Source organism: Takifugu rubripes, chromosome 1 (assembly GCF_901000725.2).
Source record: "Takifugu rubripes chromosome 1, fTakRub1.2, whole genome shotgun sequence".
Lineage (NCBI taxonomy): Eukaryota > Metazoa > Chordata > Actinopteri > Tetraodontiformes > Tetraodontidae > Takifugu > Takifugu rubripes.
In genome coordinates, this window is record NC_042285.1 from 15,330,973 (window position 1) to 15,475,151 (window position 144,179).

General features: G+C 42.2%; 4 protein-coding genes and 2 long non-coding RNA genes across 12 annotated transcripts; 4 read left to right on the plus strand and 2 right to left on the minus strand.

The window, feature by feature from the left end:
* Positions 1 to 13,428: 13,428 nt before the first annotated feature.
* Positions 13,429 to 40,707, plus strand: fgf14 (fibroblast growth factor 14). Of its 2 annotated transcripts, XM_029844547.1 has the most exons (6): positions 13,429 to 14,086; positions 14,192 to 14,616; positions 18,886 to 18,996; positions 19,834 to 19,937; positions 37,290 to 37,488; positions 37,719 to 40,707. In XM_029844547.1, the coding sequence occupies exons 2-6, from the start codon at positions 14,424 to 14,426 to the stop codon at positions 37,859 to 37,861; spliced, it is 750 nt and encodes a 249-aa protein (XP_029700407.1). In that variant the 5' UTR covers positions 13,429 to 14,086; positions 14,192 to 14,423; the 3' UTR covers positions 37,862 to 40,707. The 2 variants fall into 2 exon arrangements, with proteins under 2 accessions (XP_029700407.1, XP_029700400.1); XM_029844540.1 differs by having other exon boundaries at positions 13,429 to 14,616.
* Positions 40,708 to 40,723: 16 nt separating this feature from the next.
* On the minus strand, positions 40,724 to 64,884 carry itgbl1 (integrin, beta-like 1). 2 transcript variants are annotated; one of them, XM_011606965.1, is made up of 11 exons: positions 64,613 to 64,884; positions 61,614 to 61,816; positions 57,041 to 57,187; positions 56,503 to 56,625; positions 55,828 to 55,968; positions 52,366 to 52,506; positions 51,755 to 51,901; positions 46,949 to 47,065; positions 43,739 to 43,885; positions 42,632 to 42,745; positions 40,724 to 41,306 (listed from the first exon to the last, which is right to left on the minus strand). In XM_011606965.1, the coding sequence occupies exons 1-11, from the start codon at positions 64,702 to 64,704 to the stop codon at positions 41,218 to 41,220; spliced, it is 1,461 nt and encodes a 486-aa protein (XP_011605267.1). In that variant the 5' UTR covers positions 64,705 to 64,884; the 3' UTR covers positions 40,724 to 41,217. The 2 variants fall into 2 exon arrangements, 1 of the variants encoding a protein (XP_011605267.1); XR_003890150.1 differs by lacking the exon at positions 40,724 to 41,306 and having other exon boundaries at positions 43,739 to 43,907.
* Positions 48,551 to 49,055, plus strand: LOC115251633 (uncharacterized). Its single transcript, XR_003890151.1, has 2 exons — positions 48,551 to 48,706; positions 48,936 to 49,055. It is a non-coding gene; the product is annotated as an uncharacterized lncRNA (long non-coding RNA).
* A 947-nt stretch (positions 64,885 to 65,831) lies between the features above and the next one.
* nalcn (sodium leak channel, non-selective) lies at positions 65,832 to 117,679 on the plus strand. 2 transcript variants are annotated; one of them, XM_003961617.3, is made up of 46 exons: positions 65,832 to 66,251; positions 83,851 to 83,956; positions 84,178 to 84,239; positions 85,012 to 85,152; positions 85,233 to 85,415; positions 86,310 to 86,393; positions 86,480 to 86,619; positions 86,715 to 86,843; positions 87,632 to 87,783; positions 88,141 to 88,283; positions 88,899 to 89,003; positions 90,248 to 90,334; positions 97,574 to 97,705; positions 98,115 to 98,282; positions 99,558 to 99,749; positions 101,411 to 101,548; positions 101,831 to 101,905; positions 106,861 to 106,997; positions 107,613 to 107,754; positions 107,896 to 107,969; positions 109,296 to 109,397; positions 109,481 to 109,550; positions 109,674 to 109,765; positions 109,866 to 109,988; positions 110,085 to 110,141; positions 110,424 to 110,544; positions 110,615 to 110,746; positions 110,893 to 111,060; positions 111,519 to 111,623; positions 111,756 to 111,862; positions 111,971 to 112,091; positions 112,197 to 112,295; positions 112,379 to 112,472; positions 113,332 to 113,438; positions 113,536 to 113,610; positions 113,710 to 113,829; positions 113,910 to 113,978; positions 114,077 to 114,225; positions 114,377 to 114,470; positions 114,772 to 114,904; positions 115,044 to 115,159; positions 115,401 to 115,558; positions 115,867 to 116,017; positions 116,146 to 116,295; positions 116,444 to 116,561; positions 116,885 to 117,679. In XM_003961617.3, exons 3-46 carry the CDS (start codon positions 84,198 to 84,200, stop codon positions 117,025 to 117,027), a joined length of 5,238 nt encoding a protein of 1,745 aa, XP_003961666.1. In that variant the 5' UTR covers positions 65,832 to 66,251; positions 83,851 to 83,956; positions 84,178 to 84,197; the 3' UTR covers positions 117,028 to 117,679. The 2 variants fall into 2 exon arrangements, with proteins under 2 accessions (XP_003961666.1, XP_029702709.1); XM_029846849.1 differs by lacking the exon at positions 84,178 to 84,239.
* On the minus strand, positions 117,459 to 119,122 carry LOC115252284 (uncharacterized). Its single transcript, XR_003890690.1, has 2 exons — positions 119,010 to 119,122; positions 117,459 to 118,152 (listed from the first exon to the last, which is right to left on the minus strand). It is a non-coding gene; the product is annotated as an uncharacterized lncRNA (long non-coding RNA).
* Positions 119,123 to 131,217: 12,095 nt separating this feature from the next.
* Positions 131,218 to 141,364, plus strand: tmtc4 (transmembrane O-mannosyltransferase targeting cadherins 4). Of its 4 annotated transcripts, XM_011606949.2 has the most exons (18): positions 131,218 to 131,647; positions 131,746 to 131,949; positions 132,059 to 132,174; positions 133,242 to 133,458; positions 134,316 to 134,403; positions 134,583 to 134,683; positions 135,820 to 135,912; positions 136,097 to 136,258; positions 136,478 to 136,680; positions 136,822 to 136,996; positions 137,619 to 137,750; positions 137,829 to 137,908; positions 138,010 to 138,117; positions 138,230 to 138,371; positions 139,032 to 139,146; positions 140,375 to 140,487; positions 140,857 to 140,926; positions 141,097 to 141,364. In XM_011606949.2, the coding sequence occupies exons 2-18, from the start codon at positions 131,788 to 131,790 to the stop codon at positions 141,243 to 141,245; spliced, it is 2,226 nt and encodes a 741-aa protein (XP_011605251.2). In that variant the 5' UTR covers positions 131,218 to 131,647; positions 131,746 to 131,787; the 3' UTR covers positions 141,246 to 141,364. The 4 variants fall into 4 exon arrangements, with proteins under 4 accessions (XP_011605251.2, XP_029702380.1, XP_029702392.1 ...); XM_029846520.1 differs by lacking the exon at positions 135,820 to 135,912; XM_029846532.1 differs by lacking the exons at positions 136,478 to 136,680; positions 136,822 to 136,996.
* Positions 141,365 to 144,179: the final 2,815 nt, after the last annotated feature.

The window sequence follows — 144,179 nt, forward strand, 5'->3', positions numbered from 1 at the left end:
TTTGCACCTTGGAACATGAATACAAAGACAAAAGAGATCTGAGAAGTCTGGGTCCATCACATTAGCCAACGTTCAAACACGTGTAATAAAAGTCCAGGTCGCTGCATAATAAAGCAGTCCGGCAATGGAAACACTATCAGAACTGCAAAGCAACAACTCAAGGTCAAAAAACTGGCAAAATAGAATCGGACGCAGGAGAGTTCACCAGGAGATAAATGCTGGGATTTTGACATGAAGGACAGAACAATCTGGCCCAGAAGGGATGGAGAGGGCAGCTTTTATACCAGACAGGAGGAGGGAGACAATGACACACAGATGCAGACATAATGGTGGTCGGACAGGTGAGGAGGAAGAGCGATCACAACTAACTAAAAAACTAGCCAAGAACTAATTAAAGTAGCAAAAACAAACAAACAAACAAACCTGTGGACCCTTCCGAGCCTGTTTTGTGCTTTTCTCTGCCCTTTGAGGAGGTGAAGCTGACTGCTCCTCCTCCTAACCCTGCCGTGTTTGCGCTGGGTAAATAAGCAACAATTCACACCTTTTCCCTCAAAATATACATCAGGATGAAGCCCATGATATGCAGCCGAGACGCTGTCACCGGGAATTTGATTCGACTCGACTGTTTTCTCGCTGCTATCCGAACCCAGCAGCCCAACATGCCCCGTTTCGGTGGTGATAAATTCACAGTTGACTATCAGGTGGCAATTTTTCCACCCAGTGACTCAGCGCTCATCATGTTCCAGGAGGTGAGAAGCCTTCCCAGGCTTCTAGACACAACACTTGCAATCATTTCCCCAAAAAATGCACCGTTTGCTGACAGAAACGCGCCCCCCCCTTCCTGTATGTCACTGACAGCAGTGACTTGGCAGCAGATGAGTCACTCGTGGTGCATCTCCCTCGGCTCAGGTCGGCCTGCCGTGCAAAAGGGGGGTAAATGAACCATTAACCTGTTTTTGCTGTCATCGTGGCCAACGCAGGACAGATGGTGTTGTCAGAAGATCTCTTGCCAGTGATGTATTTTTAATGTGCTTTAAGTGCTGAGGCTGAGAGGAGGTAAAACGTGCTCCTACTACTGCTGCGTCGACAGCCATTCTGTCCAATTCACAATTGTTTTTACATCCAGATAAACCAGCTGAAGTCCAGCTACTCCAAATGCATCAGCTGTTTACAGTTTTTCTATAACGCATGCATGTGCAGGCTGGGTTAAACAGGGCTGAAGCCGTTCGACCCTCGTATGAAGAGCCGACACACTTTCGTACAGAGCTGCAGCAATTACAGCCAGAGCTTTTGCAAAGTTTCACACCGTCGTGTCTCCATGCTTAACTGAAGCAGCTGTAGAAGCTTTTGTGGGTGTGAGACTGTGAATGCTTTGTTCCAGCAGCACATTGCCGAGAATTAAAGAACCGCTCGACATATTCATGCCCATCTGTTGTTTGGACTTAACACAAGGCAGTGCTGCAGAGAGATGGGGAACATCAGAGCACTTGGGCTTCATATCACACTGAAGGTCCAGACAAAGTCGTTTAGACTGTCTCTGGCTTTGCAGAGCAGCAACAAGTTCAATGGTTTCTTTCTCCTAATCAACATTCCTCTCAGTATTATAGAAAGTTTGGTCCTTTTCTATGGAAATGAGGATTCCCACTCCCTTTAAATACAAAGAAGCTGTAAATATAAAATGATCTAACTCTAATATGCTGTAAATATGCAATGGAATCACAACCACTTCACACTAAAAACAGCAACACAACCGTTTGACATTTAAGTATATTTGTGCTATCAGTGCTTTCTCTGCGACCAGGTAGACGCTCATTGTTGTTTTCTCGAAATTCAATTTGAGAGTAGATGCATGTGAAGTGCATATACATTTTTCACAGATCATAATACAATTAAAATTGTATTTTATGTATATTAACATAAAAAGCAGAAGTGGCTGATGTGGCCTTGGGAATGGCACCGGTGCTGTCCGTGGTGCTGAAGCCGGTCCATCGGAAACATGCGATTGCCTTTTCTCCTTATATTTTTAAGTTTCCATCTTTTATGCGCTGAACTTTGTCTTATAAATGTTGGTAGAGTCTTAAAAGGAACACCGCTGTATTATTTATAGATTTTTGACCTGGGAACTTGGGTTCTGTGTGTTTTTTTTTTGTCTTGTTATATTTCCATCACATCTCTTTCTTTCAAAGTCTATTTATTTTCCTTGTAACTACTGACAGTAAGGATGGAGTAACAGAGGAGGAAGAGATGGAAAGATGCCATTTATTAGCCCTCTCTTCATTACCACGACAAATTAGTAGCTCCGTGCTTCATTACTTTACGCTGTGGCCAGTTTACCAGTGCTGTCATTCCTCTTTTTTAAAATTATTTTTCTAGTTTTTAACTTATGGTTTATGCACATTAGAATGCAAGAAAGCCAACAGAGGGACTTTGATGCGTAGAGGTGAGTGATAAACTGATTAGGTGTAAAAAGAGATATCTTTGCACTGATCCTAGTCAGTCACCTTCTGTCTGCTTCAGTGTTGCTGAAGTTCACCTCTCAGTCCTGCTGGCAGCAGCTTCTGTTGGGATCTTTAGTGTTTGGATACACTGATTTTTTTTAAAAATAGACAGGCTCTTTCTTTGTGATTGTATTTCAATCAGCTTCAATTTGTTCTCCAAAGACAAACATACTGAATCCGTGCTCAAAGAGACACTGATAAAGAGGTGGCGAGAAGACGGGAGGAGTAGGCGTATCTGCTGGGAGTTTGTCAGAAGGTTAAATGGAACTCTTGGAGAAGCTCGAGAGCCTCTTTATTCTCTTAATTGCACGTTCAGCACAAAGTCTTTGATTAAAAACTTTCCTAGTTAATTGAAGGCGCCTTGCCATTTCTGTCTTAAGTTACTGGAATCGTCTACATCAGAGCAAACAAGAGCGTCGTTCCCTCACATCTTATATGTAGCAACACTGAACTGCATGTAAGTGTGCAGAAATAGCTGAACATTTTATCTTTCATCAGCAGAATGTCCAAGAATGTCCCTTATAAGACCTCCGGACTGTTTAGGTGGGTCTCAAACTGGGTTGTTTGTGATAGAAGGGGTTTATTCTAGAAGGCTGGGGGTGTTTTAAACCAGAGAGGAGAATATTGAAAGCTGCAGTTTACGCTAACAGCCCCGATTCTGTCTCAATGATTTACACCAGAGTCTTCTGGAGGCTTTTAGCATAAAACACTGGCCCTCTGTGGGACCTGCATCTGTGATAATTTACCTGGTGGTAACGAGATAACACGTGTCGAAGACTTGCTGTCACATTTTCACAATGCCTGCACAAACAGAGGACAGTGGCCTGTGGATTTTCCTCACTCCGGACAAAGAGCAGGTGATGACAGGGAGGGAAAGCACTGTTGCAGCACCGTGACGAATTAAATACAGCGAAGGCTTCCTTTCAAATGTGCCAGTCAGTCCCAGTTAGAGGCAGAAGAGAGAGCTGCTAATTATCTAAACAGATCTAAAACAAAGCACAGCAAGAAAAAAAAGCTGTTGTTTAGCTGCCCGCTGTGATCCTCGCGGCTCCCTCTCTTATCAACCCCATCATGTTGGATTTGGAGCCGCCTCATCCTAACTGAGATCATCTTCCCGAATCCACTGAAAGTGACCTCCTTTAGATCTATGTATTAAACTTAAGCACCAAAGTTGGGCTGGACTTGCAGGATTGACATGATTCAGGATTGCAGGATTGAGAAGTATATATTTTTCTTATTTCCACTGTCTGGATCTTGGTTTTGCAGATCTAATGACAGTCATTTATGGTGCTGAAGGCTTCCACACATCCCTCCTCACCACAGCAGTTAGCATGGCTGACGTTATAGTTAATTAGCTAATGCAGGATGATGAAGACCGATGCCATTTCTTTCGAGGGTCTGCTGCGCTGAGCAGCTGAACTCAGCCACTTAATCAAATCCAAAGGGGGAGGGTCTGGATAGCTTTGTGTTTTGGGAATACTGCCAACACAGGAAACCCATGAAACAGAGCGCAGAGAAAAATAATGGGGAGAAGCGAGACTGACGTTGTAGGAATCTCTAAGAGAACTATTCCTTAAAGTTTCCCTTTCTTGTGGATTCATTTTGAAATATCTTTCTCAGATGTCTGAGATATTCTCGGGACTCCTATTAGACCAAAGTTCTAACAAGTTCTAACACAAACAAGGCTGGGACACTGTACTGAGCCTGGGATATCTGCTGTAGAGGCCTGGGGAAGGCAAAGGGAGGGGGGAGGCAGTTAGTTACAGGTGCATAACAGGGGTGAGGGAGGGCTGTGAACACAAACCTAAAGCTACAGACTGAAATGACCCACCAGATGAATCTGTCTCCTTTGCAGTTCCCATAGAAGTGACATAAACAGTTTTTCTACTTTAATAGTGCAGCCTTATAACAGTGGGTGCGTTATGGCCTCAGAGTTTCAGAGGAAGAGGAGTCTGGCTTGGACTGCACACTTTGGTTTGGGCACCAAATGAATCAGCACTCGGCCGACAAGATTCCTGTCTATGGGAGTCTGGGCGCCACGCGTCTGCCTTCCTCCTGCAGTAGAACAGTGCTGCTCTTCCCTTTTGCTGCCCTTCTGCTTCCATTCTTGGACCCCCTCGTGTTTTTGACTCTTTCACCTTCGTCCCCTCTGTCCTGGCTCACATAGGTGTGATCAGAATATTTAAAAGTCCTCTTATGTAAATGCTGCCAACAAACACCCTCAGCTGTTGCCCAACGTGCGGCTCAACCTACCCGCTCATCTAAAAAGTGCACTGAGGTCGAGGGGCGTGCAAACTTGACTCCTGTTTACCTGTGTAGGTTTGTGACAATGGGCCCAGCTTAACTGGAGGATCCTTCGGGGAGATTCCCCTGCGTTACTTAGCAACAGCGTGCTCACGTTCCCGAATCATTCACGTTTTCTTTAAGAGCGACAAATCCACAAATCCCTCTGCCGACGTGTGTTTCAGAGTGTAGACCGAGCAGAGGAAAGGAAACAAAGTGGAGTTCCCATCAACAGATGGATGGTCCAGATTCAGGACCAACTGATAGAAGGGAAAGAATTGTGTTTGTTTTGTCACAACCAAGGTTTCCCCCACCTTTTTCAGCACGTCACAGGTGTTTTCCCATTAACTCACTTAATGTTCGTGGCAATTATCTTTTATTGGCAATATCACACAGTATCACGGTTATAACATCTTGCTCATCATTGCCAGATGAGGAAGCACATCCGTAAACCCTCTAATGTGTGTACAAAGACCACATTGAGGTCCACATTACTCCTTTATGCATTGAAGACTTTCTGAATCATGGCTCCAGTATTTAGGTGAATGTGAAGACAAAGTTAAGCAGTATTATACGATCATCCACGAGTATCATCAAATATGCAGTTTGATCGACCAGAAGTCTTTTATATTGTGTCTAACGTCTGATTGGAATGTGTGTGTTTGCTGGTTCACCATGAAGAGGCCAGACTCTGACCTGATCTGAACCAGATGTGCTGAACCAATCAAATCAAGACTCATCGACGGGAAATGGAGCATTTCCATGTGCAGAAACTGACCAGATGTCTGGGGAACTGATAAAAAGGGACACTGTGCTGCTGCTGTGTGTGTGTGTGTGTGTGTGTGTGTGTGTGTGTTTTGTGATCTAATGTGTCTGCACGCTGTGGTGAGCGCAGACACTTGTGTCCCATCCCAGGAGCTCCACCTTTATTTGACGCTGTTGTTATTTTTAGAGCGGTGTCGAAAGGTCAGCGACTCTTGGCTGGGGGGTAAAAATGGAAACACAGGTTGGACAGAGAACACTGGGAATTAAACCAACATCTGCCACAGTCACCTGCGACAGCCGAAATCATGCTTTGATGGAAAATATAAATCATTTGGCTTTAATGGTTAAAACCCTGCAGCTGATTTTAACCTGTTTGACATTCAAGCACAAATACAACTGAGGTCTATGATTTGTAACCTGTTGGTGTAGTTTAGATCTTGTAAGGGTGATGAGATCTTTTGTTTAGATGCTTATTCCACAGTTGGATAACACGTTGGCCAGATCCCTGATGTCCCCAGATCCACTTTGAACCGACAGATCAGAGCAAATCCACTACCTTGACCCCCTGCCGAGGGAGTCGCTGGATGACGGAGGTAGAGACCCCCCCAAGAACACCAGAGCCCGGTCAGATCAATGATGAGAACATAACTTGGGGTGGGTTCTCCTCTGAATCCTGTGGCGCTGCCCTGCCCCTGGGACTGAGGCTTGAATCAAGTGGATCTCTCAGATGTCTCAGCAGACTGTCTCTCTGCTCCCTTCAGCTGTTCAGCGCTGCTCTTTCAGCTGAAATGAGCATTTATTCCAGCATTTCTCCATTTATTGTTTGAGTAAATCAACGACATGTTATCAGAATAAGCAGAATATTCATCCGCTTGACCACAAAATGAAGTGTTTGCTGCAGACGTGCGCTGCGTTGGCGCCATCATGACAGTCTCAAAAACACCTACGAGAGTCAAAATGAAAGGTTCCGGTTTGCTAATGTGCTTTCTTCATTTGCTGCTATTGATGAGATTTGAACAGCTTTTGAAAATCCGTGCAGCTGGTTTATGGTTTTATAACTCTGTTGTTTCATTAGTGGAGTAGGAGAATTATTTTGAATGAAACGGAGACTTTCAGATGCTTATCTACGCTGATAACATGCAGAATGGATTCGTTTTCAACCCATTTCGGGTTAAGCATAATTGAAGAAGCATATATGCACTAAAGTCTAATAATAGGACAGCTTAGCTCTCACACTGCCGTGTGATCATGTTTTAATTTGAAATCTTGTTTTGAAAGTCTCGCTGTGGCCGCCTGAGGTCAGACATGTGACAAGTGGCCGTCACGAAGCGCATCCACAGTTCTGCCCCCTGCCAAAAACATGCGTATCTCGTAGCCCTTCATAGGACTGAACAACACGTCCCTCCTCCTCGTCCTCCAACACCTCCTCTGTAAGTAGGCGTCATGGAGGAGGTGAGCGAGCACGAGTGCGTTAAGGCCAACGTTAAAGTCTACATTTGTCCTGCCAACATTCGGAGCGCTCAAATCAAGAAACACTTCTTCTTCATGTGACTCTGTTTGCACCTTTTTTTTTTTTTTTTTTTTAATTTTGCAGTGTATTACATAGGTTTAATACTAGCTCCTCTGTTTGTAGCCAACCATAAAGTCAAGTTTTGACATCTCATTTACACGCCAGCTAATTATAGACCTCTGTAATTACAAATGTGTCATTTCTCATTGGGCCCTAACCACAGACATGGTAATGACGCTGCATAACAAAAGGTCTGCAAATCATTCCTCACTGATTATATATCCTTTAATTTATTAATCAACCTGTCCTCTGTCCATTAACCTGATTTGAAAGTGTGCTGTGTAAATAATCCCAACATGGTGAAAAAAAGACTCACTGTGTGTGTGTGTGTGTGTGTGTGTGTGTGTGTGTGTGTCTGCAGCAGGATCCTCTAGTGCTGCACCACTGACCGCTATTGGAAACTCTTTGCCAAGGGCACTGATCTATATACTGTATGACAGAATCCACTGTGGCTCTGTTGCATAACATACGGAAATGGAAACAAATCCCACAATCTTTTTTTCACTCTTTCTATTCTGTATCACCCCCTTCCTTTTATGTAATGTAAACACACACACAGGGCTCAGCTCCCTGAAACCCATGAGTACTACTGATCCCTGTCTTATAATAAATAAAACCAATAACTCAATCAGGTCATGACCACCACAGATCCCCTGAGATTAGCGTGGTTTCTCTCGTCAGAACTCTCCACTGAGTTCACCACCACATCCTTGGACAGAAAGGGAACGCAAACACAGCCCCGGGGATGTGGCTGCCTTCGGCCACTTCCAGGCATCTTAAACTGGCTCCCCAAAGGGTAACATTTCTAAATTCTGCTGTATTTAATCCACTTATTTGATCCACTCACGCTGTGTCCTGCTTGATGGGTTTAGATGTAATGGTAATAATTTTGTCAACGACGCTATTTTTTTAGTCAATTTAATTTTTTTTTCAAGCAGGAGCGTCGTCACTGTGGTCCTGCAGCAGTATCTTACCGAGCTCTGCGCTGCCCTCTAGTGGTCGAAAATCAGAACGGCTCTTGGATAAATATAAAGCAACTTCAGGGGAGTCTCAATCATTCTAAAGGGGCTGCTTTTTTCATTTAAAAGAACAGCAGGCGACGTTGCTACACCTTCCAGATGTGCAGGCTCCGTTGAAGTAAACCTGACACATGTTCACAGCTGTAATAGCACACGGTTGCTCCAAAACCAGATGGAGGAAGTGAAGTGGATAATTGTACAGCAAATGCACCTCTATTCTCTGACAGCCTCGATATTTCAGAGGATTTGTTCAGTCTTCGTCTTAAAAAAAAAACAAGCTAAACATTAGCGGGTGCCAAATGAATCCTACTTTAACCAGATGTTGTACATAATGATATAATTTAAACTTATGACAAACGATTAGCATGCAATAAAACAACACAAGCTGTAATAAAAAGACTGATCTCTATAAATGCCTCTAGATATTAGAAAGTATATCATATTGTTTTAATTAATATCAATAAATACAGACATAAAATAAACAATGAACAAATAAACATTGCCATACTGAGTTGGCAAGTTACTATAAAGATGTTTAATCACCTCTTTTGTCAGCATTTAACTAAGTTTCTGCTGCAGAAGTTAGATGAATTTCATGTTGTAGTAGTATGTGTGTGTGTGTGTGTGTGTGTGTGCGTGTGTGTGTGTGTGTGTGCGTGCGTGTGTGTGCGCGTGTGTGTGTGTGTGTGTGTGTGTGTGTGTGTGTGTGCGTATTTAAACTGCCCCATTTGTTTGATCGTAAGTCGTTGTGATGTGTCGAATCTGACACGATGACACATTCAGCAGTGATTCAGAATCGTTTGTCACCTTTTTTCTTCGGTCATTGTGCGCTTTTGTCTCCTGTGTGACGAGTTTCCCTCTCAGACATCACAGACCTGCAGTGAAACAGCTTCAGTGCCACAGTTGATGCATCTGGCGCGTCGCCGACATCTGATCTGTGAGTGTTAATGGTTGTCTGGGTGGGTTGTAATGTCTGCCGGTTAATGACTGCTGCCACGCAGGAGCTTCCATCTCCTCATGCCACACTAATCGCACCTGCAACCCCGTCCTCTCGATCAGTTCTCTGTCAAACGCGGACACGTGCACGGTAATTATGAAGAGCTGGGGCTCGTCTGCTGAACTTTATTCTCTGCAGCCAGAGAGGCGCCAGTGATGACTGGTGTCATAACTTTTGCTCTCATTAGTCCTCCATCACTCAGCTGAGGTTTTTATATAGGAGATATTAAAAAGGACTGCAGTGATTTATCCTAAGAGGATTTGAATGTAAGATTGTAGTATTTGGTTCATTAAATAAAAGGTTTTTTTAAAACCTTTCACCAGGAATTACTTGAGACCTCCCTGGATGTGCTTTGAGCAACTCGTTAACTGGCTTAGTTTAATAATCCAAATAAGAGAATTGAAGTTCAGTGACTGCAATCACTTGTTCACAGTAGCTCTTAATATAACTTCATGTCATGTCAGGTCAGGTGGGTGCTGTTTATGGACCAAAGCAGCCTAACCTTTTTTGAAGAGCCCTGATGCATTCACTGACCCTATAGTTTTACCCGTATCACATCTTTGGATCTTTGAACCCTTCTCTGTCCCGACATCACCCTCTTGCCATTCTCTCAAGGTTCCCAGCACCCAAATGTAAACGTTCAGTCCAACCTATTAATATGAATGTGTTCCCCATACACACACACTCCATACACACCGGCTGGCACCGGCCCCCAGCTTCTGCTTTCTTGTACACACTCATAAACAATACACTGTGCACTAGCTTACCTCCACAGGCTCTCTCATAGACAGCTCAGAGCTCTGGAAACAGGCCCTGCCAGAGGGGTTTGGGCTAATTAATATTCCCTCACACTAACCAGGGCTTCTCCAAGGAATCTCATACTGCTGACAGGGCACAATCCGTCACTGCTGCAGCCTGAAAATAAGATCAAAGGATTGTGTGTGTGTGTGTGTGTGTGTGTGTGTGTGTGTGGGAGTTAGAGAGAGAGAGAGACAGAGTGACTGAAGAGTGAGCTCACTCCTCAGTGAATTGTTTCATCCCTGTCCTCTGTTCCTCTTTCATTACTCTCCTCCCTTTATAGTGTGGTCTTTTGTACATATTAATCCTCTTACATACTCTATTTTATTCATCAAAATAACACTGTGGGGCCTCAGAACAAGAGAGTGATGTCTAGTCTTCTTTTTAACAGACGACACACAATTTCCTAGCCATGATCCACCCTCACCTGACATCACTTTTTCTTCTGACCAACCTTTTTTTAATGAAACACACAGTAGTTCAGCAACACAGGAGTGTGTTTTTGGTGATAGGGGGTTATTAAAGTGTGACGCTCAGAACTGGAGGCTACCGCATCTCATTAATGTCCCTGTTGGAGAAAATCTCACCTCAGGCTCACAATGATACGAGGATACCAGCCCAGCTCTCTCTTTCTTACACACACACACACACACACACACACACACACACACACACGGACACACACACGCAGACACACACACACACACACATGTGTCATTAGTCAGTTAATAAAGGGCTTTGTGGGGGTGAATATCCCCTCCGTATCTGTTTCCCCTTTAAAGTGGGTGAGGGAATCTCAGACTACTTGATTCATCAAATAAATATTTTACTTTAATAGAAAAGATGAGATTTAGGGATCATCGGGCTGAAGCAGAGACGAAGAGATGTAAGAAAAAAAATCATTTCCCCCAATCCCATTAAAGTATGGCTCCTTTAATGTTGCACTGTGATTTGATTTAGTTTGAGTGACGCCTCCTTTAGTCCCCCAGAGCTGCCGAAGGCCTCCCAGTGTTTGGTGCCAGAACATGAGCCCCTGCAGCAGAGTAATAACGGTGATCTAATGGCTTGTTTGTCCCACTTCCATTGGGTGGCATTTCCTTCACATGCTTAAGCAGGACAGCTAAATAACCCTAATGTCATTTCCTCCGAGGAGATTGGATTAAACTCTCCTGACCTAATGAGGGTCTGGCTTCACAAATCTGCATCAGATTGGGCTCTGCTAGACGCACTTTGGCCGCAAATTTTTTCCAAACCATTCGACAATGCTCGGTATTAAAATCGGGACTCTCGTGCAAAGGCTTTATATGGGTTCACCAGTTTCTGCTCTTTTACAGGCTCATTTCCTGTTCGGTAGATCCTGGGGCAATATTTAGTGCTTTTTCACCAGAAGCAGATGAAATGTCCACATGTGTTAGTCTAACTGCCCTCCTCTGTGACACCATAACCATGTTAGTTCCTTGAAGGGGCAGTATAAACAGCCCTTGGGACGCCACGGGGAAAGATGTGAAAGACTTTGGAGGGCTTTGGAATGAGGCTGCAATGGACCCTCAAAGGTTTACATGTAGGAAGAAAAAAAATGTAGGTACGTGCTCATTTAGATAGAAAAATCTACACATCTTGTTGTGTTTTGTTAGTGTTTTCTGTTGTGTGGTCTTTGAAGTTTTTGCTGTTGTGTTGATCAGCCACCTCGCTGCCGCCTTAAAGGCTTTACACCCGGGTAATCTCACGCCGTGTGAGCCGCACTGAGAACCTTTCTAGACTTTAAAAGGCTCATATTGATTCAGTCGAATTTGCCGAAGTTTAGAGCATTTATGGGGGACGGCTGCCTTTCTGAAGCCCGCTCTTGTTCAGTTTGTCGACATTTGATGAAAATGCGTGAATATTTGCCACAGCTCAGTATTATCAGATGTAACGAGTTTCAAGCTGCCTTCACATTGAATGAACAACAGTCTTTACTAAGCCAGATTCAGTGCTTTATTGCATCTGTGTGTTTCTTAGTGTGCTGGATTTCTTAGGTATTAACACCTGTATCCATGAATTCTGACATTATACTGTTTATACTTCTGTTACCTCTGAAGACGAGGTTTCATGTGGGGGAATCAGCGCTGGGCTGATCTAGAATACAGACATGGGAGCAGAGGCGCTGGCTGGGAGTCAGGGAGCATTGCTGGGCTAACAGTGTCCGCTGCCGGCTGCTGCTTTAACTGCAGCATCATCAGTGTAGCAACAGGAGATGTTGAGTAGAAGCTGCAAGGTTTATTCTTTTACAATCTAGCTTAATTGAAATAGGAATGGCTTCAGCTGTGTGTAATCTCTTTCTCAGACCCGTGACTGGATGCACAAACTGCCCCGACTGTCTTTCATGGTACCCTACGATTCATCTTACTGTGATCCGATGTGCCCAATCTTGATCCGATCGTTACCAATGTCATTATATCGCCCAATTTACCGTTCAATTGAGATTTTGTTAAAATGCCTCAGAGGCGATCGGGCTTGATTTATCGCTCACATGTGTTATCACTCTCAGCAACAGTCATCTGTCTCAGTCAACGTTCCTGCTCTATTCGCTGCGCAAAACATGCCTGCAGCCATCGTACAAAACACAATACAGGACATTTGAGCAAGGTTATAACAGTGTTCTCTTCTGAAATAAACAGTTTGTAAATGGCAAATTGGATTTGATTTCAGCTCTGCCCTAAAATTGAGTTACTCCATTTACAACAAAGAGGTTTGGAGATTTTCAAGGCAAATATCTGATCAGGGTTGTGATTATCTGATGATTCTTGGATTAAACTGAGGTGGCTGTGCCGCTCCTAATCAGGGGAAGAGGAGGGAAGTGGATACTTCCGTAATAGAGCACCACAGTAAGCTTCGACATGGAGGCAAATCTATTTTCTCTGAGGGAATTAATGACATCCACAAACAGCAGATGGCTCTCTTGAGTTTAGGTTTATTTTTGCCGCTCAAGATTTAGATGAGATTCTCCTTCATCCCTCAGAAATTGGATACAGTTTTGACGTTGTTTTCACTTCAAGCCATCATTAAAATGACAAGAATATGAACCTTGGGTTAATCTAAAGTTTTCTGTGTGACGTCAAAGCTGTGAGAATGCGCTGTCCGTGGTTCTGATGAGCAAATAGCCCGCCTGAAGAGCCATTCAATGGTTTCTCTATATTATTATTATTATTATTATTATTATTATTATTATTATTATTATTATTATTATTATTAACCTGCGTTTAAAGGGCGCTGAAGGAAACATAAATGTACTTCTGTTTCTGTATTTAACCCCAATAATTTGCTCACGTTAATTGTCTCACAGCAACAGGGCGTTTCGGTTAATGAAATCAAAAAAAGCTGAAGCGAGGCGCGTAAAAAAGGTGGGAGCGCTTCATTGAGAGCAGCAGAACCCAGCTGGTCTTTCCTCCTGGTGGTCCAGAGGGAGTGTTTGTGCGTGTGCGTGTGTGTACCTCCTCTGCACTTAGGCGCGCGTGATTGGGACTTGTTGATGGGGAGGATTTGATCCGGACGAAGCCAGCCAGCGCCGCTTCAGTTCTGCTCTTTCTTTGGCGCTTTTACGCGCTTATCGCCAAACGCACCCATCTCCTGAGAGCTGATTTGAATTCAAACACGCATGTGTGCCGCTTGCTTCACAGTCTGGACGTTATCTCGAAATTGTTCCGATATCATTTTCAGTTCAGCGCAACCATTTGGCTTGCTATTGTGTGAACGGTGAAAACGTTTGTTTTCGGACACTTTGTCGCGGTTTGAATGGCAAGTTTGTGGCAAATTTGCTCCCTGTGTCTTTGAACGCATCATTACAAATTGTGAAACTGTTGCTTGTCGCGTACTCCTTCTGCAAACTTGGCAGTTTCGGTTCGGTCCGGCTGGGCTGAGTGCTGCCTTCGGGTGATAACCTTCGTGGGAGGCGTCTTGGTTTCGCCTGATCACTGGCGGCGCGCATGTTCTGGCGTCTCCAAACCTCGCGCAAACGCGGTTCTCGTAGAGCAACCTCATCTGGCAGAAGGCGGAGAGAACGTAGGGTGAAGGGGAGGAAAAGTGTGGGCGAATGTTGTGAGGACGTCGCAGCCGGTCTTGGACAGTTGAGGAGCCGCGCAACGTGTTACAGACAGTGAACAAAACCATCCCGGTGCAGGTATGAAACATGCGTCTGCGTGAGTTTGGCATAGTTCATCAAGAGGTTATTGCTGCATGTATGGAATTACGCATGCACTGATTCATTTTTCCCATCATGTCCAAGAATTTTTCCGCGTGATGATGACAGCTGCTCTGACATGACAGTTATCATGTAGTGCTTGGACAAACGGAAACAAAACCAGCGTTCAGATATACCCGCACGTATGTTGAAAATTGACATCGGGAAGCACTCAGCCGCCACCATGGGACTGTGACAGGAGCTTCGAGAGGCGGCTGTTTGCGTAGTCTGTGCTCGGTGCGCAGGCTGGACCTGGGCAGTTGTGACATTTTGAGCCATGGCTGCTGCTATCGCGAGTGGGCTGATCAGACAGAAGAGACAAGCACGGGAGCAGCATTTAGACCGACCCTCGACCAACCGACGGAGGAAGAGCCCCAATAAAAACAAGGGGCTCTGCAATGGGAACCTGGTCGACATCTTCTCTAAAGTGCGCATCTTCGGCCTCAGGAAGCGGAGACTACGGAGACAAGGTCTGGGAACTTCACTGTGCGGGGTGTTTCTGTTGCCGTGATGAGTTATACGTTTGATGTAGACTGTGCATACATTTACTTAACAGCGTATGGACCCAATTAGGCCCACTCTCTTCACATTTACAAACATTTAAACGATAAAGTCACGTATTCACTTTTCCAATTGCGCATTCATGCGTCAAGGTTCAAACGAAGTTGTTTTGAGTTTCATATTTGGCAGTCAAAAATGTCTGAATTTACGTGCCATCTCAAGTAGCTGATGCCTATACGTGAACACCGGTTAGGAGTTTAGTATAATTTATTTGCTGTAAATTGGCAGTATATGGCCGTTAAAAAGCACCGTCAACGATCATTTCCCGCTGGGCTCAGGGCCAACTGCCGTGATCGTTATGTGTCAGAAAATAAAATGAGTCATTTAAGCAAAGGAACGTGAAGCGGCTGCGTGTTCCTTATGGAGTCATCAGGTATCAAACCTGTTGCAGCCAGACAAACCATCAATTCTACCGATTCAATGCATTATGCATGATTTCATAGAACATTTACGCTAAAAATAAAAGCGATTACGGTAGCTCGGACTCTCTTGGCCAATTTCTGAGGTTTGAGCTCAAAAACACTTATCAGAAATGTCTCTGCTGAATTGATTAAATGACTGATCTAACATCTAAGCACTAGCACCAATGTCGGCACATCAGGATGTATCAGAACCATTTGAACAGATAACCTCCTCTGACCTGCTTTTTGGGGTTCTGTGCGTGCGTATCTTAACATATGGATATGTTTTATGCATTTTACCCAGTTTTTTCCCCATATAATTGTCTTTTCCTCCCCATCACCTTGAAACTGATCGGTGTCCTTTCTTGTCTGTGTATGGCTCCCCACGGCCAGACAGGTGACACTGTCATTTGTTCAGGAAAATGGTCTCTCCTCACGATATAAAAGGACACATTTTGTTCTGTCTAGATTTGAGCATCCAAGACATTATCTGCCAAGAAAACAGCTGATGGTGTTACTTAAATGGCCTCTACACCTCTACAGCAGATAGGTTAGAGGCTAAGATCCTCCCTGAATCTTAGAATAAACAGTCACAAATACAAGCAGGGCTGAAAAGGACAAAGCAGTAGTGGAATGGTGTTTATTTAGGGCAGTGATCAAGGCAATCTTGTGCTGTCTGTGAGGGCTCCTGGGAATACACTTCATCAATTTTAAACCTCACATGTGTATTTGGGGGAACTTGGGGTAGTGGAGGTTGCACGCACCAACATCAGCCTCCCCATCCCCTCCACACATGCTTTTGTGCTTGTCTCTTGTTCACTGTATTGTCACAAGAGCGCATGGTGCAGGAGCACTTGTTTGCATGCTTAGTTTAATAATAGCCTCTGGAAAGACTATTTTTTTTGTGTAAAATTGAATGCATCGCTGATTGCGAGTGTTGTGATAACAGACAGACAGGCAGAAGCGCACGCAGACACCCTCCCTGCCCCAGCAGACACTGGCTTTCCCTGTGACAGCTGAGCCTGTGGAGCAGCTTCCAAACCATGCTGCCCATAATTATGCGTGGAAGCCACATTCAGATTCCCTCCGAGATCTCTGAGGATATGGGAGAGGAGCCGTCAGGATGATAGTCGCGTCCAGTAGATCACCTAAGTATTCTTTTGATTGGAACTGAAATGATCTTTTCTTAATGGACTTTAATCACTTTCAATGAATAGAAAAAAAAATAGAAATTTTTAGCAATGCTTACGCCGATAGAGGGATAGATCTTCCAGTGGTTCTACTGAAGCACATTCCCATGATACTGTTTGGGATCGAGCCCACAGGCGAGGGCTCAGCCACCAAACACAACAAACCTTCCGGAACACATCAGTTTGTCAGATGTGGAGCTCATGATTTCTAAAGGGATTAAAGATGAAATCCTATTAGACTCAAAGCCCAACAAGTCGGCTAGGGCAGCATCCAGGCAGGACCTGTCCATAATCTCATTGGTCTGGCTCTGATTATCTGATCAGGGCTCTGATTATCTGATCAGATTTGATCTATAGATCATCAGATCATGTTACACAGATCACACCGAGAGATTAGCCCTTGTGACCCAGAAGGGCGTTTAGGACGGATGTTTCCCTTCCAGCCTGCGTGTTGACAGGAGTTAACACTGTGTCATCAGTCAGCCGGCAGAGCTGCCTGCCGTCACTGATTAGTTGTTGGGATGATGTCATAAATATTGTGGAGATAAGAAAAGCCCTTTTCTTCTTGAGCTTGGAAAAGCCCTTCACTCATATTCCAGAACTTTCAAAGTGGGTCAGACAGGGCAGCACTGACAACAGTTGCAGCGGAGAGTGTGTCCCCCTACGCATAATTACACAGACGGAATGTGACATGACGGAAAAGATGACAAGGAGGGACTGAAGAATGCAGGGGGAGAGGGAAGAGCAAACAAACAAATGAAACCGCTCTTTGACAGCTCCTTTCATACACAGGCAGGATTTTCCACGGAGCTGCAGGATATGAGGTGCCACGGGCCCGATGCTTGTTTTTTTTCCAATCAAAGCCCCCACTGGTATTCAAACCCCATCTTGGACACCACTGAAATTCCTGAATTTAAGGCATGTTCAGCCAGATGAATCAGATTAAATGTCGACTACATTGAAACGGTCTAACACATTTTTCCAGTCGTTGTCGGCTGTTGAAGATTGACTTATTCTAACAGCAGTTTTGGAATTCTGGAATTCAAAGCACGACAGAAGAGCTTAGATCCATAGAGAGACAAAGAGTCAATAGTAAGAAAACAAATGCAGCCTTTCTCCAGTGAATATATCCTAACATCGATTTCATTGGCACATATTATTAAGCCATTAATGGATTTTGTAGGTTAGCCACCTTTGTGTGGTGGCCACAGTTGCTCAAGGAGGGTAGAGTGATTAAGACACTATAGCTTGCGCCTTGTAATAGCTGGATATGAGAAAATTAGTTAGCAAATCTGACACATTTGTTTTATATAATAAAAGAGGCCATGGCAGGAACGTTTATGGTGACCACCTGAACCATGTTGTTATTTCCACCACATGCAATGTTAAATTACAAAGAGTCCCTTTAGGTTAAATGGAATTTAGCAGATTGTAGGATTATGTCCTGATAACAACCATATTAAACTATATTAACTATAGTTCAGTGAAGCAATATAATTTCCTCATTATACATGTATAAAAAGCAGTGTCACCCATGCACACCTGCAGTATTAAAGGGAAAGAAGGGCAGCTTTCAATTTACCAGCCTTCTTTTAAGTTTGTATTTCTGTGAACTAGAGTAAAGTAGTGTAAAGAATAATCCAGCTCAGTTTGTGACTGAGTCACTGGGCGAGGTTCTGCCTCATCCACCTTTTCTTTTACTGCTGAATGCCATGGCAGCGGCAGTGCACAGGCACACAGACAGGAGACAATTTCTCCCCTTTTCAGGCAACAGGCAAAGATCTCAGAGCTGCCTAATGTCATCACCCAGCACAAGCACTTGCGAAGGCACTTCCCAGAGCTGTACACAAAGAGAAAGTCCACCAACGCCTCCAGCGAGACCTCTTGAGTTCTCCTCAGTGGCCGCCTTCACTCCTTCCCTCGCTCCTCTTCCTCTCACACACAGTTGCAGGGTGGGCGAGGCTCAGGTGAAGCTAATCCTGCACCTCCTCAGGGTGTTCTCTGCCTCTCTGCATTGCTAATGTTGATGGGAGATAAAGCTGCCCCACAGAAACACACCCTACACGTAGATGAACAGTGATGTTCTTCTGTATGCAGCTCAGAAGGGAAGCACACAGGCTTAGAAATATCACCCATTTGCTGCTTTTGTTGTTTTTAGTTACTCTTTCCTTTCGTTCACAATTTTGTGCAGGTTTACATAGCTGTGCAACACTTAATAATGGGAAATATGGCTTCTGGTGGAGTGTTGCTGGGCGGTTTAAGAATAACAGTGATATATTTACAGTAGATATAAACGAATTCCCCTGTTGGGTCATCTGGAAAGGACGGAGCACGGAAACTTTAATCTTACACACCAAGGACCCAGAGAGGGTGCTGTTGGGTTCATTATGGGAGGGACACCCACCCATTCATTCTGTGGCCTATAATTGGGTGTTACCAGCCACTGTTTCTCTGCCCTGTCTGCAGAGCAATGATTTGTTCTTAAAGTCATGTAAAAAAAGACTTTGCCGGTGAGAGGGTGTCGTGTATATATCGTATATGTTAACTGGTATTACCTTTGTTCTCTCTCTTCTTTTCCTTTCTGCAGATCCCCAGCTCAAGGGTATAGTGACCAGGTTATATTGCAGGCAGGGATACTACTTGCAAATGAACCCCGATGGCTCTCTTGATGGGACCAAGGATGACAGCAGCAATTCCTGTGAGTACCTTGATGCCGTCTCATGGCCTTTGAGGGATGTCTAGAAAGATCTGATGAGTTATCAACACAGGACACAGCGGTGTTTTATACATCGAGTTTGGATTCGTTGCAAAGTCCCTTAATTTGCAGGTAGATGCATAAACAAAATCATTGACCTTGAGTGTCAGCCGTCGTTAACCTCCAGGCCTCCTCCCTCATTTCTCCGTCTCTCGAGGTAATTTGTCTGCAAATTTGCCAGCAGCAAAAAGATCAAACAGCCTTTTGCTCTCGGAGGGAAAGTGGATGAGGAAACAGTGGGCTTGACTGGGAGAAAGGGACTGGAAGTAGCACTGCTGCTGTTGTGCTCCAGGCCAGACGTGCCCGTTCGTTCCTGTGCTCGGTACTAACACTGTTCTGTTCTGTGTTCTTCCGTTAGCATGAGCACATCTAGAACATCTCATCTGCCTTGGCAGATAGGACATTTTAAAATTCTAAAAAGCCATAAATGAGAGGCACTAAGCCTTTTGATAATTGTTCCCTAAAGGGTTTGTTGAAGTGAAGTTTTTTAAATTTGGCCAATACGACAAAGGTTTTATGTGCCAGAGTCGACGACTGACCTGCCAAAACAGCAAAACATTTCGGAAAACTAACACACACAAAGTTTCTGGGGAACTTTTGGTTTTCACGTAGGTGATATTAAGAGGGAATTTCCCATCATGCCACACGTGAGCCAGCAAAACGGATTATCCAGTAAATAGGTGTAATAAAAAAATCACATTTTTTTCAGTGTGCTAATAGCACGTGTGTGTATGTTGCTGATGTGTGGTGCTATTTTTATGATGTTTGTTTACTTTTCAGCTTTGTTCAACCTTATTCCTGTGGGTCTCCGAGTTGTTGCCATTCAGTCTGTGAAGACGGGTTTATACATTGCCATGAATGGGGAGGGCCATCTGTACACTTCAGTAAGTGATTCTATTCTATTCTATTCTATTCTATTCTATTGCTGTGTGTGTTCTTGTACTTGCTATGTATTGAATACCACACTATGTATTCGACTTGTAAAGCGAAGACAACTTCAAAGGCCCGTTTGAGGGTTAAAACATGGTTTTAAGGTTTAGATTAAAATTGGGTTTAGGTTAGGATTAGGATTAGTATTAGAGTTAGAGTTAGGAGGTGTGTTGGAGTGGTGAGGGTTAAGTGAAGAAGTCTTCATAAAGATAGATGTACAAGGATGTGTGTGTGTGTGTGTGTGTGTGTGTGTGTGTGTGTGTGTGTGTGTGTGTGTGTGTGTGTGTGCGCCTTCTGTGTGCATGCACAATAACCCTTAATAAATTAGATGGCATCTATAGATGTCACCATAGCATATGAGTGGATCTGTTCTCCTGGCAGATATGGTCCTGTTCCCACCACAGAATTCTGAACAGAGCTGAAAATACTGGTGTGTGACTGGATAATTGTGTTTTGCTGAAGGTTATGGATCCCATTAAGCAGAAATTTGTGCATACAGCTTTGCTTTTATCTGGTTAAATTTCCATTCTGGGTGGGTGGGTGGGGGGCACATTAAATGACATCCAGAGGAAGACACATTTTGTGGTGTCACATGGGAGCTGCTTTCATGCCGTTACAGAGAATATTAGCAAATGTCGGTCTTGTTCTACCAAAACAAATGAGATGCCCTGTACTGGCAAATACATACTGTAACATATGCTTATTGTGTCCCACAACCTGCACCGTTTTAGCATGGGCGTGTTAAGGAAACTATTCATTTTGACTTTGTGTTCAAGTGCTTTTTTCATTGGCATCAAATAAAAATGCCTCAGCTGGCCAAACAACCAGGGGTGTGGTAAAACCTCATCCTGCACAAATAGCGCTTCTCTCACTGTTCCCTCCTCTCCCAATCAATCAGGAGGAGGTCCGATGGGACCCGTGCTTGTCTCGTAGACAGGAGGATCCATCAGAATCTCTGTTCCCTTGATCCCACATGGTCCTCATCTTCAGAGTACTCAACAGGAATTATCACCTTAGTTTCCTTTCATTACCACACGCACACATTTAAAGGCTCCACTTATCAATTCTGCTGTTTTGGCTAAATTCACTTTGTTTCACTTAAACCACAAAATAAAATGGAGTTTCACCTTAAATCCTTTGAATTAACAGTGGTTGTTGTTATTTACGGCATGTGAATAATGCACTACACGGTATAATTGGTGAGTAGATTCAAAATGCATTGTGTCTGTGGACTTTGATCCCAGGAGAATGCTTTACAAATGTCCAGCATTCATTAATGGAACTAAACGTAACAGAATAAATTTAATGAATATAATCTCTACAAACCTTTCCCAGAAATGGAACATGGGACTTTGACTAAACTACGTCACAGATCAGTGTTAATGATTTTTTAAGAGAGGGCCAGTAGCAGAAATAGCTGATAAGTCTTAAAAAGAGACCTAATAAAAATGTTCAAAAGCAGTTTTGCCAGTATATTAGGAATATTTTAGCCCATTGTGTATTTTTGAAAACCCACACCCTGGCCCAGATCTACTATATAAATACAGACATGCACTGTTTTTTAATTGTGATATCAGTTATCAACGAGTCATGAATAACACAATTACAGCTTATGGATGACTTAACAATAAAACACATTTGAATGAAGATTTCCATTGGCATCATCTAATGTGACTTTTGACATTTTCCAAGAGCAGAAGCAGATCACTTAGACTGAATATCCTAACAATTATCTATCTAAAATAATCATAAATAAGTTGTTCTTGGGTTTTGATGGGTGCGTTGGCATTTTTTGAGCAGTTATTATGTTGAATACTTCAGAAAACTTTTACCGTGTTTTGTTTATTATTATTATTATTATTATTATTATTATTATTATGATGATGATGATGATGATGATGATGATGATGATGATGATGATTAGCGATGCTGTTAGATGTTTATGCTAAAGCTCAGTCAGGGTGATATGCTCCTTCACTCTAGTCTGACAAGCTCCATTTGCAGCCTGCTTCGGTGCTAATGGAAGTGATCAGACCTCAGCTATACAGCCACCCACTCAGAGGTCTTTCTTTGCTCCTTAGAGTGTGAATTATTCTGCTAATGACAGCATTGTGAGATGTTTCTCCTCTCCCCCTCCTCCTCGCAGCCTTTTCGAACTCTCCTGTAAACAAAGCAGAGCTCTTACTTCCATTATTACAACCTTTATAAACAGAACTCTGGCAAGCTTCCTCCTCTAACTATTGAAGACATATTCAAAAAATACTTTGAAGATTTTTAGTTGTGCAGAAAATGTTTGGAAGCAACACAATAAAGCGACAACACATTGTAATTGCAGAAAAGTCTATTTCAGTATGGCCTGCTAAGATTGTGTTCAGGGTCCACCGGGTTATAATTCCTAGATTATTATACAGTGCAGGCTTTAAATAAGATACATCCATTGCTTTCAGACTTTAAATGGATGAGCTGAATCAAAGGAGAGCCCCCTATCGCAGGAAATAGATGGAAAGACCCATTCAGGGCCTTTGGTGGTGCATCATAATCCATTGTGTGGGGCTTTCGAGGCACAGCACATCAAGTGACAGCGATCGTATCAAAGTGACTACACAGAATGGCTGAAAAGGAGACACCAGAGAACAGAGGAGAGTTCAATCATTTCACCCTTTTAGCCAGCAAATCAACTCTCCATTCTTTCCTCCTGCAGGCTGCACCTTTAGTGTCATAATACCCAGTTAGAGGTTAGCTGAGAGGACTCTGGGCTTCACAGATAACTCTAATATGGTCTCATAGATAAAACTATTTAAAGCTAACTTGAACTCATTTGTTGTGGACTGTAACACTGTACTAAAGGCAACACTGGAAGCTAGTGTCTCCTTTATTTACATGATAAAATGGTGCCAAACAATGCAACCATTTTGCCAATCCCTGAATGTCAACACAGTCTGCTATCGTTCAAGTGCAAAGCCCGAGTATTTTCATGGATGGCTGGCATTCCCCAGAGCGAGCTGTCATCCCCTCACTTAAATGGAGTCTCTTTTTGCCAGCTGTCTGTATCGGGAGCGTGCACGTGTTAGTGCTACCTTTTCATGGATGCCAAATTGACTTACCACCTCACATGAGCGATCTGTTTTAGAAAGGAACTCCCTGAGATGCAGTTCAGTTCAGCTGCAGGCACTCGTTCATCTCATCAGCAGGGAAATGTACGAATGGCAAAAGCTGATGAGGTTTCACGTTTGAAAATGTTCCGCCATCGCAGATGTGTATGAGCAAGAGAAGACGTGCACTGTAAAGAATGACACTGGTGTGGTCTAGTCTGTCTGCTTCACCAGTGAGCATCAAATGATAGTACACCTTTTTCATTTAAATATAGGCCTGTTTAGGAGTTTAGGCCCCGAAGTCATCTCACAAACGGTGCAGAACATATTCTATAAATGTGACGGGGCATATGGTGGGGATAAATAAAAACACGAGAGAACGGCCTTGACACCGCATGTAGAATACAAAAGTGTGAGTGTGGGTATGAACGGTGAGAGGAAAACAGACGTGTGCAAATGTGCATTAGCCGTGTTAGCTATACACAGCAGCTATGGATGAACGTGGCGCTGTCATTACCTCGTCGCCGTGGTGGCCATAAAAGCGGGAAAAACAGGGGCGGCATTAATGAACAACAAGGCTGAGCTGATACTTGGTGCCAACAGTCACTCAGAGCAGCCGTTCGACTTTCTAATAGCTTCATGTTCTTGGTCGGTTATGAACCTGAAGAAAACAGCCGCAACATCAACAACAAAAAAACAGCTACGTCTTTCTCTGTTTCTGATATTTCCCCATTTTATTTAAGGCAAACAGCAGCTGATGGTGAGGGGACATGCATGACTGTATGAGGAGGATCATTGACGTGATTCCAGTGCTGCCTTATTAATGTTTTAATTGGTATTATTGATTGTGTCTCCTGACTTTTAACAATCAGGGCTAAGTTAAAGGGACCACATTTAAGTCATACTTTTCCAATATCTTCACAGTCTTACAAATAAATTTTCAATCTATCCATTCACATATACTATACCTGCACATACACATGCATATATTGTATAGCAATATATGGTGTCGTAATAGTGGACACATAAATGCGTGCACTGTGACACTGAAGCAACAACAGTGTGTATTGTATTGAGAATGTGAAATATTATCTTGATTTGTTAAAAATGTTGAGGTTGGTCTGTCATACAGGGTCTGGTGCTTTGTTTCCTCCTGTTGTTTGCTGAGTCACTTATATATTCGGGAAAACTTTAGAAAAGCATTGGTTTTCCCCTTTCATCACAAACATTGAATAGTACATTTTATTCTTTGATGTTGCCACCCTATTTAGCCAAAAAATAAAGTCATGTTTATCTTTCAGTCATCTATCACCTCTCTGTTAATTACCATTCATTTCTAATTAGGATGAAATGAGTTGCTGGAGCCTATATCCAGTGGATGAGAGGCAGACAGGTCACCAGTCCATCACTGATCAGATTCACCCTTCACTCATACACTCCAAGGCCAAATTAGACTTGAATTAGCCTAATGTGAACATTTGTGGAGTGAAGCACAACCTCTTTACTATGTAGCAACTGTGCTAACTACTGCAATAATATGCTTTTATTGCCTTTTTATTCCTTTATTTACATTTTAACTGCGAAAAAACCCCAATGTGCACAGAAACAACAGATGGAAATCCATTCTGGTTTTGATAGACTCATTCATACACAGTCACTCATGCAGCTGGATCATATAAATTCTGAAAAAAACTGCCATTGTCTCTTAACTATCCTACATATCATATGGATTATGCAAGGATGTATACAGGCAGTATAATGCACCCAGATGGTGCAAATAATATTATACATATTAATGATCCAGCTGTTACTTTTGTTACTTCTGCTCTAGTTTGCTGTGGTTATTTCAGTTCTGTATAGCTGCACAGATACAGATAAAAAACATTGCCATGCTAGGCACAAACCTTGGAATTCCATTTATCAGATCTTCCATTTTTAGTTGTATCTCCACATAAGCATGCTTCAGCTTTATGGTGTTTTCTCTCCACATTTGGGCCGTCTTTCTCCAGGGCCATCAGCCAACAACTGATCAATCAGTCAATCTCCCTAATACATCCTTACATCTTTATTAAAATGGAGTCGCTGGGAACATGCAAGATAAACATGCAACATGCAAGCAAAACCAAAAGGGTGCCTTAAAGACAAGACAGGTGAATTGCATCTCAAAAATAAATAAATAGATAAACAAATAACCAAAAGAAAACCCACTGCTGTGCTGATGGCACAGGAGGAAATGCAGACGCGTTCAAGTTCAAAGTCCTTGTAAAGGTAAATTTTCTCTGCCTGTGGTCATGGTCTGAGATTCACAAGAGCACTTTCATGCAAAATGTAGGTTTAACAATTCCAATTTAAAGTGGCAAATTTAATGAAATTGTACTGTTTTTTAAGCTTAGAATTACAAATTCACACATTCTGATAAAGCAAAGCCAACAACGTGGATGGATGGATGGATGGATGGATGGATGGATGGATGGATGGATGGATGGATGGATGGATGGATGGATGGATGGATGGATGGATGGATGGATGGATGGATGGATGGATGGATGGATTCTACAACCATGAGTTTTTTGTAAATGAAGCAGTAGGTTAATGTAAACACATTATGCGGTCTATTAAAAAGATAATGTATAAATCTAACATAAATGTATATTTATGCTTGAAAGCCTTCTCCTGACTTGTCATATTTTCTTGCATGTTTATATTCAAACAAGTCCGATATTTATCACTCCTGCCATTATTGGTATTCCCTCTTGAGAGAAAGACCAACAGTAAAACTGTTGAAGGAATATCACCACATATTCCATAAATTGCAATAACAGCTTGTTTTATTAGGCCTGCGGTTCCTTTCAGAAACTTGTGCTTTTAATAACATGGGTTCAGCCTTTAGATTAATACATCATTTGCTTAAACATGATGCTCACATTTTTGATTTTGAGATGAGTCTCAACCGCTAATCAATTGATTGTCATAAAATTGAGTTCAGGCCGAGTGCTAATTAGCAGATGCTCTAATGATGCAATTAGTGCCACTGCTGCTTATCAATATTCAAGGTTTTCAGTGCTGAACGCACAGCTGTTGTCATACCTGAGGCTGAATGGAGCACAAGCCTGGATAAATACTTGTGAATTTGATGGACTTTGAACACTCAGAAGCAGATTTCACTGAGCCCTTTTAAAATTTTTAGAGGGCTTCTGATGTGCCTGCAGCAGCTGTAAAAACTCCACTGATATTTGTGAAATGCTCTGTTTAGCATGAATGAATAATACATACAGAGAGGTCCCTGCTTTGTGCTAATTTATCATCATGATGCGAATCCCACACGGTTGTAGTTCATTCAAGTTTGTTTTTTTCCTGCATAAGTGAGTGGGTTGGATAGCTACAGTCCTTCTCTTTATCAGAATTCACCTTCCTTTGCCTTCTCCCACATTTTTCTAAGCATCACCGCTGGAGTTGTTAAAATCAATACATCGCAGCTCTAACAGGCAGGCTCTAAATCAGGAAAAAAACACTCTCCCCAATCTGCGCTGACATTCCCTACGTGTGTCCTGTGACTCTCCTCACTCACTAGCAGAGCTTCAGAAGTGCAGAAAAGTGTGCACGCGATCCTGGAAATGTTGTGCGATAGTGTCACAAAGAAGGGACAGAAATATTTAATCCTGCCTTTAACTTAAACCTTTGTGTCCTAAATATGATAAATAATATGTTCTGTTTGGATATAGTCTTTTTAGGTTGTACTGGACATGTTCACACTGTACACCACAGCCTGCAGTGCAGAAGCCAGCAGGTCAGATGGAGTTATTGTATTATCCACCCACTTCCTGCCAAAAATCCTATTCATACAAGAAACATGGGCATTCCCACAGGAAAAACAACCTTAAGGCCCTCAAGTAAAAATACCAGGTCTTTCAGCAACACATTTTCCTTTGCAGACTCTCCAGAAATATGGAATACACAGCTCTTCTTAACAATGCCAAAAATAATAATACATTTAGAGGAAAGATATATTTGAATGGATTAACTCATTAAATACTGGCACAGTCTCTGTTACTGGGATATCTTGTTTCTCAGTGCTTCTAATGATGAGAAGAATTGTGTTTGTGGAACTGTTGTGTGCCTCAGGACAGACAGTTTAAAAGTTAAATTCCCTTAAAAACAAGATTTTTATTTTCAACTGAGCCTTTATTGTTTGTGCCCACGCATCAGAGAGAACTCTGAGATACTCCTGAAGCTGGTTTGTGTTTGTTGAAAATGTTGCAGAAGAACCAAAAACATAGATCAAGAAAATAGATCTTTCTGCAGGCGTTTTTTGCAAAAACTAAAAAGAGCAAGAAAAAAGTTCAAAAGTGATGTTTTGTTTTCAGCCCTGTGATTATTGTGTTACGGTCCTAAACTACCTGGCCCAAGTGGAACTACCAACCAAAAGTGAAGAGTTATGGAGAGGGAGTGAAGAGGGATATAAACAGGAAAAAAGGAGAGTGGAGGTGAGACGAGATTGGAGCAGAACGATAAGTGCTGTTCGGAGAGCAGGTGCACTCGGAAGAGCTGTATCTCAGAGGAGCTTTTTGAAGGAAGTGAGGGTTGTCCCTGCTTTGACGATGCTCTAGAGGTCGTTCCACCGTTAGGAAACAAGATAAAAAAATTGTCTGGATTGCCGTGCCTGCACAGGCAGCTCTGCCAGATGACGCTAACGTGCGGAACGCTGTGGACCAGGGGTAGATGGGCTGGAACACAATTGTTCAAGTAAGAGGGAGCAGTTCCAGCAAGACCTCTGGAGGTCAGCACAAGTGACTTGAAGTTAACGCAGGCAGCTACAGGTAGGAGGTGGAGCGTGATCAGCACTGGGGTGGTGCAGGCCTGCTTCGTTTGGTTGAAGACCAGCGGAAATCTGGACCACCTGAAGCGGCTTCACCGCACACAACAGCAGACGTTCTTCACACAAAACAGCAATGTCCTTGCAGTGGTCGATGCAGGAGATCACCATGGCTTGTCCCAGCAGCTGCGTGGCATGCTGGGTAAGGAACAGATTGAATTTTTTTAGATGCTGAAAAAGGCAACATTTCAGGACCCGGAGACTGAGGATACATGTTCAGGAAAAAAACAGTAGATCATTAATCAACACTCTTGACTCCAAGAGTTGGCATCGTGTATATGGTCCTGCATCCATGAGGATATGATAAGAGACAGTCTAAGAACTTGTCCAAGACTGAAGGTTAATCTGGGGGAAATGATAGGTACAGCTGTGTGTCATCTGCATAGCAGTGGTATGAAAAACAATGCTAGCAATGATTGGCCCAACGAGGTTTTGTAAGTGGCATCAAATCATGCTGTTAAATGTTGCTGATAAGTGAAGAAAATTAAGAACTGAAGAGTGAGCAGAGGCTCAGGCCATTTAAAAAAAAATGTTGTCAACACAGAAAATAGGGTTTTTTCCGTGGATTGGCCGTCCAAACCAGATTGGGTCTGGTCGTGAAGGAGGTTCCCTGACTGGAACCCGTTAGATCAATCTCTTAGTTTACTTCAGGTGTATGCTGTAACCTAAATGCCAATCATCACTCCAGTCATAAAAATTCATTTATTACAAACAAATGTTGCACATTCAGTGCATTCCAATACACATTGGACTAAGATAAGATCGTAAAAGGAGTCGCTGGTGCCCTTTTTCCAGATCAAAGATGTCATTGAAGAGCAAAGCTATTTGGGTTGATGTCACATTTTCTCCCGATAAGGGCGGACTGTTTGGGAATCCACCACTCATGCACAGACATGTTGACTGATTTCACTTCTACAGACAACAGCGAGAACTTTAAGCCCAATATCAGACAATTTTATTTGGCAAATGCTATATTGCTTATTTGTAAATTTGGCTTCATAAATTTTTCAGACTGACTTGTTCTGGCTTGAGGTGAATCACTTGTGCTCTTTCACACAGCAGTTATAGACTGGTTCATCTTTATTTATATTTCATCCGATACAGTCCAGATTGGCTGTGACCACCCAAGCAACAGCCAAAGTGACAGGAAAGAACCGTGGGCAGGATCAGATCATTGGGGCTGGAGGTAACTCTACATGTACGGAATCGGATGGACAAACATAGAGAGAGAAAGAAAGAAAGAGTAGAAGTGGGTGTAATGCTGTGCTTATGCACTGCTCAGTTGTATAGATTTCACACGGGGCTGCAGCCTCTGCCAATGAATGATATCATCTCACTCATTTTTTTCTAATCATCCTCAATGACCCCTGACATTCTCCTAAGAAAGACAGACAGATGCTGTCAACTGGCTTGATCTGTGGATTTAAACGGCGCATTAAACATTATAGGATAAGCGGATGTGGTCCTCTGACATAATTCCATTCACACGGAAATGCTCAGGATAATTACTGCGGTAATCGAGCAACATCTGTTTAATAACAGGGTAAAATGTCGGTACGACATCACATTAACTAACACATTTCTGAAAGTTTCTTTTTTTGTTCAATCTTCACATTAATACTCCTGTGAGACTTTGGTCCATTCCCACTCAACACAGGACCTCTACCAGAACTTTCACCTTTTAATGAACCTTTTAATGAACCTTTTAATGGTATCACATCACAGGAAGATGATCTTTTTACAGCCCAGCCTTTATCAAAAGTAGGAGACAGTTGTAAGTAGTACAACCCAGTCTGCAGCAGCATTTACTTCTGAATTTCCCCTCTAGCTTTCTGGAAAACAGGTCCACATGCTAGATCTTACTTATGTAGAGGCTGATCGATGGTTCCTGAGCAGAACGTGTACATTGATACATTCACTGTCACTGTGAAAAGCAGAAAAATAAGTTTTATTATTGACTCTCAGGTATAGTGTAGGTGGTGTTCCCTTACACTCAAAAGAGCTGTAGAGACAAGAATAAGTTTACTTCCTCTTTTTTATCAAGAAAATTAAAACTAAGAAACTAATATGGAGGCTGTTTACAACACAAACAGCATGGAAACACAGTCATACCAACACATACCTTTAGACACCACTTCAGTTTTCTTCCAAAATATTTATTTTTATGTGTGAATTTGAAATATTACACTGTTAGAATTTCAGAAAAGGGGGGTTTGAACTCAGGTCATTTTTTTAAAAAATTTTCACTATTGAGGAAACAGAACTAGACAATGTGCTGAATAGAATTATTTGCCTGAAAGAGCAATTAAGTTATATGATGAATGGTGGCCAAAATGAAAAAAAGAGAAGAAAAGATGTCTATTGCTGTAAAACACAAAATTTTGTGTTTTACATGACAATAGCTCAACAAGTAAGAGAACCACAAGCAAATTGTACAACAAAAGCAGAGAAAGATAACAAAAGGGTGACATTTTACAAAAATGCTGTCTGTTTAATGGCCATAATATTTACGTTCATGGCTCTGGCTTTTCCCAAGGGTAGCAACACGATACGGGATGGTGAATGTATATGTGGTGTGTAATCCTCCAAAGTTATTTTACGCTCACATTTCTGTCTGCAGCCTTGTAAATGTAGGCTGTGGCTGCAGCCAAACTGCACACATCTCCCCCTGTCTGGATTTGATAACTAGACAGGCTTCCTAAAGCACGCGCCGTTGACGTGACTCGTATACATATGAGAGTGGTTCAGAATTGTGAATGCAGCTCAGGTATCTGGAGGTTGACCTTTTTCTGCAGATTAATAGATTTTGTGCTGGCAGAATTAATAAACAATTTCTTGAGCAGTCATTCTACATATTAATACATGCACCTTATTCTTGTTTAAACACTCTCCCACCTTCTTTTAAAAAAAAGCCTTGTTTTTTAAGCCTTGTTAGGCTTTTCAAGCTGCAGTTTGTTTTTCTTTGCAGAGAATTGCACAGGCCGGTTGTTGGATGCTGTTTGGGGCCAGTCCCACCAGCTCCGGGGCTAGTGTGGGTAGCTGCAGGGTCAGCAGTACCAGATGTACTCATACCCTACACCAATGCATCTTTCGGGTGGGCATACGTGGATGTCTCCTCGCACACCCCTCTAGCTGCCCTTAAACAGGTGTTTGCCTGGAACCATTTTCTTTCTTCGAATCCACAGGCATTAGCTTTCCTTCTCAGCCACCACTCTCAGCTCCTACAACAGAGGTGCCTGATGAAGCCCCAATACCTAAACTCCACAGGGGATAACCTGACTTACCAGCCTGCCTCTTGGCACTCCACCGCTAGCTCGATATACTTGAGGTGTTTCCTCTCCTAGGCCTCTCTCATGCCCTCTTCAGAGGGGATGGGAAGCTAAATCAAGACAACTGATCTCTCCACTGGTGACCATATGACAACCTCTAGTTGAAGAGTAGTTGTTATTATCTCTCTCTGGGGAACACCAGCTGTCTTCTGAGGTCAGTGAGCATTTGTTGGTCCTTGCCTGGTTTGAAAATGGTGATCTTCAGTACAGATATGTTACACATTTTGTCTGTGCTTGACACATGCAGCTGAAACTGACCTTGCTGTTTCTTGGATGCTTTTTGCTGCCACCCTGCATCTCTCCAGCTTGGCTAGCTTGGCTAGTTCTTCAGTATTATGCCACCCAAAGAAACCCTAGGCTAGCACCACCTTACAGTCTGACAGAGTGTGCCTTGGTTGTGCCACACAGTGGACAGCCAAGCTAACTCCCAGACCTCTGGGGTACTGGGGGCAAGAGAGTCTGTTGTAGATTGCCCTGAGCAAGAATATTCGTTTTTTTTCTGTGGCACCAGCAAATGTGTTTGCTTCCATGCTCTTTGGTTGGGTTGGGCCACAGCCTGTATGTGGACATTTCCCTGTACCTACCATTTATGACCTGCAGACAATGCACCTTATTCTGTTTGCACCTGAGATGGATGGATTTTTAAAGGGATGGGACAGCATAGTCCAACCAACAGGCCTGCTTTTCTGAAACGCAGCCGGGCAATCCCATCTCCTTCCTGATTTAGCTGTTGTCTAGACTGTCCATCCTGCTCACTTCTGATATGGGGCCCTTTCAGATCTTAAGTAGTCACATCACACATTGGTATATGTTTTCCTTGTAGCACCCCAACTTTTGCTTCCCTCTCTCAGTGGTGGGAGCCTCTGTCTTGAAGGTAGCTTGATACCTTCCGACAACCTTCCTGGCCTTTGGGACTTTGAATGCTGTCACAAAGATGAGGGAGATGGCACATCCCATGGTGATTCCATGCTCCAGCTATTCCCATCCACTCATGCAGCTTTCCAGAAGGATGCAAATTTGCAGGTTGTTAATGTATCTTCAATGATGGTCTTAACTCTCATTGCCTGCTTGATTTATTCCCAAATTATGGAGCTGCATCTGGAGAAGCCAGGGATTCCAGTTTTCTGTCAGCTGTGTCAATGTAATCATTTCCCACGAGGAACTTGATCATTGTCCTTTCAGGTGTCAAGCTTACCACTCTTCTTCTTGTCCAGGAACTACCTTGCATGTCTGAATGGATTGCAAAAGAAACCTCTTCTCTCATTCTATCTTTTTATCCTCCTCCTGATCCTGTCCACTCTGTGCAGCCTAATGAGCTTTTGCCTGAGCTTGTGTCACAGCTCTGTAAGGCCAGGTTTAGGTAATACTCTCAGGCAATTACAGCCTCTCTTTGCACTCTTCAAACATGATCTTGCCTAATATGTTGAGTTTCTTTCATCTAGTCCTTGCAGTACCACCTCCAACAGTTGAGTCAGCTCCCACTCAACTCCTCTCCCTGATGCATGTATGGATGGATGTCATTTTGTCCCATCTAAATATACATTTCTGAAGAATTTTCTCATCGGGATTAACCATTGCATTCATTACGATTAGTTCCATCCGAATCTGCCCGTCATCCACCTCGCCTCTTAAGCGGTGATTTTTCTTTTATATTGCTTTGTAGTTGTTGACAGGACCCTTCTTGGGGTCGGCATGTCGCCAGTGGGATGGGTAACTAGCCACCCCCTCCTGGAGCAGTCTTTTCCACTGTCAGGTGGTCTTTTCCAGTGTTCCACCAGGCTTTCCTGGCTGTCATCTGCTCTTTCACAGGAGTGACTGGTTGCCCAGACTGTTCAGACCATTGCACAGGTCAGGTTTTGGATCTGGCTTCAGCATTCTAGCCCGTCGCACCTCCTCCGGCGCCAATGTGGGCAACTGCATGGAGACAAAGAATAATGATTCTTTCTTGAAAAGCCGTCTAAATTGCTTTAGTTTGTTCTGTGCAAAACCCATTTCATGTTAGATTCTATTTGTTTGCTTCTTTGTTCATCCTTTGATAATTCAACAGGAAGAAATACAATGCCTGAATAAAACATTAAGTAAGCATCCACTTGTCCTGTCTCTTCAACCCACGCCCCATATTTATTTAAGCATCTTTCCCATGCACCCTTTCAGGACTGTTCCTTCTTTCCCCTTTATTTCTGTCAATGTCTCTTTGCTTTGCCGACTGAGGCTTATTATGTAGGGTTGAATGGTTCTTACTCATCACACTGTCTGTGTCCAAGGTCAGCAATGTCCTTCAGTCTCAGAGCAGCCAGCCACTGATGGGGAGCGCCAGGCAGAGGAAATTGAGTGGGAAGAAAATGAACCCTTCTGATGCCTTGAAAATGATTCGATTTTCCACTGTTGTGAAAGTGTTTGTGGCGTCTGTATCTCTGCATCCTTTTTCCTTTTTATGGCTGTTATTTATTATTTGGTGAAATTTTGCAAATATGTAGAGGAATTGTCTTTTTGAATTTAAACTGAAATAAATCTAGAAGAGGGCAATCTCAAGAACAAGAATTTTTGGGCAGGTGAGACACCCTCAATAATAACTCAGTCTATTTAGAATAGACTATTCCTTGGGGATACCAAACCAGAATGTTTTGTACAGAGAACTGACAGTGATAACCACTCCACCACCATGCTGCTTTGCAGATAAATTGTCCAGCACATTTATCCCTTGATTGAGTTTGAATCCAAAATACTGTGATGTAAGTATCTGTAATCTAGAAAACTGCCCCTGTCCGCCTCTGAAATTATACTTTGCACTAGCTGTTGAAGAAAATCACACTCAATTACCTAGATTGTAGCCTAGTACATCTGTTCAGTGAGCTGTTCAATATCAAACGAGACTGATGGCATAGGTTGTAATGAACACATGCTCGGACTTGCACATGTAACATGTTGCTCTTTATGTGGTTGCAGTCACAGTTTCAGAGTGATTTATTTGAAAAACTTTTTCTGACATATGGCTGAAGCAATATTGATCAGCCCAAAATGACTAACAAGCCAGTGGAGCAATTTAAAGGAAGACCCTGTTGTTCACATTTGACAGTTTGTAGCTTAATCAATTAGCCACTGCTCTTCAGTTATAACTGCCAGAATTACTGCATTTTTTAAAGCTTTGAAGGATGTTCAACAAACAAACCTCCACTTGTTTTGACTCTAAAGAAATACACTGTTCTGGTTGTGTTTATTCTGTTGCTGTGTGAAGGCGTTTGATTAGCCACAATTATGGCCTTGGCAGCTGCCTGTGTGATTACTTTGACTCGGGTTGTTTTTGCATATGCACTTTGTGTAATCAGGGCTGGCGTTGACTGGATTGGCATAAAAATGTTGGCTAATTACGGCAGCTATTCAGCTTTCCTCCCTCCAACACTGCCCACCTGATGAGGAAAAGGTAGAACTAATTACCAAATTGAAGTAACTGAGGAACCATGAAGGTAAAAGTGTTTGCCCTCTAATCGGCTCTGCGACAGAGTCTGCTTCAGCATGGAGGTGCGTGCCCAGACATCATGTCAGAGAATGAAAAGTTATTTGGTCTCTCATGAAGCAAAGAAAACATTGGTTCAGTGTTGTCAAGCAGGGATTTCTCAATATGCGTATACGCTGCAACAGTGTGTATGATACAATTTTTTTTTTATATCTATCTTGACTTTGATTAGTTTTAAAGATAGTTTACATGGGTGTCACGTACGTTTGTATAAAACATAAAAATCTGGCTACTTCTGATTAAAAACTACGCGATCTAGGCTATTCCACACACATCCTATATAAACCACCCATTTTAGCTAAGATGATCAGAACTAGACTTTGCATGCTCTAAGCTAGGTCATAAAACAGCAACAACAATAATAATAATAGTGCTGTATTGTTACAATCAGTCTGGATATTAATATAAACATGTATATTCATTATTTTTCAATAGCTCAGTCCCAGTTTTACTGCAGCTTAGGCATCACATCACAACACCACTACCTCTGCATGAGCTGCTAAAAAACAGTATGAAACATAACAGAGTTGACACAAAGTGAGCAATAGAAGAGAGATTCCTGTGCATTATCCAGATGAACTGCTGCAGTACGGACTATGGGATGCACACAATCTGCTATAACTGTATAAAATAATATTTTATTCAATTATTATTACCATACGATATAGCTTGAAACTTGGAGTGATTGGTTTAGCCTGTGTGTATCTCTGTTATTGGTTTATGGTGAACACAATCATCAAAAATCCATCAGTTTGCATGTATTAGAGGTAAGACAGACCTCTGAGTGCCTCTGCTAACGACTGACACTCGCTGTAATTAGACGAGGTTTTCAATTTTGTGTGCTGATACTGTTATGCGTCAAAATTTGTGTTCTCCATTTGGAATTGCCCCATGAGTGCTCAATCAAAGACAGGCAGCTGGATTCTTTGTAGGATCATTCAGGTTATCCCAGCAGTCTCCCCGTTGTCAGCTGAATGTTGTGTGGAGGATAAGCTGCGGTACTCTGAAAGGCTTATTACACCATAATTGCAACATGAAGTGTGCCTCGTTCAGACCTCAGCGTCACAGCACAGTTGTAATTAAATTAATCACCAAGTGCACCATGCTACATATGGACAGGACACATGGCCAGACCATGACATAGGATTCTAAATAGATCCTCTACATGGGTAAAAGGTGTTCACACCAAATATTTCTTAAAGCCCAGCTTCCTCAGTTACCCAGGAAACCACTAGGTTTCTTGTCTTGGCACCACTAGTAGAATGGTGATGTGATGCAATCTGGTCAGTAGTGACATCATATCTAGATAATCAGATTGGAGGGTCTATGATTGATAATTATGATGCTATCATCCAGATATACAGGAAGCATTAACCTTCATTCTCAGCTCCAGCTAGTGACACTCTGGATATCTGGGTCTTCCATTAATGGAAGCCTAATGCCAAAACCCAACAAGAACACTAACATGTTCTGCAGTGTGACTTAAGTAGCTTAACCCAGCAACTTTGCACACAGACATGATTTTTGCTTAGAAAATATTTGAATATTTTGGTATGAGCCCATATATACATATTTATAATCTCCAATTTGGAAGTAACAAAGTTATTGTCATTATTTTTAAACCCATGATTCAGAACTGGTGGTAGATTCTTTGAGCTGATATGAGAAGTCATAGCCGATGTTGAAAACCTTTCATTGTGGTGATTCTGTTTTGATTAAACACCCCCGTCAACTACCTTTATTTTTAGCCTGGTCAAACAGACACGGTGGAAATGTTTCTTATTACCCTGCTGGCCAGAGATGAATTGGTGGCAGCAGTGGGGAGAGACGCAGCGCTCCTGTGTTCATTTGTCTTTGCCAGAGTGAGGTGCAGAGCATGGAGAAGTCACTTGATTAGTTCCATCATTATTCACACACAGTTCATAAGGCAGTCGAAGACAAATGGCAACAGAGAGCACTGTCCTGGGACGAATTGGCATTTCTGTGTATTATTAACAAGACATTAGTGGCTAAAATAACGTATAGACGTGTGAGTGCTGTACAAAGCTTATTGCCAAACAAAATATCAGATGGCTTTTTTACGAACATGAGATAATTGGCTGAGCCTTAAGTCAGAGGGGAAGGTTAAGGCCAACGAGAAAATGAGAGCTGTATTTTACTGAGGATGGTCATTAGGCTTAATTAGCATTGAATTAGACGTGTCTGTGGTGAGAGTGCAGCACTCAAGCATCCTTTTCACTGGATGAAGTCCAGTTCGGCTGCACATGCCGTAACGTTATTCTCTTTGGTGTGAGTGTGGAATAAAGGTGGCATTTATCGTGGTGACCTCCACTAAAGTTACAGTATAAATTATGAATCTGACAGCTGTTTCACGCTTATATAATATGGACCATGAATTATTAATTCAAGCCCACTGGAATATCCTTCTTGTGCGATATTCAAATGAAGTCTCCTATTTATTTTGGCTGACGTTGTGGTGCTTGTGTGTGTCGCTGCAGGAACTCTTTACAGCGGAGTGCAAGTTCAAAGAGTCTGTGTTTGAGAACTACTACGTGATCTACTCGTCCATGTTGTACAGACAACAGGAATCGGGAAGAGCTTGGTTCCTAGGGCTCAATAAAGAGGGTCAAGCCATGAAGGGGAACCGGGTCAAAAAAACTAAACCAGCTGCTCACTTCCTGCCTAAGCCATTAGAAGGTGAGTCTTTGGGGTTTTCTCATTATAAAACGATCCAGCTGCAGTCAGCTAACCTTCTGGTTTACCCAGTAGTCACTGTGGAAATGATTTATTCAAGTAAATTAATATATGAGGTGCCCTTTTCCTCCGTGCCTGTTTTGTGGAAATGTGTTAATATTCTTGAGCCAACGGCAGGAGCAGGCCTTTTTCAGCGTTTTACCTCTTTTGTTCTTGACCGTCTGCTTTTCCAGTCGCCATGTACAGAGAGCCCTCGCTGCACGACATTGGAGAGACAGTACCCAAGACGTCTGCGCCGCCCAGTAAAAGCACAAGTGAGCCCGCAGTCATGAATGGAGGTAAACCTGTCAGCAAGCCCGACAAACCCGCCACATAGCCACACCTGACCGGTGCCCAGCGCGTTTCCCCTCCTCTTCCTCGGCCTCATCCTCTCATTCTCCAGCTGTCTGCGCATGGACTGATGGAATCTGAGGCAGCTGACTGACCGCAGCACAGGAGGGAAGAGAACCTTCGAACATGGAATGCCTTCCAATTCCTCAGAGACTGAGAGAATTCCTGTGAATAGCACGTGTTTCACAGCCACACTTGAGGTGGCGTTTTGCTTGTTGATGGTTCATCCAAGAAACCTTTCCCCTCTATGTAATGCCCTGTTGCAGCAGAGTCTGTGTAACCTTCAGATCTATTTTCTATACCACAGTTCACCAGCTATGTTCTGGGATAGAGACTGTATAGATAGAGTAAATATTTGGACGGTTGTCCTCTATTTTTTACAAGTATCTCCCCCTTCCCCTCTTTCTAACTGTATTCACACTTTTCTCTTTGTCAAGTTACTTAGAAAAGGTTTTGCAAGGACGCCGAGCGATTTTCTATAAAACCCGTTCACGCACACGTGGCATTAAAAACACCAAACACATGCATATGTTACTCCAGTGGTTCCTCTTGCCTACGACATGCACACATTCATACAAAACATGGGTGGGGAAAAATCAGCCATGTTGATTTTACAGCTCATATAAACACACCCCAGATTGGCGGATAGGTCCTGCCATCACAGATGATGAAGTGCTAATTAGCGCCACCGCAATCAATGGAAGGAGTTCTCCCCACACATACGGACACACGTTTGTAAACAGATGTGTGTGTGGGTGGGAGAGCGCTGTATAGTGTATGCATATCACTCAGTCCCGCCAGTGGCTCAGACCGCCTTCTCTGGTAAATAGAAAACCTGAAGTCTATTTTTCTTTACTCTTCTTTTAGAGCATGGGCTCTAGGAATATCTCTAGGCCTTGTAGGCCTCCGTCCCTCACTCACTGGCTTGCGAGATAAAACGTGTGGCTTTGACCCAGATGATCTATACCTGCAGCAATGGTCTCCGTGGTAGGGCAGCCTTTCACTTTCAGCCGTGGCTGAAAACCAATGAGGAACATCATTTTTATTGGCTGTAGTCCTGTTTGGTGAGCATGAGCAAGGTTAACATTGTGTTCTCTGTTTGTGCAGCATTGTGCAAGAGACAGCTTTATTGTAATCACTGTACAACATTTCAGGAAAGGAAATACTAAAAAGTTATTATTATTATTATTATTATTATTATTATTATTATTATTATTATTATTATTATTATTATTATTATATTTCCTAGCTTCTAGCATGCAGAGTCCAGTTCTGATCATCTTGGCTGATCATGTGCCTGTTTGGACCTTGATTACTGGCATGCTGAAACAGGTTCCCAGTCTCCACTGGACCAAAGGTGCCTCACCCACATAACGCATCTACAATATGTAGAGTACAAGTAGCATCGTCCATGATCAAAAGAAAGGTAACCTAATTTTTTTTTTAAAAAGAAACCTCACCGACCCCATTGAGACGTGTCCATTGAAAACGTACCAAAGTCTGTTGCATCCCACAAACAGAAACTCAAATTCTGATCCATTTTTCACTGTGATACCGTTTTTTCTGAGACCCCTGGACTGATGTCATGTTTTTTGAAGACAAATATATACCTTCAATTAATAACATGCATGTGTTTTGTATAAGGATAACCAGATAACCAGGTATGGGCGTCATTCTTTGGTTGCGTAAGCTGAGGGGAGTCGGAGTTGAATGGGCATGTTGTTGGTTCCAGCACACTCACAATGGATCTGAAGTGACTCACAGCACTTTCTGTTGAGCATTTTCATCACAACTCTCAGCAATTCCTTAAATTTGTTCTAGACAGCGCACTTAAGATCAGGTTTGTCTCGCTTTAACTATACTTTTCAAGTAGTTTATTTTAAGGTAAAATTTAGAATGTAGAAGTAGTTGCATTGTTCTGCTAAATCACATTGAAAAAAAGTGAGTTTATTTATTTTGAGATAACACATGGCCATTTTTGTCCTGCACATTAAAGAGCATGAGTTAGAAGTTGATGTGTCTATGAATAAAACTGCTGCCGATGCTCTACACGGGGGGATGCGGGTTGAAAAGCACTGTTGCTGCGTTCAAGGCTGTTGTTCTGTCCTCGTCGCTGCCACTCACTCTCCATCCCTTCACCGTCCACCTGCTGAAGTCCAGCTGAAATGGCTCTTGACTTATATTTGTTGACGACTGGTGTGTAAATGTACATCTTAGTCCGGATGTATTTTCTTTTGTATTTTTCTCAAATTTGGTTTTGGTTTGCTGCTTTTGTTCTCAGCCCTTTCTGTTCTTGTACCTGGTCCCATCTGTTGCATGGGAAGAGGATGGCATTGATGAACTGCATGTAGTAGGCTATGTCTATCAAGAACTGTTCGTATGTACCGCTAATTTTACATACATATATGCAATGAGTTTGTCTACACTATACAGTTTGTGTTTGTTGTACACACAGATACAACATAGAAAATATTTATATAAAGGTGTACTGTAATGTCGGTAACATACTTAATGCAATATAGTGTGCAATATATTATTGCACCTGTCATTTTGGATGGGGAAACGAAAACAGAGGGATTAGCTCATTTACGCATGAAAAAGGCCAAAGTAGATTTTAAATTTTCTTTCCCCGGTCCGTCCTCTTTTCTTGTGGGGACTGAGCTTTCTACAGTGACATGTAGATCAAGCATGCCACGACAGAAATACGTATGCCCGCTTTTTTGTTTCCACTATGTTGAATTTATCATGTATATGAGCTGAGTCTGAAATGTCAATCACGTATACCTTTAATGGCGTGTGGGTTGTCAATGCAGAGTGTTTGGTTTGGTTTCCAGGTGAAGAATATAGGCACTAATAAAACCGATTTATTTTCAAACATATATATAATATATATACACCATTGCAAGTATACCCATGGGAATTATGTCATGTTATAACAGATTTGTAACCATGTATGATTAAGGACTTCGCATTGTTTTCCATGCAAATTGTTGTGTCATGCGGCACATTTAATGTTTTATTATGAAAAAGAAATAAAAAACTTTAAACAGTAACCGTGTCAAGCGTTACGTTTTGTACTTAGCCAGTTACCAACAGTCCTCCAAAACGTCACCTTTCGCAAGTATGTCCATCATTTGTTTGCACCAAGATTCTGTATGTAATTTATGAATATGTAAGCAGTACTACACTATATTTATTTACAGCACGAACTCTAAAGGCAGAATTAATTCCATATATGATTTTCCTTGTCATGGCGCTGGATGGTGGCGACTGGCGGCTTTGCTCCGGTTGCTCCAGGCAGCCAGGCCTCCCTGTCCCTAATTACAGCGTCCTCTCTCCTCCTTAGTACTCTGCTCCCACCCAGATCTCACATGCATTCCCTGTCCAGCCATCCCAGCACTCACAGGTGCCACAGTTGCAAAACCCGTTCCCTGTGAAAAGATGTGAGAAGAAAAGTCGTGAATTAAGAGCTATGCCATCACGTTCGACCTTTAGCAAGGTTCCTCTTTTCACACCTTGCTATCAGAGCACAACTCTGCTTCCTGAGACCTGAAGAGAAGACTACACATCAGAACTCGCCTGGTCCTTGGACCATCTATAGGAATATCTGGGCTCCTTAAAAATTCCACTGAGAATCCCTTTAATTTGAGGTGTCTCAAGGGTCTTTTATCCCTTTTGGGGTCATGGGGAGGGTAAACAATGTTTGAAGGCAGGGTCCACCCCTGGATGAGTCGTCAGTTCATCACTGGGCCCTATGTGATCATTTGTGGGTTTGATACGTTGCTCAGGGGTACGTCAGCGGTGCTCTGAAGACGTTCTGGCACCTTCCTCTGCTACCAGAACACCTTTTATCATTTCCAGCCTTAATGTTGGACATCGGACTGAATCCTGAATAATAAAATGAGTTTTGCTTCTTCCAATCCGAATCATTATTTTGAAAGGCAACACTGGCACATTTAAATTAGGATTTTGGTGTCTTTCTTAATTGTTAATTAAATATATTTTTTTATACAAAAAACAGTATTCCTAATAGCATCATGTATAAAATTAAGTGAAAATACAAGTTATATCCAATTGTCGATTATTGCTCAAACATCTAATAAATAAAAAGAGGGAAACTATTTAAATCAGTTATTCAAATCAACCCGTTCCCTCAGATTGAGGGATGCAGTCTTTAGTAGTAAGAGGACATAATAATAATTATTTTCCCTTTTTTCCCTGCATAAGGAACCGACATAGCTCATTGGAATCGCATTAATGCTGACATCCGGCATCACAGAGTCATTCTGAGAAACATTTCTGGGGAGCTGTCTGGATTTTTGAAAAGCCACAGGGCAGATATAATTCTAAATATGTAGATAGCTTTTCATTATCGAAGGAGAGAAGACAGCTCCTGTGGATAAATGGTAAAATCTGCGCGTGGATGTCTCCTTCCTCCTCTGTCCAAGGTTTTTCCTTCACAGTGCAAAAGAAAGTCATTAACAGTTGTTTTTCTCCAGCAAATGCAGGAAGAATTTTACTAACCAGATGTTTTTAAGAGGATATGAGGCATTATTATGCTAATACTATATATTACTAAACAATATAACTGCATTGTCAATATCAGGGAATCCAATTCAAAATCCTCAGCCACCGTGGGTGTCTATTTTATATGATACAGTGGTGGAGGTGTCTGCTGCTCGCTGAAAGACACACATCTCTCAAACTTGAATAAGGGTTTCCCATCACCATATTCAGTTCCAAGTGTATGGTTCACCTGTGCAAACGAGGCCATCGTGTTTGTCACACTCTCTGTCGTCGCATTCACAGTACTCTCCAGACACCCACCAGTCTTTGGGATTACAGATACACTGACCACAGTGACAGGAACCTGCAACAAACACATAGAGAACATATACTTTCCTAATTTACTACTTTCAGGAAGAGGAACTTTGGATCCTTTATTTCCCCTACAAAGTGAACATCCCATAACGGTTTTCAATAACACAGACTTTGGTTACCCTACACGGGATGACTGGAGCTCATGATGAAAGGTGAATGCTGACAGGTGAGGAAGAGGAGGGGCACAGAAAGCTACAGAACAGGGCGGGAGATGAGGGGAGGTGGTTCTGCTGTCTGAAGGCAGCAGAATTTGGAGAATGAACACGCTCATCTTCATTTTCACACCCCGCTCAGCTCCGCAGGGTCGGACCAACTACACCGTCTATTTCTGGAGCTTCAACGTGACACAACATAGGAGGTGTTGTGTGGTGTCATCTGTCACCTAATGAGTCATGCCAGGCGATGACAATGCGCACATCAGCACAGATATATTCGTGTGACAGACAGCTACGACAGAATGTAACACGCACCGTTACAGAGGGTTCAGGTATGTCAGTCTAGATAATTGCTCTTTTCCATCACAGAGCACCCTCGGCTTGAAGAGACAGAAATTGTAAATCAGGCTTATTATTTTGATCAACCCACCGAATAGCAGCACTACAAATACGCACGTAATTACATTAAGGCTGCATAATATTATATCCCATAAGTAGACTTAAGTAGAAAATATATCTTGAACGTGTTGGACCACTGGTTGTGTTTTTATTGCAACTGGACTAAGGAAGCAGAGTCCGGACCAAAGAATGACGCACAGATGATTCATTGTAAAAGGAAATTCCATCCGTCTATCCATTCTCTCCCACTGTAAGCATTAGCAGTGTCACTGGGGGGATGGCTATTGTATTTTCTGAAGTATGACTTAATATAATTTTCAGAATCCAGAGGTTGTTGACATTAAGCATTATGATAAATATGAGGTTTCTACATTTTCACAAATTAATGCCTGCTCTTAAAAAATGTAGCAACCCAAAATCACGTTCACCTTTTCCGCTGCAAAAGACTCCATCTGAGGTCTCACAGAGCTCCCTGCTTTGAGTGTCACTCATGTCACATGACCTGGGGAACTGGCACAACTTCCCAAACCAGCCCTCCTGGCAGATGCAGCGTCCACATGAACAGTATCCGTGACCTGGCATGGAGGGCAGAAGGGCCTTCATTTAAAGACACAAAATATGATGCAAAGACATCAGAAAATATCAGAATTAGATGCAAACTATACAAGTGTGCGAGTGTGGAATGAACACCAAAAAAGGGGCTATTGGAGAGGTAAAATACACCATTAAAGCAGGGAAAGTTGACACTGCAGCTGCTGACAGTAATAGGCAGTACAAGGAGACGCAGCTACAGGGAGATGAGAGAGACGCAGCAGGCTTATTTTTTTTCCCCCTGGGGACATGAAACAAACTGTCATCACTGGTCTTGTCTTGTCCTTGATAAATCTCAGCTGCTTTACAAAGAGATGAAAAACAAAGGAAGGTGATGGCAGACAAAAACACACAGACACATGTACACGTACACACAGGAACCCTAATTGGTTGTAAGATGCAATCGAGTGCCGGGCTGCTTTAATCGCCCCCAGCATGACAGAGATTTAAATAAGCACAAGTACAGACATACACTTATACCCCCTCCATCTTCAACAGAACCCTAATTACTTCCAGACCAAAACACATCACGTCAAGACGGTCTGAAAGGTGATCGATTATTTACTCTTCATATCTGGTTACACATGTCACAGTGAAGAGGTGGTAATGTGCAGATCATTGAAAATCCATAAAATGCTGCAGGAAAGTATTAGATTCATGAGACTGCATTCATTCAATACACTTCAAAAATATAGATATCTTTGACCCGTCCAGTGTTGTATGACTAGTTTGGTCTGGCTTGCCAAATCAATATAGGCTGGATGCAAAAAGATGGCAAAATGTACAGAAAAAACATTTACTTACTTTAGCCACAATGCTCATTAGTTATACTTTCATTAGGGTATATTTATTTATTCAAGAATACTACTCTGGCAGATGTTTTTCCCTTATACTTTAAACACACTGTGAATTGTTAAATATCAACACTGCTCAAGATCATCCCCCAAAATTAGGACAATCTGATGTGGAGTCTCTGAATCAACCTCAAATCAAACCTTAATGTGACATCAAAAGTAGCAGATGTTAGACCCACAAAGAACAGTCCTTCGATGAGGCTTAAACTGGGCTGAAACACACCAGTTAAGAATTTATCCTCCAACTGTAAAAATACCACCCACTAACCTTTACCGAATGTCATTTTTTATTAACATATGCAACCCTTTAATGAGTAGACGTGGCTTTAATTTCTTATGTGGCTGGTGGCAACTCAGTGCGTAGAGTACTGGGATGAGACGTGGAGGGTTTCCTGGTGTGTAGAAGGGCGGTGTCAAGACATCTTCAGAGCACTGCCTAGGTACCCTGGAGCAAGGTACCGAACCCCCAAATGCACACATAGGGCCCTGGATGAGCTAGTTACTCATTAAGGGGCACCCTGCCTTTGCCCATATGCAGCTGGGATAGACTCCAGCACCCTCCCTTGACCCCGAGAGGGATAATGCAGTCAAGAATTAATAACTAGTGATGAAGTGGAACACTGGCAGGTTGTCAACCTGGATTTGTCCTGAGACTTAAGTCTTGATTACTATTGAGCCATACTGGAAACCTTCTGTCACCAACTGGCTTTTGGAGCGTGTGTAATCTTTATTCTACCTGGAATTCCTGGCTCCTACTATTCACAACCGTCTTACTTTACTTTGTAATGACAAAAAAAAAAAATTTCAGACACTTATTGGTACGTTAGCTGGTTTCTTATCGATTCCAGGTGTGAAAGACTGCTATAAGAGATATGCATGGTCGCTTCTATCAACCACCCTGGGAGAGTGTCTAATTGCATCGGAGCAGCAGCCTTTTACTGTCTGTGGAGCTGCGAACAGTGAAAGGAATGAGTGTGGAAGGCGTGAACCTAAGCAATATGGTGTTTAGTCCAGCAGAGACATACATTCTGGTGTTACAGTAAAAAAAAAAAACCTTTACAAACATGATAAAACAACTTAGCAATTATCAGCCAATCAGCTGCACTTTTTCAAGTGCAGGTGATAAAATCATTTGCTTTAATAAAAAAGCCTAATTTCTACTTGAGTCTTATGACCTTGTAAAGTTTGTCTTCTGCCTTTTTTCTGCCTTGATCCCCTTGACGTTGACCATATTGAGATATTTTGCTGGTACCCTGAATCTTTCAATTTTAATAGCAGAAGAAGAAGAAATTTACATCTGTTCACAGAAGGCGTAACTTGACCACAAAGAGGAGCCTTGCATGACAATCAGATAGAAGCCAATGGTTGCTGATGATGCAGCGCTTTTGAGTAGCTATGTAATGGGAGGAGGTACCTACAGATCTGATGATAGTTGCCATCCACTGATAAATTCAGCTTGGAAAGAAAACTATAACTATTGTTATCATTTTTGTGTTTCATATAAGATCTAGTAACTCTAGAAATATTGACCAAAAATTCCTTTTTGGTGTTTTAGTAGCAGCCTGGCGTTGAAAAGGCCTGCACACTACTGTAAACCTGCCCTTATACATGTTGCAGATTACATTTTAGCCTTAAATAAAGATTTTAACGAATAATAACTGTGATGACAATTAATGAGTCTAAAAAAATCTATCAATTTGGCCGGCTGAGTGGAAATCTTACACTTTCTAATAACTCCAATACTTGGAGCAATTCCTAATGTGTGTTATTTATAATCCTTGGACTTCATGTAAGTTCACTTTTCGATAAGTGGATGAATTAATCAATTAGCATGCTGGCTGCCAGGTTCAAGTCAAGAAGAAGAAAATAAATACAGACACACATAGCCCCAAGTAAAAACATCTGTCTGTTAGCAAGATTACACACAAACTGCCAGATGGAGTTCAGTGAAACCTACTGGTGTGGAAGAAGCCAAGGAATTCATTAAAATTAGGTGAAGATAAAGAGACAAAGATGCAGATCCAGAAATGCTACTTTAATTAGACTATTGGACCTTGAACAAGGTTTGCACTCAGTGAGTGATTCTGGTTGCCATATTTATTCTATTCCAAAGTGAATTGGAATTTTTGGACACAAAATTTGACTGTGTATGTGTGTGCGGGCGCATGTGAGCGCGTGCCTGCGCACTCTCACCTCCGCAGACTTCTCCACTCATGTTTTCGCACTGGCGGTCGTCACACTCGCAGATTTTGCCGTGGATGCGGGTGTCCCCAGGTGGATGGCACGTACACTGTCCGCACAGGCACTGACCTACAAAAAAAGCACAGACTGTCCTCACAACTCAGCAAAGGCTTAGGGATGTCTTTACCATGGCTCCAGTTTCATACTGACACGGCAGACGTGCGTAATGGCCGATTCTGTACACGGATCGATCCGCCTGACAAAATGTCTCCAGTCATAGTGGAAAATCTTTATGCAAATCACTCACTCTTATGGACACTCACACCTCCCTGCCTCTCACTCCAAGCACACACACACACACACACAGAAACACACACATGCGCGCGCACTTAGAGAAGCTGTCATCCTATTTCAGTCAGCCTGCCAGTGCCACCAGGGAATGAACTGAGGGAGAATTTCCTCCATGGTGAAACTCATTGGATATTATAATGTCTTCAGATCCAACATGCAAAACCATCTTATTGACCATTCCTCTTGGTGGTAAAATATACACACACAAGCTGAAAATACAGCAGTGCCCACATACTGTTCTAAGATAATACAGGGGAGCAGCTGATAGAAAGAGCCCTCCATGGAGCACCATGGTGCACCAGATTACTTTAGTTCAGTGGTGGCAATGGGACATAACATTTCAGTTCTACAAATAAACAAGCAAGCTTCTCAGCAGGAAGACGAATAGAAAGGAAAATGTTAAGCTTCATGGAAAGAGATTAGAACAATCCTCACTGACATCCTCGTGTTTTGAGTTGGTGGGGTATGTACTTTTTCTACAAACGTCTCTGAAATTGTTTGAAGCCCTGCATGATATACCGTATTTTGTATTTAGGACCTGAAACAATCTTCAAGCATATGACAATATCACGGGATGAGTAGCTGAACAGAATTAGGGCCAAGATAACACAGGAAAATGCGATTTTACGAGACAGCTACTTGAATGACAGCCTCATAAAAACTATTGTCCATGAAACATCGCTGTCATTTCGATCACAAGTATACACAGGCACACATGCACTTCCTCTTCACCGCATGCACCTCCCCATCTGTTCCAGTTACCCCGGCAACCCAAATGTGATGTCATAACACCCCAGCCTTATTGATTACCTCTCGGGCTTTACCCTGCCCAAGGTCAACATTAATGTCACATCTGCAGACATTAGTCTGACACTTTGTGAATCTGTTAGCTTTAATGTGGGCTTTAATTCAAAGGTAAAACAGTGGGGGGTGTCATTTATTAGCTTCACTTCATAATCACAGTGCGAGTCAGATGTTGGATAAACTCCACGGGAACACTACAAATTTACGGTGAAAATAAAGCTTGAATTTGCACCGACAAAAATGAATGACTCTACTGAACCAACGCAGGTTTTGCAGCATGTTAATGCAATCTAACTGTGTAGTCAAAGGCTTTATATTGCTTTTAAAAACTGATGAGGTGTGCATTGCTGACTGATATGAGAGCGCTGACTGTGTGTTCCTTCTCCTGATATTTGTTTAGCTGAGATAAAGAAGGGACCTCCATTAACAATCTTTTTTTTTTTATCTCCAGGGCTCTCCAAAGGTTTTTAAACCAAGTTAATTGTCCATGTGTGACAGTAGCGATATGTTAGACCCGTTGCATTGAAAAGAAGTACTTCACAGACTCAGTGTTGTAAGGAACAGAAGAAATAGACCTGTCATCAAGGACTGAGACCATCCCGTGATGGAGGATAGGTAAATCGATAGATGAGGATGAACTCATCCGTCATAATTTATAGATAGCGTCAACACAAGCCAATACAACAGTAGAAAGACCTACAAAGACCTGCTATCCACGAGGCCTTCCTCTGCTATTCGAGCAGAAAAGCTGTGAAACTGCACGGCTTTTCTGCTCAAACTACCAGCCGCATTCACCCGTGCTAAAGTGATTTTCTACGTCTGTCTCCTTCTCTTTCTCTCCCAGCCGGCTTCCTGTCTCCCATCACTGTGCGTCATGCAGGCCGGCACTCTCCACCTTCTCACCGCATCCTTTGCCTTCCACCAAAGGATGAACGGCGTCCTCCTTGGATTTTCGTTTGTAAACCAAAATGCAGGCACAGCATTGGATAGAGAGTCTCACATAGTTTTAAGAATACTGGAGTCTGATCAGATGCTTTTGTACATGCACAACTATTGTAGTTTCTGTTGTGTGGAGTGAAAACATACTCCACATGCAGTACATAGCATGGTGAAAAGAGAAAGATATTTTTTAAAAGCAGAGGTATGGACATAGCTGTCATTAATTGTTTCATTGCACATGGCAATTTGGGGTTTCATTATGCAGCAGCCACTGGATTTAATTTGAAGGTGCTGTTGGTGGAATAAAGCTAATTAACTCTTGCAGCAGAAGTTAAGCTTTACTATTTTTATTATGTGCAGGTGGAAGGGGGGATGGTGGTGATGGTGGTGGGGGGGGGCACGGGCACTATTTGTGCATAGCCCTGTTGTCATACAGCTGCAATTCACTTTCATTTGAGAGATTAAATTCTGTCACAGCTTAGACACAATTTACAATCACAAATCATAATTTAGCTTGTGACTGAAACACATGAATAAGAAATAAAGAGTGACTGTTGCTGTCTTTTTCTGGGGGGGGGGGGGTGATATCAGAAGTACTACAGACACAAAATATGGACAAACAAATCAGTTTAACAATATCAAATGACTGAGTTGATGAAACGGGGGAGGGATTAAAGCAAAGGGATAAAGAGGTGAAAGGAGGAATAAACTACACACTACAAACCAAAATTATACATCATATTAGAAGCTCACATTCAAGTCAATTGGCGTCAGCTGGGAAGAGGTGAAATACATAATGTACTTTATGTAGAATATTTGATTTACCTCGAATATCTACAATTTCTTCAGGTGGTTTTCCCCAAAGGAATTCCCAGACCTCTACAGTGGTGTAGCGTAGGCTACAGTTTGTGTATCCTCTGATCTGATTTGGAAAATAGTTGCAGTGAAAAGAATGTGGAGGAGCGTTCCCCACAATCAGATGATACGGGGAATCAATTATTTCCATTAACCCCCTGATAAATCTACATGGCCCCAAGACCAAACACAGGTTGCCCTCCTTGCTCACAATGGAGCAGTAGAATCTGCTCCATTGTGAGCAAGGAGGGCACTGATTGGTGGTCCTTTAAAAAATGTTTGGACACAATGAATGGTGCAGCAGTAGTCAGAACAATGGCTCATACTGTCGCTGATTGATTACTGCATCGATATAAAGTACAAGTACAAGCGATTTTCCAGAAGTCTTGGCCACTGTGAGGCTACTAGATAATTTATCTTATTAACAATTGGCCACACTCAAGCACAATGTGAGGTGTCAGTCAGCGGAAGAACAGCAGCATCTTAGCTATCGTCTTCCATTGGGTTCATTTGGTATTTGTAAGGTCTGTACCACCATCATCCCCACAGTTCAGTTTAGCATCCACACTTGTCGCCACCACTGGCTCTAATGCCACTATCACTTTATACACATGGAGGATTCAGAAGAAAGCTGTGCAGCATAATGAAACACACCAGCAGGTTCTAATCAGTTTAGCGTGATCGTTGCTATTCGTTCTACTATATATGTTCTCATTAGGGTACAGTCATCTTTCTTTTTTATGTGACAGGTTCAAATAAGCCCTGCAGATTTTCTAAAAGAAATCAGGTGCAATTAGTGGTATTAGTCTTTGAAATCAAGGGAGTGCAACTGTGAATGCTCTTCTCACAAAAAGTGGAGAATGTCAGACACAATTTCTTTCCACTTGGTTTTGAGCTTGCTAAAAATCATCTTGTCTGCCTCGCTAAGTGTTTATAATAGCTAATAGCTATAATGGCTTAATGGACGGGAACGTTGAAGTCTTTGTTGCAGCCACTGGTAAAACAACATTTTACGAGTCCAGCCTCATTCCCTCGCTTCTTAAGACACTTTGTTATTATGTAACAACCTGAACTAGATGAAGATCACTTGGTGTTCAGAGGGTAAGTGGGCAGAGGAAGCACAGGGAATGTAAAGTAAAGGCACTTGCCCTCAGAGTCAGTATTCAAAGTGAATTCTCAGCTTGTAATGTTCTGAATATGTTATAATGCCTTGCAGGTCCAGTACTTCACATTCACAGCATTGCCATTCACTGAGCTGCTTCCTCTGACCAATAAATACTGTAATAGCCTGAACATTTATAAGTGGAATCCTGCTAACATGAATATAATAGTGATTTAATTTAATAATTCAGTGAGAAATATAGTTGTGTTCGTAATAATGAGGAATTATAGGCTCCAATTTCCCACAAACAATCCAATATTTACTCACTCTTTGTGGCCTTTATAATCACATGCATCTCTATTCAATCAGCAGTTAAAAGATATTACAACAGGAATGTTCAGAAACTGATCTGATCATTGGCCTCCTTGATGCGATGAGTAACCATTGGTGACCTATCTCGGCCTTCATCCCGTCAGTCTCTTAAGGAAAGAAATAACACTTGTAGTTTCAAGGATTTCCCTGAAGGCAGTCGGTAAGGGAAGGTCGACGAGGGTTTGCTGAAAGGCTAATAAAACAAAGCTTCCTCTCTATGACACCATGACATCTGTCTATTTTCAGGGCTTTGTTGCTCAGCTCACATCCATCTTTTGGGTGGATTAAGAAATATGAACTGCTTGAAGTGACCTATTTTATACCGAGAGGTGAGGAAAAATTATAGCCCTGGTGCGGTAACCATGGCAACAGGAAGGGAAGTGGAGACCACGTACCTCGTCCAAAGCAGGGCAAATTGGACGTTCCGTGACACTTCTTCATACTGCTTTCCAGAGAGAGAGGGCAAGAGAATGGATGCTCACACTTCTTCCCAGTCCATCCCTCCTTACAGCTACACTTACCACAATTACACTGGCCATGACCTGCCGGGGAAAGGGAGGAAAAGAAAAAAATGAATAAAAGCACAAGCCACAAAATGCCTCTTTCATCAAAGAGGTCAAGACAAATAAATTGCGTTGCCAACTTTTATGCATTAATTGCTTTCTGATTCGTGGGGGAAATATGTGCAAAATGCATGACAGGAAGAAAAGATGAATGTGTCCACGCCCCAAACTTCATTGCATCTTGTAGTCCAACAGCTCGGTTGGTTACATTAACATTTTACTGTGTGTTGCTTTTGGAAAGTAAAGCAAAATAACTTTAATGTCATGTGTAATAGAATATTGGCAATTATATAAATTGATTCCACTAAAGTTTTAGGAAAAGCTGAGTAAAATTGACTCTGTTGCCATAAATAAAAATGCTTGGTTTGTTTCAATGTCTGCATGAGGGACTACTGATGTGATACACTCAGACATGCTTCATATCAAGATAAAAGCGTGGATACCTGAGCAGAAGTCATCTGTGTATCGATCATACGTTGCATGACAGTTCCTCTCATCACACTCGCAGGTGTCTCCGTGTATATCTCCCCAGTCGCCAGAGGGATCCACATCATAGCAGTTACACTCTCCGCACACACACGTTCCTGAGAGCAACAACAACAACGCTGTATACTCACACTGCATTAATCCCCTTTGAGGACAAAATGTGTTTGCTTGAACTAAAAGGTAAGACATTAGAACACATTAGTGACACTGTGAATAAGGGGAGGTTTGAGTGTGTGTGTGTGTGTGTGTGTGTGTGTGTGTGTGTGTGTGTGTGTGTATTGAGTATCAAAATGCTCATTCAAAGTGAGCACATCTTTGCAAATTCAAAGGACTGCTAAAGAGATGACGTGGTTTAAGGTTGAGATTAAATTTAACTTTAGGTTAGAATTACTGTAGGGAGTTGGGTAACAACTGTTGTTAGGCAGCCCAAAATAAAAGGCCAAACTCTAAAATCTGTATTGAGTGGGTGGGGTATCACAAAACCAGTCAGGATCTGTGTTGACCACCATTTGCTTCATGCAGCGCAACACGTCTCCTTCGTATCGAGTTAATCGGGTTGTCGATTGTCGCCTATGGAATGTTGGCCCGCTCCTTTTCAGTGGTTGTGCGAAGTTACTGGATATTGGTAGGAACTGGAACGTGCTATCTTATAGACCGATGATGACGGATCACTGGCTGACATGTCCAGTGAGTCTGCTGGCCATGCAAAAACTGGGATATTTTCTGTGCAGTATCATGCTGCGACATGAAACAATGGTGGTGGATGACTCACGCAACACTGGGCCTCAGGATCTCATCATGCCATTTCTGCGCTTTCAAATTTCCATCATTACGAGACACCCGTGTTCGTGGTCCAAAACATATCCCACTGTCACCATGGGACACTTGACTCTACAACGTTGAGGTCAGCAAACCTCTCACCCACAGTCTGCCATCTGCCCAGTACAGATAAAAGACGGATTCATTTGTGAAGAGAACGCCTCTCTAAAGTGCCAGTTGCTGTCAAATGTGAACATTTGCCAACTAAAGTCGGTAACGATGATGAACTGCAGTCAGGTGGAGACCCTGATGAGGATGACAAGCATGCAGATGAGCTTGCCTGAGATGTTTTCTGAAGGTTTTTGGCAAAAATTGTTTGTGGCAACAATTGTTTTAGCAGCTGTCCGGATGGCTGGTCACAGATGGTCTTGGAGGTGAAGATGCTGGATGGAGAGGCCGTGGACTGGTGTGGTTACATGTGGTCTACAGTTGGATGTACTGCCAAATTCTCTGGAACACCTTCGGAGTCGGCTTATGGTAGACAAGAGACCATTCAGTTCACGGTCAACAGCCCTGGCAGACAGTCCTTCAGTCATGCCAATTGGATGCTCCTATGAGAACTTTTATCATCTGTGGCTGTGCTGTGTGATAAAACTGCACATTTTAGTGTGTCTTATAACCGTGGGCAGCCAGAGGCCCACCTGTGCAATAATCATGCTGTCTGACGGCATCTTGGTATGCCACATCTGTGAAGTGGATGGATTATCTCAGCAAATTAGGTGTTCACCAGCACAGATTTTAACAGATTTAACAACATTTGCAGGCAATTGGCCTTTTCTGTGCATTTAAAAAGTCTTTAATCTTTGAAGTAATCTTATTTTTGTTCAGTGCGTTATGTCTATGAATGAAGGGTATAAGTGCAAGTATATTTGTGTGAATGTGTGTGTGTGTGTGTGTGTGTGTGTTCTTGTGCTTGCTACATAGTGAGCACCAATATCCACATTCTACTAACAAAGTGGGGACATTTTGGCAATTAATGAGTTTTTGGCTGGTTGTCACAACTTTAAAGGATTGTTTAAGGGTTAAGACATGGTCGAATTGGGTTTAGGTTAGAGTTGGGTTAGTTGGGATGTTAGGGTTAGAGTAAGGAGCTGGATAATGCATTAGTCCTGTGGAAGTCCTCAGAAAGATAGAAGTATCAGGTTGTGTGTATGTGTGTGCTCTGTAATGAACCTGGAGCTATTTCTTCCTCGTTATCTGTTTGTCTCTCATTTTTGTTAAATCTCAAGCAGTCCATCAGCTGACTAGGAGATATTGGAAATCCTATTTTCTCTTATCAGCAATGGCAGAACTTAGGGAACTCCAGGGGAGCCGAGCCAGCTGGCAAGCCTTTTGGCTGCGGATGCCTCGTTTCTGTGCCTTGGCACCGGGTTCACTCTCCCTCACCACCTTGTAACCCCGGAGGCCTGAATTTATTGAGCCATGTGCTTTTATGTCTGCCATAAATGTCACAGTCTGGTCTTAGATGTCAGATCCCACAGTTACTGTGCAGAAATGTCTTATGAAATCTCAGCTCCATCAGAGCGTTTATATCCTGGGCCTTCAAAGGAAAATCCCTGCTGTATGGCTAAAAACTGATGTCTGTGTCATTGATTCACACCAGAAATTTGATTCATATGTGACCGTACAATCTCTTATATGTTTAATTTCATTTTCATTTCAGAGTGTGGATAGACAAACGAAATAATAGTTTTGACTGTGTAATGAGATTGAAATGGGAAATACACATCTCTGCGTTGTTACATTATGATAATTAAATCAATGGTTTCTCTATGCAGCCCCTATCCTTGATCCAATCCTATAATCCCCAGGAATTATAGTCACTGTGTTGTAAAGGAAGATTAGTCTACTGCCAACAAGAATTAAGAAATGTCCATTCAAGAACTGATTCCATATTCTAATATCAAACTATTTGAAGACATCTATCACTTGTTACAGTCCCACAAAATGATGATGGATCTGTTTTTTTAGAGCATTAGAGCAGTTTTTGTATACACATGAACCTGTGTTACCGTAGTTATGTAGTTTTTACTAACTGGTGCACACTAATGATGATCGTTCACCACATATCATAGGCTTCGGGAAATGAGGTTTATTCCATTTAGCACCCATCACTTTGCCAGCCCTCAGCCAGCCTGTGTAATTAATTTTAGAGAGCTTTAGTAAATCCCTGGGCTATACTTGTGTAGCTATTTTGATGACTTCCTGTCCAGCAGGCTCTGATGATTTTATGGTATTTACATAAGGACAGAGCCTGCCTTCTCTCTCTCTCTTTACACACACACACACACACACACACACACACACACACATTTATTCTATGAATGCTGTATTGCTGCATTACACTTCACTGAGGTCTAGTAGCCTGTTGAGAGCTGCTGGAAGATGTTTCACCTCAGACAGGCTTTGCCAGTTCCAGAGCAGTTCTTCAGCTCTTTCTACAGTCCAGTTGATTCTCTTAGCCTTCGATAAATTACTATGACCTGGATGAGCAACAGCTTTCGTGGCTATATTACACTGCTATCATTTCGGTGTTTAAAAAAGGGGCGTTAACAGGTTTAATGGTGTAGAATGTACTGACTTGCAGCATGTCAACACACCTCTGTTGCTGCAGATTTTGCCATCTGGAGATGTGCATCTCCGCTTGCTTTCCCATGGGCTGATGTCACACTGGAATTCACATTTGTCTCCATGCCAACCAGCAGCACAGTAACAGTTTCCACAATAACATTGACCATGTCCTGAAATATATAATGTATAATGAATGTTAACATTTCTTACCCGTCTACTGTAGTGCTGTCAAATGCATTAATGTAACATGTTAACAAATCCTAATTAACATAGATTTATCTGTGCTCACCGCATACTAGCCTTGATTATATACTGATTAAAGACATGATTATATACTCTGATCTTTTTTTTTCATCTAGTAATGCCAACTTAATATTACCATCCAATTCATTATTTGGCCACCAGCAGCAGATGGTTATGAGCGAAAGGTTTAATATTAAAAACTACTACACAGGTTTAACAAACAGTGATATCTATTTTATGATGTCTCGTCTCTTCTTAACCGCTTTATCCCTTTTGAGGTCACGGGGAGGGTACACAAACTTTAAGATGGCACAAAATAAACCATTACCAAAGTAATAGTAGTAATAGTCAAACCTCTGCTTTTGGAGTGAAAACTCCTTAAAAAAGATAGTGAGAAACAAGACCAAATAAATGACTGGCTGGATGCTAACAATGTGGTATACATGGTCAGCTGGGCGTACCTCCACACACCTCTCCGGTGTCCTCATCAAGACACTCGCTGTCGTCACACTCACAGAAGACTCCGGTTACCAGACCTCTGTTGTCACTGTCGTCACACATACAGCTACCACAGTGGCAGGAGCCTATCGAAGATAGGTAGAGTGAGATTATACCTTGGGGAAAGGTCGGGCTTGCTTTTGTTGGTAAAGACAGAGCGTGCTTTAACTAAAGACAAATGTATGCATAAATGGTCTTTGTGGAACCCAAAGATTCAACTGTTCAAATAAGAGTTGTCTTACAAATAAATATATGTCCGCACATGGAGCCAATGCCTAGATGCTGAAGATGGTTGAGATCTCTGCAGTTAATTCAAAATGGATGTAGTAGTGCAGAAAGTGTAAGAGATATGGTACGATGGTTAACAGGATATTACCAGTCAATAATAACATCTTTTTCTTCATAACCTCTATATTAGTACATAGCAATGCTATGTACAATACAATTAACTCTTACTGAAGAATGTACATGTGAGTTTCAGAGAGAGAGAGAGAGCACTACCTCTTTTGGAGCACACCACCCCCTGTGGGTTTTTGCACAGCTCTTTGCTCTTCTTTTTGGATAGGTTACACTCCTCCTGCAACTGGCAGGCATCCCCAGACCAGCCTTCGTCACACTCACAAGACCCGCAGTCACAGTAGCCACGGTCTGAAGTGCAACATGACAAACATCAGAGCTTATTCGAATAGTAGTAGTAATAGTAATATTCTTTTTATTTACCTGTGCATTGGCTTTCACATATTCACTGTGATAGATAAGCAATGGCACACCATTTATCAGTGAGTTTTATTGAAATATTTAGTAGGCAGACCTTTTATTGTAAAACCCAGTTTTATACAAGGAGAGACAATATTTCTGTGATTGTTTGACGGTTGATCACCATCACTCACTGTAGCTGTTTAAAGGACCCAAACTGGCATAACTATTTCTCATCATTCTGATTGCTGAACAGCACGAAACATGGAAAGTAAGTGGAAATCGGGGCTGTTGACAAGTTATTATAAATGTTGTTCCAATTCTATTGTGCTGTGAGGGGCCATGCGTGTCACCCTCAATCATCCTCCTGACTCGTTCATCATTTAAATGCAGTGTCCTTTCCAAGGGCTATCCATCAGTCATTAACTACAAGCAAGTCCCTCGTCTCTCATTATCGATATACTGTATCTCAAGGGAAACCTGGAAGAGGGTTCACGCAAGATAAAGAATACTAAACATACACATCAAAGGAATATGCATGAGGTCAGTGCATTAAATGTGAAATGATGAGCATGCATATGTGAAACATTTCTTTAGACTTCAAAATAATTTGTGTGTATGGATATATAGGATAGCCACATTGATATTTTACTGCACACTATTTTGACCATTATATCTCTCTACATGCAAAATCAGCATAATAACAATAAAAATAACCAACTAAATTATTAATTGAGCGATTTTAGCCAGGTTAGAGCAATCATATAGAATGCATGCAATCTAAATTTTGGGCGTTTCTTCTTTAATATGTAGTTTTGATGGGAACTAAAGCAACCCCCCCCCCAATAAATAAATATAAATAAAAAAGAACGAAACTGAATCGTTTTAAGCCTTTCAACTTTATTCGGCAGCATTTGCCACCCACTGTTCCCCATAAATTTGTGCTTGGCTATCACTCTGACATATATAATGGCCGCTCATTGTCTACTAGGCGAAAGTTTATTTGAGTGGGAAGGTGCCTGCCTGTCAACAGCTTATCCCCCCCCCCCACTCAAGCTTCCTGAGCAATAATTCTCTCTGGGTTGGGGGTGTTGAAGTCCATTTCCCCAGACAGGCATGCACAATACCGCTCATCACCAAGCCAGCACCTGCCTGGTGACATCATCAGGGACAGTTTATAAGTGTGAGCAGCTTTTACAGTCCTTATTGAGTAGAATAAATGCAATCAGGCATTGTGGGGGAACTCTAAGCTGTATAATCCTGCATAAACAGTGGGTAGCAAGCACAGAATGTCACCTACATCTGGAGATATTTTTGGATGTGCTTTCATTTAAATGGAAACATTGTTAAAACATGAAATATTTAAGGCTGCAAATCGAAATAGTTAGAGATTGTGTGATCACAGAGGGTACTTCAGCTCCAGATAATTCATCTTTGTTTGCATCCACTTCTGTATAACATGGAACTCATTACACTGAGTAATTAGTCTTCCCTGCGTTCAACGGCCTGTGGTTTACAGAGCGTGAAACAGCAGTGCATCAGGAGCGCAGGGTTATGAGACACCTGTCTAAAATGGAAACTGCTTCTCTGTGCACACACCGTCCTCACAGCGAGGAGATTTCTGTCCGTCTTTTTAGCCCACACGACTATTCTGATGACAACTTGAAACTTCTTCATACTTTTAGTATTGCAGCTGTAATTTGCAGCTTTTAACTTCCAAAAGACTTGAGTGGATTCCTTTTTTTACAGCCCACGCTGAAATCATTATGTGATTCACCACTGAGACGCGCTGCCTAGAAAAAAATATCTCAAGAGCACACTAGAATATGTTGTAGAATAACAATTTTATGGGATTAAATAAATGAAAGAGTACATTCCACTGTGACAACAGGTGGGGGAAAAAATCTGAATACATTTTACATTAACAACAGGCAGAGCCATGGAGGAGTTGCCGTCTCTTGCTGTAATAAGGCCTCAATGTGTTGGGATCTTTAACTAATCCTGTTTGAAATCATCTATATTTTACATTGAAACAGCTGTTTTTTCTGCTATTCCACCCCTCGCTGACCCTCTGGCTCAGAACAGAAGCGTACAGTATGGAAACAAATCAACAGTGGCACGTGAACCGGCTAAAACCATTTTGATCATGCGGAGAGAAACTGGATTGCAGACTGCATGCAAGTCAAACTGAGCCAGGATATACATGTCCAAAATTAGCATATTTGTGCTTAAAAATATGTAAGTATGGGGGAAATAACCCAGTAGATATCATCTATATCATTTTAAAGTTGCATAGATGCATAGAGAACTGAATAATTTTTGACCAAACAAAACGAAAGTAGTGACCTTACATTAACTAAATACTGTTATATAAATGGTAATTGTCATTTTCAAATGAAACTGAAAATGATTTAAACACTTGTAATCCTTTCCATAACCAAGTGCTAACCTCATAACAAATGCTTTCATTAGAGTGGTGTTTTTCAAACCCTGTACGCCCTCCCTTTCACCCTCTGTGTTTCTGGCAGTGAAAAAGTATGATGGGTGGCAAAGAAGCAAGCCTGTCTGACCAAAACACCCAAACAGGGAAAGAAGCGGTTCAGCATAGAGGGAGAGAAAAAGAGGGACACAGAGAGAGAAAGACAAACAGTCAGTACAAGAGATTTCAGGTTGCCCATCAATGATGGGAAAAATAGGAAAAGCTGTGAAGGCCATTTTGGAGCTCATCAATAATAGAAAAGGTCAATTCTCCAAGGAAATGTGTCATTCTCTCTTGCAAATACATCATATTGAATCTATCTATCTATCTATCTATCTATCTATCTATCTATCTATCTATCTATCTATCTATCTATCTATCTGTCTATCTGTCTGTCTGTCTGTCTGTCTGTCTGTCTGTCTGTCTGTCTGTCTGTCTGTCTGTCTGTCTGTCTGTCTGCCTGTCTGTCTGTCTGTCTGTAAAGGCAGTGGATTTAAAATTGAGGTTAAGATGTTTTCCTTGATATTTACTGAAGCCATCTTCATTCTGCATATAAGAGGCTTCCCCTGAAAAGGGACATTTTCTGGATATGAAGCAGGACGCTCACTAATGCATCTCAGCATGCATCAGTCAGGAACACCCAGGGCAACTTACTATATTCATCTGAAAACTCTGACAATACATAGCATAATGGAGAAAGAGCTGCAGCTCAGCTGAACTTCATGCCTGACAGCACCTAATAAAAAACATGCATTAACACCCTCCCCCAAAGAACCAAGACCTAAGATCTAAAGCAATCTTTTTTCTTTTTTACTGTCAAACATATGCTGACTGGATAAGCGATCCATGCCATTCAGAGTTTAGATGTTTTAAATGTAATAGGCTTTGAATGATGACTGTCACTCAAGTAAACAGACCATTGCATCTGTGGGGTGGCTGCAAAAAGGAGAAAAATATAGAAATCTATTGGATGTTATCAGCAAGCAGTTGTGAGAAGCAGAGATAAGAGAGCCGCAGGGTAAAAATTTGGCTGCTTAGCTCCAACAGCTCAGAAAACGCCAATGACCAACGAGAATGTGTGTGTGTGTGTGCGTGTGTGTGTGTGTGCGTGTGTGTGTGTGTTTGTGTGTCCAGTAGTGGTGTGAAAACCAATCCCTCTTCTGCTACATCTCCTCTCCATTTGCAGTCCATGTACCAGTGAGTGAAACCTATTATCAGACTGAAACATGGTCTTCTCACTCCAGACTGCTGAACCATAATGAGCTCCTCACAGTTGCCAACTTGTCTTCCAAAATAAATCACCATAGCTCCACACATGCACGCACTCGCAGACCTAGACACATATCTCCATTAGACCTATTCTGGAGGCACATCTCCATTAAACGCTGACCCTCATAGCCAAGTGAGTACAGAGGAGGGCGGACAAAAATGAGGGTTCCTTTTTCTTACAGGTTCACTAATCAAACTCTGACTCTGAATATTTCTGCTGATAAATGTCTGGTGCAGTAAATCTTAGTAACAGGTTTCAAACTTTTCCTTTTCTCCTCCGGGCTAAGATCTTTATGCAGCAGAATGAAAATTTTATGCCTCTGAATCGTTCTGCATGGGGTTTTTTTATACTGTAGTTACAAGCTTTAAACAAGGTAAAGTCAAGGGTAAAAAACGTCCTGCTGTTAATGAAACATGTGGAATTATAGCAGGGTTGTTGTTTGGTGTTGCACACTTCTAGTCTTGGCTGAAAAGTAACAAAAGTGCACCTGTGAAACCTTTTAATTCATTTAAACAAGCTCAAGCAGTGGAATTATACATGTCCACAAGTTCTCTATTTTTACTGCCAAATATTTGATTATGATGACATCTTAATGTGTACTGTGTCATTTCCAATGTCGCTGAACGCACCGTTGCAGGTTTTCCCATTAAATGTGGCACAAACCCACTCTTGGCACTCGCAGCGTGGACCGTAAAACTTCCCTGGATCAGAAGCCGTGCAAAAACAGACGCCACACTCGCACTTGCCCCTCCCACTACAGATTTTGCCATCAGGCGTCCTGCAGCGGCGCAGCGATGATTCCGTGGACAGTCGACACACACCACCCACCTGGCTGGGAAAAAGGAGGAAGGTCAGTTGCAAAGCAGTATCAGAAGTGTCTGACGTTAAGGGTCAAGTGTTCTGCCACCAGTGTCTGTTTGCACCACAGCTAAGAGGAAAGAATGACAGTGCAAACAGTTTCACTATGGAGAAATAAACAAATAGTCATGGACTCAATTTTGTGTTCCTCTTTTCGACTTTTCATCCAACATTCCTTACTATTTTTTTGTGTGTGTAGTTTTCTGCACTTCTCTCCCCTCCTCTACTTCTCTCTGCATCCATTTACAGGACTCGTCGGCCCCATGGTTGTGCACTGACCTTCAAACTGGCTTCACTGACCCCCTCAGCTCCAGCTTTGATTCCTCCCTCTTTTTAATCTCTTTGCATGTATGATGTATGTTTGTTCTCTCCTATATCTGCTTCCTTCTTTACCCAGCCAGCAGGAGCCCACTATACATTATATAAATAAAGATCAAGTGAACTGCATAAAATGCATAAAATAGTGGAATAAGTGTGACCTTTCAGATCCCAGCTACTCTAGACTAGTTTTTATTGTTTGTTTGTTTTTTTAAATAAACATGGAAATAGAAAAATAATTACCCATTTATTAAAATGCTAAAACAAATAAAACAAAACAACAAAAACTTTGCCTTTATTTAACACATTCTGTTTCTGAGGGTGAGTTGGTTTTATGTGATATCTCAGTGAGCTTTGTTTCATTTGGATTCTTCCTAACATTCTTTTTCTGATCCCACCCTGCTGAACAGTCCAGTGTCAGAACAAGACACAGTAGAAATGGAGCAAGAATGTGCATCGTTCACGTGTCATTAAAAGGTCACAAAAGCCATTTTTCCTCTCATGCCTCAAGAGCCGACAGCTTCTTTGTTCCTGAGATAGCATAATGGTGATGTGGGACTAATCCTTCACCTTTTCTTATAATATATAAAGATGAAAACATGACATTGAGGTTACTTTTTGCATTGAAGTTAACAGTACCGTCTGAAAACTTCAGCCTGAATTACTGACTGAATTATAAATCTTTCAATACATTCATATTGAAATAAACGAACAAAAAAAAATCATCTACTTGGAGTCATCACTGCTAAATAGAAATGTATGTAATTCTCCCATATAGACTGATAAATTATGTGAAAAGTATCCAGGCCTTAAACAGGCATGAAGAAAACGTATGAAAAGAAAAGAAAAAAAATGTATGAAAAGGGTTAAAAGTAGAGGTCACCTGGGAGAATATTGTTGAATAATACAGTATAATGTTATATACCTCTTTCATTACCATATAAAAAGTTTAATACTTTGTGTATTTAATACTTAATACAGTCTATTACTGGCATTTATTTATTCTTATCCAAAACCTCTGAAAGAATTTTGAGATACCAGCAAGCATTTGCATGCCATGACACTCCCTTTTTGTTCCACTGTGGAACTCCAGAGGTAAGCAGTTAATGCTTTTTTGCATTCCAGACTTCTCTGTGCAGGGAGTGATTTTTGGCCATGAACCTCATCTTTGCTGCCACTGCTTTAACACTGCCCCATCCTCCCTCCGTCTGAACTGCTATTACATCTGTTGCACAGCTGCTGGCCAGACCTTGATGCTGCCTCAACTGTACAGCAATTTAAATGCAGAGGAGGAGGATGATGAGACCCAAGCTAGTAAATGCCCCCCCATGACAGGCTTTGCTATCATCTTTAATATTGTTATTAATGAGTGTGTTTGCCACGTAGGGTTTCATCAATACAATATAAACTCCACCCAAAATGTGGGGTTTTTTTCATGGTTGTATATTGTGTTTCACCATGAATTTTATGAGCTTCCTTCACCACAAAGTGAGGCGAAGATGGTGAGCTCTGCACTTGTACCTGGGGAGTCCTTCCTGTAGGGCTTATAGGCTTTCCAAAAGCAGTCATTTGAGTCCTAGAGTTCCCTCAAAGAGACACTGCTGGTATACTGTATGTGCGGCATGTGTTGCTTCAAGGCTTGGGCAGTGCATTTTTTTCCACTTGAGAAAGGAGAAAAAAGCTACATGGAGCAGACCCTGTGAAGATGAACATCGCAGCGATAACTAATGTCCTCACCACATGTTACGGGGCAGGAATGGAAGGAAATTATATAAATAGTCTTATGGAAATTGTTGGAATGGGGAACAGATTTCTGAAATTGGGAGGGGCCTCATAAAGATGCCGATGCACCTTACAACATTTGAACTAAACTTAAAGCGCCAGACAAAATGAAATGCCCATCCCTTAACTTACCGTACATAGATACTTTTTCATACTAGTGAAGTTGATGAACTTCATACTTTCAGCCACCCAGCAGTGGAGGAGGACTTCATAAATATCATATAAATTATCTCCTGTACACTGTCAGAAAGTCTGGACCTCTTTGTCCTAAAAATAACAAAATGGCCATTTCTCTGTATTTGCATGCTTAGAAAAGCTGTTCATTCCTCATAGGTCACGCCTTACAACCATAAAATTCTGGCATAGAATTGTTGTGACGTCCTTAAATAATCTCCAAATCAAACAGCAGTATGTGGTAGACGATAAAATATTGTAATGCTTCACAATGGTAAGAAATAGAAAACCTGGAATATTTTAACTTGTAGAATAAATTAGGGTAAAGCAGCAAAGATACACTCACAAATAGCTGCACACCCTAAACCCTTTGCACATTCTTCCCTCCAAAACTTTTCTCTTTCAGCAAAATTCTGAGCCTCTCTCTCTCATGTTGCTCTCTACACTATCCCAAAATAAACAAAAATTGGGGGTGGGGGGGGTTGAGAAAACTCACCTTAGAGATTGTAACAAAGTGTCCTCCACGGCAGAGAGCAGAATGAGCAACAACGGCGCCAACATGGACTGTACCAAAACCACTGTGTGCATGTTTAAATCCCACTGAAACCTAAAGTAAAATAGCTTGAAGGAATTTCCTGATCCTTGTCCTTTTAAAAAGACAGGACTGGAAGAGAGAGCGAGGGAGAAAAGAGAAAGGAGGGAAGGAGAGAAAGCAGCAGGCTGGCCTCAGCTGGCCCAGTCTCTTCAAAGGCCAACAGTCTTCCAAATGCAAGTGCCTTTGATTAGTCTTGACTCTCAGACACAGTCCTGGGCAGAACCTGGAGAGGGGAGAACTGCCAAAATGAAAAGTTTAGTCACCAGTTTGAGATGTAATTAGAAGCAGACTTTTTTTTTTGTGGCGAGCTTGACTTTCCCCATCTCTTTTTAAACAGCTTTCCATGGCAAATAATATGTCAATATATTTTATTAAATAAGAAAACTGAGACTGACAGATTAACCCCCGACTTAAGTTTTATAAGAAGGATCAGCCTGTAAAGTAATTGCTGTTTGACTACTATGGTTACAGTTTAATAGTACCTCTTTCATTGTTTTATTATTCCAGTGAGTTCAGGTCTTGACTTCAGTTTCTGTAAATCTAACTTTGAGACAATTCTGGATGAATACATTTTGCCTAATTTGGCAAATTCTCTAACTGTTTTGTATGTTCCAGCACAGCTGCTCCAGATGATTTGGTCTTCCTTAATTTACTGATGAGTTTATAATTTGACTTAATTTAGACCGAAGACTTGCTTCTTCATCTTGTTGTGATTGGAAAACTTTGTTGTTTGAAACCATTCTTTTGTAATGGGCTGAGAGGTCATCGCATCTTTGTAAAACAAATTACAACACCTCCTCCTCCTTGCCGGCTCAAAGAACCACTTTGTAGCAAAACAAGCTCAAGAAGAGCTTTTTTCTGTATTAGTGGTAATATGCTTTTCTGTCCATTTTAGTTCAGGTCTGATACTATGGCATTTAGCATCTTCTCCCTATAGCTACTTAGAGTGCTATAATGACTTATTTTTAAAGATATGGAAATTTTACTCCGATCACTCATTGGTGATTGATTGGCTCTGGCAATATATGACTTCAATGCTTTAGTATTTGGTAGAAACTCAATCAGGAGGGCCTTTATTTAATAATAATTATTTAACAGAACAGAAACAACAAGAAACAAATACATTTCATTTATCAGAGAAAAGAACATGGTCCACAATCTGGTTCAAACGTTATACTCATGTAGCCTAATTGATAATGACAGAATCCTTTCACTGATGAGAAAAACACTCTTCAGACTGAAAAGTTAATTTCAAAGATTTTATAACAGCTAAAAATGAGATTCAACAGAAAGGATCAAATTAGACTTGACTGAAATCATGGAAAAATGGACTTGACGGGACTGTAATGATGTAGCAACAACTGGCTGCCCCTTCAAATGTTGTCATGGAGACGTCTGCGCGCTTCCGCTGCAGGAGCTCGTGCTGTAGCTGTGACTGGAGCCTGCGCGCTCCCGCCTCCCTCTACATGGTCCATCCACACCGGAAGAGTTGATGTACTGGAAAAGACGAGGAACGGCCGATTAAAGAAAACGTCCTTCTGTAAGTGATTCGATACGTTTCCTTAAATTCCGGCTGTCGCATTTGTCGCTGAAGTGAGCGGACATCCAGCTGCTGTCCTTGAAGGATGCACCTGACGCGTGTTGTGCTGCTCAGGGCTAGCTTGCTGCTCCTCCAGGAAGTGCTAGGATCGTCACTCTCACTAACAGGCCCCGCAATCACATCGTTGCGCATTTGCCACTCCTTGACAAGGACAGACAGTTACATGTCGTATTCCATTCGTTTGGTCACATAGGTATGCCCACATTTTTGTTTACGCTGTTTTTTGTCCCCCCCCCGTAGACTATAGCGCCTTAGCTCTCAGCCGTTTCCATAGTAACCTTGGATCCGTGGGTATCATTCATTCCGTTTCCTGCCTCTGCAAGAATAAGCCTTTCTGATTTTACAAAATGTCCCATGATTCAGTGAGATGTCGTTGTTGTGTCGGGATGAAGATCATTGTTGTAGAACACTGAAATGTCAGTGAAGCCTATGAGGCCTGTGAGGCAGCCATTATGAGGCCTCCAGGACACCCACAGGGGCCACCACTGGTTAGTGCAGGACCCTCGGCAGCATCTTTAATGAAGCCAACACTCCAGTGGCCAATAATCATGCCCCCACCCCCCCTCTACAAGCTATTATCATTCAACAACTCTAAAATACCTTACCAGTACTTTAAGTTCGGAAACTGAGATTAAGTAATCATGTCAACATCTATTATTTAATTATTCATAACAGAATTGAACAGTGGTAAAACAAATAAAGCCTGATGTGATTTTATGTATTCAAAGAATAACTTGTTTATTAAAAGCTCTATTGTAGACATATGTTTTATATGTTGGATTTTAGTTGAATGTGGGAGAGAGAAGAAATGGACCACTTCTTGTCAAAGTGACAGGTTGACCTTCCCCTGAACCCGCCCACACCTGTTCCCCCCCCCCGCCTCCCGCCTCCCGCCTCCCGCCATTCTCCCTTGCCCGCCTTTTTTTTAAAAAGGGAGGAGGGTGGATCCCCCCCCCCCCCCCCCCTCCTCCCTTTCTCCCTCCCGCCTCCCGCCTCCCGCCATTCTCCCTTGCCCACCTGTTTTTAAAAAGGAATGGCGGGAGTTACAAAACAGTTACAAATCAGTTTTGCCATAGTCCTGACATATCCATCTGTCGGCAACATGAGTAGTTCTACATCCGTGATTGGTGAGACGGCTGTGACCGTTATAAGAGAATTGTGTGGAAAAGTAGTTGAAAAATCCACGGTGTTTGTACAGCGTTCTCAGGCGTCACCTTGTGAGCCTTTGCAGCAAGAATGGTCTTTGGAGCCTTATAGTCAAACAGGGAGTTTTGGGTATGTGTTCCGTTACAAGACGGGGGAGTTGATTCTCTATCAGCGGGAAGAATCTTCCAGTGAGGGGTCTATGTTGTCGGCTACGATGTCTTCCAATGACTGGGGTGTGTTGAAACTGATCAAACCGGGAATGGTGTGTGTGACTGAAGAAGGCTGTGAAGAAAGAAACAACACAGAACAGAAACCTTCCACAGAACAAACATTTGTGAGCATTTGGTTGACGAAAACCTCGGGTACGGGAAGATGGTTCTATCGTGCTAGCTACAAGATGCAGATGGAAGAGATGTCAGGGAAACCGAGACAGTATTTTCTCTTGGATCTTTTTAACTCAGACTGTGGGGTTTTCAGCAACGTGTTGACTCTACCTCTTGCAGCATGGATCGAAAAGATGCATGAAATGGATGATAAAATCACAAAATTTTTTCACCATTGTCGTCTTTGGAACAACACTGTGGTGACGAAAAAAAGAGTCCTCCCTCGTGTAAGCCCACACCCATATCTCAAATGTATAAAAGACGTTCGTCTGAACCATACGTTACCCACTACCGGAGTGAAACACTAAGGAGAGCATGTCTACCAACAGAAGCGTCAAGAGCGGATCTGACAATCCGAGCAATTCCTATCTGTGGGATGAGGATGAGACACAAGCGGAATGCCGTCAACGTCGGCTTCGGCCTCGCAGGCTGGATTTTGACTCACTCATCCAACGCTCGGATCCCACGGATTCTAACGAGTCTCTCACTCCTTGGCTAAGCCCTCCACCAACCCCACCCCTCGGACGCTCGGCATCGGATCCTGGGGTGTCCAGTCCTCACTCACCCTCACTGACACCACCCGTCAGAGACTCGGCATCACTTCCAGAGCTGTCCGAGTCTCTTCTCCAAGGCAGAGATCCTGCGCCGTCTCCGGCTTCTTCATGTCCAGGTTCTCCAATCTCTGTGAGCGGTGTGGAGAGTCCTTCACGCTCAACAACCCCTGATCCGCCTTTGCCCGACGACGCATCGGATCTCCCCGGGGCTGTATGTAACGGTGCTGACCAGCTTGACGGCTGGGCATCTGAATTCTTTGGTCTGGTAAAAAAAGGCGTTCTTCATCTACTTAGCGTCGTCCTGGACCTGTACAAGGGTGAGGTTTGCAACGGATGTCGGATCGACCACCCCAGCCAGCGCCAACACCAGTGTTTGGATGTGATCGAACCGGGTTTCTACCGCAACAACTTTTACATGTTGATGAAAAGACTCTACACACCCAAGTTCATTCCTGCTATTCAAAATTTCCTGAAAGCGTGCGGTGTCAACGCTGACTACGTGAAAGTCAAGATCGCCGCAGAGAGCCTTTTGCTCGAGCTGAAATCCAGCGAATTAATCTACACTCCCATCCACCAAATGTACGAGAGTATCGCCGACAACGACAGCGAGATTAAACAGGAACATCTGGACACGGTGACTCAGTACTGGACTGAAAACACTTATATCTGAAAACACCATTTTCAGATATAAAATGGGGAGCTTCTGGGGAAAAGTTGTAAACGATGTAGAAGGTGTCAAGATCCAATTGATCAAGGGTCAGATAATAAACATCTTGTACCAGGCTATTGAGAACAAAACGGCTTCAAACAAAAACATCTTGCTGGAAAAAACCAGAACGTGTGCAGGACCCGCACTTTGGGAAGAGATGGTAAATGACACGATGCTTATGAGCAAATCTGGATTGTCGGATTGTTTTAAAGTAATTTTTAAAGAACTGTCCAACGATGTTGTAAAACCATGTCATATGATAGCCTTTTATGCTTTGCTCATTGATGTGACCAGCAGACTTGTGCAAAACAACCATTCTGTAAGCATCTTGGAAGAACTTGGGAAATTTCACGATGATATCTGCCTCAGTCTAGATCATAAAGTCTTAACTCAAACTCTATTGATGATAACGCATTGGTCTTAGACTAGTTTTTGACTATCTGTACTTTCACATTACAAATGTTACAAATGTATTTGCTCATGTTACTCACAAAATGTATTTACTCATGTTACTCACAAAATGTGTATGCTAAAGATTTCTTAACAGCTAATAAAAAAAAATAAATACCTCTCAAACGAGCATCCCTTCTCATTCTGTTTTCAACATGTCTGAGACACGCTTCATGGAAAAAGTGTACTATGATCCCGCGCATCCCGGTAGCCTCGGTGGTGTAGAGCGGCTCCATAAGGGGGTGCAAGAAGAAATGGGAAAGACGGTTCCTCGAGAAAATGTTAAAACATTTCTACAGGGACAGGACGCTTACACTCTACACAAACCGGCCAGGATACATTTTCCAAGAAACAGGGTTTTCGCCCCCCGCCCTTTAAACCAATTTCAAGCGGACCTGTGCGATATGCAAGCCCTGTCGGAGCATAATGACGGATATAATTATTTATTAACGGTCATAGACATATTTTCCAAAAAAGCTTACGTCAGGGCTCTGAAGAGAAAATCAGCGGCTGAGGTGGTAAAGGCGTTTGAATCCATTTTTGAGTCAAGTCAGATGCCTGAAAAAATACAAACTGATGCGGGGAAAGAATTTTTTAACAAGAGTTTTGAAGCTTTGATGAGAAAACACAATATCGTTCATTTTTCCACCGCCAGCCACCTTAAGGCCTCTGTGATTGAAAGATTTAATCGTACATTAAAAGGTAGAATGTGGAGATATTTTACAGCAAACAACACTCTGCGATACACCGACGTCTTACAAGACTTGGTGAAAAGCTATAATCACAGTTATCACAGCAGTATCAAGATGAAACCCGCTGAGGTAACCTCGGAGAACACTTTTAAAGTGTTTCAAAACTTGTACGGTAAATCTGAAAACCGACGGAAGGTTGAAACCAAGATGAATTTCAAGAAGGGGGACCTAGTTAGAATTTCAAAACTGAGAGGAGTGTTTGATAAAAAATATGAACAGAGTTTTACGAACGAGGTGTTTACGGTATCTGAACGCATCCCTCGCGACCCTCCAGTGTACAAGTTAAAAGATTACGATGGAGAACCCATCCAAGGGTCATTTTATGAGCCAGAGCTACAAAAGGTAACGATGGGGGAAGACAGACTTTTCCACGTAGAAAAGATTCTGAAGCATCGCGTCGTCAGGGGTGAAAAGCAAGTTTTTGTAAGTTGGAAAAACTGGCCGGAGAAATTCAACAGCTGGATCAAAGCCGCAGATTTAAAGAACGTATAAAAATCAACTCGCGATCGCAACGGATATCATTTCATCATGTACAGTCCGAAGGACGAGGGCTTTTTTATTACCCTACCCTCCAACGCCAGCGTCGATGTTTTTAAAGAAAACACGAGTTCCAGTTACCGCGTGGATTTGCCTCAACATATCGATTTAGAGGGAAGCTGGGAAGTAGCTTTAACGCAGATTTCATACCCGCACACCTTTTATCACCTTTCTCAGGAGGATGCCTACTTTTACTGGAGGGAAAACCCTCAAGAACCGGCCACGGAGAGCAAGGTGCATCGTCAAGAGATGAAACAATCATATTTCAACGGCTTCTCAGCCTTTAGATTCGAGATGGACGGACAATTTAGAAGAATAAAGTCTGATATTTACCTCGTCTATGACAGTCTTCTGAAAAGATTTGATTTCCAATCGGGAGGTAAAACCCACGTACTCTTCGAAGGACCCCTGGCATATTTGATGGGTATGAAATCAGGGGAATGGTTTACGTTTGACCAAAGGTATGCGTACTATCCCTGCGATTTACGAGCTGGGTTTTATCACATGTATTGTTACAGCGACGTAGTTGCACCGCAGATGGTCGGCGACGTTTATGCGCCACTTTTGAGAACGATTGATGTAAAAGGAACGTTCGGTGAAATCGTCACACAGTATTTCAATCCTGCTTACTATTTACCGGTGTCCAAAAACCACATTGAAAACATTCAGGTGGAGATAAAAACGGATCAAAACAAACCGGTAAAATTTTCATACGGCAAGACTATCGCGACTCTCCACTTTAGACCTAGAACTTGAACCCCAGGGTTATATATATTCCAATCGCCCGCGTCCTCATCATTCATTTTCAGGAGGCTGATCAGCTATCCACACACACAAAGTGTTCAAGGCTAAGAGAAAAATAGAGAAAAAGAAAATGGCTCGGGTAGGTTTGAGAGAAGATCCTCACCGATTTGTACAATATTATGAGAGTCAAGTAGGGGGGAATTTGCCGGGGTTTTACGGTGCACCGGTCATGTACGGTCGGGGGATAGGATCTTTGTTTTCTAAATTATTTCGTTTCATCAGCCCTTTGGCCAAGAAAGGTTTCGAAATAGCTAAACCTCATCTTAAAGCCGCTGCGAGTAACATCGCCTCCAACGCCGTCAAACACGTGATGGAACGGTTCGCCGGTGATCAAGAAGATGATCAAGAGATGAAGCAAGAAGGATCCGGGGGCATTATGGTGTTGTCGCGTAGGAAGAGAAGACGACCCCCCGGAGAACGCATCCCCTCGAGCTTTAATAAACAGCCGTTCGGTAAAAGGAAGAAATCAGTTGCAAAAGGCCGTCGTGTGAAGAAGAAGTCCGTCCGGAGCTCTGATATTTTTTAAGAATATCTTTTCTTTGAGAAAAAAGAAAATGGCTCTAGTACATCAGAAATCTCCAGAGTGTACTCTGGCCGAATTGGATTTATTTTCAGCACCTATGACGCAGCTGTCTATCGATGAAAAAACCTACACGGAAATTTCTCCCCTGTCAGCCATCACCGACGGGGGACCCATTGAGTTTTTCATCCCCGGAGACGGGGACCGGTATCTGGATCTGAACGACACTCTGTTGCATCTCCGTGTAAAAATCACCAACGCTAACGGATCGAACCTAGCTAATGACGCAGCGGTGGGTCTTATCAATTATCCTCTAAATACAATTTTCAGTCAATGCGACGTGACCCTGGGGGATCGACTCATCTCTCAGTCGAGCGCTACCCACCCCTATCGCTGCATGATTGAGACCCTGCTCAACTTTTCACCGGACACACTCTCCAGTCAGTTTACCGGGGGTCTTTTTTACAAAGATACCGCCGGGTCAGTGGACTCTATCGTGCTCGTGAACGGTCCAAATAAAGGGTTAACGAGGAGAGCCGCGTCCACAGCCCGTTCCAGAGAAGTACACCTGCTCGGTCCTCTCCACGGGGACATCTTTTTCTGCGAGAGACTATTGCTCAACTCTGTCGATTTGAGAATTAAACTGATGCGAGCCAACGATGCTTTCTGCCTCATGGGGGCGCGTGACTCTACTTTTAGCCTAAAAGTACTGGGGGCTTCCCTATTTGTTAAAAAAGTAGCCGTGTCCCCTGCAGTCAGGTTAGGTCACGCCGCCGCCTTAATGAAGGGCAACGCTCTCTACCCCCTTTCACGCGTTAATGTGAAAACTTACTCTATTCCGGCAAACTCTAGGGTTTGCAACCAGGAGAATCTGTTTCTGGGTAGCATACCAAAGTACGTGGTTCTGGGTATGGTACACCACGAGGCTTTCACAGGAAGACGAGACCTGTCGCCTTTTAATTTCAGACACTATGACATCGAATACCTGGCTCTCTGTCAGGACGGCCGGCAAGTTCCGGCTAAAGCTTTCCAACCCGATTTTAACAACGGGGTGTCCGTCAGAGAATTCTACAACATGTTCCTGGCTACCGGGAGACATCTCAAAGATTTACCCCTGAGTATCAGCCGTGATGACTTTAATGACGGCTACTCTCTGTTTGTGTTTAATCTCAATCCGAGCGATGACAACGACGCACTGTCTACCGTCTCAAATGGAAACCTCAGGCTGGAGTTGAGATTTAGAACACCCCTGCAGCACACCGCGACCCTTATCGTCTACGCCTGTTACGATTCTATTCTGGAGATCAACGCCAAGAGGCAGGTGCTGGTGGACTATTATTAAAAGATGGACAACGTTCAACTAGAGAACCTTCTGCATAGCCTGCTGGGAGATGTGTTTTGCGGGGTGTGGGCGTCCGATCAACTGCCCATGCTGAATCCCTCTTTTAGAACCCCGGCCTACTTTATCGTCAACACACATCCGGCTCACATGCCGGGGGAGCACTGGTTAGCTTTGACGCTGGAAAATGGGGGCATAGCCACCTTTTTTGATTCTTATGGATTTCCGCCGGACTTTGATCACTACCCCCCGAGCATCTTACAGTTTCTGGAAAAACGTTCTAAAAACATTGAGTACCACGACGTTCAGTTGCAGCACCACATGTCGATGGTCTGCGGACAACATTGCATCTATTACCTCTGTCACCGCGCGTGCGGGCTATCTTTTGATCAAGTACTGTCTTTGTACAATGATGATGTAATAAAGAATGACTTCATGGTGTACGACTATGTGAGGAAATATCAGCGCTGTATTAGAAATAAAATCAATGGTCCCTCCAAGCAGGGGTGTTGTTTTTTGCAATGTTTTAAAGATTTTTAAAGTTTTTGAATGAATGACTGTACGCTCGAAAAAATGTTTAATAAACGCTTTATTGGTAAAAGACAAAACTTTGTGTATTACATTTATTCACGATGAAATGTTAATCCAACGCGGGGGGTCATTTGTTCGTCTTCTAGTTTTTGACGGTAGATCCGCAGGTGTTTCAGAGTCTTGAGATCCGATCGCATCCATCTTGAGGAGTCGGTATTGATTACGCGCTTTTGGGTTACTTATAGAAGACAAAGGGATGTTTAATTCTGAGAGAGTATTTAAAAAATGTGTCCATCCGGGAGGTTCAGAACCCTCTGATTTTTTCTTTTTAAAAGGAAACAAGAGTCGTTTGAATAGATCGATCATGTGAGACCCTTTTACAACGTTGCCCCGGTACACAAATTCCCCTTTTGTATTCCAAACATCGTGACGGTCGGATAATTTCTTTAAGACGTATTCGGCATTCTTGCGATCTCGCGGTGGGAGGCTCTGCAACACGTCGTCGATGATGCTATCGGACGTCCGTACGTCCGTCCCAGAATCTGCCTCTGCCTCCGTCTTTGTCAGATTCTCTGTCAGATTCTCTGTCTGATCCTGCTTCACAAAGGTCAGATATCTTTGCAGTAACGCGTTATATTTTTTAATTTTTTCATGAGAGCTCAGCCCCTGCTCGTTTAAGATGGCTCTCATCCTAGCATCCAAATCGTCCTCCGCGACATCTCTGATGGACTGGGAGGGCCGCGTCAGGCGGTTGAGTTGATGAGGGGTGACGAGAAACATTTTTTGGGCCTTTTTCAAAGTCATTTTCGTATCAATCCTCCGACGAGGTTCCCGATCAAAGGTACCACCGCTGAGAGGAGAGGTAAAAGAAATCCGCCCGTCTGCTTCTTTAGAACCTGTTGCTTCCTCTTTAAACTGGTTCTTTTATCAGCCAACAGTTTGATAATTTTTTTCTGTCTCTTCAGTTTTTTAAATTGAGAAGGAGTCAGGGGGAGGTTTCCTTTTAGAAGATTTAAAGAAATCTCACACAGTGTCTGGATAAAATCCGGGGAGCTGTGAATAAGAATGTCTCTACGTTTCTTGGGTGTGGCACGGTACAGGGCCTTCAGCAGGGGTGCGTTTCTTTTTATACGCGCTGACATGATGATCTACGTCGACGCTCTGGGGATGTAAACGGCCGCTTGCTGGTGAGGAAGCACACCCGTCCTCAGTCTGTACGGATCTGGGCAGACGGGGGTGAGATCCACTATTAAATACCCGTGAGGGTCTTTTGTGGCGTCTTCAAAACTCTCCAAGAAAAATGTCTTTTGTGATGGAAAAATCTGATGAGCCAATATATTCATTTGTAGTTTATCCCGTGGGTTTTTAAACATGACCAAATAATTGCTGTTCAAACTGATGGTGCGACTGTGTTTACCCTGGTGAAACACGTTTTGAGTCAACATCATAACACTCATGTTTCTGTGGTGGCGATACTGTGTAAAAATCTTTACCACTTCAGGATGGTCAGAGGCTTGAAAAATAACATCGTCCAAAATAATCAAATGCTTTTGATCAGGAGGAAACAGTGTTTCATCTTCAAAAGAATCAGGCAGACCTTTGACAAATTTAATGTTTTTAATCATCTTTTGCAGTTCAGCGTACATAGGTTGAAAAGAGGTATAAATCCACACGATATTGTCAGGTACAACATTTATTACACGGTCACAGTTTTCCAATACATTTTTTACAAAATAGGTCTTTCCACACCCGCTCGGACCCGCGATTAAACAAGAAAAAGGAAAGATAAACCTAGGATCAAATTCAATTTCCTGCATTTCTAATACCCGAAAGGCAGAGTTGTACCGTCAGCAAAGAGTCGTCTTTTGTCATACACCACCCTAATTTTTTTATCAAATGACACATTTCTCAATGCGAAACCCTTTTTATCACGTCTGATGCTGTGTTGACGGATCTCGATCGTGTTTCCCTCTTGTTTATTACTCAGGTAACCCTCCACCAGCTCTCTGACACTGTCAAAGCTCACACGCTCACAAAATTCCCGGGTCTGAGTGATACCTTTCACACGCATGACGACTTTCTTTTTATTTCGTGTTTGGTACGCGTAACTCTTGGGACCCGCCGCTGCAAACTCTTGAATGCTGTCACCATCCAGTTCATCCGTCAGGTCACCTAAATAGTTACCCAGCTCTAGAGGTTTCTCACCCTCTTTGACCAGATAGATTAAACTATCTGTGTCGATGTAAAACACTCTGTCTTGTAGTTTTTCCAGATAACTGTACAGCTTCAGTCGTGCGTGTGCTGTGGTGAATGCTGCAATAAAAACATTACTCTGTTTACCTGGGGGTTGAACGTACCTGTCGGTGTATTTCCACCTGATGAGAGCTCTGTTGCTGTGGAGAACGGAAAAGTATTCGACTTTGTATTTACCTGAAAACATGTAACTAAAGAATTCTTTAGGATCTGAGACAATGGTGGTTTTAAACAAATTATCTCTCTGTGCAAACTTTCCCCACAAACTGTTGAGACACAATTTAGCAACCTGTCTTTTCACAGGATTGGTCTCGATTTTGCCAGCATCTAAAAGAATGCCCTGATGCTCCTGATAGTCCCTGATGTATTTTTCCCTGCTCTCTCGGTCCGTCGCCTCAGCGGGGTAACCCGAGGCTTCCTGCTTTCCTTTCAAAAAGGTGTGTATGTAGTCGGTAAACACAGTGTCGCTGCTCTTGTCAAAGTGCCAGACTTCTGTAATTTTACCCACCCTGTACCCCACATCCAGAGCTTTGATGAATTCAACGGTGACCCAGACCCCCGTCAGAGCTCTGCCCTCATCGTCGTGTTCGCAGGGGCCACCCTCATTGTTAGTTTCGGCACAGGTGCGACACAGTGTAAAGAGTAATTTACCTCCCTCACTTTTGTGCGGTAACACGGGGAATAAAAGACCTCGAGGAGGATACACAGTGGCTCTGATGAAGCCGTAGTAGCTGCGTGGGTCCTCGAAATCTTTGTAGATGATCACGGGGTGACCAAAGGGGTAAGAGCAAGTACTGTTGACAAACGGGTACAGTGAGGTGACATCAACATAGTGGATGGTTTCATCGGGCGCTGCCGTGTGTCGCAGTTTTAAAGCGCTCGTTCTACCTCCGAAAAGTGCTTTTCGGGGGTTGAGAGGCTCAGGAGCGTTAAAGCAACGGAGAAATTCTTTAACCTCCGTGCATGTTGTTTTCATCTGGTTCCACGTGTGTTCTCTCATGACTACAACACGAACCCCATGTGTGGTCTGTAGCTCACTCACCCTCTTCTCACTTTTGTAGTGAAGTTCACCAAAGGTGACGCCTCTCATATCGCACTGTACTGTGGGATCAAAGCAACTGGGACAGCCGTGGTAAAAACATCCATGAAATTCCCAGACATGTTTTACACCGTCAATCTCAGCATATCCGTCTACGAAAAATGCACCAATCTGTTTTTCACCCATGTTTAGAGCATGCTGTATAAAGATTTTTTCTTTGTGCATCAACCATTCTAACCATTGAACCGATGCGCTAGAGAATCTTTTGCTCTGATTCAAATAGTTGTGTGGGCAGGGGATAGCCAGAGTGTTAGGAGTCAGATAATTGGTGCGAAACACCTTCATACAGGCTCCGGCTATGGCGATAGAACCAAAAGGGTCTACCCCCGTCTCACCTAGGAACTGATCTCTAAATTTAAGACTGCCCTGGGTGAGAATGTCAACATCATTTTTGCAGTACAGCGAGGCCTCCTTTTTGAAGTCAAAGGTACCGCGGCTGACCTCGTTGTACCATGGGTCAAATTCTTCCCGTTCGCGCACCGTCATGCGATCTACGTCGTAGTCGGACGGAACGGGATAGGACCCCACGTAATTGAGGTGAATTTCTGAGCTAAATTTGTGTGGGAAATACCCCTTGGTCTTGTCAGTGAATCCTAAGGCTTTGGGCATAGCGCTGAGACGCATGGGGAGAAATGACAGGGAATCTATGAATTTGAGACCATAATGGGATTCCTCAAAACTGAGGATTTTACTCCCGTTCATCAGAATCTGTTGTGGCGTCACATCCAGTTCCAACATACCTTTTAACACCAGATAACTGTCAAACCCCTTGGCATTATGGGCTATAAAGATGTTCTGTTTGTATCGTGGCTTCCTGAAATGCAAAATAAACATTTTAGCACAGTCAAGACCATAAAACGCCTTCTCTTCACCTTTGGATGTTTTTGTATGCACTAAAAAAGGAACATGCTCTCCATTTTGACCCACAAATGTTTCAAAATCATAAAAAACCAAATCAGGATGTGAGATGTCTGGTTGGAGGGTAGGAATGTAACAACTATGATCGACTTTAGAGTCGCTCTGCAGTTTTTCACCACAGATTTTACATTTTTTCACTGCACAGCGATGCTTTGCATCGTCTAACGACAAATTGACACTGTAGTATAGTTCGCATCGTGCGCATTTTTTGATTTGGTCGCAGAGGCTGGACTTTCTGCTTGAACCGGCCAATTTGTGTCTGGTGAAACAAGAGGGTGAGCGACACGTTCTGTTACAGTCAGAGCAAACCACTGTGTTGAACCCTTCTGTGGGGCAGGCAGGATCGTTGCACACTGCGCAGTAACCTTTACAAAAGTGGGTATAGGGATGCTTAAAAGTCTTGTAACAATAATTACAGACTGACGACCCCAGGAAGGCTTTGAGATTTTTTATCCCATAATAGTGATTTTGTAGTAAAAAGAGAAACAACTGATTGGAACGATCAGAGAATTTTGTCTCATAATGTGAGAGGGGTTTACTGTGGCATGTTCTGTAAAACACAACAATTTTACGCCCCAGAATATTTTCAAATTTACCAATGTCACTGAAAGTGACGGGGGTCTCATCATTTAAACCAGCCTGATGCTGCAACTTCCTCGCAATATCAAGGCATTCTCTTTCAGTAAGTTTCGGGTAGATAACGTGAGCTAGACTGATGGCGAAGCAAAGCTGGTTGTCTCTGTTGTCTACGATAAATAAGTGGCGTCTTTTTTTGTCAATGATTTCACAGTCTAGAGTTTTCTCCATCTTACGTTTGGCACCTCCTCCTGGGTTCTGCACCACGTGAAGGATGAATTCTATATTCTCATCCGATGAAATGATACCGTTTGACTGCACAATCCGATCTAGCATTCCATTAAAAGCCGGTAGAATATTTTCACCTTGTTCATCCACAGCAACTGTAACATGATTGTGTACGTTTTCACCCACCACCTCCAACTGTATTAAATCATTGCGACTACTATGTCGTCTGGCAACATCCACCAATTCGCTGATAACCCCTGTTACATCTCGATAGAATGTTGCAATGTCAGGCACATTTCCCCGAGTGGGAATGTTAAAGGAGCGTCTTGTTCTCCATGTGATAAAATCATTAAAAAACCTCTCACCCCGCTCAGGAGAGAGATCGGGTGGATTTTCTCCTAGCCCTCCTCCCCCTTGCTGAGGAGAAAGTTTAGGGGGGGCCATGTGTGTAAGGGCTGAGGGGCTGCTCTCTGACCCCCCTTCTTGTGTCTCTGCTGAATCCGTCTCTGATCTGATTGTTACCGCGTGTAAGACATGATCACTTTGCGTGTGGAGAGCTGATGAAGGAGAATGATTTTCAAACTCTACTGCATTAACTGCATTAAGGTTTTCGAGGGCATCATTTATGAGTTGTAAGGTGTCAAGTTCTAGGACGTTTTCATTTTGCTCTGTAAAATGTAAATTTATTGGAATGGAGATTGGAATTTCACTTAATTGATCAACAGCTATTTGTAAAGCATTCGGTACTTGATTAAAATATTCAACATTGAAATCCTCATCACTTAATTGATCAACAGCTATTTGTAAAACAATCGGTACTTGATTAAAATATTCAACATTGAAATCCTCATCCATATCTTAAACAAAAGACAGAAAAAGGAAAAAAAAAAAAAAATTACAGCTTTTTCAACACTGTTTTAGTACACCTTTGGTTACAATTGGAGGAAACAATATACCGTATGACATTATTGAAAATCTCCAGCACTACCTTGTCTTGGGGGTGTAGGGAATGAATGTAGCAGCCTGTATCCTCCTCCACCCTGTCAAAGAGCGGATCAGGAACGCTCTCGTGGTGCTCGTGCTGTTGTTGGGGATGATTGTATCCGGCTGTATCCCCGTCCACCCTGTTGAAGGACGGTTCAGGAACGCTCTCGTTTAATCTCACCCCTGAATCTGTAATTAGATGAGAGATGAGTTTTTTTTTTTTTATATATTATTATTATTATTAGTCAAGAAGATATAGTATAAAATATACCATCAAACAATCTCCTGACAATGTTAGACTTGTGTCTCTGGTTCCTACGTCTCCTTATCGGCCTCGCAGGTTCGAAAGGATCTGGTCCCGCTGTAAGTACAGGGGTCAGAGTGGTACACGCTTGCCGTATTCTACGTCTCCTCGCAGGGGCAGAAGGTTCACGGGAGAGTGGAGCTGCCGGGGGAGTCACAGTGCTCAGAGAGGCGCACGTTTGAAGGTTCTGTTTTGATGGTTCTGTTTAGACAGAGGGGAAAATCGTTAAAATACAAATCATCAAAACGGCACATATTTTGTATATACTTCTAATCACAGATAAATATATTACCTTGTACAGTCGACTTCGGTCCTCCTGGCTGTCTCACACGTCTTCTGGAGAGTTTGTTCGTCTGCTTACTTGAGTCAGTCCCATGTTGAAGTGCCGAGGGGCTGCTCTCAATCTCAATTTCACCAATTTCAGTTACACAGCAATTTGTCCCCTGCACGGGGGGTGGGGTTTCAGAACACAGCAATGCTTTTGCTGCTTTTTCAGTTTCTTGGTTGTCTTCGGATACCAATCTTTCAGCCCTGGCTAACAGATCTGAAAAATGTATCATAAAAAGTTATATTTCAGCAATCTATGAACAACTGAGCTGTTCATAAAAAACAAAACAAAAAAAAAAAAAAAAAAAACTGTATGTAAAATACCAATGTCTGTTTGCGTGAGGGTTATTCCTTCAAACTCATCGGCGCTGACTTTAAAGATACAGAAAGTTACACTTAAAAATCTAGAATAAAAATAGAACAACTTTCAGGTTAAAAAGATCACGGCTTGCTTACCAGGATAAATTGGCATATGGTGAACCTCTACTGTAACTTCTAAAACACAGTTATTCGTAAATAGTAGTTAATCATTAATAGTTCATTCATTAATAGTTTTCTAAAACTATTTAGAAAACTACAGAGAAAAAGTTTGGGAAGAATTTGAGGCTTACCGGTAGTCATCTTTGCAGCCATCTTTGTTTGTTACACGCGCTCGCAGACGGTGAAGCTTCCGATGAAGTTCTGGAGGACTGAGCTAATGACTGTGAGATGATCATGTATATATTCGCTTTACAATGCTTGGCGAGAGGAAAAAAAAAAAAAAAGTTGATTGGCGCCGAAAAGTCTGATATTGACGACTGCCCCGATGGACCAACTGGTGGTGATGTAGCTCCCATGGGGATAAGGCCCTACACGGGAACTCTACCAAACAACAGGTTCAGGCGATATAACTCATGTTAAGAATGTTTTTCTCCAGGAGGGCCTCCAGGTCTCCAGGGGATTTAAGCTTCTTCAGTTACACACCTCGGACACCGGAAGACAACGCAGGCCCCTAAATTTCTTACTTGAAGCCACCAACTGTTTTCTCTTTTCTTCTGAACCACAGTGTTAGGGTTCTAACAGTCTAACTTTCTCCAATAGTTTTCACAAATGTTTCACAAAATGTTTGTTCTGTGGAAGGTTTCTGTTCTGTGTTGTTTCTTTCTTCACAGCCTTCTTCAGTCACACACACCATTCCCGGTTTGATCAGTTTCAACACACCCCAGTCATTGGAAGACATCGTAGCCGACAACATAGACCCCTCACTGGAAGATTCTTCCCGCTGATAGAGAATCAACTCCCCCGTCTTGTAACGGAACACATACCCAAAACTCCCTGTTTGACTATAAGGCTCCAAAGACCATTCTTGCTGCAAAGGCTCACAAGGTGACGCCTGAGAACGCTGTACAAACACCGTGGATTTTTTCAACTACTTTTCCACACAATTCTCTTATAACGGTCACAGCCGTCTCACCAATCACGGATGTAGAACTACTCATGTTGCCGACAGATGGATATGTCAGGACTATGGCAAAACTGATTTGTAACTGTTTTGTAACTCCCGCCATTCCTTTTTAAAAACAGGTGGGCAAGGGAGAATGGCGGGAGGCGGGAGGCGGGAGGGAGAAAGGGAGGAGGGGGGGGGGATCCACCCTCCTCCCTTTTTAAGAAAAAGGCGGGCAAGGGAGAATGGCGGGAGGCGGGAGGCGGGAGGCGGGGGGGGGGGGGGGGGAACAGGTGTGGGCGGGTTCAGGGGAAGGTCAACCTGTCACTTTGACAAGAAGTGGTCCATTTCTTCTCTTGTGGGCATTGTTTCCTTTATGAGTTTTACATTATGGTGTCACGTACAGTGGCAGTATCTGATCTGTGTTTTGGAAGGCGTGAGTATATAAGGTGTACAAGATCCCCCCCCAGACAGTTAGAAATAATGATATAGAAATCTGTCAACAGTGAAAACCTGTTGGACTACAAAAACTGAAGGACAAAACCTTCCAGTTTAAAGTACATACAGCATTATGAATCAGTTTCATTGGTAATATTTTAATGGTATTCATGATAGGTAGAAAGTTCAGCAAAATGATTAGTAACATGCAGCACTAAAATAAATATTATAAACGTTTTTTGTAGGTTGCTTGTTAGTTGTAAGTTACTTTAAAATCAGAACCAGAAATGCTTTGTATTTTTTACTGAATGTAGATTTATTGCCAATTCCTCCACAATGATGAGGAAAAAAATAAGGCTAGCAAAACTGTCAGATGAGATTCTAATACGAGATTCTAAAGTTTTTTCCTGTCATTCCCAGTTGATACTCCTAGATTGTAATCAAGTATATAACTTGAGAAAAGAATGCCAGCAAATATGCACAGTTACAATTAGTCTGAACAGTGATCACATCCTGCCCTTGTAGAACACATCCTTTCTCCAAATGGGAAAGTAATTGTAGTCTTTGCCACCTATACACCCACATAATACCACTCAGAGCCTATAATTTTGTTTTCACTCTTCCTCACATCTCCATCTGCATATGTTAAGTGTAGCAATTACACTGAGAAATTGCCTCTAACTACATGGGGTTTATAGGACAGACAGTTTCTCTGTCTTGAAAAGGAAACTTGGGCAGTACAAACACTTTGTTCCATAATTTCATCCAAATATACTTTGATGGGTCAGATTTTAGTCTCCTTTGTGCTTTAAACATTAAAACAATGTTTCATCTTTTTACAAAATATAAAAAAAAGCTCACTTTCTGTCAATGCAAGTTTTCATACTAAACATAAAATAAAGTATTAGAATTAAATACACAATCTGAAGCCATATTAAGGGTTGGCTATCATGTTAGCTGTGTTGAAAGATTCCAAATAGCACACTTTACTCAATGAATTTACAATGTTGAAGTGTCATTCAATTATTTGTGAATTCAAATTTACAGTATTTTGTTGTCTTTGCTACTATATGGATACAAATAGACAATGTGATCAAGTTCATTTTGTGCCAACCCACTTCTTGGCCTGAGAGGAGCTCTATGTTGTTAGAATAAATGCAACAGTTGGAATATGTGGTTGAACTGTTGAAACTAGTAAACTTGTTTTTCTATGCCATCTTTACTGCTCTTGTTGGCTGCTATTGCCCCCTGAATGCTACCACAGCACCCGAGGGCCTTTTGGACATTCTCCTTTCTCCTTCTCTGTTCTCTCTGGTTGGCCTCTCCACCGCTGCGTCCTGGGGATGAACGCACCAATGAGGAGCCTCACAGTGAGTCCCGCTGGTCTTCCACCACTCCATCTTCTTCCACAACACCTCAGTCGGTCACTTACTCACTCACTCACTCACTCACTCACAGAGCGTGTTGCATATATGCCTTGATGTCAGACGTGGTGGGCATTTTTGTCTCTATGAGCGTACTGTAGATGTGAGTAGTGTACTGTACACCATATAAGCCATGATGTTGACTAACTGTTGTGTGTTATTTACAGGATATGCCTGATCGCATGTTATGTGCAGTGCTGGAGCAATTTCAGCTTTACTTTTCCCTTTGGTATGTGCGCTTTGTCTCCATTGAGGGTGTCATTTCTTCCTGTGTTCTTAGTGTCAAAACAGCCTGTACACTTTTATGTTTTGTTCATTTTTGCATACACAAACATGCAGACACACAGAAACGGACATGGGCAGGTAATTTTAACTGTCCCTGTTCTGTAATAGTCCCTAATCTACTCGGGCCTTGGTAAGATGAAGATAGGTGAGGATGATGGTAAGTTACTGGAGCTGCTCCTTTGTGAAAACGCTCATCCTATGTTTCATCTGTGCAATGTTGTGTGCCACAGTTGACCATTTGACAGCCCAACACATAATAAAATTTTAACCCACCGACCTCTGTTCTGGCAATTCAAGTCAGGGTATTTTGCTTAATGAACATCAAAGTATAAGAAGGGGCAATACTTGTAATTACATTCTGATGCTGCTATTGACTGCCATACAGCTGTTTTCTTTTTAAAAAAAACAGCTGTATGGCAGTCAATAGCAGATAATAATGCTAATAAATGCTATTTTATGTAAATATTTTACACATTTTTTTATTATGACTGCTATTTTTGATGTCAATCAATGTGGCTAAAATCCAGAGGTCCCCCTCTGAGCTAAATTATTATACATGTTATATCGTTTCCATACTGAACGTACAAGTTACATATATATATATATATATAAATAAACATATATATATCTTGCTACTGCCCAGACTTGGATATTGCCAGATTCTTTCCCTCTTCCTCATTTGCCTTTGGTCACTGTGTGATTCGTTTTCCTGTCAGATCCACTCCCTGTATAGCACAGCAAGCCCCAGCATGCTGAAAAGGAAACAGAGCTCGCGGGTCGAGGCCCAGCCCATGACCGACTTTGGGCCGGATGAGACCCTGACAGACAGCGCTGACATCTTCTGGATCAACAAGCCAGTCAGTGGTCTCACTTGCATAAAGAGCTAGATGGAATTGTAGTTTTGCACTAAGTTATCATTACTTTGTTGTTTCTGCAGTGGGTGCACTCCCTCCTACGAGCCTGTGCCATAATCAGTGTCATTTCTGTGTGCATGAACACTCCCAAGACTTTTGAGCATTACCCTCCACTGCAGTATGTGACGTTCACTTTTGATACATTACTGATGTTCCTTTACACCGCTGAGATGATCGCCAAGATGCACATTAGAGGAATCATCAAGGTAAATCGAATGGTATGGTGATGTCTGTACACTCGCCATACCATTTTGGCATTTTGATATCCAATATTTAAAAAAAGTATCGAACAATTAGAAGGAATGCTTGATTACTGTTTGAGTATGTAAGATTAAGTTGGTAAAAAAGAACCTAGCCAAGCAGCAAGACTTCATTTGCTGGTGGAGATTAACACTGTCTAATGTAAAAGTTTGCCAAAACTCACAATCTAATTTTTTGAATAACAAATCAGTAGATCACGTTACAAATGTCACCTATAGTTGCTTCATATCAGTCGGTAAATTCAAATTTAGACATATTAAGAAGATGAATAATGTTTTTTAAAATGATAAAATACAAACAGCTGGTAGATGAAAGGCCCATAATTATGATCATAAAGCTGTGGACAGCTTAATTATCAAATCAAGGATAATAAGCAAGGAAGGACACAGAATTCTTAGCATTGTTAGCAGAAATATAGCATTGAAAGAAAACGCTTTTTATTGGACATGTTTTTTAATAGCCATTAAATAATATGGAAAAAATGTTAACAATTAAGAAAAAACTTTGCCTCGTTTGTGAACGTAATGGCATTTTTTGTTTTATCTGTAGCTCCTAAATGCAGTTCTCCAAGCTCTAAGTGATCTGCAAAGCCTGCCAACATAATTACATATTTTGTCAGCATGTGATCAAGCATGTTGTTATCTTGAGAGTGTTTCAGAACATGTCCTTCATTGTAGCAAATAAAAGCCCCTTGAAGCATCCACTCATTGTTCTTACTTTCTCAACCAAATAATGGTCTCTCACACTTTCTTTGTTTTTCTTTTTTCAAACTTGTAAATAGCGATTCTGTGTTCTGTGAGTCTCTGACTGAGGGCCTCCTTTTGCTTTTGCTCGTACAGGGGGATAATTCCTACGTTAAGGATCGCTGGTGTGTGTTTGACGGATTCATGGTGTTTTTTATCTGGGTGTCATTGGTGCTGCAGGTATACTTTGCATTTACAAATGTAGTTTTTAAATAGGTTTTCTTGCATTTTGCTTACAGTAAGGTATTCGTTTCCGGTTGTTTCAGGTGTTTGAAATAGCAACGCTCGTGGATCAGATGTCTCCTTGGAGAATGTTGCGAATCCCCCGAGCGCTTATTATGATTCGAGCCTTCCGGATCTACTTTCGCTTTGAGCTGCCTCGCTCCCGTATCACAAACATCTTGAAGTACAGTGCTGTCATAAAACCTATTCTTTATGTTTGGATTCATGTACCACTCTACATAGCAAATTTATGCTTCTGTTCACTCTACTTCTTTTCAGACGATCCGGAGAACAGATCTGGAGCGTCTCCATCTTCCTGCTGTTTTTTCTTCTGCTCTATGGAATTCTGGGGGTTCAGATGTTTGGAACATTCAATCATCACTGTGTAACTAATGAAACAAAATTAGGGTAAGCACTAAAGATAAGGGAGATTTAGCATAAATGCTATCTCAGTCATATTCTATGTACTTTAGTACTTTACTTGCTTACTCTAATACCGGCTTCAGTCATGCTGCGTTTATGAGTATAGTTGCAGAGCATTTTGAGGATGTCCACTGTTAAAACATTTTTCAGTATGCATAGCAATAAACATGGTTTATCAAAATTCTGATAAAGTTGCCGGCATTAATTATGTTAGAGTTATTATCGCATGTTTCGTTGGACTCACCAAATGATTAATGTCATCTCATGAGGAGCTTTGCTCGCTCCTTTAAGACTTTTTTGTCCCTCTTTTCATAAAACTGATGTATTTGATAAGCCACAACAGCAATGAGCCCAAGATAATTAGCTACTATCACAATTCATTGCTATGTTGTTCAGGCCTTTTGTGATGGGCATTTAATTAGGAGGTCTTATCGCACAGACTTTAATAAACAATTTGAGTGAGTGTGTGGGGAAACAAGTTTAAAGGCATTCATTTTCTGTACTGGCACCTCAAAAAGCACCTGGCAAAAAAAGAGGAGTGGGAAGTCCGTATTTCAGTTAGTATTTATGCTTGACCTAGGAAATGCCACCATTGAGGCCACTTTCATGTTTCAAGTTTGTAATGATTTACACATTCAATCTGTGACACATAGTGTGTATATATATATATATATATATATATATATACACACACACACACACACACACACACACACACACACACATACACTATGTATGTATATATAAGAGAAGTTTATTGTTACTGTTTTCAGAGAGGTGACGTGGAACAGCCTGGCCATCCCCGACACCCATTGTTCCCCTGATGGCGAAGGTTATCAGTGTCCATATGGATTCAAATGTGTGGATCTTGAAGATCTGGGCTTAAGCCGGCAAGAGCTTGGCTATAGTGGCTTTAATGAATTAGGTAAATATATAATATTTATAAAAAATATATAATTTATACTAGGTGTATATGTATTATTGCTATACATACCCCTAACCGTGGTTGCTTATTCTACCCTAAGTATGAGGAGTAGTGCTAATGCACTATATTTACCGTAAACAGCTTTAATGTGAAGCTATGTGATGGATCATTTGTGCCTCCTCATTTTAAGATTGCCACATTGGACTGTGCTGGATTGAAATTCAATCATTTTATTAAAATGTACTCAGTGTATTCAGCTGAATGTTTCCAATGATACATCTAATTCCTGCACTAGGATTTATATTATAAAATGTATATTCTATTCTTCCTTTTCTTCTTCTTGTTCTTACTGAATAGGCACCAGCATCTTTACTGTGTATGAGGCTGCATCGCAGGAAGGTTGGGTGTTCCTAATGTACAGAGCTATTGACAGTTTCCCTCGCTGGCGCTCCTACTTCTACTTCATAACTCTCATTTTCTTCTTGGCATGGCTTGTCAAGGTAAGAGCCTTTTTCCCACCAATACTCTAATCAATCTCTCTAAGATTTCCTGAGAATTTGTTGTTTATTGTTGGAAACTATAATGTCTGACTTTGATGCAGCTTTTAAAAAGTAAAAGTAATATTAAGAATGCTGCCATTTTCCGATTTGGGGTTCTAGATTTGACTGATGTGAAGGCATCACAAACGGGGTAAAATTAAACAAACCACAGCAGAACCTTCAGGTTTTTCATTCATGGGCATGTTTGTTTCACTCTCCTACCAGCTATCACTTGTTTGCTCTTTCACATGTTTGGTGGTTAATATTGTGATGACTTTTAATGCTCCAGCTTATGATATAAAACCATACTACCAATTTTGTCTAGCACAACTGTGTTGTGGTGCATACGTCTTCCTCGAAACTAAAGAAATGACAAATTTGCTAAGCTGCGTACAATTCCTGGGAATTGGTTGAATATGCATCCAAAGGTGAAATTGTGATTTCCCGGAGGTACTGACTAATTTCTCAGTTAAAGTTATATTTAAATGCTTTTTGAATTACTTAATCCTGCAGAGTGAGATATAGCTGTCAGATTGCCTGTATAATGTCACATTTTTGTCCCTTCTCTTTTTGTAGAATGTGTTCATTGCAGTCATTATTGAGACTTTTGCTGAGATCAGAGTGCAATTTCAGCAGATGTGGGGGTCACGGAGCAGCACTACCTCTACTGCTACAACACAGGTGCAGCCAATACGGATATATTTAAATAAATGTATTCAAAAAGGGTTTACTCATTTTTGTCAAACTCACAGCATGATTTGAAATGCCTGTTCTTTCTGAAAATCTCAAAGGCCGCAGCTTTACTGCAATTCAGGTATCACAAGGGTTTGTTTGGACATGGGTCAGATTAACCAATATAAAGACAAGCAGACTGAAAGGCTTTACAAACAATAGATGGTTGTGGTAAAGATCAAGCTGAGCCTGGAGGGTCAGCTCTTGAGGTATCGGTCCATACTTTAAACTGTTCTAAAGGTCATGTATGGACAGTAATGAAAGATAGAAGCAGCAAAGGACAGAATTAACTATAAAGACCAGTCTTTTGGAACTAGCTATAGGACTTTGGGGAAAAAACACATAAATTGGATAGATATTATACTTTATAGTGATGATGTAAACAAGCAGTACTCTTCCCAGAGACTAGCAAATGCTAACATCTTCAAAGGTTAAACCATTATTACTTCATTTGCATTGTGCCTCTCACACAGCATGTTTATACTGCTGTGACCTTGAACACAATTAGGCATTCTTCTCTCCATTATTAAAATTAATTGTACTTGTATTGTCATGCCTCAGTCTTTATCATGGGAGGGACTCATTAACTATGGTGCAACACATAACTGTCAATCACAGAAACTGAAAAAAAAAAGCTATTTATTCTTGCTTGCTAGAGCGTAGGACCAACTTAAGATACTCCATATAATCAAGAGAAAGTCTCTTCAGACATTTAAAGCCTTTCAAAAAGATGAGTTGAATGGTACTGGTAAATAGATCTTTGACACAATCTGTCTTCTTCCTCCCTGTTTTGCTCAGTAGAATTGTGAGTTAGTGGTGAACTGTAAAATAATTACATTAATTAATTAAACCTTTGATATGTTTTATAGATCACACCATACTATCATTTGTAACAACAAAATAATGGTCTAAAACAAAAAAATCTGTACATTTTACATATTGTATGATCTGCTGACAATCCATTCTCAGACTCATAAGAAATAGAGATTTTGGTTGGGTTATATTTGTTATGCTTTATTTAGGTGCAATCACATCTTTATTCTCAGGGTCTGAAGCTAGCCTTCAGCTCTTCTTTGTGACCACAGATGTTTTAGGATGATGTAGCCAAAGGGCCGTTGTATGTGTGAAGTCCAATAATTTGAACAGTTTGCAGGGTGTCTTTTGTAGCGTCATGTGCTGTCCTTGTGCCGCAGATGTTCCATGAAGATGCTGCCGGGGGGTGGCAGCTCGTGGCTGTGGACGTCAACAAACCACATGGCCGAGCGCCGGCTTGCCTCCAGGTAAACACCCTATATCATTAATATGCTCCCGATGATATTATTGAAATCATACGCACTCCCCTTGTGGGTGTCTGTGGGTGACGGATCTATTTGGCTGCACTAATGTTAGATTACAGTCATCGATGCCTCTGCTGCTCTCTGGTAGGTGTGATCTAAATGATTGGGCTTTAAAGATAAGCTCACAGCAGCAGGCTTTCTGGCCTCTGGCTATCACACTGGTTATGGTGGTGCGGGTTAAAAGACTGGGCTCATGCTGTGAGAATTCTATTGCTGCACAGGGGAGGGTAGCTGTCAGTAAGCCATCAACTTGAAGGTGGCAGTGACATCGACAAACAGTACAAAGGGTTTATCACAAAATAAAATGGGGTTGGGAAAGGAATGGAGAAAAGAGCGTATGTGAAATATTCAGGATACCCATTAAATCATCATGTCCCCCAGAGCTCTGTTATCAGTTGGAAGAAAGATTTAGAAAGAGGAACAACCAGAGGGATAAACACGGCTGACTTCCCCTTAAGCACTGTGCGCCATTACATGGAAGAGCCAAAGATTGCTTCATCTCCCTCTTTCCCTCATACCACAACACTGTGGTATGTGGTGTTTTCCTCCTTTTGTGCTAGTTAGAGTCTGTAGCCTTAACAGTAAAATCACCCTTCACTAAAAGTATATTGTGAAATAAGTCGCAGAAGGAATGTCTTAGCACAGTTCAGGCATGGTTAATTTCATATTTAATACCTCAGTTCATTCAAATGATTCCTTCTTATGCTTGTGATTTGCTCTGGAGCAGAATAGACCATCCATCAAACCCCAGATGTTATGTATTTTGCATAAGGCAGTAGTCCTCCAGGTGATACCTGTGGTGTTTTTATCTTTAGCAATACTTATTAGCCAATGTGTTTGTGGTTATTTGAAAAATTGAATTATTCACAATATTGTCTTTTTTCTCCATCTGGCAACCACAAAGTCATCCTAAAGGTTAGCTGCAGGAGAACATCGGCAAACGGCCCTTTCATTTTTTCCACCGATTACGTGTTTACTACTTGCTTTTTCATCCAGAAAGTGACCAGAAAGTGAGCATGCTAGGTGACTAAACAGGTAGTGTGAAGACAGGGAAAGTGGATCCAGCCTGCAGGGCCATCTGTGAGTGCGGAGGAAATGAAGTGTGACTTTCTGTTCTATCCTGCTTGGCTCCAAAGTAATTGGGCATCAAATGATTAAAATGTTTCAGGGTTGGCAGGTGGGCGCTATCTACAGACAGGCGGCCTGTGTGTCCTTCTGTTTGCCTGCTGCTAGATAAGCCATAGTTGTCTGTCAGTCTTTGGAACCACCTGTCTGACTGCCAGCCCCTTGGTCTGCCTGTTAATATCTGTCCATTTACACATGTACTGTATGATTGTGTTACTTGTCTGGGTAAGATAACACACATAGACAGATCAAACACTCACTTTTTTACAAGCAGAACTGAAAGGGTTTAAACCAAACTAGTCTTAAATCCAGGAAGCATCTGTCGCCTTTCTGTTTTTTTAATTCCTTAATTCCTTCCTCACTGATATGCTTTGGTAAAGTCTACAATTAGGGACTTGATCATTTTTGTCCCAATAAACCATTTTTGTTATTTCCTCGAGGGGATTTCTCAGATGAATGGCTGCCATTTGAGTATTTATTGCGAGACTGAAATTGAACTTGTGGCCAGTTTGTCTCCATGAACAGTAGGAATGAAAGAGAAGTTGTTTGAAAGAAAAACAGAAAGATGCAAAATGACGGTGTACTGTGTAGAGTCATGGGGACCCCAGTATATATACTATACATATACTATATAAATAAACAAAACTGGAAATCAGAGGTAAGGATGGGTTTACCAACACGTTGGCTAAATTTGACTGCGATTTGAGCGATCATCCGCTCTCACCTTCAGTATATTAATACATAGAGTTGGGACTGTGACATAGAGGTGGCACAACATACAGAAGCTTTTATAAATGTTGAAACAAGTAAATGTAGTAACAAGTACAGCCTCATATTTTATTAAATCCCATTTTCCAGTCAGTCATGAGTCAGCTTCCTTTTATAAGCCTCATGAAAAACAAAGGTGCTGTGAGTTTATAATGAAGTGAATATCTTTAATTTATTCTAAAATCAGGTTTCCTCTTTTTATGACATGTTTCTCTTTCATGACTTGTTTGAAAGTTGTGTCAGATGGGGAGACATGAATGTAAAGTGAATACAGTGTAATAGGTGGTGATGGAGAGTAAAGGGAACCACAGCAAGTCCCATGTTCCCCTTTAACCACTTATCTCACAGCCAACTTTAGCAATAATATGGAGTTATTTTGCTTTTTGTTTAATGGAGAGCTATGTCAAAAAAGCTTTGTTTTTGAATTTTACAACCATTTTGTGCAGAAAACTACGGTAACAGAGAAAATTACTGTAATTTCTGGACTACAGAGTGCACCTGATTAAAAGCCGCATAATCTACTTTTAGAAAGAAAATTAATTTTGTACTTATACAAGCCGCACCGGATTTTAAGCCGCAGGTATCCCACGTAGTTATATGAAAAATTAGATCAAAAACATTCAGTACCGGTAGATGTTTTTAGTACCGTAAGAGACGAGTCACTGACGAGTGACAAACAGACAGGTAAGAAACAACAGCCACTCTTTTCACTTGTATGTTCATACAGAGACCTTGAATCCAATTTTTATCACGTCAGGATTTTTTAACTTTTCTTTTAATTTAATCCGCTTAGCAACATAAACAAATATATTCTACTGGTAAATGCTTTTTTTTCTAACGGTGTCTGTAATGCAGCTACCTTGAAATATACGTTTGTATCAGCTACACACAAATTAAGTTGTTTATCCTTTTTTACTCAAACAATGAACAATCTAAAACCCCCCGATGGTCCACCTCTAAAATCTTCTATTTTCATCACGGTGGCGATTGCTTTTGCCTTCCGTCTGATTTGTACAGCGGAAACACCGCGGCCGCCTGCTCTCTGTGTGTTGACCCAGTCTTCCAGAACGTTTTCAAGCTCGGGCCACCTGCGATGTTTACGACTAAAAGCTTTTGTTGTCTTTTTGCTTTGGATCAGTTCTTCATGCTGGTTTGCTGTTTGCCAAGATTATGTGCGCCAGCATCGATTTCCTTCTTCAACCGCCAGAGTGATCGTTTTAACTTAAAAGCCGCATCATATGCTTTTCTTCTAGTATTTTCCACGTTGATGAGGGTTAGTAAAAAAGACTGATTCACAATAGTTGTGCGCCATGAAAAAAAAAACATAAATAAGCTGCACCGTTGAATAAGCCGCAGTGTTTAAAGTGTAGGAAAAAAGTAGCGGCTTATAGTCCGGAAATTACGGTAGGTAGTTTTTCAGCAGTTTTCAAGAACATGTGGAACAGTCCTTTCTGTAAACTAAAATATCATTTTACCATCTGTATAAACTATAGTATATCTCTTTTACTTGATGAACAACTTGAAAAGTTCTCTTATGCCCCTCAGATTCTACTTCTTAGTAAAGATGATATTGCTGCCAGAGCATGTGTTCTGTGTGAGTATTGCTGTCCCCTTCCACTTATGTGCTACACTTGTCTCATGTACTGAGAGAACTTTTGGCAGTTTTAGCGAACAGACGTGGCACCAAAGTCTGCCTCTGCTGTGTTACAGATGGATCCTACTGGAAATACCCCAGAAAGGATGCATATACTGTAATCCCATCCATACATACGTACTTTTATATATAATCAATATATAATATATGGTTTCATATAATTAGAGTAGTGTTTTTTTTAAGGCAACAGTGGTCTTTGCACAATTTCTGGTATGTGACATCAATTGTGTGCATAAGCTTATGCCGATGTTCATCTTGTGGTGAAGGGAGACCTAGCTGGAAGCAACACAAACATCATCTGTAAGTGTGTTTACATTGCAGTAGCTGGATTATTTTACTTTGTTGTTGGGCTACACACTGACCTTTTCAGTCACACTACAACAATCCATAAAGGAGTTATCACTGAATGTCAGAAAGCGCTTGTTCATCCAAAAATCCTTTGCGATGGTTTGCTAGGTTCCGACCGGTTCTTACTAGACGGTTCTTACAAGAAATATAGTCAAAATGTAGCTTGTGCACAGCTCTCATAGGCCAGCTCACCATCCACATGCACGCGTAAATCGACCCTCAACCAATCTACCTCTTGGTGGTCGTCCGGCTACATTCAGAATACTCTGGGCCGATTCTAGTCAAGCTACAGCATCCACGTGCATTTTATGGAATTGAACTACCATAGTAATTCAGTTTCCATCTGTGCATGTAAACACACTTTAACACAACTGTGAGAAGATTTCAGTGACACACAGATTAAATAATTTGTTCGCTGAAGCCACCAGCACCATTAGTTAAGCAGAGGCATTTGTCCATAGGTAGGGCTGCGTAGCTCCCCAGAATGAACAAAAGTAGAGGAATCACTTAACTGGCTAAGAAGGTTGGCACTTTACCCAAGTTTAGAAAGCACACTGCTTCTCCGCCTGTATTTGTCTTTGGATCCGTAAAGCTGCCTGAAAATATGGCCAGTGTCAGGATGTTGACGTAACCACCCATTTTGAGCTCACAGATGTGTACTTTCTGTCCTCTGTCAGCCTGCCTCCTTTCCCCGCTCCCGACACTTCCAAACACAACTAGATTTGGGCAAAACACACAGCGAGAGCGGCTGGCTGCTGGAAATGTCAAACTGCTTTGTCACATCCAATCGCACATAGAGAGCCTAACCTCTTTTTTGTGTGTCTGTCTGTGTGTGTGTGTGTGTGTGTATGTGCACCAGCTGTGTGCATGTTCTGCACAGACTCAGTGTCAGTTATACTACTTCTTTTTAACTACAGTGCAAGACAAAACAAAGGGGCCCACTGCAATCAATATTCAACTAGTTTGATTGCTGCATAATCACATCCACAGTGAGCACTCACAGCTCCAGTTTTAAAGGGTGTTCAGAAGCAACCTCACATACATTTCTTATTCTGCTACTAGAAGGTTATGGGGTTGATTAAAGGTGAAGCCAGTAGCATTGCATTAGCTGATTACCAAAGTTTCGATGTGTTTCCTGGCTAATGTATTTGCTCAGCAGATGTTGGAACTTGCTGTGGCGTGCTATTGTACAAATTTCACCAGGTCTGTCCCAGTCACTCTTCAGAAGAAAGTATAATTTCAGCCTCTTGCGTTTTAAGTCTCATTTTTGTGGTCTCTAACTATTTAACCGATCTTCTCATGACTGCAGGCGACTTTTAAACTGGCTCGACTTTGTCTTCGTACTGGCTCTGTATCACTGCAGAAACTGCAGAAGTCTGTCTGATTTGCCTTCAGTGGAAACACAAACCAAACATAATAGATCTCCTTCCTTTAATGCATTCTGTCTTTTTCCATTCAGTAACCATGGGTACACGGATATACACATACTCTCACCGGCCACTTTATTAGGTACATCGTGCAAGTGTGGACCTTCTTTTGCCTTCAGAACTGCCTTAATTCCTGACAAATGTTCTAGAAGGTGTTGGAAGCATTCCTCAGAGATTTAGGTCCATATTGCCATGATAACGTCACACAGTTGCTGCAGATTTTTCGGCTGCACATCTATGATGTGAATCTGCTGGTCCACTACATCCCAAAGGGGCTCTATTGGATTGAGATCTGGGGACTGTGGAGGCCACTGGAGTACAGTCAACCCATTGTCATGTTCCAGAAACCACTTTGATAATGATGATATGAGCTCTGTGACATGGTGCATTATCCTGCTGGGAGTAGCCATCAGAAGATGGTTACACACATGGTCAGCAACAATGCTAAGGTAGGCTGTGGTGCTCCAACGATACTCAGTTGGTTATTTAGGAGCCCAATGTGTGCCGAGAAATGATCCCCTTTTTATTACACTACTAACACAGGCCTGAACCGTTGATACAAGGCAGGGTGGATCCATGCTTCATCTTGTTTGTGCCAAATTCTGTTCTGCCATCTGAATGTCGAAGATGAAATTGAGTAAACATTCAAGTTGAAGATGTTTTTATTGCCCTGAGGGGCAATTTGCATGCCGCCAACGGGTAGAAATAACAGTGATAATTTCGGTTAGAGTTAAAAATAAGAAATCCTCAAAAATGCGGCAATAAGTGAACACAGACTACCTGTATACACAGTGTGTCCAGTTTGATTAAGGGGAACACTGTCTCACAGTGGCAGTGAGCGTGATACGCAGTACTTTCCAGTACTTCCACATTTGCCCTTTTTTGTGAATCATACTGTGCAGTTTTTAAAAAAAAAAAAAACCAAAGAGCAACAGTTTATAATTTAATGTGCTCTCTTCCTCTGGATGGTAATTCAAAGATGAAAAATCTTTTGCTGGAATCACTTTTGAATAGGACCATTGGTAGTTGTTTTCCTGTGCTGTCTTAGCCAATAACAAAGTGCTTCTTCAGACTTGAGTCTTCTCATTTTATGATTTCAATCATTTATCCTGATGGTCTAAATTCAAGTTTTTTTTTTAAGGGTGAAATGTTCTACCTACTCACAAGCTGTGCATCCTGCTGCCTTCTATATATGCAGTAGAAGACTTGCAATCGCATGTCATATGATGTTTTAAGGATGTGTTTGGTCCAACTTTATTTTGCATTGAAACCATTTTTTTAAGCTCTTGATTGTTCCTATTATGTGATATGTTTGTAGGCACTCATCCCCACCGATATCCTGAGCCTGTTTTTGTTTCTGGCTTACTCATTCGCCTGCGCAGTGTTTGGGTGGGCGTTTCTCCCAGCAACCAAAGAAAGGCTCCTGATTGCTTTTGAAGTTCCTGCAGTTAAGCTGCTGGCACACTTTGTCATTTTCACCTCCTTTTCTAGCGACTCTTTTATAGCTGACGACTCCAAAAAAGGAACACACAGGTCTGATACCACATGTGTTCAAAGAATTCAGGGGACAACTTATTTCCTTTTGCTTTTATTTATCATTTATTATATGTATTGTGTGATGTCTTTTCCAAAAATCCATATTATCAGTATGTCAGTTACTTTTCCTACCTAAAAATACAGATTTATGTAAGTTAAGATCCAGGATCTCCCCAACAATCAAAGTGTAATAATACTCACATACAAGCTTCCTTCACCCCCCCCCCCCCCCCCCCATATTTCTCATATTTCTATATATGTTGGTTATATACAGTACATTGATAATGGTATTTTTTGAAGTGTGCATTTTGCTCCCTTCCACAGCATCTGATGCGTTCTTCTTGGTTCCACATGTTCATTCTGAGTATGGTAGCTGTGGACGTCATTGTTGCCGCTAGCAACTATTATAAAGGTGAAAACCACCGCAGGCACTATGATGAGTTTTACCTAGCAGAGGTAAGATTTTTCTTTATTTCAGGTAGCTTTTTCAAGCTTACATGCTTTTAGTGTTTATTTATGTGCCTATACACATGTTTTTTTTACCCCCTTACTATAGAGGCTTGACAGGTACAAGGATATGTTTTATATACAGTATACAAGAAAAAATGGTTGTCCCATATTTAACCTTATTTTATTTCTATAGTGCCTTTTAATACAAGGATTGTGACACAATGTGCTGTACAAATAAAAGATTAAAATTACCATTTAGTAAAAATTCTATATTTTTTACTCTCTGTTTATATATTTATTGTGGTGCGCAATGAAAGAATTGAATCACACAGAGTAACATGTTTCCTACCGTGCATATGACAAACACTTTGAATCACGAATATATAAATAACAAAAGACGTGCACTTTTTTCTAGGTCGCTTTTACTGTGTTGTTTGACCTTGAGGCTCTTCTGAAAATATGGTGTCTGGGCTTTACTGGATACATCAGCTCGTCCCTGCACAAGTTTGAATCTTTGTTGGTGGTGGGCACAACACTGCACATCTACCCAGACCTTTATCACTCACAGTTCACATACTTTCAGGTATGGATGCACTTTTTGTTATAAGATAAATCGATATAGATATAACCATGTTATAATAATCCAACATAAAGCTGAAATATGAAGCTGAACTATTTGACTCTTGTGTTCTACTTCTCAATTTAGATCCTGAATAATTGAAGCAAACTCAAATTCTACCCTGTGGAGTTATTTGACTCTGAATGTAGTCAGTCCACTGTGTTATATGTAATATGACACACAATTATATGATATAAATACCTAAAGGCAGAATTGCATGATATACATGTTTGGAGGGAGGGAGGGAGTGCTTCTTAAATAAACGAAACAACCCAGGCCACATATAAAGCTGGCACTGTGTTTGTATTGCTTATTGGTTATGCTCTTGTGTCCCAGTATTGATAGATTGTCATCTGGTTTAATGCAACTATGCAATTATGTTTGTTTCAACTGTTGCAAATGTAATTCAAAAAGCAATCTAAAGAGAGGCTTTTTGTATATGCCTGACAGAGAGCCTTCAGGAATGTATTGCTTTGACCTTCCAAGATAATGAACGTAATGGACCCATGAAAAGCTCTCTGGATGATTTGATGGGAAAAGACATCTTGATAGTTCTTTAATGAGCCTTGACCATACAAGCTGCCCTTATACTGTCTCGCAGTCAACAGCTGCCACATACTTTTGAAATGTGTACAGTCAAGCAGATACAAGAGTATATAAAGCTGTATTCCATGTAAATGCCCTCACTTTTTTATTTGGCTATTTCTTCAGTTGTAATGTGAATCTCATTGTCTTTTTTAGTGCAGGTTGCAACAAAAGTAAGATTAATATGCAAACATCTGTTTGTGAACGTTTATGGGGATAAGCCCATATGAGCATTAATATAAGTAATACTGCTAAGTAATAATAGTGTTCTCATGAGCATTTCTCACTTGCCATTGACACACATTCCTATACTGGAGATGGAAAACTGCAGTGATCACTGCATCATTCGAGAAGTTTTTCAAATGGCTGCTTTCATTATTTGTCTCAACCAAATATCTCAGAAACTAAAGTCGTATGTTTATAGCTTTCAGTTAATGTACTGTATTCTTGGTTATAGAACTGTGCCTTTTAAATATGAGTTCTGATTAGCAGGGACAGGTTTTATTTTTATGATATATTGAGAAATTTGCATTAAGGTTAATAAGCTCCAACAAGATATTACCGGTACATGTTATCAAATATTGATCTGAATGTCAAATCAAATTAACCACTTTGTAATAGATGTATTAAAATGTATATTTTTCCCCCCCTTAGGTGCTACGTGTTGTGCGTTTGATTAAGATTTCCCCAGCCTTGGAAGACTTTGTTTATAAAATCTTTGGCCCAGGTAAAAAACTTGGCAGTCTGGTGGTCTTCACAGCCAGCCTCCTCATCGTCATGTCTGCCATCAGCCTACAGATGTTTTGTTTTGTGGAAGAGCTGGACCGCTTTACCACCTTCCCTCGGGTAGGAAACCACAAATAATGTTCACCAGAAAAGCCTCAGTGATTTTGAAGGTTACTCCAGTATGATCAGTTCTCAGTGATAAGCCTTTAACTTACTCAGCTTAGTGATTGAGAATCACATTGATTCCCATTACGTAAGCCCAGAAAACATTTAAAAAGTATTGTCCACTAGTCCACAAGTAGAGTATGGAGTTCTTGTTTTAGTATTATCATTATGGGATACCTTTCACAGCAATGATGTTTAAATCTAACTTTGTTTGGAAAAAATACGTAAATTGCTGCATTGCGTGTATCGAGTATGCTAATTGTACACAGAAAGTGACATTGTTATCTTTGTCTGCAAAAACAGGCAGTAGGGAGGTAGTGGTAGGGAAACATTCATTGTGGGAAGGGTATGCCTTTGCTTTTTGACTGTAGGGAGCACAGTGCTGCATTTGGCTGTACTTATACACTTCCTCATGGCCTCTACAATGATTGAGAAGAGCAGATGACAAAAATGACTGCTGCCTCCTCATTTCCCCTTTTTTTGTTGTTTTGATCTTGTGTCTTAAGATCTCATGATTCCAAGAAATAGATTCACAATGGTGACCATTGAGCAGGCTTGCTGTTTCTCCCAAGGCAGTGTCCAGAGTGTGACAGAGATACCGGGCACAGCCCAGTAGTACAGGATAAGCAGAGGGGGCAGTACGAGGGCATCAGAGCAGTAGCAGGACCACTATCTGCTCCATAGTGTCACTGCTGGAGCAGAATCAGATTCAGGCCATACAAAATGACCTGCAGCATGCCTTATTTCTGCACAAAATGTCAGAAAGAGACTTACTGAGGGTGGCTTGAGGACCTGATATGCCCAAGTAGGGCCTGCTTTCACAGCCTGCAGCCAAACTGGAATTTGCCAGAGAGCGCCATAAATGACAGATGTGCTACTAGTACCCTCTTCTCTTTACCTATGAGAGTATGTTCACTATAAGGATATATGGCATCAGAGGCTGGAGTCACTATGGAGAATGTTCTGCTGTCTGCAACATTCTCCAGCATATAGTGGTTGTGGGTCAGTGATAGCCTGAGGAAGCATATGCTTGGAGGACTGCAGGAACCCAGAGGTACCCTGGCTGTTGTTGGTACTAGAATGAGATTTTCAGACCTACTGTCTGACTATGTGACGGTGCGGTGGGCTGTGAGTTTCTTCAGGTGCTTAACAATGGCCCCATGGAATTGGAGAGACTCGGCAATCCTCCAGGCATGAATCCAATCGAGCGCCTCCGGGGCATTACGTATCATCGCATCCACTTGCACCACATTGCACTGTCCAGAAGCTGACTGATGTCCTAATCCAGCTCTGGGAGGAGATCCTCCAGGAGACCATCCATCATCTTATCGAGATGCCCAGATGTTTTGGGGAGTTTATACAGACATGTGGCTACACTATCAGTAGTCTCTGAATGCAGGGTGGATTCATTCATTTGGTTTCCACTGATTATTTCTACATTAATAATGTAGAATAATAATGTAGAAATTTTATTACCAGACAAGATTATGAACTGGGATATTCTAGTTATTGAGTTCTACTAGTTCATTTTTTGCAGACAGCTGTTTTGCTGCAGTGTCAGTCCTGCCCTGTTGTTTGCTGATTAGCTTTTGCTTCTACTATCTGTCTCCCTTCAGGCCTTCATGTCCATGTTCCAGATCCTAACACAGGAGGGCTGGATAGATGTCATGGACCAAACTCTTGTGGCAGTAGGTCATATGTGGGCTCCAGTGGTTGCCATTTACTTCATCCTCTACCATCTTTTTGCTACACTGGTAAGTAATTAGTTCATAAAATTGATTGCAAATAATCTGTCAGTGACATGTATGAAAATAAATTGTGTCTTAAGTGGTTGATTATATTGAATATACCACTTAAGACATTTGTTGACATTTTGGCGTTTCAGTCTAAACCTCTTATATTAGGAGCTCGATATGTAAGAACACCTCTAAATCCTTGATGAACAGGATTTCAGGATAGACAAGAGTTTCTGCTCCTACCAATCCTTTAATGGTACTCATTACATCAACATACTGTGTGGATTTTTTACATTTTAGATTCTTCTCAGTCTTTTTGTGGCTGTTATTTTGGACAATTTGGAGTTGGATGAAGACTTGAAGAAGCTTAAACAGGTAAGAAGCTAATATAAATAGTACTTATACTTAAAGTCTAACTCCATTCTGATAAGGGCTGTATGTGAATATGTTGCTGATAGCGTAGGAATGCGCAACATAATGGCAGCTATGTTGGGATCAGCTTATGTTTGACATCTTTTCCACATGAGCCTTGGTCCTATCAGTGTTTTTAAAGTCTACACACAGTTGAGGATTACGTGTTGGAATGGAAAGAGGGGAGAAATGTCAGGTGTTGAATACCTTATGAGACAGCTGTGACGATGATATAGTCCTGTAAATAGGCTGGTACGCAGACTGTGTGACTGTGTGGACGTAAGGAAGTAAGACCAGTAGAGATGCTTACCGCTGGTTGTTCAGAATCTCCAAACATTGTAGCCAGGTACATTACTTATTGTTTGCACCCCTAATTGTCATGTGTAACATTGTGTTGACCATTGTCTTCCTTTTTTTGTATTTTTCCTTTTTTCTGGGTAATTTTGTTATGACTCTTTGGAAAACTGACAGGGTTGTATTATTTGCCCACATTTTGTCAGAGCTATGAGAAATTTCACCATTGTTCCCTGTTAGAGTTGCACTCCAGGGGGTTGTGTAAGTGGGTAAATAAATTTTAAAACAGCAAAAACACAAACAAAATCTTGTGTGAAAAATATGGCACTTATAATGACAAAAAAACATGTTCCAACAGCAAACCTTAATTAACAGTTTCTGTCATCTAAAATAAATGAAGTGCTTTTGAAGATACTTATTTATGAGAAATTGAACTGTCAAACACAGACAAGCCTAAACCCAAGGTCATTTTCAAGTATTTCTTTGAAGTGATCTAGTTTCATTTAAGATATTTGTGCTGATAGGAACACAGTAACATGCACACGGACCATGGTCCTATTTACTCTGTGTGTCCACATCCAGCTGGCAGGTCTCAGCTTGCTTAGGCAGGTTATTTCCCACCCACAGCTGAGTGATTAGGTGCAGTCACTGTAAAATTGCCTATTTTACAGGTGCTTCAATCACAGATATGGAGTCTGACTATAAATAGACCACTGATGGTGATCACCCTCCCACAATAAAAGACTTTGCAAGTATTTGGCGGAAGCCCAAAGACATGAATTATAAATGTGGGACGATTGTACATTTAATTTAATGAGTTTGACCTGTTATTTAATAGTTTATTTCAGCTGTAATTGTAATATTTGCTTCTCCATCTTGGGTTTAACTCATGGGAAGAGAGGACAGGGGAGGGGAAGGAAGGGATTCCTTATTGTAATCAATGTCAGTTTTAGTAATTGTAATTCCACTTGCCCTATTCATTCTATATGCGTAAATCCCACAACAAATAAGTGAGCACCTGCATTCCATTCTACAGACAGATTTATGAGCAGACACTACGTAATGTGTCCATTTGAGCATGAAGTCAGAAATGAATTTGCAGCTACAGCAAAGAAAATAGTTTTTATCAGTGTGTTGCCTGCTCATTCTCTGTTCTCCAGTCAGGAACTTGTCAGTCATTGTTCTGCATCTACTAATATTTGTCAAGACCTTAAAGCAGCAATGCTATTGTTTGTGTTTACAAATGCTTTACTTTTCCGTGTCTTTTCATTTCAACTCCAGTAAACTGTCACCAAAGAACGATAATTCTCTCGACACGAAGCTGCACTTTAATGTCTCAACGTTGTGAGCTGCATGCTCATTTGTGCTACAAGTTTTTCTCTGCTCAGTGCTACCCACACACTGAGTGTGTCAAAGTTTTACAAAACCAAAAGCCTGGAATAACTCTGAATGGAGAGATTCCACCTCAAAATCCCTGTGAGATTTAAGTTTGGAATTATTTTCCCTGGTCATCCTCATCAAGGATGGGGAAACTCTAGGTCTGCTGCGACTATTATTGTATGTCTCATCATCAGAGATGCCAGGTTTCCAGTAAATACATTTATGTTTAAAGAAAATTACATCATCATTATATCAACATATTTTATACTGTAAAATGTGGCACCTTTGGCATTAATTGTTATTTGAATACAATAAATAATTCTAGCATTTATTGTCCATTGCATGTGATACCTATAGGCCCCATGCAAAGGATCTACTGTACATGGGTCAATCAATGTGTCATTAATAGAGCCAAGTAATTCTTTAATCATACATTCAACGTACATGCATTAAAGACACAAACTCCCTGATAAACAACCTTGTGTATTTCAGTGCCTGCTTCATTTATCAGTGTTGATTAGTAGTATAGATCATTTATTGTGCGATATTATACTGTGCACTATTCTCTGTAGACCCAGTGGATACAAATTAATCTATTAACAGAATAAGCAAGCATGGTTGTCAGCAAGCGTTCACTAACAGTTTGAAGAAAGAAACACTGTGGGGGGCCACCATTGGAGGAGGGTCTGCTGTAACACCGAGTTAAACAGTTTGCTGTTTCTAGTGTGTCAGGCTTGTCAAAAATAGCGTGAAGAGAAGGATAGCCAAAACAGCGTGTGGTCGTTGTTTCAGCGGTAGTCTTATTATTCCATATTTGTCAGTTGGAAAGGCTGTGATGTGGCATTGGCTGCGAGACAACTGGCAGGTCGAGAAGGAGGTGGGGGAGTGAGGCGGAGAGAGCAGCATGGCCTGAGGTAAAAGAGGACGCGTAGTCACCGTTCTGCACCTGTGGCAGGAAACTACCTGCCACCGTGGCTTCGTTACAAACGTTATTACAAAGCACATATCTCTTTACATGGGATGGCATGTTTGGCTATTTACTGTCATTGCATTCCATTTGTATAATATACCAGTGATGGTATCATGGAGGATTCCTTTGTCCTCTGGTTCTTTACTTCGGCTGAGGTGTTTCTAAGAAGCATTTCAAAAGAAGAAGAATACAAACGACAAAGGGACTTTTTACCCCTTGGCGGATCCCAGCACAAAGTGGTTTTATCTTTGGAATGTCACCTTCAGGTTTTTAGTGAAATATATTCATATGTGTAGAAAATAACACCAAAAAAGATAATGTAGTACCTTAAGACACACTGGACTCGGTGGCAATACAGCATCTGTCCAGATTAAACAGCCACCCTTCATCAAAATGAGTATGTTTCTATCCTTTTGCATTTTCTTTTGCAAGTCAATTTAACAACCATGTTAAACAAAAAGAGTGGGCTGTATCAAAGAATCCGTATTAAATACTTATTAAGGCTCAGATTTCTGCAAACAAGCAAGTCTGAAGTCAATGGTGTTGGGAATTTTGGAGGTAGCCAGTATAGGTCAAGGCACATGCTTTTACAACAGTTCTGCATCATGGTTCACATCCCAGTTAATGAACAGAGCGAGTGACCCTGCCAACGTTCTCTGAGCACTTCTACAAAACAGTTACAGTTGAACTGGCCCAAATTCTGAGAAACCCAACCAAGACCTCCTGGGAATGCTAGCTCAGTGTGCAAGACATGGAGGAGAGAAGCTATTTTGTTTCTGCAGTTAGGATTAAGTACACTTGCAAAGATGGTTGTAATGTTGCAATGATCTTACCTGAAATTTACATGAATCTACATCTTCCCACAACTACATTGTGACTGTGTGGGCTGTTGTTTTGTAGATGGATGCTCATCGCTTCTGGTATTGGTTACTATGCATACGTGTATACCTCTGGAACACTTTAAGAGTTTAGAGATATTAAATATCTATAACTCAATTAAGCTTCAGTCACACATGAAAGTTCAAGCCAAGTTCAAGCATTTTCCCAGTTAGGGCTCTGGTGTGAGTTATCATCTGAATCCAATCCGAAACAACAGTTTTCCAACTCAGCATCTCATCTTATTATAGTTGATTTGTACGATCTTGTCATGATGCCAAGCAAGGTGTATATCTGCAGTCTTCTGCACCTTTCTTTGACCACGCTTTGACCACACTTACAGGCTTACACACCCACATTTCTAAGAATAAAAACAGAGTTCTTCTAAAACATTCACATTTATGCCTTTTTTTTTTCTTTTCCATTATATTAAATCAGTGATCAGTAAAAAGCACAGTACAATACAGAAACAAATACTAGTCCATAATTACTTCACAACATTAACCTAGCCACCCACTCACTGAAAAAAAGACATTCCATATTTTCCTATTATACATTAGAGAAGTGATTCAAATCACCAGCCTCGGCCCCACCGCCTGCTTCCCTTCAGATATGTGGGCCGTTCCAGTCAGACATGTGGGCAGAAAATTCCACTACATCCCGGCGGTATGAAAGGAGCCGCTGCGTTGGTAGGGAGGTGGGCATCGGAGTGTCAGAGAAACATTCAGCAAGCTCAAATCAATATGTTTCACCATGGTCCCCTGCTATGAATGATAAGCCAACACTCAGCATTGCTCCAGGACTTCACTTTCAAGCCTAATCAGGAATGCATCAGCGGTTATCTCCAGACACCCAGACAGAGAAAACCTCCAAAGGAATATCAATAAGCCAGCCTCACGTGTAATTAAATGGAAGTAATTAGTTTCATTTGCGCTGCCCCCCCCCCCTTTGTCTTATTTCATCACCTGCTGTTCTGAGGCATGCAATCATTATTTTATTTTCACCATCACCCATTCAAAAATTAATCTTTGCTTTTTTCTTTTGTTGCCTTCTCCATTCTTTTTTCAAAAGTAAGTAGGATCTCATCGTTCCTGTGGTTGTGTTGTGTGTGGCGTGTTGTAGTCAGGTGTGTTGCTGCCATCATCAGGATGAAACATACAGCTACAGTCTGACAGACACAAAACACCTTCATGTGTCAGTTTTCCCTGTGGATATCTGCCCCAATTATCCTCATATACAACCAGTAACGATGCAAATTAAAGGTTCTTTCCCTAAACTATGGCAACTTTGTTCTTTTCCTAAATATTTGATTCTGACCTCCTTTTTTCCTGGCTGAAATCCTTCTTTTACTGCATCATTCTGTTCCTGAAGCAGTTTTTCTTTCGGTTCCCTTGGTTAGCTCAAGCAAAGTGAAGCAAATGCTGACACCAAAGAGAAGCTACCTCTCCGCCTAAGGATCTTTGAGAAGTTCCCCAACAGACCTCAGATGGTGAAGATATCTAAGCTGCCGTCTGACTTCACCGTACCCAGAATCAGGTGCAGTCAGACATTTGAATCTGAGATTTTACACTCAAATCAAGAATCAAAATCTAACTTTAAAAATGTTCTACTACACAATGTAATTTTTAGTTAATTTTCATTCATCTATTTCTATGTCACAAATGACAGAATAATTCATCCATTTAAAGTAAAGAATAGGTACAATTAATCAGCTAAAATAAATATATCAACTTTGCCATTTTGTTAGTTATTTTGTGTTAATACTGGGGCAGAAAACCGCCACAGAAACATCAACCCTATGACCTTTGTGTGCAATTGTGTGCAATCTGTCGTGTAGCGTCTAGTTAATGAACACCTTCCCCTGCTGATTTTGCACCTTAGGTTTGTATTTTAACTGTCATTTATTATTCGTGGTTATGCTTTTAGTTTTAGAAGAAAAAGGTTTTGCAAGAAAACATTAAAAGATTAATTTGAATATTAATACTATATTACATAAATATTAATTCAATTATTTTCTTCAACAAGATGTGTATCAGTCAATGTTTTAAAATGTTCGAATTTAAAAAAAACAAAAAACCAATATGCCTGAAGGCCTTTTTTTCATAACTAATCAAATAAGTCATGGCAGCAGCTGCATTGTTTTGCCTCCAGGGAGAGTTTTATGAAACAGTTCATCGATCGTCAGCAGCAGGATACCAGTTGTTTATTCCGGCGTCTCCCCTCTGCATCATCTTCTTCCTGTGATCACTCCAAACGTTCAGCCATCGAAGACAACAAGTACATTGATCAAAAGGTACTCTACTTTATGAACTACCATATTTATAGTTAAAAACTGAATATCACTTTGACGAAAAATGCTGAACACAAGCCACTCGATAACACAGTAAATTTAACAAACTGGGAACTAATGGATTCTCACAATGGGCTCTTACAGCTTCGCAGGTCAATATTTAGTATCCGAGCTCGTAACCTCTTGGAAAAAGAAACTACCATCAATAAAATCCTACGGTAAGTGACCCTCGCTGTGTTAAACCATTAATGTAATGTTGTACCTTTTTCTGAAACATGAGAAAACTACTAGATCAAGCATATGCAGTAAAAGTGCAGTTTAAAGAATGCAGCTACTACTAGCAAAAGCACTTTTTGACGATGTATAAATCAGTCTTTTAAGCTTTGTTACCAAGTCACTGAAGGAAGATTACAAGTGGTAGATCAACGCTAAAAAAATCCCTGTGTTGCAGCAAGTAGCAGTTCAATTTTTAGCTTTTCTCTGAGCTTTCTTGGTTGATGTGTCACTTTGCCTGCTCATTAGCTGGTGCAAGATTCAGCTCCACTATGTTTTCATGCACAGAGCTACTAATTTAGTGTCAGCATTTTGTCCCGGGTGAATAGTAATGTCAAAGAGGCCTCCTTTACAGAGGGACAACAAAGCGCAGCATCGTATGCAATATCTTTATTTTTCATTACAAACACGCTTTTTATCTTCCAGTTTCTTGAATCTGTTCATTGTCAGTTTAGAATCTTTGTTTAGTACACTGTTATTTGCCAGTTGTTTTCCCCTATGTGGTGAGAGAATCGGCAGCCTTTTTTTCCAATTTAATATTGGAAAAAATGTATATCAGAAGTGTGATGTTGTCAGTAATATCACTGTTCACAAGGAAGTCCCTTAAATGCCTCAATTATCTCTCTACATTATTTTTTCTGATTTACATTCCATAGTAAAAGCACTCTCTCTCTCTCTTTCATGCTGCAGCCTTGTTTAGTTCTGCAGCAAAATGAATAATGAAATGGATAATTTGCTGTTCAGCATAGCAGAGCTGCCACTGACTGTAGATTAGCGCTCCGACACTATGTCCAATCTGACTCCCTTGCACCCGTCTGCCCTCCCTTTGCTTACTCAGTCAGTCTGAAAGATAGAAAGCTCATCAGTAGTCATAACACGTTCTGTCTGGCCTGTCATCTTTAACACAAATCCACGATTAGGTTCGCAGCTGCACCAACATCTTCCGCGGAACCATTATGGGTTCCTGTGTACACAAATGATTAAAGGCCACACGCTGCTGCTGATGCTTAGTGTCAATAGCAGTGTTCTGATACATGGCTCTGTTGTTGTCCAGGCAGATATGTTGAGACAAGTACACACGGGATGACTAATGGAATCATTTCAATCCATTTCCAGCGGTAGCCCCTCTCTATAATTTAGCTAAAGTATGAGCCCCTTTTCAGGCAGAAAGTAGGGTCAGCAGTGTGGTGATCATCACTGACCACTTCAGATATTTTTTACATTTATATTAAACATAGGAGATTATGAAAAGAACTGATTGCAATTCCTAGAGCCTGTACCAGACAGCGAATGCTAAGTGGATCTTTTGAAGGCCAGCCAGCAAAAGAACGCTCCATTCTCAGCGTTCAGCATCACATTCGACAAGAGCGCAGGTACGACAGCACATTTATAGGAGAATGCAAAGAAGTTAAACCCAGTTTGTTTTTCAACCAGTGTTTGCTGTGTGCATCTGCAGATCCCTGAGACATGGCTCGACCAGTCAAAGGATCAGTCACGGAAAATCATTGGAGACGCTCACCCAGGATGTGAGGGCACACATGATATGTTATGTTTGCAGAAGAGCTCCTTTTAGAGTGTTCTAGGTGTTTTCAGGTATTCCTTTGGTTGTAAAAATGTGTCTTTTAAAACGTTTTCTTTCCCCACCTCAGCATTCAAGCACCGTACGCTATCGTAACGCACAAAGAGAGGACAGTGAGATTAAGATGATCCAGGAAAAGAAAGAGCAAGCAGAAATGAAGAGGTATTTTTATCCTCGTTCTTGTTCCTCGGGTAGCACATTCATCCATGCCGCATCATTAATGTGGCTTTTGACTAGTTTCTCTTCTGGTTCACCTGAGTAGAAAAGTCCAAGAAGAGGAATTAAGGGAGAACCATCCGTACTTTGATAAGCCGCTCTTCATCGTGGGGCGGGAGCACCGCTTCAGGAACTTCTGCAGAGTGATCGTCCGAGCCCGTTTCAACGTGTACAATCAGTTTGTCATCTGCAACAAAGTCCGTTTTTCAAATGTGCCTAAGAGGGTGCAAAAATGTTTAATCTCTGTGTGTGAATTCCTACCTAGATCCAAAACTGACCCCATAACAGGAGCAGTGAAGAACACCAAATACCACCAGCTGTAGTGAGTGTGCAGAATCCTTGATCCGCTCTCTCCTGTCTGTTGTGTGACATTGAAACAATTAGCCATTCCGAGCCCCAGTAGTCTGGCTGCTGCTACAAGAACCCTGGTGGAAATGAAAGGAACTCAAGAATAGAGAAGCTATGAAAATGATCTTCATCTGAATATAATTTAGCTTTGATTATTAATGTTTCATATTTCAATGTTTAACTGCTTAGACTCACATGCGCTGAATTCCACTCTGTGAATCCTAAAATGTCCGTACCAACCTGTGTTTCCCTGCAGTGATCTTCTGGGCCTCGTCACTTATTTGGACTGGGTCATGATAATCGTCACCATCAGCTCCTGCATCTCTATGATGTTTGAATCGCCGTTTACCAGAGTCATGCACGTCCCCATGCTTCAGGTACTAAAGCTGGCTCAGACAGCTGAATGTGAGCAGGCAGATTTCGTCCTACCTGTTTGTTGTATTTCAGATTGGGGAGTATGTGTTTGTGATCTTTATGAGCATCGAACTCAATCTGAAGATAATGGCAGACGGCCTCTTCTTCACCCCAACGGCTGTCATCAGAGACTTTGGAGGCGTCATGGATATTTTCATCTATCTTGTAAGAGTTGCCATCCAGGCTAAAGGCAGAAAATCCAATCACATCTTTTAATATTTTACTTTTAGATATATTGTCTCTTTGTATTTCACATTTTGTTGCCGTTGCACGATGTTTGGTACATAGAAATGAGGCATTCTCTCCTGTAGGTGAGCCTCATCTTTCTTTGCTGGCTGCCCTCTGATGTCCCTCCTGAGTCTGGAGCTCAGCTTCTGATGATGCTGCGTTGTCTCCGTCCACTCAGGATCTTTAAACTGGTTCCCCAGATGAGGAAGGTGGTGCGAGAGGTTCTCAAGGGATTCAAAGAAATTCTCCTAGTTAGTGTTCAACTGTCTACATTTGAGACCTATATGCCTTTGTGTATGTCTTAAATTGCCATTTTTATAACCGTTTATCCATGTAATCAACACATAAGTACATACTGTTTATTACCAAATTGTTTTGAAAAATGAATATCAGGCATAACGTCTACGTCTAAACAGTTAAACTTTCAGCCAATGTTTGTGTTCTAAAGCATCTAATTCTCAGATAGTATATTGTGTTGTGGTTATTATTGTTTCTCTGCCTTGTTTACTGTTACTTTGCCTTTTAAATCCTTTTATACCACCACCAGAGGCTTTTGATATTTACTCATTTTGTCTGAGTCTGAATTGGATTTGCCACATGAGGTCTCTGTATCCTCATCTGTTTCACTTCTGCAGTAGGCTCTTTAGTCTTACAGCCTGGGGTTGTCTTGTGCTGTCTGTCTCAAATGCCTGATTGATTTTTCCTGCAGGTTTCCATTCTGCTCCTCACATTAATGCTGGTGTTTGCAAGTTTTGGAGTGCAGCTGTTTGCAGGAAAGCTCGCAAAGTGCAATGACTCTCGCATCTTGAAACGGGTAAAACAGCAGTAGAAAAATGCACACATGAGCTTTCTCAGTGATAGTGATGGCTTTAGAAGGGTAAAATAATCCTTTGTTTTAAATTGATTTACCTCATTCCTTTCACTTGGTGCATTTTTCTGTTTGTAGGAGGATTGTCATGGAATATTCCGCATAAATGTCAGTGTATCGAAAAATCTCAATCTGAAACTGAAGCCTGGAGAGAACAAGCCTGGTTTCTGGGTACCTAGAGTCTGGTAGGTGCTGCTTGTGCTGTATTTCACTTCCGGCTTGATATCTGAGTTTCTTTTGTTTTGTGTTTTTCTGTACCTAAAGATTGACGTCTCCATTATTTCCTTTTTCAGGGCGAACCCTCGTAATTTTAACTTTGATAATGTCGGAAATGCCATGCTAGCGCTGTTTGAGGTGCTGTCTCTCAAAGGTTGGGTAGAAGTGCGAGATGTCATTATTCACCGCGTTGGACCGGTAATTAAGTTCTTACCCCATGTTACAGCACCTTTAGACTCATTCTCTTATGTGTTATGCTGTAAAATGGGAAATATAAATGCTGCAAGGCTTGTGTGTTTGCAGATCCATGGCATCTACATCCACGTCTTTGTGTTCCTGGGATGTATGATTGGACTCACTCTGTTTGTTGGTGTTGTCATTGCAAACTTCAATGAGAATAAGGTAAAGCGAGTTAAAAAGGCTTCTGTGCAGCTAATGTGGTGGGGGGAAAAAAGGAAAATTACTGAAATCGTTCATCTTTTTAGGGAACCGCTCTTCTAACAGTGGATCAGAGGAGATGGGAGGATCTGAAGAGTCGACTGAAAATAGCACAACCTCTCCATCTTCCTCCTCGCCCAGGTACTCGCATACACATACACACATTTACCGTTCAGCCAGAGCATTCACACCACACCGTTATCATGGTGACACCGGTGAAGGAGGGTTTAATAGATGTAAAGCAGAGTGGCTCAAGGGTGGGCTGGTGTTCAAAACCTTTTCAAATCTGATGAAGCAAAGTTCAAGCTTTAAATGTGTATTCATACACAAGAGTGTTCAAAAGAATTCTTTCTTCTTGATTTTTGTCTGGTGGGTGATATAGATGTGTGATTGTAAAATTGACTGTTAATACAACAGAGGCTGAGAACTAACAGGAAATCATTGGCTTCAGGTTTTAGTGGGTAATCCCGCTGACACCAGCAGTCTCAGTCTGACTTTGATCCACATGCAAAGACCTTCAGCGCTGGCACCACTCACTCATCACTGGCAGATCATTATAACACTGAGCTGGCCTCTGCTCACACACTCTTACTCAAAGAACTTGCGGAAGTGTCTGTGGTCAGCAGTTTAACATAATCACAGTCTGCCACGGCACTGTTTCAACTTTCTGGGACACGCTAATCAAATTACATGGTCAGTTTGTGTTCATAGTCTGCTCTTTTGGGCACAATAAACTTCTATTTTGCAAAAAGTATTAGCATACCTAAGTGGAGAAAGCATCAACATCACTTTAATGGTAATGGGAAACATTGAAATACTCCTAGAGTGCCACCTAGAGGAAAGTAAAGCATACTACCACATGTTCAACTAAGGTTGCTGTCGCTAATTCAGATGACGGCAGGACCCGACAGCTTGAAAATTACAAAATTCAGCATGTCCATTGTGGATTTTAGTTTCAGTTGTCCAAATCAATCTCTTACGATCTTTTGCTGCCGGGCAGAAAATGGAAGTTTCCGGGCAAAAATGTATGACATCACTCAACATCCCTTCTTCAAACGGGGCATTGCTGTACTGGTTTTGGCGCAGTCAGTGCTGCTCTCAGTCAAGGTAAGGGCTGATAACACATGAGGTCATGTTATTACCTTTGTGCTTGTGTCGTGTGTTGAACCTCCCGTTTGAGTGAACGTGTAAACCTGCCTTTCAGTGGGACGTTAAAGATCAAGTAACATTTCCTCTGGCCACCATGTCAGTAGTCTTCACCTTCATATTCGTGTTGGAGGTGAGGTGATTCTCTTGTTATCTACAATTTACATTTTTGTCAAACACTGTGTCTAGAATCACTGGATGTGCTCGTTTGATGCTGTGTGTTGTTACCCAGGTGACCATGAAGCTTATTGCCATGTCTCCAGCGGGATACTGGCAGAGCAGGCGGAATCGCTATGACCTGCTGGTCACATCATTAGGTGTCATCTGGATTGTCCTGCACTTTTCCCTACTGGTCAGATAATTGCAGTATTAATGGATCATTAGCGTAATTATGTACGTATCCAGAAATAACCATCTAATTGTCCCCTCCAGAATGCTTACACCTATATGATGGGCACATGTGTGATTGTCTTTAGATTCTTTACAATATGTGGGAAGCATGTGAGTATGTTTTCATGCATAATAAAAGTAATAATGATGTATGAATGAGCAAATTGTTGTTGTTTTATGTAACACATGCTTCTGTGTGATGAATGAAGGTGACTCTGAAGATGCTGCTGTTGACTGTGGTGGTCAGCATGTACAAGAGCTTCTTCATCATCGTTGGCATGTTCCTCCTCCTCCTCTGCTATGCGTTTGCTGGCGTTGTTCTTTTTGGAACAGTCAAATACGGAGAGAACATCAACAGGTAAAGAGTTGCTATCAGTGTACCATGTCCTTCGCTGTGCTGCATGTCCCTGCTCAGGACAACGGCTGGCTGTTTGTATGCAGTGTTTCCATTAAAGCCTTTTTATGGAGTTAATGTACCGGTAATCATAATCTGTCTACTCTTATTGCAGGCATGCTAACTTTTCCACAGCAGGAAAGGCTATTGCTGTTCTTTTCCGTATTGTAACAGGAGAAGATTGGAATAAGATCATGCATGATTGCATGGTAAGAAGAGCTCCGTGTCCATGCACACGTCACCAAAAACACAGACAGCATCAATTTGTGGCACTATAATGACAAATCATTGGACTGTTTAATTTATTGTGCTCACAGTAGCATTAGCTGTTACTCTTGTATGTTCCAATCAGTCACACAGTTGAATGCTTTACAAATCTCACTTTCATTACATTGTACTATAAAAGTGACCATTCACTGTGATGGATAGATGTTTAGGATCACAGTTTAGGGTTACAAAAAAGCGGTGTAATGTGGTATCCTCTTGCTAAAAGAGTCTTTCTCTCTACAGGTCCAGGCTCCTTTCTGCACCCCAGACAAACATCGATACTGGGAAACCGACTGTGGGAACTATGCTGGAGCACTCATCTACTTCTGCTCATTTTACGTCATCATAGCCTACATCATGCTCAACCTGCTTGTAGGTCAGTGCTTCCTGTGTGGCAAATGCAAAAACACTCTGCTACATTTTGTGTCTTATTTGGTACGAGACAGAGCAGGTTACATTTAGCTGTAGCTCAAGTCTCCACACAGCATTTTAATGCCGTTGTTCTGCTGCTACAGCCATCATTGTGGAGAACTTCTCTCTGTTCTACTCCACTGAGGAGGATCAGCTGCTGAGCTACAACGACCTGAGGCATTTCCAGATCATCTGGAACATGGTGGATGACAAACGGGAGGTGAGTCAATAGCAACAGAGGACAGTAAGAGGAGAGCTGAGGCCAGAGGATGAGGCAGAAGAAGGCAGATTGTGTAGTTTATCAGTGTATAAGCTACACATGTTAGGCTGTATCAGACCCCAGCTTAGAGTTCATTGACTTCGGAAGTGTAAGCTTCATTCAACAATCCAAACGAAGCTTGTTTAGGCAGTGTTGCCAGTTTCCACCCTCACTTGAATCAGGCGACTCCATTTTCTCCCAGGGCGTGATTCCAACATCCAGGCTGAAGTTCCTGCTGCGTCTGCTGCGAGGGAGGCTGGAGGTGGACCTGGACAAAGACAAGCTGCTCTTTAAGCACATGTGCTATGAGATGGAGCGACTGCACAGCGGAGGAGATGTGACTTTCCACGATGTGCTGAGGTGACTTTGAAACCCCACAGATGCTGGATTCAAGATTCCTAACAATTACATGTACTTTGTAGAAGAGTAGCTAAACTCTAACTGCAACTAAATATCAAAGTTTAATTCAATTTTAGGATCAATAACATTGCCTCACAGGAGCCTACAAATGTCTTATATTTCAAGTATAGTTTTATATATATGTATATATTGATAATGTTATTTTTTTCAGTCAGTCAGAACTTTCAACAGCAAAAAAAGAGATCTAGTGAACTTAAATGCAACTGAACATGTTAATGTATTTTATCTGGGTTTTCTTCATCATTCAGCATGCTGTCGTATCGCTCGGTGGACATTCGGAAATCTCTCCAGCTGGAGGAGCTGTTGGCTAGGGAACAGCTGGAATATACCATTGAAGAAGAGGTGGCCAAACAGACCATACGCATGTGGCTGAAGAAGTGCCTGAAGCGCATACGAGCGGTTTGTTTCTCCTGACCTGCCTCACACAGCACATTTGTTTAGAGGCTCCTCCACACACTCCAGTTTCACACGCTGAACCTGTGTGTGTGTGTGTGTGTGTGTGTGTGTGTGTGTGTGTGTGTTTGCAGAAACAGCAGCAGTGGTGTAGCATCATTCACAGCCTGAGAGTGAGCCAGCAACAGGAGCTGAGTCGCTTCCTCAACCCCCCCAGTATCGAGACCACCGTGCCAAGTGAGGACCACAATGCGAACAACCCAGACAACCCTTCACAGCCTGAGGTAATGCTGCGCTTTCTCACCAGCCCTGACTACACACGCTCACACTCACGCACACGCGCGTTCTCACAGCTGGACATTTAGCAAGCACATCGTGTAGGTGTAAGATTGCACTGGTGGCAGGAAAAAACATCTTTTTGTCATTGTTTAGATGAGTGGTCTCCAGCAGCTGCTGAGCCCCACATTGTCAGACAAAGGCGGGTACAGGCAGGACTCGGCAGACCTGGGGAGACCACAGAGGAAGCTGGGACAGTGGCGGCTGCCTGCAGGTACACATACACATACCCCAGCAGTGGGGTCAGTTTAGAATGAAATATGAATGAAATATAGATAAGTGACTCTTGCTTCAGACGACCAGCTATTGTACCATTTTCTGCCATATATTAAATCTATGACTATTGTGTTCGTGGGTGCGTTGTTGCATCTGGTTGCCGCTGATAGTCTAGTTTTTTAATTATTTTTGAGATTTATTCCCGTCTTAGGCTGATCCTGCAGTAGGATGGAGACAAGCGGTGTTTCTGCAGCTGTAGAAATGCTGCGTTGACCCGCGTCCGTCCAGCCTGTGACTCGTCTTCTCCGTCTCTTCCGACAGGTCGCACCAGCATCAAGTCCAGCGTTTGCAAAATGAATCCTGTCAATGACGAGGCCTCTTCAGGGTCAGAGGTGAAGAAGTGGTGGACCCGGCAGCTGACTGTGGAGAGCGACGAGAGCGGCGACGACCTCATTGACATTTAAACCACCGTTAAAACCACAACCAGCGCCACCTGTTGTTCTTGAAGCGGATGAGCTGAGAAGCTTGCCGTCTTTCAAGGCCATTTTTTCCCCTCTTGATCTTTCTTAAAAGCTTTTTATAGTGTTTATTTTGATACGGGTTAAAGAAAGTCTGCTCTGCTGTATATTTGTGCTACTGACGCCGCTGCAGTAACGGCTCCTTACTTCCTGGCTAGGTATTCTCTTGTGTTGTCTGAGATGACTTTAAATGACTGCAGTGTTCCTCCGCAGCAGCGTGCAGCGTTAGAGCAGTCGGGTGATTTTAGACTGATGAAATGAAGCAAGAAGCTGCTGCTGTGGGTCTTCTTACTGTTCTGTTGGGTTGTGCTGATCATCCTACATTATGTGATGTCCTTGATGTCAATACTTTATCTGTCTACTACTGTTTTAGCCACTTGTTCTCGGTTCTTCAGTATTAAATGTATAAATGCTGTTTTTTTTTTAATGTCACTTTAAATTCAAACCCGTCCTAGTACGTAAACACCAATTAACTTTCAAGATTTGTGACTGAATGTAATTAAATGTCTAATCTATGTTACACACAGCATCTATGTGTTGAAATGAGAGATATTTTGTAAAATCTGATAAATTATTGTCAAATATTTAATTATTATAATAAAAGCCTTTACTGTTTAAACATTTTTAAGATAAAAAATAAACAATTCTTTTACATTACAATGGTGTAAACACCTTTTTTTAAAAAGAAAACAACAAAAAACTGTTTTAAAGTGTCCAAAGGTTGGCTACGAATATGTGATTTGACAGTTGGTATCAATAGTCGCACCATGACGTCATCACCTCTGAAACCTGATTGTGCTTTGATCTTGTCCCACATGCTGGACCTGAACGTGGGACTCCGACGTGGCTCAGTGTCCACTGCCTCTGTCCAACACTGCCCTCTGTTGGACGCGAGCGTCCACGGAACATTCGGTCCAACGGTGAAGAGGAGCTGCACGTGAGCGACATTTTCACCCCGCTACGACCACAACGAGCTCTTTTAAAGTTTGGATTTCAAAGCCACACGACGACACTTGCCGACATCCGCTTTGGTGTGCATCTGGGTTTTAGGCTGTCCAGATGAGTAGGCGCCTGGTAAACACACACACGCACATGCATACACACACAAATTGAGTTAATACAGAGACCCTGGAGAATACTTAAACCATCAAGACTGAAACAAAAGCAGTGTATTAGCATTTGACTGTACTCCTTGTGTCTTTCTAGTTGCTTCATCAGACAATCACTTTCCCTTTTGATTTGAGCTAATTGACTAATGCTCTCGACTGCTGGCTGCAGCTTAAGCATCCTCCTCATTAGACACAGGATGGGCGTCTCAAAAGAGACGGGTCCTGGTTGCGGTGCGCTGAAAGGCCCAGTGTGTTTCACAGTTGATGGAGTGTGTATGGGCTGGGATGGATAATGAATGCGAGGGGAGGCAGCGAGAGTGCAGAAAATCAGCTGCCTGTGGGACGCCCACTTGCTCTATAGAAATCATGACTTACTCACACATTCCGGTCTTTCGATGACTGAGTGCACCCCCCCCCCCCCCCCCCCCCCCCCCCCGACATATGGTCCTGTAGGGAAACAGTGTGACACCGGCTTTCTTGCCAATCAGGTCTCTTTAATTTCTCTTTCCTCGCTTTTTCTTCCCCTCGACCATTGCCTCTTAAGCTCCACTTAGCTCAGAACTAGCTCCTCAAAGAGCCTTTTTCCCTTTTTCCTCATTTTCACCCTGCATGGTGGAACACTTTTTGGTCTTTTAATTGCCTCTGCATCACACTGGCTCTTACGGGGCCTGTTGTTTTTACCCTCGTCATTGTAATTTGCCCATCTCTCCCTTGTTCGTGTCCACTGGATATTTAGGGCCTAATTGAGGCACTTTGGTAATTGAGGAGGAAGTTCTTAGGAACAGAGCGACGACAAGAGTGTCAGTGAGTCGAGATTACCTGTAATTAAAGTACATGATGGCGCTGATGGTTTGTTCCCTTCCTGTTGAGATGTCCCTTCGAACCACTGCAGCAGCATCACTCCAGAATGTCCATCAGTCTGTAGCCAGAACACATTAACCCGAATGTTACAGACGATTAAACCTGGCATTTAAATAAAACATATATGAGAACAAAGACCAAACTTCTAAGCCAAAGACTAACCTTCTCTTTTAAATTAAGGCAAATTCATCAAAGAGAGCGGTTTCTAGTGCTCTTCCTCACTTTTAAGGCTTTTACACCACTGTCCTCTGGGGGAACCCCGTCTGCTGGCAGGATTTTAGGACAGGAAAGCTACAAAATGGGAAGCCGGCAAAGAGCCAGTGGACTGAAACCGGCAACCTTCTCGCTGGTGGTGTCCCACCCCAGTGATTCTGAGCCCAGCCTGTGGGACAAAGCCACCACGGTGAGGTGGGTCGTCTGAATCCGGACTTGTTCAAAACCAAACAGTGGCGAAGACCGACCCAGACATACAAAACATAAATCGTCCTCCTCTTCCTCCTCTTCCTCTAATGTGCCATCAGACACTTGATCAGAGAAGCAGCTTTGATCCCATCAAAGAGGTGAGTGGGGTATACACGTTCGACATAAATCAGATCAAAGTCCTCATCAGAGGGAATCCGATTTGTCTCCCGTATCCACCGAGTTACCCTCAGACTTATGCAAAGTCAGTGGGGCAGGTGTGAGGATTAAACAGGTATTACTGCAGGTGTGACGATGCCGAAGGTGTGAACGCGGCGCCTGCTGTGGGCGCCGCCGCCGGTGGATCCAGCAGAAACACGTGGCTTCTCCTTCCAGTAACAAGAAAAGCAAATGCACTTATTCATGTCAAAACTGTCACATAATCCATCCAAATGTGGACGGGAAGACGGGTCCATCTGGGCCATGAAGCCTGTTTTTCAAAGATGGTTCTGGCTCCTCAGGTTGCCCGCTTCAGGGTCCATCTCCCCGCCCTTATGTCCCGGCTCTGCAGCGGTGTGGATGTACTGGCTGGATCCCATGTCAGCGTCCACCCCAGGTCCAGGTCGAGCTGGTCCCCATGTTTTGAAACAGATGGTTACTACTAGAATCATTTAAAAAAAAAAAAAAGTAGCAAATTATTTTAGCAGCAGGCGGCAAAAGCAATTAACAACTGGCATAATGTGTTGATTAAAATCCAGCCTTGTCTCAATGTTGGGAGGAAGAGGAGCCTCGTTTTCCACTCGGATGGCTGGCGAACATCCACCCCTCAGAAGATGCTGACCTTGGCCCGAGCTCAGCTGTGGCTCACCTGGGATGGAGATCGCTCCGTCGGCTGATTCTAACACGCAACTCTCGTTTCTGCTCGTGATGTTTGACACGAAAGGAGGGGGGATCAATAAAAACCAAGAGCCCGTTTCTCTCCCCCGGCCTGAAACACTAACCTGAACCTGACTCTGTTTTCTTCCTGCTTTATTCAAATGTATTTTTGGTTTTCAAATACACTCCCTTTGATCCACCTAAAGCGGGGCCACATTCAGCTCTCGACCTCATGCACCTTAACAACAGCATTTACCCCCCCCCCCCCCCCCCCCCCCCCCCAAACCGCTGCCACTGCCGCTGAACACCAAGCACCAAGCAAAAGGCTGCACTTTGTCTTTGAGCCAAAGAATCTCATTTTCACTAAACACCTAATCAGCTCCATTCATCTGAGTTTGCTCCCCTGGACTCGGCGGTCCCACACCTGTCTTTGGCGTCTTTAATTGCCGGGGGAGAGCTTTGTGTGATCTGGTGCCAGGATTGGACGACGACAATGACAAATCCAGAATAGAATCATACAGACTCAAACCAATTCAATTACCCACCAATCAAAGTCAAAAAGCCTGTAATTGCAGTGAGAGGGGAACAATGAGGGCCTCTTTCTGCTCCGAGCCCCGGGCTGGTGATTAGCAGCTTCCTGCAGGGGGTGCTGTGCACAAGCGTTACACTCTGTCTGCTGCCGAGCAACGTTCCAGATGTGGCCACAATGTTCGGAGAGGCTAATTTCATATTTTGAACGCAGGCGTTATTATGCCAAATTGTGCATAAGTACGGTGTTCGTGAGCAAGAGAGCAGAAAATAGCTGTGACATTAGCAAGAAGTTGCAGGCTGAAATGTGAAAGACATTATAATAATGTCAAGCATGCCATGCTAACAATTAGAGGAGGACATTCTATTTCCCACCTGAAAAGAGTGAATACAACTGAGACCTAAGAGTCTTTGGAAGTTTCAAACTTCTCTCACTCCTCTTTCCTCATGAAGCCTTTCACCGTTGGAGGAGAGGAAGGCCCGAAGGCCCGTGGAACCGCACCGGCTCGGTCTGAAGGAGTGAGCTTTCCAAAGCTGCTTTCTTCCCTGCAACCACCTGCACAAGGTCGCTTTATCATAATGAACGTGTCCTGCGACCCTCCTCAAACCAGCGGGTCCAGCTAAACCTCCGCCGATCCAAGCTCCTGCTGACTGACAGCCATGTTTGCAGATCAGAGATCCTCTGGGACACATCAGGCGCCACCTGTCAGGTCTAATACTCCCTTTTCACGCCTTTCTCTTTCTTCCCATCTTTGTTTTGTTGCATTTCACGACCGCCAGTCGTTCCCTCACAACTTGGCTTGTTTTTTTCGTGTTTTTTTTCCCGGGATTGACCTTTTTCATTCCCCGCAGTCACATGTAATTCGCTTCAGATCTCAAAAACAGGAAATCATGTGTGGGATATGAAGGCATGTCCACCCCAACACACACACACACACACACACACACACACACACACACACAAATCAAACAATATCAGAGTGAAAATTAAAGGTGTCCTTCAAAGCCTGCGTGCGGCTACAGACTGTCGTGCTAGCAGACCGCGGATCGCTCAAGTGTCCGCTCAGACGCTGGCGATGATAAAACCTGACCTGCATTTCCATAATCAGTGCAACTCGTGCACATCAGATGTTGATCCCAATACTGCGCCGCCTCCCTCCGTCACTCCATTATCTCAAATGTGGCAGATGTGCAAATTTGGGGGTTTGATTTATTTGTTTATTTTTGCTAGCGTAAACGCGGTTTTCGGCAGCCAGGACTGGATTGAAGGCAAGTCTAAAAGTAGGCCCCTTCTAGCGCTCTGGACGCCTCGGTTCTGTGCCACAGCATGTTGTCTGTTCCTCTGTCTCTTTGTTTTTCTGTGATTAATTTCGTGGAATATTTGGTTAACTTTAGCTCCTCTCACAAGTCGGCGTCGAGGCTCTTATCCTATATTCTCCTGCGTTAATTCTGTAACTTTGATGGTGTTTTTTAACATCTTTTATTATTGTTGTTACCAGATTAGTCATGAATATTTCATACTATCCAAAAATGCTTAAAAATAATGTCATAAATATTGCATAAAGTTGCAGGGACTTTAATATACACGAGTTGGATGTACTTATTTGTTTTTATTCCTCCTTGGGAATAAAATATAAAACACGTCCGATGGGGATGGAGTTGTGAATACTTGTTTTTAGACTTCTTATATGACTTTTCTCCGGCTCATTGGAATATCTCTGATCTATTCCCACTGCATCTCGTTGTTCCTGTGATCAATGATCACTTCAGATCTGTATTTTTGGAATCCTGTGCAATTTTTAAGTGTACCGTAGCGGGACGATGCACACGTTGAAGTGGAAACCACAGGCACAGACGGCCTACCACACAAACTTCCTCCCGTCTTTGATGCAGCCCAAATTCAAAGGAGCGGGACGTTTAACGGGAGAATTGTGTCATCGCCTGGTGCAGAGGAGAGAACTACGATCACGAAAGATCACGGGAGTGAAAAGTCCATTTTCACCATGACCTTCCTGTCATGATGAAGTGATGGCGCCATCACTCTCTTACGGCTGTACCTGTCTCCGTGGCGTGTGCACGCGGGTGAAGCAGCAAAGCCTCCACCTCCCCCAGATGAGTGAGCACCCTAACGACCCAGACGGCCCTAGATTGTGTCATGACATCATCGGTTTCATGTCATTTACCATCATGGCTTCTTGTCACAGATGCTGGATTTAAGTTTGTGCTGTTTCAAGTTTGAGTTTTAGCTTGTTGTATTCTCTCTCTCTCTCTTCTCAGTCCCTGGATGCCACCTGTCTTTCATTGTCTCCTCCCTTTTCCTGGGGACGTCCACTCGGCTGTCCTCTCTGTGCTATCTCGCCATAAGAGAAAGTTTCTCCTGTCCAAAAACCTGTAAACCAAACCAGCAAGCGACCGGCTAAACACGCTCACGCTCCTCCTTCATGAGGGGGACGTGTGTCCGGGTCAAAGTGATGAGTCTCACTTTTGAAAGAGGAAAAAAGGGTGTGTGGCACTTTTGTACGGCTTTAATTTTATGAACAAACTAACAAACAAACAAAAAAAAACAACATTGTAAGCTGTCCCAACACATCACTGAAGGAAAAGCATCATTTGCTTGAGGGAAGGTCCAGACAACAAAAAGCTAATTAGCGTCGAGCGGAGAGTGGCAGCTTCTACCAAGACAGTACAGTAACAGGCAGTTGCAGACTAAGCAACTCTCGGCAGCAGCCCAAAGACTAATGACTCATAAAGCCTCGCTGCCACCTCATCTTGACAAATGGCAAATGTCAGCAGCATATTCTCCTGGTAGGCATAATTTTATTAAGTGCAAATATCACTGGGATCCTTTGGAGACACTCAAAGGTTAGACCAACAGCTGTATCAGTTTCCTGAGTGTTTGCTGGGATTCTGCAGCGAGTCGGCTCCCCTGAGTTGATGGACACGGCCAGTCAAGCATGAGGAGAGATGCTCTAACTAAATGCAATAAGGCCGAGCTCCGGCTAAGATCATGTTTATTTAAAAGCCTGGGACAATAACCTAATGGAGGGTAGGACGGTTTAGGGGAGAGACGTGAAACCAAAGGGAGAAAATAACAGTCTGGTGGCATATAGAAAGGCAGATCATTTTCCCATTTATTGGTTGTGGTAATTTGTTGACTCACTCATCCATGCAGAGTCTTTATGTATAATGCAGGCCTCCAGAGGGGAAAGGGGGTGCAGGCGCGGGGGCGGGAGGGGGACGAGGCGGTAGGGTGTTCGGGCTACACCAGGAGATTAGTCTCCACCTCTGAGTCGGAGGTGGATGAATATCCACCCTTAAAGAGGCCTCCGCTGTTAATGGGCAGCTTCATATCGGCCCGACTGTTCGATACACCTGCTAAATAATTGAGGGGAATGAATCCAGACTGAACGGTGGGAACGGGATGAAACTGCGTCACCATAGGTGCGGTTATTAATTATACACTCCGTAATGTTAAATAAACACAGATGAGGGAGAATAAGAAGGAACTCTCCTCAACTCGTGCTCAATGTCATCCAGCTGTCAGCTTCTTGTCTGGGCTTTGACGTGTCCTGTGGTATGACACCCATCTTCCTCATCCAGCTGTTACTGGCATGTTTGCCCCAACCTGACCCCCCCCACCCCCACCCCCCAAAGGTTCGTACCGCCGGTGGCACCGCTGGTAAAGGATCCCTACGAGGCCCATTTACTGCTGTCACTTCCACTCAGAGCCATGGAGGTGTCATCCGCCTGCTGACCCAGGCCGAAGAGCAGGAATATATCGCCTTTTTTAGTCGAATTTTAGTCACATTTTTTTTTCATGGGGAGCTTTTAGGGAAAATACGTGATCCGATGTGGCAGGTGCTCTGATCCCCTTCAGAAGGTTTTACTTATGTGGAAAGTTAAGAAGTGAAGCAGGTTTTTGACACATGATGGAGATCATGAGTGAACTTTTCAGAGTGTTACTGGTGCACACACACACACACACACACACACACACACACACACACACGCACACACACACACACACACACACACACACACACACACAAGCAGAAAACATTGACCAGTGCAGTTTGCTTCCTGTTGGAATCCTTACTTCCAATAGTTTTGGAAACTGATTTTCTTTATTGACTTAATATTCAAAGACCTCATGAAGCTTTAAATCTTTTCACAAAACCACAGTTACACCACAATAATAGTAACCAAGGTTACTTGAGAAACGGTTTCACTACAGCTTCAGCAGATACTGAGGGAGTCAACGTTCCTCAAGCTAAATAAATATATATTAATTACCAAAAATAAACATGTGCACAACTGTCTAATGTAGTGTTTTCTATACAGTCTATGATCAGTAAAACAGCTGTGACCCTTATAGACCTCCACTGGTATTCTCTAAATTGTGCCTTTAGAGTAGACACACACACACACACACGCACACACACTCACACACACACACACACTTGGGTATAAATGTAACCACCACGTGTGTGAATGTGTTTTTGTGTCTTTTCCGTCCCCAGCTACGTCCCAGTGTCCCTCCTCTCTCCACCAGCACTCTCGGAGATAATGTGACAGGGTGTCAATCACGCCAGGCCCTGGGGTGCATTGGGGACGAGAGGGTTTTTGGCAGAACACTTTTGTGAGCAACACCAGGGAGAAGGCAACAGCGGGAAGCCTAGTACAGAAGGAATCAACCTTACCGCAGCCAGGTCTCACACAGCCCTTCTTCTTCTATATTCAGCCTCTGGCCACTTAACTCATCCAACCATGCTTGTGGAGTAAATTCTGACCCCTGGAACAGAGATCCCTGTGGGTGTCACATGCAGACAGAATGTACTGCCGTCCCCAAAGAGACTCTTTAATGGCATCGAGCTGCATATCCAAGTATCCATTTCTCCTCTCTGCCCAAGGGCCTGCGTCGTGCGCCCAGCTAGCTGGATGCTGCCACTCTGCCACTCCGAACTGTGATCTGTTGTGATGGCTCCATCACTCTGGGAGGCAGAGCCCCAGACACCTGTGGAGGTACAAGGCAATGTTGATGCAGCTGGACAGGCACTAATCTATGTCTTGAGTTTTGACACTAGCGGGGAACGAGATGTTAGCTGTTTTCAGGAGATTGTTTGAAAGATTTTTCTTTGTAGTTTGAAAATATCATTACTTGTGTAACTAGAAATCTCGACGTTAGTTGAGCAGGGTTATTCCACTTTTACCTTCGCTGAAGATTCCAGGGAATTTTGACTTTTTTTCCGGTTTAGTTGCGCACTTAGAGCCACTGATAGCCCAAGCTTTTGTTCTGCATCTTCAGTATAAACATTTGTATTTCCAAGTGTGTAGCAGTGTCTGTGTGTTGCCAGCACACACAGCTCTTTAAATTCCAGATGGCAGCACATGTGTGATGCCACCATTGGAACGAAAGTGGAAAAGTTTGCTGTTTTGTGTAGAAGAAGCGTTTCTAAACTGCTTGCAGAACAAGGAAGCAACAAGCTGGTTTCCAAACTGAAAGAGTTGCACCTTCGTGCGGCACAAAGTGCAGCTTCTGCTTCTGTGCTGAGCTGAAGAGATGCAAAGGTGCTTTACTGCACACTGGGGTGAACCATTGATCTACAGTTTGCTCCCGTCTTCCTCTGTGGTTGAAGACCATGGTGGAGACCACAGAAAGGATGTAAACAAGCTGGGATATCCGGCAGCATTTGGGTGGAAAACTGATGCTGATTTGCACCAAAAGGAGGAGTCAGGTAAAAGCTTCTAAAGTCAGGATTTATCATAAATATACATACACATTTTAACGTTTCTTACCAGGCAAATCTAGTGTTCCCAAGAATTAGAGTAGCGTAGCTTCCCTCTACACAATGTCAGCGTGACATTTGAGACGTTTGTGAAGATCCACCACTCAGGTAATCTGGGTAGGAGGGCCGTCAGCGTGTATGGTTGTGCTGCCACAGCAAAATGTAAATATGATAAGAAGCGATGCCTCCCTGCAGAGGTTCTCTGTGGCAATGCGACGATGGTCTCAGGTCTCCTGGGTTCTTATCTGTGGAATCTCTTATCATAGAGGATCCTTTTCCCACTTGCTTGTGGCCCGGCCTCATGTTGGGAACAAAGGAGTCCTTCCCACCAGCCCAACGTGGACAAGGCCTCACACAACAGTAACTACACACTAATGTCCACGTCCTCACTGTTTTCTTTTTACAATAAATTATATATGTGAGTGACTCAAGGTGAAGAGGACTATGTCGCTAATGCACGCAATAATAATAGCAAACATGTTAGCAACAATGAAAGAAAACGCAGAAAAAACCCTCCTTTATTCAAGTTTGCCAAACGTTGACAGTAAGATGCTTACTCTGCACTTATGCATCATTATTTTATTTGTGTCATTTCTCATTTCTCTGCGTAAAGAACGGACACTCAAGGCCATCTTAGCTGTTTAAGTGATACTTCCTTTGCTCTTACCTGCTGTGTTTACCCTCATTAATGGCCACCTTTCTCCATTATCATTGCCTGTGAAGCGACTCTTCTCTTCCCAACCACAGAACTATGACAAGGATCGAATTTTTTTTAGCTTTCAGTCCTAATTAAAGCATGTATGAATCGGCTTCAGCGGGAAAGACAATGCTGATGAGATTCTGCTATAAGTTGATGTTTAATGTAAGGATCCCATACGCTGTGCTGACGGAGCATATTTCTGACATATCCAGCTTTAGCTGTCATGTAGATTCCTGCTTTTTTTTTTTCTCAGCTGAAAACTAAACAGAACCTAATAACTGTTCCTCTACTGAAATACAGCTTTAAAAGTATTATTAAAATTGTATATTTGAATCTTTACTCTTCCTTTTGGGCTCTGATGACATTTTGTCTGTATGAAAATGTCATAAATGTTAATGTTAAAACTGATGCACAGCTAACAAAATGTACCTGCAGCTATGAATTTGGTAGCCATTGAAACGTTGACATTTATATAACATATAAAGTGATTACAGCTTTTTCAACTGCGGAGTTTTGTTTATTCTCTTTTATTCCCAACACCCCAAATGTGGCCTCACTTTGTGCTTGGTTTCATTTGGCTGGAAGCTGTGTTTTGAAATCCTTCAGTGGCCTCGTTATATAAATGAATTTCCACTTTCTGTGAGAACATTCTGTATTTTTCCGAGCTGCTGAACTGAGAGAAATGAGAGTGAGCTGAAACGGAGAATCCTCAGCTGAGAAACCAGCACTCGCAGATGATAGATGGAAGCGAGTTCAGCAATTGCTTCATTTCATTGAAGTCAATTTTGTCCTTTTGCTTGCTCAAAGTCTCGTGTGATTTTTGTACAAGCCTGCGACGCTGTGCAGGTGTGGGTTCCGTGTGTTGCATATATGAGTGGCAAAAGGTGAGCAAATTAGCAGTTCTTCCATGTGGGTTGGAAAAGGGGGGCTTCAGAAGAGCCTTGACTATCAACACCTCTTGATAAAGAGCTTGGAAATGCTTGAAACGGTGTTTGATTTCCCACGTGAAGTCCCTGTAGCCCAGCTCAATCGTGTAAAGTTTTGCATTCAGCACCTTTGAGTTTAACATTTCAAAAGCCTCCAGTTCAGCTGCGCCGTATCAATAGCTGCTCGCAACAACTTGAGAGGCGATGAAAAGCATATGATGATACAAGACAGAACCTTTAAGAACAAGTTTGGGGATTGTGGTATTAAGAAACTTTTGATTTGCAAAGGTGAATTTAACAACCTCATCAACTTAATGAGTGAAGAGGAAGCCTTTAAAGGGTTCAAACTGGGCGTGTGACAAGCAGTGAGTCAATAAGGTGTAACATCAATTTAATTTCCCTCTCCGGCAATGCAGATGCAGGTGTGTTTTTACACCTCCCTAACATAGACCAAAATAGGTCTATTTGCGGGCAGGGGAAAGAAAAAAGAGAAACATTTAAGGTTTAACAGCAGAGAGCCGATTTAAGTCTGTCAGGTATAGATGATCTGAAGAAGTACCAGCCTCTATCACTGACCTAGGCTGGAATAAAGAGGGTGAACCGCAGGCCCCGAGGGTCGCCTCACCAATACCTCACCCCATCATTGTGTAATAACTGACGAGAGCGGCCACCAGAGGGCGACACACGGCTCTGACCTCTGACCTGAGAATAAGGGTTTCAGTGGAACTGGCCAACCTGTGGACTGGTGATGGTCCAGGGTGCTTCCCTGCCTTCATGGATGGAGGGATGGAGGGATGGATGGATGCAGGGATGGATGGATGGATGGATGGATGGATGGAAGGAGGGATGGATGGATGGAGGGATGGATGGATGGAAGGAGGGATGGATGGATGGATGGGTGGATGGAGGATGGATGGATGGATGGATGGATGGATGGATGGATGGATGGATGGATGGATGGAGGATGGATGGATGGATGGATGGGTGGATGGATGGATGGATGGATGGAGGGAGGGATGGATGGAGGGATGGATGGATGGATGGATGGATGGAGGGAGGGAGGGATGGATGGAGGGAGGGACTATATGTTGGGGTCTCTCCAGTAACAGGGAGGATGTGTTTTTATTTTCAGGAGCTGAATCAAATGCACATTTGATGTTTGAGATCTGAAAGGGATAAAAACACATTAGCCCCAGAGATTATCATTCATATTTTCCCCGGGTGGAAATATAGTGCTAGTATCTATTTTTGCTAGATAGTTTATCTTAAAACAAACAAACAATATTTTTGTATTTTACAAATATAACCCACGCCGGTCATGAGCAAACGTGTTCTCTAATAAACGCTGCTTTGGAGAATATGGTGGTAAATCGCCCACTGTGATCAGGAGAGAACGCTGTGCCAGCCATGATGAAGAGGTTGGGTAAAAACATGCAGACTGCGTCGTTCACCTCAGGACGTTGTGTGACGCTTCGCCATTCCTTTCACGCCATTTGACCCTGACCTTTTGTTTCTGCTGTTATTTTTTGTCAGACTGCACACAATCAATGTCTGTCACCTTCTGCATGATCAAAAAAAAAAAGAAAAAAAGGCCGGACCCTCTTTGACAGGGGCTCTACTGGCAGCCCTGTCTGCCTGCATTTGGGCCACTGGATCTTCTACTGGTGGTACTGGGACATCCTCCCTCATTATCTTCTCATGCCCCGCCTTCAACAGCCCTCTGGAAGTCATGCTAATAACATGAATTCCAACTGACTGACATGGCTGAAGAACTCACGGACACAATCTATACTTCATGCATTTTGCATGGGGTGGTAATGAGGGAATTTAGTGGGTTCTTGTGCTGTTGCTAAAGTATTTACTGTGTTTCTGCACGGACAGGAGAAAGCCGACTGAAAATGTATTGTTTAAGGCTTAATGTAAACCAGAACAACGCACAAAAATCATTTAAAACATGCCAACTAGAGAGAAAATAGTAGTAACCCCCATGACTTCAAAGAATGGTTGACTTGCCCCACACTGGTAACCCCAGCGACAATGGATTTACCATCAGATTCCAATGGTGATTTTAATGTGTTTTTGCTTTCAACCTGACAATAGAACTCATTTTAAAGGTCTGAGAATGTGCTCTTGACAACATTTGCCCCCTCTGGCCACCCAGGGCCCCTGGCTCTGGCCATTAAAGAGATTCCCCGTCTTCCACGAGCAATGACAGGTGAAGTGAAGCAAAAAATCCCAGTGCCTGTCACTGTCCTCACTGTAAGCTCAACACCTCTAATTCCTGCAGACAGTCATCTTTCTATTAACACGTTTTGCACTAATGCACTTTATGACACCAGATTTCCAGTGTGTGAACAATGCTGAGAACTTCAAGACATTGTTGTCTGCATAGGTTCAGGGCAGTTTGAAACAATGACATACAGCAGATGGTAAAACCCTTATCATTCTAATTCTTTAATTGTGGGACTTTAAATCTTTTTTTTAAATGTTGCATTGTTTGAAATAGCTTATACAGGTTGTCATATTTAGTCATTCTTGTTTTTCTAAGAGCTTGACAAAGTTTTTGCCTGCTTCCCACACCATTGTGTGGATTTGTGTTCTCAAATTACACATAAACAGGTCAATATGGCAATATTTTGCCTTTACGTGGACATTAAACTATTTTAGAAAATATGCACACAGCATTTGCAATGTTAAACAGCAGTTAATTACCTAATTATAAGGAAAATGGAAAGGAATACATAGATGTAGAAGAAAACAGTAAATAAAAAGTGAGATGAGTTAAATCATGAAATATGATTTGGTGATAGGTGGATTTCTTTTTAGGTAAACAGAAATATTGTTTTGTATCGATGACGCACGAGACACACGTTCACCGGACCCGTAGCCCTCGCGACGCCGGGTGAGAGGACAATTGGGCGACAACGAACACGTGATTGTGACGTAACCCGGAAGTGGTGGACATCAAGCTGTGTATTTGTTGACAGCTCAGAGTTCTCCCTCTGCACACCTCCGTGGCGGCTTTCTTTGGCTAAAAATATTCAACGGATCTCTTCAAAGTTTTGAAACGAGATGAACTATCTTTCCTAAAAAGCTGTTTCTGTAATGTATTATGGCTGAGAAGATAATTTAGGAAGATAAGCTAAAATGAGGCTTTATTAGCACCTGCCTATGCCTTTTAATGCAACCTTCTCAGTAGCAGCGTGTCGTCTGGTGTCAATGGCAACTTTATGATGCCTTATCCTCGTTTGCAGATGCAGAGTTAATGTCTATTTGTGTTAAACTCGTGGCTTAGCAATTTAAATGTTTGTTAACCAGCTGTAAAGGAAGCTAACATGTAAGCTAACCAAGACCAAAGACATCTGGTAGACGATAAAGAAGGTATGTTCCAAATAAACGTGCCCTTCTTCTAAACAGTGACATGTAAATGGGAATGAGACGTGCCGCTTATCTGCTTGTATTATCCTCCTTTCCACCAGGGATCAGATCACGACAAAGAATGATCGAACACCTCGTGCAAAATGGCATTATGTGAAGTTTACTGGGATCACCAGATACCGTTGCCAAAGCCTTTTTTAATCCATGCAAAGGTCACCGTCGCCTTGGTTGCGCTGCTTTGCTTCATTAACAGCTATGATGGGGAGTTTGTCTTTGATGACTCAGAAGCAATTGTCAACAACAAGGTATGTGCACGTCTTTCTAACTACACATGTAGTTATATATTGTATCCATATATTGTAATGATCACAGTTTGGGCTACATACTCAGTCTAATACCGTGTTCCTGTTGCAGGACTTGAAACCATCAACTCCCCTGAATAACATTTGGAGCAACGATTTCTGGGGAAGCAACCTGAGCAGCAACTCCAGTCACAAATCCTACCGCCCCTTAACTGTTCTAACATTTCGGTAAGCTACTTCCTTTCACAAAATAAGTGATTTTATCACAACTGAACAATGTTGGTCTATACTTTGTCAGCCATCAACAAGGCTCCTGGTGCAGTTTTTAAGATATTTTATTACCATTTTCTAAATTTCAGGGGAACTGCTTGATATTTTATACATACCAGAACTCCAATTTTTATTTTAAATAAAAGCATTAATTTGGTTGATGTGAATGTATTGTGCTTGGCTCTAAACCAAAAATAATCTTAGATTTACAGTAAACTTTGGCTAATGGTGAATATTATCTGAACAATTTTCTTTTAAATTTTACTTTTACTTTAGTCCTCCAGCATCAACAACGCATTGTAAGGCATTATCTCAATTATCTGTTTGGAAGGTGAGATGAAGAGCAGCTTAAATCTGCTTTAGTTCCAGCTGAAGTGGTGTAATATACCTAGACATGTCATATCAGTCATCACAAATAAGAAAACATCCCTTTACTGTTTTCAGGATATTTATAGAAAACTACATTAGTAAAAGGTATCAAATGAGCTTGCATTGAGTAGGGCTGCAGCTATTTAATATTTTGGTGATTGGATATTCTGTTGAAAATTCCTTTGATTAATTGGAACATACACATTTTTTCCTGTTTAGGGCACATTGATACCATATATATACACACAAGAAAATGTCATCATTATTGCTACTTTCCCTTGACTTTTCAATCTTCCCGCTCCTTCACTCAAACATCTCTGCTTCCTCCTCCTTCGTTTGCATAAGCACATTGTGCCACATTAACTGTACCCTGTGCAATATTCTGTGCTTTGTGCTTTACATTCAAATAAATGGATTACTTTAGATTTTATTTGCCATTGAGCTATTTGAGCTATTTACTCGAGGAATTGTTTTATCCTTACTATTGAGTTTTCATCTAAGACTGTATAGAACAAGGTAAAAATGGAAACATGGCTCTGGTGCGGCCAGTATAAGTGTTGCCTTGCTAGTTATAAAACACTGAACTTCTTAATGAGAATTGTATAACTTTTATATTGTTATATTTAGCTCACCACATTTCTTCTTTTCCTTTTTAGGCTAAACTACCTCTTGGCTGGAGGCTTGAACCCTATTGGCTTTCACGTGCTGAACATCATCCTCCATGCTGCCATATCGGCACTTATGATCAACGTGTTTGCTATATTGACTGGGGGACTTGCATATGATGACAAGGGAAGGATGTTGAACCTCGCACCCAAGACCTCTGTGCTTGCTGGCCTCATCTTTGCTGCACATCCAATTCATACTGAGAGTGTAAGTTGAAATGGGAAACTTCATCTTTGTTGTTTTTAAATACAATTCTGAAAACACAAATGCCAAACTTTACATTAGCAATACAACATAGAGCACATAGATAATGTCCACTAGTGGAAATGCACATTTGTTTTAAGTTATATATACTCTGGATCCATTTCCTGAACATAAACTCCATAACATAAGGACGATGGGGCTAATCTGCATAAAGGCCCAACCTTTAGCTGTTTTGATATTCTTAATGACCCTCACTGCAGCGTCTTAGTTGCCGAAGAAAAATAAAGCTCGCTGAAAAGCAACAATCCTCCGTCTCGTTCTCTTAAATCATGCAGGTCAAGGACTGGGGGAGACCTGGGGGGTGTGAAGCAGGCACAATGCTGGCTCGTGCCTGCTGTATGTATCAAAGCAGGCAGCCCCAGGCTGCCAACCATAATGTACACACACAAGGTATATAAAGAGACAAACACGAATGAGCAATATTGGTTACTGAGTTTTGTCCTTCCTATTTTAATAAGAATATGTAACAGGGGTAGACTTGGTTTAAACATGAAATATTCAGCTGTAGTTCTGGGTTTGATTTCAGGTTGAGGCTTTGCCATGTCATGTTGTTCTCCTTGTGCACGTGCAGGGTTTCTTTCCAAACATGCACATTAGCTTGATTGGAATCGCTAAATTGGTTCTAAACTGGGGAACTCTCCACAGTGCATTTGTGCCTTCCACCCAAGAGCTGCTGGGCTCGACTCTCGTACCTCCCATGACCACAGCCGTTAACAGAAAATGGCGGGGCTGTTTTGATGCTTCTTTAGGGGATTTTTTGTCTTTTTTGTCTGCCAACTTTTCTTCTCCTTTTCTGCAAGGTGGCTGGTATAGTGGGTCGAGCAGATCTTTTGTGCGCCGTGTTCTTTCAGCTCTCCTTCATAACCTACTGCAAAGCCTTCAGCAGAGGTAGGCGCCCAAGTATTAACCCTTTAATCCTCCAATGTTGCAGAACCACCACTACTGACAGTCAGTATGTGCTAATTAAAATAATAGCTGCTGACATCAATCATTAAGCTACTTGTTTCTTTACAACAGTACATTAAACGCCTACATTTGAAGGCTTGTGTTGCTCTTTGTGTTCTCAGGGAGTGGCAGAGATGACAGGTTTTCTGTCCAGTGGGTTGTGGTCAGCATCTTGCTGTGTGCTGCAGCGATGCTCTGTAAAGAACAAGGCATCACCGTCTTGGTACAAAGTCTTTTTTGTTGTTTTGATCGCATCACGGTGTGAGTTTAGCATTCATTGATCTTAACACTCATTTGGTGGCAAGAAAACAGCAAATGATTTGATTTGGTCTTTGTGCTCCTGATTCCGTGAAGAGAAAGCCCATAATGTTTCATGTTTTCATATATTGTGTGAACAATTGTTAGGCAAGTTGTATTTCTGAGGATGAATTGTGTTACTGTACAACAACAGTGCTCTTGGTCAATCCAAAATGATAACAGACCCTCAAACCTGAACATCTAATTAGTAAATGGGAAGATTTGGCTTTCTTAAGTGAATATATATCTGCACAACCTTATTAGGCAACTAGTAGTATGCAGAATTATTATGCAACTAAATGGAAAAAACTAATATTTTCCCACATCACTTCTTTATTTTCACCTGTTAAAGTGAGAATAATAAACTCAAAATGTACAAATATGCATTTCTGAAAGGAAAAAAAACCCCAAACTCCAGTGACCGATATCGCCACCCTTCTTTTTGAGAACAGTCTCAAGCCTTTCATTCATGAGTCAGTCAGTTCCTGATCAACGTTGTGTGCAGCTTCTCACACACCGTTCAGAGAGGTGTACTGTTTACCTTTACTGCACATTTCCTGCTTAAGAAGGGCCTAAAAGTTCTCAATAGGGTTTAAGTCAGGTGAAGAAGGGGGCCATGTCATTTGTTTTCCATCTTTACTGGCCATCCACGCAGTGGAGTACTTTGATGTATGTGATGGAGCATCAAAATCAGTCCTCTTGAAAGATGGTCTTGGTTCCATTTTCGATTCGAATTTTTGACTTTTCAGAGTCAGTTAAATCTCTTTTTTGACCCATTTTTCCCCGAGGAGAAGAATCTGCTTAATAATTCCGCACACCTTGATGTAGGGTGTTGATCTCCTCAGCCCACCCCCCGTATCACATCACCTGATATACATTACAGTCAAGTTTATACAGTCTGGACTTGGAAATTATGGATAAAAGGATGATATGGTCAAAATAATCACTTGCCTAATAATTATGCACACAGTGTATGTTCAATAACAGCTTAAAATCTATTTTGTTCACTGACCTATGTGCATTTTAAATGCCATTTACCTTAATCTACGCATGTTTCTTTAGGGTGTAAATGCAGCTTTTGATGTCCTCCTGATCTGTAATGTTAATGTGTATGAACTAACCCAGAGGCTACTCCGTAGAAAGAATCCACTTGCTGTGAGTAGCATTTCATATACCACCCCCCACCTTCTTTCATAAATTATAAACTAAAATTAATGTCACATGGAATAAACTGTCTGCATTAAAAGATATGAAATTTACCTCATTACACCCAGTAAAAAGCTACTGGCATAATGACTGAGCAGTCTGTCTTTATTGATGTGATTTGCTTGTCTTGCAGTTCAGTGAAATATTCCAAAAAGGACTGCTGACACGACTGGCTCTCATGGGTCTGGGAGGCCTGGCGATGCTTTATGCACGCTGGAGGATCATGGGAACAGGACCACCAGCATTCACTGAGGTCGACAACCCGGCCTCTTTTGAAGAAAATGTGTTTCTTAGGGTGAGTGAGGTGTTTTAAATGCTGGTTGCAATCAAAGAAGGTAGTAAAAAAAGTAAATTATTAAAAAAAAATCTGAATTCACGCTTTATTGTGGACAGCTGCATTCCCATTGGATATTTTTAAACACAGTCCTTGATTTTGATTGTGATTTTTGACATGCTTCTCATGTTTCCCGACTTCCTCCCATCCTGCGGCCTCCTGTTACTCCGTGATTGGCAGATAGTGAACTATAATTACTACTACTGTCTGAATGCCTGGCTGCTGCTGTGTCCCTGGTGGCTGTGCTTTGATTGGTCCATGGGCTGTGTGCCGCTCATTAAATCAGCCACTGATTGGAGGATGGGGTGGCTGTTGCTGCTCTGGTGCTTTCTGATAGGCTTGATAAAACAAGCCTTGTACTCGCCGGACAGACAGAGAAGGAGGTAAGGGAGCGCAGTCATTTGTTTCGCAGTTGTAGATCAAACATGTTGGTCATTCTAGTTCTACATTGGCTATCAAAACGGTTTGACAAGGAACCATGTGAGCAATTTTATCATATTCTAACTTCCTTCTCTTCCTGCCAGGACGACGACCTTGGCATTGGTGCTACTGGTCGTCCCTTTCTTGCCAGCGTGTAACGTTTTCTTTAGGGTCGGCTTTGTCATTGCTGAGAGGGTCCTTTATCTGTCCTCTGCTGGCTACTGCCTCCTATTGGCCTTTGCCTTTGGGCACTGCTGCTACCGCTGGTCAAAATACAGGGTAAAGTGTGGATAATTGCGTCTTCCATATAAGGCAGTGATACAGGAGACTATCATCACTAATTCTTCACCCTGTCCTTAAAAATGTCATCATCTTCATCAATTCCATAATAATTTCAATATAAACAACAAAACAGAGGGTCTGCATCAGTGTTTTAATTTTACATCCTAGTTTTTAACAGAAACGGGCCTAAACCATAATATGTTATGGTATATTATTATTAAATGCAATCCAATTCATTTGTGTCACATTCTGTTAAGCAATTTTTTTGTATAATAGGCATTGCTATTGGTGAGCACTGAAACATTAATCAGCATCTTTTCACACACGCTCTAATCTCTAATTGCAAGCGCAAAGATAAAAATTTGACCTTGATTTTTCAGTAAGATGCTTTGCCTCATTGCAGCATTAATGAATCCATAATTCAGAGATCCAGATCAGACTCAGACAGAAGAAATGCCTCATGACCCACCTGTGAAAGGGATGATAGCAGCAGGTGGCATGTTATTTAGATGCTATCTATCTTTGATGGCGTATAAAGTTTTCCTTTTATTTTTTAACTCAAGGGATAAAATGACTTCCTGTACCTGGCTGACTCGTTTTCTTTCCTCTTTCCTTGTAGAATCTCCTGCGTGTTTGCATGCTCGTGCTCCTGTGTTTCTACATGGCTCGCTCTGCTCTCCGTAGCCACCAGTGGCAGTCAGAAAAAAGGCTCTTCACCAGCGCTCTGTCCGTCTGTCCCCTCAATGCTAAGGTGAGTCTGCTTTTCTATTTACAGCATGCCTCGCATACGCAGATTGGACGTCAGTGTTCACCTGGCTGACTGATTCAGGTACATTATAACGTCGGTAAGAATCTGGCGGACCGGGGAAACACCACTGCTGCTATCGGATATTACAGAGAGGCCGTCAGGTGAGTGCATTCATCCAGTCAGCCTCTGGCTCTTTGAATCATGACCCCAAACAGTGCGTGTGCTGGGCCATGAACTCTGATTTTCTGCTTCTGCTGTTTAGGCTGCACCCTACTTACGTCCATGCTATGAACAACCTTGGGAATATTATGAAAGAAAGAAATGAGCTGATAGAGGCAGAACAGCTGTTGACAGCAGCCGTTGCTATTCAGTAGGTCACCCAGCCAGCGAAACCCTCCCTTTACACACATTTATAAACCTCTTCTCACAACTGATTTTGCCATGTTTTCTGTTAACCATAACCTTTGTGACCATCTGTGAAGGCCTGACTTTGCTGCAGCGTGGATGAATCTGGGAATAGTTCGGAACAGCATGAGGAAGTATGAAGATGCAGAGTACAGTTATTTGAATGCCATCCGCTTCCGGAAAAAATACCCGGACTGCTACTATAACTTGGGACGCTTGGTGAGACCATGAGCACGGTTTTTATCTGGTGATAAGCAGATGCAGTTTTGTCCGTAGTAACTTCTGAGCCTGTGGACGGGATCCAGTTAAGCGTATACCTCCACATCTGTTCTTATTTGTGAAGCCATTCAAGCTCTGTGTGGATTAGGCCAGAATTTGTCCAGGGATCTATGAATTGGCTGTCTATAAACTATCCCTGTGCAGATTCTGCTGCTCGCTTCAGGTACATTTCTCGAAAAGACAGTTCGCTTGCAGTGTCAGCACAGGCCGCGGTGCGTTTATGGTCTCAAAGCTTAGTAAGCAGTGGAGAAGTGGGCTTTCAGTGGACCTTTAACCTGTCTTTGGCAGCTTCCAAAAAACCTAAAGCAGTCCCTGGAATCGTGTTGGTGTCCCTCAGTATTCTATCCCTCTCTGGCACCGTCACTGCCAGATTTAACTGTGACCCATTGCTTTTATTCTCTGTAATGGATTGAACCTAACTCAGGGATGTCCATTGACTGGGAATCCTTCTTTTATCTTATGTATTTTCCATCTTATATTTAGCAAACATAAATGGTTCCCATTACACTAACTGATCCACATGAAAGCCCACCCTTTGATAGCATTGTGATCAGTATTTGCTCTGCACACAATGACTCTTTGGGTCTCTTGTCACAATAGTATGCTGACCAGAACAGACACGTCGATGCTCTAAACGCCTGGAGGAATGCGACCATGCTAAAACCAGACCACAGCCTGGCATGGAACAACATGGTCATTCTGTTGGACAACACAGGTATCAGACCACGCACAAGCAAAAGGCTGCATGTGCTGTGGAACCTTCACATCTGCTCCCACTCTAAACTGCATTTACAGTTTCTTTTCAGGACAAAGAGCACAGCACATGTATTTTCCCCTCTCCTCTAAAGGGTTGTTTACATCTAAAGCTCCTTCTGTTCAGAGTACAGCTTGTTCCTGCACTAACAGCCAAGAAACACAGCATTGTTATTTTAGAAAGGCAGGAAATCTAAACGGCCAACAAGATTAGACCGGAAGAGCAGGAATCAGTAATGCCTGAAATTTATGTATTAAAGCTTTGTGTTGTGAGTTTTGAAGGCACTTCCCTGCCGTGTGGAGAATGCTCTGATTTCCAAAACGCTCGTGCCATTTTGTCAGAAGCTTCTCCCATAGGGGCGGAGTCTCTGCAGGAGGCAGTGGATCTGTCCAATCAGAGCCCAATATGTTCCTGATCAAAGATGGGCGAGCACCACCAGAACAGCGCCCCCTCAGAGTTCCCCCGCCACATTTGTTCCCCAAACCTGACAGAAATAATTCCCCCCCCCCCCTCTTCCCAGCCTCCTCACCAAACAAAAAAGAGAGAGTGGGAGAAAGGAGAACAATAGGTGTCATTTACCAATAGCACTGGGATTTTGTTCTCTCTCTCTTTGATGCTCAACCCCCTCCCCGTTATTTATTTATTTATTTATTTAATCATTATACAAACAAAGGGCACAATAGCTGTAGTCCAGGCAGATGCACTTAGACACGGTCACATATGCAGCCAAATGTTGGCAAGCTGTGTCTGGAGGGTACGGGCCATGACTCAGGACATGACACTGGTCTGTCTGAGGGTCTCTCTGCCCTGACTCTCTCTCTCTCTCTCGCTCTCGCTCTCGCTCTCGCTCTCTCGCTCTCTCTCTCTCAGCTTATTCCATTTGTAACCAGACGTCAGATGGGTCTGTGACGAGGATCAATAACCCAGTGAGCCCTGGGTTCAACCTTAATTAGGAGACTAAACCTCTCCCCATGTAGAGAGGAAAAACTGCTCTAGACACTGCAAAAAAAAGCCAAAGCGATTTGTCTACGTAGGCGCAGTAGTTGGAGAATCCATTTTAAATGAGTGTTATGAAGAGTCAGATTTCCATGCGTTTGCAGAGTGCAATGCCGCTGGTGTTACAGCAGGTGTCGAGCGGCGTCTACCTCCGGTTAATGAACCCCCCTGGTTTGCTGCACTTGGTCCGTAGGTAACTTGGGTCAAGCGGAGCTGATCGGCAGAGAGGCTCTGAGGCTCCTCCCCAAAGACCCCACCATCATGTTTTCATTGGCAAATGTTCTGGGGAAATTACAGAAATACAAGGTCAGTCAGCAGAGCTGTATTTTCTGATCCTTTTATGACACAGCAGTGACTTTCTTTCAGCCTGTTTTTCTTTATCTTTGTTTTGCTTGGAACCTTCCAACACTGAGTCCAGTCCTCCTCCAAACGCCCACGCTAATAACAGAAAAGACTTTTAAAAAAACAACTCATGGAGGCAGAATTCTGAACACCAATTATATTTAAAGTTAAAAAAATATATATTACTAACAGAATTACTCTGCAAACAAGTTAAGACTGATTATAAATGATCAAGGAGCCTTCGTGCAGAGCAGAGCAGCTCACGCCTGTTTATGGTGGTTTAGGATGTGGCTGCAATTGTGTAGATTATTTACCTGCTTTTTTTGTCCTCAGGAGTCAGAGGGCTTCTTTCTGCGTGCTCTTCAGATCAACCCAAATGCTGCCAGTTTCCATGGCAATTTAGGTGAGCTACCACAGCTTGAGTTTTTTTTTTTCCTTCCACGTACTGAGCAGGCACCCTTCCTAAAATTTCAAATTTAAAAGAATCGTTTCGGATGCAAGCGGGTGGAGTCTGATTAGATGCCTGCCTTTGTAAATGAATAGAGGGTCATTGAAGCGTTCTTTTTCCTTTAGCCGTGCTGTATCATCGCTGGGGGAAGCTCGAGCTGGCAGAGAAGCACTACGAGCTGTCTCTTAATTTGGACCCCGAGGCTCCCGGTACCAGAGACAACTATAACATGCTGCGACGCAAAATGGACCAGCTTAAACAGCTCACACCCTGAGGGGGCCCACAGGAGCGCCGACCCTGTGGAGTTTCTCCTTTTATTCCGTTTCACGTGGTCTTATTTTATCACACTAATTTTGCCTTTGCCCTATTTGTAAATAAAGAAAGTGTTCTGTGGGTCAGACTCGTGCTTCAGTACTTCAGGAATAGATACCTGAAAGTTGACTTAAAAATCTAAATTTGTTGTACAGCTGCATGATAGGTTATTTTAAATTATTTATTACTTGATCTATTACTTATTATCATATAATTAGGATTTCACTTCATTGAGCTCTTTATATTAATCTGTTGATTTATGAATTGATTACATCTACACCATTTGTGCTGTGGATGGTTTTTAATTTTTTTAAAATTCAAATCCTTTAATTCTTGACTTAGCAATAGAGGCAATAGAAAAGGACGCGGTTTTGATAGTATTTTATATCAATATCATAAATACTCTTAAAAGGGAGAGAAAAGTTGGAGTCTGAAGAGATGGGAGAACATTATGAGGGTTACCATTGCTGCTAGCGCGCTGAAATCACACTGATAATCACTCATTTAGATTTTCACAATGCCGTTTCCATCTTTGAATTTTATTTTAATACTCAGTCCGATTTCATGGGTTCAAGATGCCTCTGGAGCAGGTGTGTTGCGTGCCTCTGCTGTTTTGCTGCCCCATTCAAAGGCCATGTGGAACTGATCCGCGGCGAACTTCGGCTTTCATCTCTGACCCTTTGTTGTGTCAGCTGGCCACTCTGGGTCCACGCTACGTGTGCAACCAGAGGATCTGCTGGAAAGACTTTATTTGATTTGGCTCTTCTTCACCGGTTCCAAATGTTTCGCCTCTCCAAAAGCTGCCATGGACCGAGAGGGCTTTCCTTTGTAACGTTCACGCTGTTTGAAAGACTTCAGCTGGTCGGCGCTGACCGCCGGTGGGCTAATTCAGTTAAGATTTCAAAAATAAATCAGCCTCTCCTGTTTTACTTTTAAGTGTAGAGGCACCTGGAGGTTGAAAGTGTGCTCCTCCTCTCCACGCCTCCTGAAGCCTCGGTAGTTAATGGGTGAAAGGCCCAACTGGCCGGCCGAGGCAGGAAACCCGCAGCCAACGCACTGTGAAAACAGCTCTTTAGCAGAGAACCTTCAAAGGGTCACGGGGAAGATCTCCCCGGGGACGACACGTGCACGCACACACGGCCCCGCTCATCTTGAGGAACGCCGCCGAGGGAAAAGGTGACCCCAGTGCGAAACATCAATCAACAAGTGTGCGCCAGGGGTCAGAGTTCGGCACACTTTTATTTTTTCACCTGCTTCCTACAGCTCGCGGGGAACGTTTGAAGCTCCGGTGGGCTGGTATAGCTTTGCTTTAGTGTCCACTCTGGTTTGCTTTCTTATACAGTACAATAGAGCAGTTGGTGCTTTGATGCTTGGAAGATGTTACTGATACACTCCTCGGGGGGTGCCAGGGCACGCATGACACCCACGTCCTTGTGTATGATATGTGCAGCTAATCACATAATGAGATTTCCTGACCGGCCGAGGTTTTTATTTTCACAGCTTTGTAAAGAGCCATTATTTGGTAAATACGCTATATCTGAAGGAGCAGAGAATAGCTTATACAGGGCGCACACTCACCGAGGACGCCTTAATCTATTTATTTATTTTGAGCCAGCTCCACTCTCGTGAAAGGCCGGCACGGTGAGAGGATTCCGTGCTAGGGAGCGACCGCAGACAGAACCAGATCAGAAGGGTCTAAATGGTGACATTTGCGAGTGGAAGCCTTTTCCCCTCATATTATTTTTGTTCATGCAGTGTAACACGCAGCGCTGCTGGTGCACGCCCGGCTACGGAGCCATCAGCTATCCGCTTTATGTACTTATGGAGCCTTTCTTTACTTGCCTGATCCTTTTATTGGGTGCCTGAAGCTGACTGTCTGGCTGCACAGCTGGGCCAGCACATCAGTGGGGGAGAGCACTTTTATCATAATCATTCTTTGAATACCTTTCATTATCATAAAATATGTGAGTATTAAAGGGATGGATTCACCGGCCCGCCAACATCTTCATTATCCATTCTGACTGACAAAAACCTGCTGTCCCAGGGAGTGACATTAATAAAAGATGGGATTCTACAGCCTTATGAAGTCCTCTCATGTTCTCCTGGTTTCCGCTGCTCACCTTTTACCTGCTTGGCTGCTCCATCACATTGATAGGAGCTCTGCTCCCAGGAGATGTCGAGTCACTCTCTTGTGTTCGTCTCTTGGAATATTTTTATTCCCCCCTATTCAGCCTCTTGTTGTCTGTTTGATGATTGATATTCAATTATAAATTAGTTTTAGTCACTTTAAAAGACCGGAATGGCCATCTTTTAATTTTTTTTTTAACCCTCTGATTGTGACTCGAATGAATTACCTTGGATACCGCAACGCGTTGGATACCCCTCGGTTACGAGGGGTAACATTTGAGGGCAACGTGTGTTTCTGAGCACAACGCTTCTCAAATATCTGACAATCATTTATTTATTTATTTGATTTTACGAACAGATAAATTATCAGTCAGGATGGCAGCCTGCAGGTCGGTAGATAATGCCGCAGCCTAAAGTCCTGCCTTTAAAACACGTTCACCCAAATCACAATAAATCAACCTTTTGTTACAGCGGCAGATTCAACAGAGGAACACAAAGCAGGGGAGCGCTAATTTGAGCCCAGTGAGGGCCTTTAGAACAGCGGGTGTCCTATTTTGCAGCTGATGAGCACCAACAGGCCAACCTGAAGAAAATAAAGAAAAACACAGTCTTCATCAAACTGTCCTGATGGTGACATATATTTTTTTAAATCTATGAAAGATTCATTTCTGCTTTATTCCACTAGCTATATACTTTAAAGTGTGTGAACATAGTGAGAAAAAAAGGCTACAAGATGAATGGTTTGGTGGAGAATACCATTATGTGGACC

Bases quoted from the DNA above. Each gene is read 5' to 3' on its own strand.
- fgf14 (XM_029844540.1), top strand. From the start codon at position 14,424: ATGGCTGCTGCTATCGCGAGTGGGCTGATCAGACAGAAGAGACAAGCA. The intron at 14,617-18,885 runs GTCTGGGAACTT...TCCTTTCTGCAG, and splicing joins GCGGAGACTACGGAGACAAG to ATCCCCAGCTCAAGGGTATA. The intron at 18,997-19,833 runs GTGAGTACCTTG...TTTACTTTTCAG, and splicing joins GGATGACAGCAGCAATTCCT to CTTTGTTCAACCTTATTCCT.
- itgbl1 (XM_011606965.1), bottom strand. From the start codon at position 64,704: ATGCACACAGTGGTTTTGGTACAGTCCATGTTGGCGCCGTTGTTGCTC. The intron at 56,626-57,040 runs GTAGTGCTCTCT...TATCTTCGATAG, and splicing joins GGTGGTGTGCTCCAAAAGAG to GCTCCTGCCACTGTGGTAGC. The intron at 51,902-52,365 runs GTATCCACGCTT...TTTCCCCGGCAG, and splicing joins CACAGATGACTTCTGCTCAG to GTCATGGCCAGTGTAATTGT.
- nalcn (XM_003961617.3), top strand. From the start codon at position 84,198: ATGTGCAGTGCTGGAGCAATTTCAGCTTTACTTTTCCCTTTG. The intron at 110,142-110,423 runs GTGAGTGTGCAG...GTTTCCCTGCAG, and splicing joins ACCAAATACCACCAGCTGTA to TGATCTTCTGGGCCTCGTCA. The intron at 113,830-113,909 runs GTCAGATAATTG...TGTCCCCTCCAG, and splicing joins TCCTGCACTTTTCCCTACTG to AATGCTTACACCTATATGAT.
- tmtc4 (XM_011606949.2), top strand. From the start codon at position 131,788: ATGGCATTATGTGAAGTTTACTGGGATCACCAGATACCGTTGCCAAAG. The intron at 135,913-136,096 runs GTGAGTAGCATT...CTTGTCTTGCAG, and splicing joins GTAGAAAGAATCCACTTGCT to TTCAGTGAAATATTCCAAAA. The intron at 138,372-139,031 runs GTGAGACCATGA...TTGTCACAATAG, and splicing joins ACTATAACTTGGGACGCTTG to TATGCTGACCAGAACAGACA.